General features: G+C 48.8%; 1 protein-coding gene across 2 annotated transcripts; it reads left to right on the top strand.

Moving 5' to 3' along the window:
* The first annotated feature begins 83,152 nt into the window (after positions 1-83,152).
* Positions 83,153-128,337, top strand: SMAD6 (SMAD family member 6). 2 transcript variants are annotated; one of them, XM_074155784.1, is made up of 5 exons: positions 83,153-83,314; positions 83,447-83,963; positions 86,446-86,502; positions 88,303-88,380; positions 127,775-128,337. In XM_074155784.1, exons 1-5 carry the CDS (start codon positions 83,153-83,155, stop codon positions 128,314-128,316), a joined length of 1,356 nt encoding a protein of 451 aa, XP_074011885.1. In that variant the 3' UTR covers positions 128,317-128,337. The 2 variants fall into 2 exon arrangements, with proteins under 2 accessions (XP_074011885.1, XP_074011884.1); XM_074155783.1 differs by having other exon boundaries at positions 83,153-83,963.
* The last annotated feature ends 13,681 nt before the right edge of the window (positions 128,338-142,018 follow it).

Raw genomic sequence — 142,018 nt, 5'->3', positions numbered from 1 at the left:
GCCTTATCTCCCTTTTCTGAGAACTTGAAGCGGGTTTATCCTCCTCATCCTCAGCAGTGCCTCCTACTGTGCTGGGAAGGGTTCCCAGGAGCCACAAAGCCCTCGCTGTGATGGGGACCCTCCCCAAGGACCCTTTCAGCTCAGGGCTGCCTGCAGCTCTCTCGCCTCTGCCACTCCATTCCCCACCTCCCAGGAGAGCTGGGACCCCAGCAAAGCTTCGCTCCACTGGACTTCTCACTTACTTTTTTCTTTCCCTTTATGCGTGTTGTCTTCTAATAATACCTTCTCTATGAATTCATCGCCTACAGCACAGACATTAGATAAATAAAGCTCGCATGGGCCCAGAGCCAGACTGGATTGCATAAATATACTGAAATCTTGAGTAGTTGAGCTTTACTTGCTGAGACAGTTTAAGTACTGCTTGTTACTGGTGCGGGGTTTCCTGACAACTGGAGGAGACTGAAACGGGAGGGCTGGAGGAGGGAGGGGAAGGGGGGGAGTGATGGATGGTGCGGTGCCGCTCAGGGCCGTTCCTGTTTGACTCCACGTCCGTCTTTTCAACAGCTAAACAGTGCGTGTCCTTCTCCCCGGTTACATCTGTGCTTCACTGGGATGGACGCAGAGTGACAGTGAATTTTCAATTTCCAAGGAAGTAGAGATGGAAGGTAGCAGGAGGTAATCCACAGCCAGAAAGCCGTGCCCTCTCCTTTCCATGGTAGTCTTGACACTTCTTTTAGAGGTGTGTGAACAGCTGTAGGATTTAATCAGGGGACAGGGATGAAAGAGTGTGAAGGGAAGAATTAAGCTGCCTGACACCACAGCCTGTAGCTGTCTGGGCTGAAGATGGGGAAACCTGTTTGTCTGGCTTTGGCTGTGTGAGGAGGAAAGTAAGGATCAGAGATGCCTCTTCTTTTAGTAAAACCTGCACACGTCCCGGGTCCCCACAGCACAGCCCAGGGGCGAGGAGAGAGTGCTGCTCACTGCAATGCACATTGCCACCTTCTTCCCCTCCCACCAAGGACTGCAGGTGAATTCTCTTCCCATCTTTTTCCAGTCACTTCACCAACTTGTGCATGATTGAGAAATACGAAAGACGTTACTCCAGATTTTCCTGGGCTTTCCCTGACTTAGCGCCATGAGTATTTTTTTCATTTCAGATGTCTGCCATCATTAAAGTTACTGTGTTCTCGGATGTTATTACGTTAATACATCATCCAGGCTCCAAGGCTCTTGGTGATATATATGATATATTTGTGTCTGACTTCAGAAACCCTGCTGCTCCAGCAACACATCAGTCAGCAACATGCCACCAGTTCAGACCAGATACTGGTGGGCTCATTTACTGTGGGCCAGCCCTTCTTGTGGTGTAAGCTGGCTAAGATCCTTTCCGAGGTGATGCACTGATTTACACCAGGTGAGGACGCGGCCCTCGCAGTCCTTCGTGTTCTGAAATGTGGGAACCCGATTCAAAAGAAAACAACCAAACCTGGCTTTCTCGTGGCACTGGGCAGCCTGAAGCCATTAGCCTGGCAGGCAGGGTTTGCTGGGGCAGCGCTATTCTGGGCAGCTCGCTTGTGTGCCTTGTAACTCACAGCTGAAACGCACCTCCGGGAACTCAGACCTGACCGGGCTCCTTTGGCTTCGGGCTCCTTTTCAGCCTGTTTTTGGCTTCTATAAATTTGGGCAGAAAGCGTATGAATTGTGCTGAATGCAAGTGTCCTCCCCAAAAAAAAGGATATTGATGAACTGACACCTTTCTAAAGAGCTTTCTGCTGCGTTACTTTGCTCTCCGCTGACTCCCTGCGTTTCTGGAACAAAGCTCTCTGTTGCCAGTGGACCATGGTTCTGTAAAACATTTTGAAATGCCAATAAATTCAGAGGCACGGTTTGGAAGCTGTCAGCTGGAATTTGCTAGTTGAGCTTAAACAAGCCGGGCATATCTGCTTACTCCTGTTTTATTTGCTGAGGTGTAGCGAGAGAGCGTAGTCAGCGTGGCTGTGGGATTCATCAGAAAAGTTTGGAGAAGGCGAATCTCTAAGGAACCATGCTATGTTTGTCTCCTCATCCTCCCCGCTAACATGTTTGGGTCATTTTATGTCATGTTGTAGGTAGATTGTAGGTGTCCCTAAGGATACTTCCATGTTGCTTGTTGGAAATATCTTTCTTTAGCTTCACACAAAAGTGGCTATTTCACTCTTTTTCATTGTTGATTGGCTTCCAGCTGAAACATAAACCCGAGCTTGTGAGCTCTGGAGGGCATTAAGGATCTCCCACAGCTTTTTGCAAATGTACCGGTATTAAACCCAAAAGCTTGGCTAAAATCCAAATGAAGGAGTCTTATTCTGAAACCTTTAGGTTTCTTCTATACTCGGAGGAGCTTAAGATATTTTGCACTTCTTAGATCTCACATGATTATAAACGACTTACCCAGGTCACACAGAGGAAATCTGCTGGGCAAAAGGACTTACATCTCAGCTTTCCGACTTCCAGGAGGGCTTCTAGATTAGGAGATGTGCTGTGAGCGGGCAGGCTGAGGTTCATAACAAGTAATTCCCAGTGCACCCATGAACTCTGGGGTCCTCAGGGGAGCACCTGTGGGAGCAGTGGTGGAAGAGGTGTGAGCCCACACTCAACCTCCAGTTCTTCCAAGGGGAAACAAAGAAAACCTATCATCTTCTTTACCTTGTGGTCTGTTTTCATGGAACTTGAAGAATTTAATATCTCTGAGGCTGCTGTTAGTGTCACTGAGATTGGGCATTACAGAATGTGAACCTGGGAATGCAACCAGCTTACCAAAGAAACCCTGGCGCAGTGGGCACGGTGACAGAGGTGGCCTGCTTATGTGTCCACCACGTTGAGCAAGAGTCAGACCAGTGACAAGGGTGATTCCCAGCCACGTTTGAGGTCAGGCAGTCCTAAAGAGCAGATACAGCTCTGTCTGTGGGGACACAGGCTGAGAGCAGCACAGCTTTTCCTGGGGGAGTGTCACCCACTCGCAGATATTGGGAGACACCGGTAGGACCTTCTTAAAAGTCCTGATGCTACTTGAGAAGAGAGCCTCTGGTTATGGCGCTATGACGTGCCATGGGTTTTCACACCAGCATCTGGCTCGTCTTGTGTAAAGAAATGTGCAGTTTGGCTAAGAACAAAATCCTTAGAGGCCTAAAATCAAGCAGTGCTACCTTTGACACGTCTGCTCAGCTGATCCAAGTCATGCTGCTGCTGCGTTTGAATCTGCGAACTTTAGGGAGCGGGTTTCTAATGCATTTCTTGGCCTTAGAGCAGAGAAGCAGATACATCTAGGAAAGACTGGCCAGAAAGCTCCCTGTGGTGTGGGAGTTTGCATGCGGAGTCAGAGAGCATCCGTGGGTACCACGGTGTCTATGAGCTTCCTACCTTTGCAAGCTTTGTTAGCAGCCCCGCTAATTACTTTGATTTGTAAAGCGAGGGGCTCAGTAGCAGGAGAAGAAACGTAGATGAAAACCAGACCTTGATGAAGCGTCTCATTAACTAAAAAGGCAGCAATTTCTGGCATTAACCCACCCCCGACACGTATGTAAGGCTGGATATAATGTCTTGGCAAACGCGCGATAAACAGGCACTCAGAGCACACCTTGGAGTGGATGCAGGTTTGTGCTACTGGTGTTTCGTAGGGGGGTAATTCCACTGACATCAAGCTGGACCGGTGCAGTAGGGGATCAGGGCTCTGGCTCTTCTCCCCTGCCTCTCTGAACGTTGTGCTTTTTCTTCCCATGCGCTGAGAAAACAGAAATAGGATCAACTTGAACCAGTGCAAAAAAAAAAGTAGCCCTTTCCAAGGGTAGCAGAGCTCAGGGAGGTAGGATCAATCATCATGCAGGCAACGAGCATTGCCACATAAATCTTTGCTTCCAACTTAACTTCAGCCATTCGGTAGAACAAATTCAACCTGATCAAAACTGACCTGTTTGAGTTTTGCAGTGGCAAAGGTGGCTGGAGCTGACACCTAATGAAAGAGACTGGGATTCTCTTTGTTTTTGCTCACAGAAAGGAAAACAGAGCAGCCACATATCATCCATCTGAAAAAGACTGTAATTACCACTCCCAGAAATTATTTCTTATTTAATGAAATGTCTCTTTAGGCTGAACAAAGGAATTTTCAGAGAGGAGAGCACTGAAGGGCGGGACAGAGAACACAGGCAAGAACACAGTTCAATTACAGGGAATAAAATCCTCTTGACATTATGACGCAGTTTGTGGGAGATCTCATGAGAAACCTTGCCAGGCCAGCGCAGTGTGTGCTTTTTTATACAGATAGTCAGTATCTATTTATACTGACCCTACCCGCTGCGAACCACTATCTATAGTTCGCCAAGAGGCATGAGGGACGTGCAGCTCATTCCTGCATGCGAGTTTCGAAAGGGATCTGCTTTCTTTTCTACCAGCAAAATGCCAGATAAATTCTCGGAGCAGGGATGCCGCCAAGTCTGGGAACACCCTCTCCCGCATCGGAAAGGAAAACGGCTGTGGATTAGTGGCTCTGGCAGCGGGAAGGAGGGTGGAAGTAGGGAGCAGGCAGACCTTTGGAGGTGTCTTCCTCCCCCTGGCACCCTGTGACTGCAGGGATGGGGTGCGGTTGGTCCAAGAGGGTCAACCCCCAGGGGTCAGATGGAGGGAAGAAAGATGTGCCTTCCCTTTGGCGGTGGCTGCAGAAGGTGGACAGGGCCCCATGGTAGTGACCACTGGCCTTGGTGTGTGACGGAGGTTTATTGCCCCCCATCATGGTGGGGGAGAAGCTTCACCCAACTTTAAGTGAAGCTCATAGTCTCTCAAGCCTCTTGGCTGCACTGGGAACAAAGCATTTTGGTTATTCTCCAAGCACTTGAAAGTCTGCAACCCATTTGGGACTTGAAAAAGTGTAAGCATGACACAGCCCAGCCATTTAATGATGGCCTGGAACGGCTTACGAAGCAGTGAGGACTCTGCCAAGGCAGCTACTGCATTCCTGGGACTTCATCTCCCCCAGCATCACCTGGATGTACCAATACAGCCTTGCTGGTCCCTGCAGCTGGTGCCCGGGGGAGTTGTACAGTCCTTTGTTTGGCACAATCCTGAAGGGCACGCACAGGTTGAGGGGTAGCGGGGCACTCAGCTGAGCTCTTCTTTTTAAACACTGGTCAGAGTTTATCTCCATTAACAGGATGGTTATTAATTATAGAGTGATGCCCTATATCAGAAGAGTGGTATTTTTAGCAGTTTACATAATGTTTTCCTACTGATTGCCTTTTGAAAAATTAGGCAAATATTGTGATTTTTCTCCCAGGGACAGACTTACTGGATCTAAAACTTTTTTATTTCTTTTCTTTTCTTTTTCCTATTTCTTTTTCTTTCTTTTTTTTTTTTTCCTTAATTATTTTTATTTAAGTTCCTCTTTTGGAAAACAGTGCTGCTGGTATTTCTTTTTATTGCTTGGATTAAATGAATACTATGCACTGTAACATACAGTAAAGTCGTGCCATGTAGGAAATAACAGTGGATTTAACCTCTAGCACTGCTATAAAAGCAGTCTTAGTAAAATCTGAGGTAAATAATGCAGCTGTGGAAATTACCTTTCTCCAGTTTATGCTGGTGGAAAAAAAAAAATCTACCGTAATTAAGTAAGACCCTTAGTCTTTGGTGTTAAGTTTCATGGGCAGGTCAATTTGGTGGCCCTAGGCTTTGGGCCAGTATTCTGTGGTGCTTTGCTAATACCGAAAGGCAGGTTGTGACGATAGAGAGACACAGGGCCAAGCTCTGACCGTCGAGGGGCAAGAGCCCTTTAGAGCTGTCACAGCAGAAACGGCAGCTCTGGGCCCCGTGTCATCAAAGCCCAACGTAGTCAGGAAAACAGGCAGCCCATTGGGATACCATGTACTTGAATGGTTTGGGAAACTTAAATGTATGGTTAAAACTGCAAATGCTCAACTGCCATTACCCTCAGGCCAATTTGAGAAGCTTTTTGCTCTTAGGATTGTTGCATGCTGGCAATCACCCTAACATAATTAAGTAGTTTATTCTATCATGTTTTGATAAATTCCAACCTTCACCCGCTGGCTTACCCTGTAAAGGCTTGGTCCGTATGCTGTCTAATGTTTGTGGTATACAGGGATTTGTTTCTGCTGTTCATTAATTCTTTCAAATTAAATGTACTTGGGAAGGAAAAATATTGATGGAAAAATAAATAGCAACTTTCTCACAGAGGGCTGCAGCACGTTCTGCCTTGAATCCTGATTCACTCTAAGCCAAGTTTTTTGAGTCCTGTGAAATCATAGGTTTTCCTGCTACAAATTGATAAAACATACCTGTTTGCATTTTAAAACTGATATCCAGGTGCAGCACATGGCTGGGAAAAAAGCATAACATGACCTCAGCAGGATTCGGCTTTGGTTTTGGTAATGTCTCTTTGGCATTTGTTAGCCAAAGCAAATGCAAATAACATGCTGGAATGATTAAAGCATTTAGTCTTTGCCTTAGCTAATGTTTTGACTCTGCAAAATAGGTATAACTTGCACTTGATTCTCAGTCAAAAACAGTTTCTAGCAGCAATTCTGGCTAGAAGAGTGCCAAAAATGAGTGGGAACCGAATATCCTATTGCTTACAGGCTGCACAGTTAGTGGGAGCCAAGCCTTGGGGTGCAGTCCTGGAGATGACCAAGGGGGATATTTACTCAACTGTAATTAACTTAATCAGCCACTGGGTATCAGTATTGTCTCACATCAATATATAAAAAAGGGTATTTTTATGGAGCTGAACAACTTGACTATTAAAGAGGCGTTGCTGAGGTCTAAAGCCGGACCTGCTTCCTAGGTGTGCGAGCGTGATGGTCAGAGGATGAATGGCCTCCAGCTTTTAGATACCCCTAAACCAAACCTGCCTGTGAAGCACTGCTCCATGAAGCCTTGTGTCCATGCAGCTGAGGGAGAGGTGAGAGGCAGCACAGGAACGGGGCCAGGAGATTTGCCAGCTATTTGCCACCCAGGCAAATGCTCCTGTCCGACTGCGGAGCCTGGAAAACCGGGCACGCTGCAGGTTGGGATGGGCTCCACCTCTCAGGAAAAGAGCTGTGAAGTGTTTATGTCCATGAACTCTGTAATCGGTGTCAGATGGGATTTGGAGACGTTAAGCCAAGGCATGGCCTGCGCCGGGGCTGTGAGGAAGCCTGTTCACGTACGATGTTGCAATGACCTTCATGCTACCTCCTGGCACGAGCAGATGGAGGAAGAGGGAGGTGTGATCATTTACCCAGCTGAATTCCTTTTGTGTGGTGCACTCTCCTTGCCTGCCTGCCAAAACAGGCTGTTGGGTTTGTGTTTAATGGGGTGTTCCAACCAGGATGCACAAAATGCAGAAGGTGCTGCCCAGTTGCTCCATGGTCATATCTGGGACCTCCCTGTCTGCAGGTCAAGCCCTCAGCCCGCAATGGGGTGGGCTCGGAGGCCACCAGCTTGCTGTGTGATGGACGCACGAGGCAAGAGCTGCTGCCCTGTGTAGGAGAAGCCCACCCAAGTGACATGTGTGCAAGGGCAGTCCCACCGCTTGTGCTTCATCAGCAGGAGATGCTGGCAAAGGCTTGTGCAGGCTCTTCTCTTGGGCCCCTCATCTTCTCCAGTAGGGATGGGACTCCCACACTGGTGGGATTTCTGCCTGAGTTTCCATTCAGGTAACAGTTGCTTCCCTTTCTGCTGCCTTACAGGCTTGCTTCCCGTGCCAAAATGCTAATTTAGCCCTTCAGCTATGTTTAAAAATAAAAAAATCCTCCACTTCTCAGGGTAATAAAAGGGCAAAAGGAATATAAAAAGTTCACCAGACTGGTCAGTCCACTCCCCGCTGTGTCTTCCCGGGGCGTTGCAGCAAAAACACAGGCACAAAATCCAAAGCAAACAGCTTCCTCCTTAGTCTCCCCGGGAGCCGCTGGCTCCAAGCTGGAGCCCGTGCCAAGGTGCCCGGCTCCCTCCTCCACCCCCAGCTTCTTCCCCGCTCTGCCTCAGGCAGCACCAGCATCTTTCCAGGCCGTAGCAGCATCTTCTGTACCTCTTCAGCTGGACTTAGAGGCTGCTTTTCCGACCCCTGAATTGTTCCTGCTCTTGCTTTCTCCTATCCTGAAATTTCCCCTATCGATTTGGCCTGTTCGGGCACAGACCCAGCCAAGAGCCCCAGCAATAAGGAATCTTCCCCACTGGAAAAATGCAGATCTATCTGAACTCCCCTCTGGAGTGAGATAATATATCCACGCCCTCCCTGCTGCTCCTGCCTTTCCCAAGCTGCCCCACAAAGAGACCCTGCGAGGCAGCAAGACTGAAGTCCTCTGCTTGAATTTATTTCTGGTTTAGTACCGGATGTGGCATCGTTGGGAGCTGTAGAGGGATTTATTTAAAAATACAAAGAGGATTATGGCAATGCATTGGATTTCGTAGAAGCTCTGTGAGGCCGGTAAAACATGTAGGATCACAAGGTTTGTATTTATTCCTACTTAGTTAAGGTCTTACGTTGTAATAGAGGAAACTCAGATAATTAAAGCAGAAAAAGGGTTATTTGAATGGTTGAAAGTTTCAGTTTTTGTTGGTCTGGAGTGAGGTTAAGGTCTCATTTCAAGCTCATCTAAGAAAAATAAGAAGTTCTCACCACACACAGCTTTCCTGCTTTGATTTCTTTCAATCCGTGTTGAGAGTAGCTGGCAAGGGGTGCATATCTCCCCTCCGCATCGCTCTCTTCTTTGTTGTGCCTTATGAGAATAGGGAAAAAATGGCTCCTAACATATTAGAAATGAGAGAACACCCATAGTGATTATCCTGTAGTCTGAGAAACCTCCTGGGAACATATCACTTAAGGCCTCCGAAACATTAATCAAGAGCAAGGGAACTTTTGTAACCGTAACTATCCCTGAAGTCGCTGAGTTTTGAAAGGCAAAAGCCCCAATGTTGAAAATGGCAGAGCTCCGCTGGTGGTTTCCCAGTGCTGCCAGCGGGGTCGGGGAGCGACTCGGATCTGCGAGACTTGGCAACGTGGCGGCCTACAGGAATATGCTGTTTGTTGGTCTGTTTTGAAATATTTTAAATGTACAGGACTTGTTTGAGAGGTAGATTGCAGAAAAGCTCTTCTTTTATTGCAATAATGTCTCTGGGCTTGTTTCCTGACTTCAGTACTGGTCGTCACCTCGTGTACGGGGGATGCTCTGGGATGGATAGGGATTGGAACTCCTGAATGAGATCCTTTTCTTCTTCGGGGTTTTCGTTTTTCACTAAGTGCAGCTATATCTCTCCTTAAAAGGTAAAGCGGTGCCCCTTTGAAGCAGCCATGGAGAAAGAGAGGTCTTGTTTGCATGAGTTTCTGTGTTTGGGGCAGTGCTGGTTTAATTTTAGAGCTCTTCACTGTATGGAGAGGGCGGTAATGTGTTTTCTTCAAAATTAAGTGTCAGTTCACAGAACTGATTAATCACTGAGAGATACAAGCTATGCCCTGCTTGTATCAATTCGTAGCTTCAAAAGGCTGAGTCAGCAAACCAAGGTTCACAGTCACCCTCCCAGTCCTGGGATTAAACCATGCCTGAGGTTTAAGCATATGCTGGAGTTCTTGCTGTCAGCCTGCTCTAGCCTGTAGGAATTTAGCAAAAGCCGTTTCGTTGAATGAGGACCCGGGAGGATCGAGAGCAGCCCGGCACACCGATGGGAAGGAACATGCCAGCTGGTGCTTGGTGTTTCGGCAGCAGGAATCCAACAGCGTGATGGGAAGTAAAACTGGAATGGAAGAAAACACGATGGGGACATGGAAATAAGAAAGGGGAAAAGTAAACCCAACACTTGAGCAAAAAGTGCGCGACTAAATAAAGTAAAATCCCGACATAACATGCTCAGTGACCATTATGATGCAAAGACATGTTTTTAAAGGTAACTAATGTTGGGGCACTGAGTTCAACCGTTTTTCACAGCAACACATGCCTTTCCTCCCTTAACACTTATCCTGTTCACATCAGGTTTGCTTTTTTTTTCATCAAATACCTTTTTTTTCCTGAACAAGAAAGACCCTAATCATTTCAGGGTGCTTGCCACCTACTATCAGTGGTTATTTTGGGGATAGCTCAGCAAAGCTTTAAAATGTCTGAAGTGCATTAGAATGAATTGTTGGCATTCCAGCCCAAACCTCAGGAGGCAGGAATCTGCCATGAGAGCATGGAGGGAAGCGCTGGTATAATAAAGCATACATGTAATAAGGTTTGATGTGCTTGAAATTCAAAGTCTGGTCCACATTACAAAACATTCGCTGGTTTAACTAAATCAGTTTCAAATTGATCTAATTAAACTCCTAGACAGCCTCAGTGTAGACATCTTCATATTGGTTTTATCCAGTTTAGCTAAGATTTGTTAGGGAAAAAACGTCCAGGAAATCCTCAGAGAGGGTTGCCATTTCAGATTTGTTCTCACGTCTTGCTTCTTTAGCTTCTTGCAAATCTCATGTTTGTTCTTCTCTAACTCTGAACTCTCCTTGAGTTGGATACCATTAACTGGCCCTGCTGCTTTATGGAAGAAGAGGCCATCCTAATGGCCATCCTAATAATGTGACGCACAATAACGAGCAAACCAGGAGTGCGAGTGGCCTGCTGTGAAACACCGATAGATTTTGATCTCCTTTTATAAACATGCGACTTGAAAATTGCCCTCAAGGCTGGACATCTCATTGACAGGCTGAGAGAGTTGGGGGGGTTCAGCCTGGAGAAGAGAAGGCTCCGGGGAGACCTTAGAGCCCCTTCCAGTCCCTAAAGGGGCTACAGGAGAGTTGGGAGGGACTCTGGATCAGGGAGGGGAGCCATAGGACAAGGGGGAACGGTTTTAAACTGAAAGAGGGGAGATTTAGATGAGATATTAGGAAGAAATTCTTTGCTGTGAGGGTGGTGAGAGCCTGGCCCAGGTTGCCCAGAGAAGCTGTGGCTGCCCCATCCCTGGAGGGGTTCAAGGCCAGGTTGGAGGGGGCTTGGAGCAACCTGGTCTGGTGGGAGGTGTCCCTGCCCAGGGCAGGGGGGTTGGAACTAAATGATCTTTAATGTCCTTTCCAACCCAAACCATTCTATGATTCTATGATTCAGTGTCCTGAGTTCCTGCACATGGTTCCGGTGGGGTTTCCAGGCTGGGATCCACAACAGTCAGCACATGTGAAGAACTAGAGATCCACGAGCAGGACAGGACTGGTAAAATGGACATAGAAAAGCTGTTCTCTTCCGTGCTGCTCTGCAAAGAATATCAATGTCTTACTGGTCCATCTAGGGAGGTCGTGTGCTCCCCAAGTGAAGTTGCAGCAGTTCATGTCTCACTCCCAGGAGCCGCTGGTGGCCTTCGGAGAGGCAGCCCTCCCACTTGGCATAAAGCAGTGGCAGCCTTCAAATTGCCACTGTGTTACGGGACCGTACCAAGGGATGCAACTGAAAGAATCCCTTCTAGTGGGAAAGAGAGGCTCAGTGTTGAGCTCCTTTGATCTTTCTTTGCAGGAGAAGGAGCGATGATGCCAGTTCTGAACTCAAGCATGGACTTTGCAGAGGTTAATGTACCCCTGGAGATTGTGGAACAAAACTGTCTGTCAAACAAACCTTTTTTTTGGGGCAGGGAGTTGGAGTGCATAAAAGTACATTATATTCTGTTGACCATTAATTGGATAAATAAAACACCACTAAGAATGTTTTTATATGCCACTCTGTTTTCTTATAAAATACAGGGATTTCTGAAGCTGTGTAGAAATTCCATAGTAAACATAATATCTGGCAAATTATATCCATCTCACGGAACATGGATAGATATTTGCAACTCTCTGTGGAGTAAGAGCATCGTGCCAGTGGGAGAGGCTGCAGGTCTTTCCACAAATGACAGGGACAGAAGAGCAGAATAAAAAACTCTTGCAACTCTGACCTCACATGTCCTTCCTGGAAAAGGGAGCTCATTCCTCATTCCCCAGAGGCTAGGGAATTTCTCCTACCCTCCTAAGACAGCACGGGTGATACTTTGTGAGGATTAGTGATTCGAATGTGATATTCTGGTCTTAAAACCTTCCAGAGGGCAAGCACGGTTGCCATTGTTTCTGCATATTTAGTATGGAGAAATCGGTGGTTTGTTCACAGTCATGGTCTCCAGTATTGCCTTGTGCCCAGCAACTAGGAGGCATCAATATGTTTTTTGGAAAACTTTTAGGGCACGTCTGAGTGATTCTGACAGCGGCTGCCTGCCTGTGGCTAATGAAAGGTTTTCGGATTCCTTTCCATACGCTTTGAAATGCCAGAGGAAATGTCCCAGTGACTCAAATTATAGGTGTTACTCGGGAGTAACTGCTGCATTGTTGTTGAACACCTGGAATTGGCAGCAGGCAGGCTGCACGCTGGAAAAAGGAGGAGTTGGATACTCTTAGCTGTCCCTTCCTACCTCCAACAACAGGTCATTTGGCAGCCCTGCCCCTGGGCTTTGTTCAGCTGAAATAGGTCCAGAGGGGCGATTGCCACCCTCTGGTCTGGTTCTGTCTCTCACATCTTCCTGTTCCCTGCTAAAGCACAAGAGAATTTAGTTTCACTGTCGAAGCTTTCATTCCATGAAGTTAAGCCGTGGATGGATTTGGGAATGTATCTTCACAGATATTACTGGATGTTCACAGAGGATAAAGCATATCTGCGTTCCATGGAGAAAGACAGCTGGGAATGTTCTGCAGTCCCTCTGCTGTTTACTTAATTTTTTTAACATCTTGATGGTAAAACCGTTGGAACCATGTTTGCCAAAGATACCTATTTTCCTTCCAACTTATCATCTCCTCTCAACCTGTTTAAGAAAAGCATTCTTGGCATGGTAGAGGCGGCCCTTTATCCCACTGCTTTGCCTTTGAAGTAGGGTTCTCCGACACGATTGGTACATGGCCAGGAGAGAAAAAACAAAGTCTGGTCCTGCCCGTTGGCTGCACATTCGTTGTGCAAAGGTGGTATTGAAGGAAAAACTTCCATTTCACAGAAGAAATAGTGGGAGGACAGTATTGTTGTTTCTGTTTACGTTACCTGATGCAACACGGAAGCTGCATTCAAGGTGAAGGCCCAGGTGTGCTCTGTGCAAACTCATACTGGCAGCCAGCTCCTGCACTGACGGATTTAACACAACAAACGAGTCCATACTATAGTCAGGGTTCTGCATTTCTTACCACAAGGTGAGATCTACCATGAGCGTACCCTGGCAGCGTTAGCTTCATCACAGAAACTACCTGCATCTTGTTTCCTGTCTTGGCCAACCTGCTGAAAAAAATCCCCTGACAGTGCTAACATAGTTTGTACATATCAATTTGCTAATTACATGTTGTTTGGAGCCATTTGCTAATATATATATACCTATAATTGCCTTATCTGCATTGGTTTATACTGTTAGTGAATTAACATCTGGTAAAAATAGTGATTGAAATGGGACTTCAGAAGTATGAGTGTGATCATTCCAAAATACGAGAAAGAAAAAGTACTGGTGAGCTGGGACCCAGAACCACTTACTCTGGCGAGAGCTTTGGAACATCCCTCTGTGGTGCTAGTGTTGATCCCCCTCCACCATGGGATAGACATAATGCTGGATGAAACCCCAGAAGAGACACTCAAGGAGAACCGTAGGCAGGAAACAACCAGGGGAATGGCTGAAAAATGGGAATGAAAATAAAGCAGGTCTTTCATGTATAACCTCTTTGAGATATTGGTGGCACAAGCTTAGCCTTGTCCCCGCAAGGAAGTTGTGGAGATGTAACTGGTGTTGGTTTGACTAGTGTCCTGCTGCTGTTCCATTAGGTGCTACAGGAAGGATCTCTTCTAAGTGCCTTATAACGAACAGGGTCACATCTACTGCTTGGAAACCACTCTTTAAGTGATCTAGTTAGACTGGTACAAATCCGTTTTCTAGATAAGTCTAAAAATTCCCAATGTTCAGTTAATACAATCTTTAAACAGCCCCTCTGCATTTGGTGTAAGACAAATTTTGGTGAGGACTTTTTCAGCTGCAGGGCTCAAATACTAAGAAGATCAAATGGCATCTTTTTTGTAGTGGTGGCAGCCTTTTTGTTCTTTCTCCTGATTTATGACAAGGATTCCTATGGGCTTCCGTAGTCTGCTCCAGAGAAATCTGAAGCAGTATGTGAGCCAGCGTGTGGGTAAGCGTTGTTCAGTTCTTGACCAGAAGCATCAGAGTCCTACTCAAGCTTTGTTTTCTAAACATTACCTTTACTAATTGCTGTGCCAAAGTGATTTCATTGCAGTGTTAACAGGCTGTGAATCCTTGGTGTCCTAAAGCTACCACTGAAAATTTGTCTTCTGCGGCTTATGACAAAGTCTTCTGGGATTTTTTTTTTGTTTTAGTGGCCTTTTTTGTTTCTCTTTGGTTTGAGTAGAAGGCTCCAAAGTGATTAATCTAGTACTACCTTTATTTAGGTACATCTGCCATGTGAGATGTCATTGCTGTGTATTTCATGCAAAGACACTACGTGGGTAAGTCACCGGAAATATTATATGTAAAACACAGGCCTTGAGGTCCTGTATGTTGTCCTTGGTGTTTAGGGAAAGCTTTGTATTAATGATCAGCTGGATGTCAGGCCGGTCCTTCAGTTGGTATTGCTGAGTTTGGAGGAACAACTTACTTTTCTGCAAGCAAAAAGGACTGTGCTCAATCACCCTGAGCTTGCAATATATACAAGTCTTTTTCCATAAGCACTCAAAAAATAGGGAAAAAAACTTGTCAAAAGTAGTTACTTGGGTTTGCTGGCCATAGAAATCTGGAACTAAGATGGACTCCAGCCTGCCCAGAGCTAGGGATCTGGAAGGTGGGATATGTGGATACATTCACCCGTTGTATTTCAGTGTTGGTTGTTGAGCTTCGCTGCTGAACTCCTCCTTCCAGCTATGATTTGTCATCAGGTTCCTGAGAACAGGGAACCCAAACAGTGTTGTCCTCAAACATTTTGCAATCTCCTCATTGTCCGTGGTGCCACCCACCCACGGGAAGCCGATAACCCCTGCTGCTGAGGTTTATTCTCATCTCCTGATGTGGAGGTCTGTTCCTATGGTGGTGGAGCCCCATGAAAGCATCCACCCTGCTTTCAGAGGGAGGAGGGATGGCTCTGTATTAGCAGTGTGCTGCCAGCAGCTTGAGTTTCAACCTTTTTTTCCTGCCTTGTTGCAGCATTACAGCTGTGCTCTATGGAAATCAGAGATCCATGCTTGAGAGAAGTAGGTGTGCCCATGTGTAGTGTTATTCACCATGCTGAGGACTGCGTGATAAAGGAGGTTCACAGGCACAGCAGTGTGGCGGTGCTTGAAACCCCATCTGGGATAAATGCTGCTTTGGATCTGTTGTGAATTCAAACTTCCAGCCCAAAATGAAAAATAAGGCCTCGGGGAGAAGTGTCTGGGTGACATTTTGGATTATGAACTAGTGGGGGTAGAAAATCTGTTAAAGACCCGAGAGGCTTTAATAGCTCAGATGATGATTTACAGCTGTTTTATTCAGTGATTTATAGACTGCTCCTTATCACAGAGGCAGGATACAAATACTGAATTTAATAAATGCACACAATTCTTGTTTCTTTCTCAGAAACTTAGAGACGGAAAGGACATTCCACAGTAAACAGCAGTCTCTTCCCATCATCTAACCACCCCCCTCACACAAAGATGTGGGACTACAGAGCACAGCCAGCACTGCCTGGGCATATCTCTTCCCATATAATTTCCATAATACAGCCCTTTCCTCCAACTGTAATGCAGCCTCTCTAAATATATGGCCTGTTACCATAATGCTACATTCCTGCTCCCCCTGTCTGCAATAGGCACCTCAAAATAACATACAAAGACTTAGCTCTCAAGAGTCCCAGAGGAAAAGATCGGGTTTTTTTCTGGCAGTGGGAGCTCCAGATCTTCGTGCAAGCTCCAGCTGGCTGGAGCAGACCAAGATGGGATCATCTCCACATGGGTTCGAAGATGGCCAAGGAGCTGATGTCTAACCAGGGCTGCTTAGGTGTTGTACTGGTTCAGGGTCCATATCCCAAACAGTTAGCAATTGCCTCAACAAGCTTATAAATGGGTGAGGAAAGTGATCTCTGGATGAGTGGAAGGACATAGCTAAGCTCACCCTGACCTCATGCTCTGCCTGCTAGGCCATGCTGCCTCCTCACAGCTGACCAAAACCGTCCTTTGAAACCTTCCTCCCTGCCCTCAGAGCCATAAGAGAAAGTCTGAAATCTCCCAGTTGTGGTTACTGGTGCTACCTCCAAGCGTATGCTTGGTTTCTGTGTGCAGGTCCCTCACCGTATCTCCACTGGTGTTGGTGACCAGCTCAAGCACAGGTCATGCAGGCATCAGCACCATCTGCTAATAGAAAAAAAACATACATTTCCACACGGTACCTCTCTGCTGGGAAGCCTAAAACGCTATATAAACAGGAATTAAGCTTGGATCATCCCAGCGTAGTGAGTCATTTTCATTAACCCTGTTTTCAGACTAATACATTTAGGTTCAGAAATGTTAGATGACTCCTCCAAACAAAACCACGAGAGGGTCAGAAAGAGACGCCCAGAGTCTTGGTGTTCCGGTCCCTGTCACTGCCTTGGCCCCTGCCCCTGTGCTGGTGGTAGCCAAGAGGAGACAGAGGGCTAATGCCATTCTTTCCCTAGATATCATTGTTGCTAAGTATTTCCCAAGTGCTCTAATCTTCCCAGCTATATTGTGATTCTTTGATTTCTCCTCCTGTCCTCAGTAATTGTTTTTTTTGCAAGTAGAAATAGCCTGAGGCGGAACTGGAAAGCAAACAGGATCACACTGAATAAATCCATCTTCACAGTTCTTTTTTTTGTACACACCTTTGTATCAGTTAGGTTCAAAGAAAGTATCTCCTTACTCTGCCTGGACAGTTTAGCATTTTTTATTAACAAAGTCCTCTTTTAGGCTGTAGCCCATTGAGGTTCATTAATCAACAATTGCCATGAAGTGAAAAATTCTTAAACTTCCAAAAATCTTTTTCTTGGAGTGAGTTAATACTAACAATGAAGTTTTCCTTGGCTAACTGTCCCCTGCTTTGATGTGTCTGGGTGAGAAACTAAAAGCCACAAAGGTGTTGTAAACCGGGCACCGAGTACAGATTTAGACAGGCTGGTATGTGCTTTTAACCAATAAATATATAGTATAGCAAGAACTACTATTTGGTTTGTGTGAGAGAGAATTTTTGGCATTTCAGTGATTTTCTTATCAGTCTTTCATTAGTTGAACTATTTTCTAATTTTTTTTTAAAGAACAGCCAGTTCCTCTCAATGTCCTGAAAATGGCACTGAGACTGGTCACCCAAGCCCCATTCCTAGAGTAACATTAGTTTACGTTATTTCTGGCAGCAGCGATAATACAGCTCTTCTTAATTTTGGGAGCAGGCTGTTATTGAAACATAAGCCTCTGCAGTTTTGAAAGCTTTTGAGTACCTCTGGAAGCCCTGGCGTGGGGAGCTTTATTGGCAACCAAGAGACGTGACCCTGTTCAAAGGTCCGTTCCTGGGGCCAGACCTGGCAGGAGAACGTGCTGCTGCCCTTCAGATGAGCGCAGAGCTGATGTGCAGGGCTTTTTTGCTATTGTTACTTACAGTAGGTATTTTTTTAATAAAAACACAGGCAGAGAAAAAGCTTGGGGATTACTTTTGCAAGTGTAAAGTCCCTAAACCTGCTCAAGGTTGCCTCCCCAAATAAAGCCTTGCTCCTGAAGCCAGTAAAATAAATAGGAAGACTCCCACAGCTTTCTGTGGGCCAGTGAACGGGGACGAAGGACCAAAGAGCCCCTGAGAGCAGTCAAGCTGCTTGAGCGCTATGTCAGGCTGGCCAGATCCGTGCTCGGAAGGTCAGGAGGAGGCAGAGCATTCCACAAAACCAAGATTGCAGAAGTACAAGCACTGGCCCTCCAGTGCCTACAAACCACAGACTCCAGCAGTCCTCTGCCCTCCAACCGAAGAGAGGGAGAAGTTTTGTACTTCCCCGACATGTTCCTTGACTTTGCCTTGACTGCTGGAATTGTTCTGATGGCATGAAGTTATTGCTTGCGTCATCTTTCCATGGCAATATTTTTATTTTTTAACCTCCTATATAAAGCAAGCAGAAATAAGAGGCGCTGCTCTGTCCTGCGTAAATAAGATGTAGCGTTTACCACTGATAAAAGTTACCAGGGTGCTGCTTCTGCCACTGAGTGGATAAAATCTTCTATCTTTGTTTCTGTTTTTGTGTGCATCTATTTCTGTTGCTTACATTTCAAATTACTGTATTTTTCTAACAGTTAAAGACTGAGTTTTGCACGCATAGCACTTTCTATAAAACCCTTGGAAAAAAAAATAAATTGGCAGCGTGAATTCTCTCTCCAGTGGGGTTGGAAGGATTTTAAAGTCTCACGAAGGAAAGACCATGCCAGCTTTCAAATACAAATTCTGAAATAAGTAGTGGTGATCAAATAGCTAATGTGCAGGTTTCATATGCTCACACACACACACAGAGGGAGTTCCAGCCGTCGGAGAAAAGCAAGGCTTATGAGCAAGAGTTTCTTATCTCAAATCAGCTCCTATTCAGAGTAAATATTTCACTGCAGGAAGAGAGTGAATATTTCACTGCTGATTCTTTATTGCATGGAGGTGGATGAATCTCTGTGGTTCCCCCCTTGGAGATCCATGGGAATCCACTGCGGAACCATAAGATGCTTATTCCTTTTAGTGTTGTGTGCTTTGGTAGGGCCGGTTTGGGGAAAAACAAGTAAAAATGACTGGGAGTGCCACTGGCGTGTCCTGTCGCTTGAAAACTTACTGCTGAGATATATAGTCAGTTGTGATTTGCACTGATTTAATAATTTCAATTTAGCAGTATTTTAAATAAACCTAATAGAAAATAGATGGGAATTCTTCCGTAGTTGGCAGCGTAGCTCCAGCATTGTCCTTATTTTTACATAATTTTAATGAGGCTGTTTTTCCACCCTGTTTCCACTCTGTGGGTTTGCTTTCCCTGAAGAGAGTAAACAACTCTACGCAGGAAGGTGATCCGATTTCCACTGTTAATAATTTGGGGCTTGAATAAGTGAGAAGTGCTGTTTACAAAGAAAAAATAAAATAGATAAATATAAAAATCAGAAGCCCCGTTTGGCTTTGCAAACAAAAGTAGCCCAAAAATAAACAGGCCTACCCAGCAGAAAAGAGACTCTGAGGGGAAGTGGATGCCAACTGGAGAGGCAGATGTAAAGAGCATTTCCTATTTGGTTTAGCAACTGCAGACTTTTGTCTCCAGTCTGCATGCATTTCCTCCAATGATTCATCATAAACGTGCATTTATAAATAAACTGCACCTTGGCCTGGCACATTGATTGCAGGCTGGTTACTCGGGGGGGAGGAAAAAAAGTCATACTCCCCATTTTTGAATGATACCTGTGTGGCAATATGTTTTTATAGAACTGTTTCCAGGCTGTTTATTTTATTTATGTTGAGGGATTGTGACTCTGAGAGATGGGACTTGTGGTTTTCTCATTTCATCTGAGTAACGATTCATTAAAGAGCTTATTTAAGCCAGCCCCATGTTATGCCGTCCGTCTTGTACATGTCCAGGGACTTGGGTTTGGAAGCTGCTCCCAAGCCTTGGGCTGAGACGTTGGGAGGCTGAGCGCGGCGATTCTGGGTGTCTTTGGGGGCTGGAGAAAGGTGTCATTTAGAAGACTGTCTCTTCAGCGGCTTCCCCAGGGACGCGGGGTCCGACAGTGGCTGTCAGGAAGGCAGAGCGCGAGAGGCTGAGCAAACCCACAGTGTTTATCCCTGTGCATTTTTTATGTTTGCTCAAAACAACAGCCCAGGAAGATTCCCATAGCGGTGTCCAAGAGGGACCCCAGCACAAGGCAGCTTGTAGCGAAGCCAAGTTGCAAGTCATTTCTTGCTCCTTTGAACTCCGGCCTTGAACCTGGCCTTGTAGCCTTACCCGCATGGGAAGCTGCCACAGAATCACCTAGGAAAGTTGTAACAACCATACTATATTTCTGTGGTTCACTAGCACTCTAGAAAGCCAGTGGGATTGCACTTGGGCTTGCTCTTGATGGTTTGGGTCCGGATCCCTGCCAACCCAGCCCAGGTATCTACACCAAGAGACCCCTCAGACTTGGCTCCTTAACCGTCTTCTCCCCCTTGGAGCTCTGCACATCTCCTGCCCCTGAAGTCCTGCCCACCTCTGCTGCCTTCCCAGCTCCACACCGTGCTGGGAACCGACCCAACTTGCCGGCATCAGTCCTGGAGGGCCACCAGCAACCCCACAGTTGTCTTTCCCTGCCTTGCTCCTGTAGTACCTATAGTATGGCTATAGTACTTGTCCCATGGGATGAGTTTTGCAGACTGAGTAGTGGGGAGGTCAGTTTGCACATAAATGTAGGTGAAGTTTCTTTGATGAGGGCAGCAAGGTCCAGTACAGCTGGTAGGAGACCATTTCAGGAGGCTTAGGCTGATGTAAGCCAATCTTACGGTCAACTCTTCATATAGACCCATACCCTCATGCGCAGTTCTCGTGGGATTGGAGTTAGGTATAGCTTTTCCCAAAGAATGTGCCATTCTTTTATGCCAGGTGCTGTACTGAATGCTTCTGCATTGAAGTGTATCGTACCCCCAGATGTGTGAGTGGCAGTCAGGAAACAAGGACCCTTAAAATTCTTCTGATGGCAATACCAGCATGGGCATCGTTCACACAAAGCTAGAGCTTTGCCATTTTGCTATTTAAATCTCTCTCCGTTGGAACAAAGGTAGCAGAGCAGTTAAATAAATTTAAATTTAAATAAATGTTCTTTTTTTTAAGAACAAGAGCTAGTCAATAGTAAATGTTCCTAATTTTTTTTTTTTTACGGGTCTAATCCTGAGCGTGTTCAGAGCATTCCTGAACTCTTACTGACTCGTGGAGCTGCGGCAAAATCTGCAAAGCAAAGGGCTGCTTTCTCTGCCGATGGTGTAAAGGTGCAACGCAGAGAAAACAAAGGCAAGGCAGTCTCAGACTCTGCACGGCACATGATTCTCTAATAAAAAATGTTTGGCCTCTTCTCAGGAATAACATGGCCATGCTTGTAGCTCCAAAAGAAGCCCTGAATGATATTAATACATTCATTAGAACAAGTTCAAAGAAAATCATGTTAATTAGCTTGCCTGGCTGAAACCGAGGTTCATTAATCTAAAGTAGATTAACCTGATGGTAATGCCATTAAAGCTGGCTGGGATATTAATGAAATATATGCAGTTGCAGAGAGCCCAAATGTCCTCCTGCCAGTCGGGGACTGATAAAACTGCCGGTGTTTTCTGCAGTTCGGGCTGTTTTAAGGAAGACCTGCCTATTTTACAGCCACCACCCCGGTTCTGTGACTCAGCCATGGCATTGCTTTTGGGAGACGTTTAAAAAGGGGAGAGCATCCCACAGAGAAACTCGGGAAAACAAGTCAATTTAGCCTTTTGTGCGAAAAACTTGCTAGAGCAGAGCATGCACGTGCACGTTTGGAACAGGTAGGGATTTGCCCACGCTGGGAGCGTGCAGGCTTTTCGTAAGGCAAACTGTGGTGCAGGACTTCGAAAATTTGACCTGCTTTTCAGATATATGTTGGTGCGCAGCACACAGCAAGGATCTAAAAGTTTCCAGAAACCCAGCGAAGACCCAGAGGGCTTAAAATGGCCTTCTCCTTCTCCCCAGGCTCCAGTATTCTTAATCTCAACTCTTTTTAGTCTTTGACACATCATTAAAGTGACAGTTCAAGAACAGCTCTGAGATCAAAGGCCTGCAGAGCTTCTATCATGTTGCAACGCTTTCGGCAACTCTTTCTCCAGGCCTGCTTCTTAACTCCCCCCCTCCAGCCAGGAGGTGGAATCCCTCTTACTGAAGAGCAAGGACTGGCAGCGCTGCCTTCATCCCTTCCCTGCCCCTTGGTCTTCTGCCTCTCCCCTGGGTCACCCCGGGTTTCGCCGGACCAAGCTGCTAAATACAGTATATTCGCTAATTTAGGCGTATGTGCGCTACCGAAACAACGTTGGGTTTGGGCACGGCCATATACAAATATATACAAATCCAACATGCAAATAGAGAAGATTTGCGCAACGGGCTCTGATCCGGAGTGCCAAGAGGAGACACGGGATGGAGTGCGAGATGGGGAAGTGGGGAGATGGGGCTTTCTCTCCCAACTCTTCCCTCGCCTGCTGCAGGGAAACCTGCCGATCTCCTGGAGAGGCTCACGGGTTTTGCCACGTGTCCCTTCGTGGTGCCCGCACCTTTCATGCTTTAATGTGCCCCGTGTCCAGCGTGAGGTACCGCCCGTGCTGAGCAAAGGAAGCCCAGACACCCTTAATTTTCTATTTACATACCTCCCATCTACCTCAGGGTCGAATAAGTTTTGCAGCTTTGTTGATACATGCTTGTAGAAAGTTTTGTCATCCAAAAGTGAAAGGAAATATATACACACACACAGTATTGTTCTTAGGACAAGATCTAAGGTCCTTCCTCCCTCTGCAGTGGCTCCGACGTGAATTTTTGGAGGCGGAGGACTGAGCTCTGCCAACCACCCCGTATTGCCTCTCCCTGATGCTGAATATTTGGTGACTAAGTGTCTCTCGTTGCACTGAAAAATGCTGGGGTGGCTCACAGCTTATTTACAAGGTAGCACGGTGTGATGCATCATAAAGACACTTTTGAAGAATTTCTGTTATTAAAAACTGCCCATGGAAAGAATTAGGTCAGGTGTTTACAAGTCAAAGCTTTGGGGATAATTAGGTGGAAGGCAGCAACTTTAGCAAAGAGAGTTATTTTCCAGCCCTCCAAGAAGCATGTAGTAATGTGTATGGTAGCAGTAACCTCTCCGCAGTGAGTTTCCCACCTCCTTACTGCAGGATCTGTTACAGGCGTTGCTTTGGGGATGGAGAAGAAAGTGGGGCTTAGAAAACACTCCAAAAATACAGAACCCCCTGAGCAAACCTGTTGATGTCCGGGCTTTCTATAAACAGCCGTCAAAGCCCTCTTAAGGGGGCTTCTTGTAAATACAAGCTTGAGCTTGCTACTGCTGCGCGGCGAGGTTGAATTCTATACTACCTTTGAGGAAAGAAAGTTGTTTTCTTTTTTTTTTTCCTTAAAAAAAGAAAAAAAAAGGCCACTTGTTCCTGGTGGCGGAGCGTGTGTGTGGAGAGGAGGGACGGGACAGGGCGCTGGCTGTTTGTGCACTTCAAGCAGAGCGACCTCCTTGAACCCCACCGTGCACAATGATGCTTTCCATGGAAAGTCTGGCTGTATTACCTTTGGCAAGGGCTGAGGGAATATTTTTGGAAGCTTTAAAATCCTCTGTGGAACATGCTTCATTTTTGTTCATATACAGTATCTTTATATTTATTCAATAAAAAAAAAAAAAAAGGTTTCTGTTTTGCTGCAATCGGCTGCCTGACCCTTCCCCTTCAGCTCTTCCCCAGCAGTGCCCGGGGTGTCAGAAAGGCTGGTCCTCCTGGGGCAAGAAAAAGATCAGGCCCAAAACATCAGCCCCTGCCATATTGTACTGGTTAAAACTCAGTTGCCCCCCTCTCCTAAAAGTTTGTTTAAAGTGGTAAGAATATAACCTGTTCAAAGTGAGACCTCCAAGGGCCTGGTTCCCATTTGCATTTAAGCCTTTATGCGGTGCTGGAGCAGGGTAAAGGGGCCCTCTGTCCTAAATGGGAATCAGACCCCACATCTGTGTTTTTCAAAGTGTCCTTCCTTGCTGCAAGCAGAGCCAGGAAACGTCTCCTGAATGGGGAAAGGGACAATTAAAAAAAAAAAGAAATTGCAAATCAAGGTTTGCCGGGCCAGATGGCACACGCAGCGTTAGCCGGTGGTGGATACCCATCCCAGCTGGGTCCCCGAGATCTCACCCCGACTGCCTTGCAGAGAGGTTGAGGTGTCAAACACAGGAGACATTAAACCCAGTTTTAGCTTTGGGGAGTTACACTCGGTAGCTGGAAGGAACAGGTATGTGGGAAGACGAGTGGACATTAGGGCATCCTAAGAGGAGTTCTCGTAACTTTTTATTTTACTAGATTTAGGAAATAAATGCCATCTGCTGGCTCTTCCTGCCTTGGCTCAGCTGTGACGGCCAAACCAGAGCCGTGCCAGGAGGGGAAGGTATCCAAGGTGCCACCAGCCTGAGCTGGAAGCAGGATGGGAATGGAGCGGGACAGGACACACGCCGGCCGGGCTCCGACCTGCCTCACGCTGCGCTGCACCAGGGATTTTTTTCCGTATGTTTTGGTGACAGCAGATGCAGGCAAAGCCAGGACTTCTAGCAGCTGCTTTAGAATTAGCCGTTCTTTTATGTTTTAAGTATATTTGGCAGTGCTTTAGGAAGCAGGAGAAGCATTTGTGTCCCCGTGATACAGATAGCAACGGGACAGGGTGGCAGAGCCGGCTGAGTCACCGTCGGGGCCAGACGCAGAACCCGCTGTTCCCAGCTGCCGGGCTGGCGGGGTATGTGTACCCGCACACTTCCCTTTATCCCAAGGGGTGGGAATCGATCAAATCACACCCTGTGTGACAGCCACAAACCCTCAGAGCTCAGAGTGGGGGTCAGGAGGAGGGTCCTGCCCACGAAGCCGGCGACCTGAGTGCTTTCCAGCCAGGCTGAAAGGGGCTGGAGGTGGAGCTGCTCTGCTTCTCTCATCTAGACTGAGCGAGAACTTGGCCACGAGCAGAGAGTTTACAACCTGGATGATGGGCGAGTCTGGTCTTGACTATGGCTTGTAGCTGTACGAGCCAAGGAGACTGGGTGTCTCTTCTGCAGAGGCTTGTAATCTTCAGCGGGCTGGTAATGGCCCTTCGCAGATGATGGCGTGAACTGATTTGTGAGGGCTGATCGCCGGCGTACAGGTGACGTGGTTCTGCCACTGTCCTCAGGGCAGCATCACAGGGTATTTGGGCTAAAAGGTACCTTGGTAAATCCACCCGCCCATCCCCATCGCAAGCAGAATTGCTGTCTGACAGATACGGATCTGATATTTTCTTGCAAACATCCTGCAATGGCAATTCAACCTGACCCTTGTAATCGCTTTAATAATTGTCCTGATATCTATCCTGAATCTTCTTTGCTGTAGCTTTCTTCGTCCTGCCTATGCAGGACACAGAGGATGGAGTACCCAAATATGAAGAGTAAAAGCATCTACTCTGTGCCTATGCCAGTTTTGAGTTTGCAGGTTAAAATCCCCAGAGCGATGCCTTCATAAAATTTGGTTATCGTGGCAGAAGTCTCTTGGGCTTCACCAAGACTCAGCCCCAAAAGAATGTGTGAGGATGAGTTAAACCCCAGAGAACTGGGATCTCTAGTAAAAACAAACACGAACAGCCTCTTAGCTATTGCAACTCGGCTATCAAAACCCCTTTTCAGAAAATGTTTAGTTAAAAGATTTAGTTTGGAACAAACATTGTTAAAGCATGACCATTGGGCTGCTTATTGGAGCCAGATGTTGATTATAAAGACATTTGGGTCCATTCAGTGATTTTGCATGCCCTGATAGGCTGGGGTGAGCAGAAGGATTTGGAAAGCAATGACTCAGATCCTCAACTTGCCCAAAAATGCACAACCCCACTGAAAGTGCCTCACCCTGTGCCATTACAGGGAGATATTCCATAATGGCCAGCATCCTTTTTGTTCTTTCTTTCTTTCTTTTTTTTTTTTCAGATGTTTTATTTTTGTTAGGAATGACTGGCGTCTCTTGAGTTGTCCTTCTTGATTTTTCTGTTAATCCTGCATACTTCTTGCACAGTCTTTTAGGAATACTTTCTCCCTGAGGGCTGACTTTCTTAACAATTAAAAAATGAGTATCTGTTGACCTAATCCTGCAAGCTGCCTGGGTGTGACCATCCCACGTTAGGGAGTGGAATGGTGCCCTCAGAAGACGTGCAGAAATCTGACCCCAGTTTCTAAACCAAAGGCCAGCAGAGCCAAGCTTCCTGCAAGCTGCGTGCAGGTCTGGCCGAATCCACGTGCTGAAAAAAAATCAAGACCAACAACAGCTTTGCATGCTGATTTTATTACTTCTTTTTAGAACCACTTGTTGATTTTTACTGCTTGAACGTTGGTTACTGGCTGCTTTGTGGATGGAGAGCTGGTTGGAGATACTCAGTGGGAGAAAAATAAATGTGACGGTGGGCCAAAAGTGTGCTTCAGATCCTTCGGACCAGGGTCACTTGTGCTTTTGGGGCCTGGTCCTTGATGGAAATGGGATTTGGAGCAGGTCAGGGTGCTCTGGGCTTGGCTGAGGTGTGGGCTGGAACGTAGCCACTAGATGGCCACGTGCCCTGTGCAGGGCAGGGTTGTCCTTGCCTCCAGCCCCAAGCAAGGCAAGCTCAAGGGGCTGCAGGCAGGCTGAAGACCACCCCCCCAGGGATGCTGGACCTTCCCCAGGAACAGATCTCCGTCAGGGCGGAGTGTTTGTGTGGAGGGGAACAGCAGCCCCAGCAGCTGGGGACATATGTGACACGGGGGGACCCTGGTGCTTTCAAGGCTGAAGGATCTGCATTCCTGAGGAGTTGGCCCGACTCTGGGAAGGCTGAGCTGTCTCGAGCTCCATCAGTGGTCTGCTGGGGAAGAGGTACATGCCTGATGTGCAAAACCATGTCTTTTTTTTCCATCCTGGAATTCCTTGAGGTTAGAAGAGAAGAAGGGGGGGGTAGGGTGGGGGTAGGGGTTAGGGGGGGAATAGAGAATAGCAGGGCAGATCCTCACAGCCTTTTTTCCTACCCAAGTGATGCGGCATTTGGGACTTGGACCCGTTCACACTTGGGCCACATCTCCCGCAAACTGCCCTGAGAGGCAAACCAAACATGGCAACGGGAAAGAATTGGGTGATTTGCTTCAGAAGTGCTCTCTGTGAGTAAAACACCATTGCAGGAGATCCCTGCTCTCCCTCCTGCCCTGCCTCAGAGGGTGTGGGACAGATGCTGCTGCATCCCCAGAGCCCATAGTTACATGCTGCCGGTAGGTCTCGGACTTAGCATTGCTGGAGGACACAAAAGCCTTTGCAGAAAACGTCATGGAATGACCAAGGTGAAAAATTAACTACGTGATGTGAAAAGGGAGCTTACATTGTGAGAAAAACATGAGTTTCCTTCTAGTAGCAGATCAGCTATTGAAATGTTGGTTTCACTCTTTTACATGTCCTCTTGGCCTGTGATCAGGAGGGTTTTAGAGAGGTGTGTAGCTCCAGCTCATCCAGCAGATAGTCACTGGCGTCCGCCCAGTGGTTGAATGACTGATGCTGCTTACTGGAAGCTTTGGTTCCTTAGAGCTAAGCTTGACAACGCAGCGTGTGCCTGGACAAAATGGCAAACTTTGCTCAGTGGGTCAATTGTCCAAGGCTCATAAGACTTTCCACTGCCTTGAGATTCTGTGATGTGACTCAGAGTTGTAAACATTGGTACCAGCTGCTCTTCTCACTGCAACCATAAACCCATTAAGGGAAGTTTGTTTTCTAAAAATAATCTGATCAATGAAAGGGCTCTCTCAGCGTCCCCAGCCCCTCTTCCCCGCCTCCCTCGTAATGACTTCCTTGTAAATACGTTCGGTTAGAGGAGTATGATGCCTCTTACCAGTCTCCCCATTGACCCAGCTTCAGTCCTCCAAGTGAAGATATTTCAGGGGTAGTGTAGCACCTTATTAAAAGATATTTAGCTCTTTGGGCTGTAACAGGCAGAACAGAAAGGAAAGGCATGACTGCAGCACAGTTCTTGTAGGGAGAGGCGAACATGGCCCCGGTGCATGGGAAAATTTATCATTTTTGTGTCATATTTATAATATTGATGCCTACAGATGGTCAGCACCGTGCAGCTGGTGAAGCCAGGCTGGAGGCTTGGCAGGTGCTTTTAAATGAATCCTGTGGCATTACACGCCCTGGATCAACTCCGCTTTTCTTTTGCTGTATCACAAAAGGGAGTCTCAAGTCATCCTTCACGGTTTAAGGGAATCAAAGGATCGTCTCCATATTGTTTCAGATGTCAGGGCAATCTGGATGAAGGTGCGTTGAGCCGGGAGTCAGGCGGCTCTGTTTTCTAATCCAGGCTCTTCACTTTGTACTCTGGTCCTCTGTCTGCTCTCTAGCTGTCAAGTGAGGATCAGGCTGATGTGGGGCCATCTGGCAGGCAAAGGCGGGTTGGTTGGCTAATACTATGGAATGCCAAATATTACCGTGTGCACACTAGTCATTTGGGAAAGCCAGCAATAGTCAATCTATAATTTGCTCTTTGCTTAAGTAATACTCCACTCGATTCACGCGGCGTTGCAGAAGGCTCTGTTCAGATACTGCTGTGATTGGAGTGTGTGAGAATCTGCTAGAAAAAAATTAATGCTGAATTCTGCGCCAAGGTGCACGGCCCCAACAGCTACAGGTGGAGTCGGATGTGATTCTGACTATCCCTCAATGTGGATGCTGGTCTTAGATGCCTCCGCCTTCATGACAGCTGATGGGGTGATGGTCTGGAAGTGGACAGTGGTATGACTTTGTATGTCTGGTGTGAGCAGAAGTGAACTAGAGCCCTCAACATCCACGAAGACTGTCATGGACCACCCAGACCACCCAGCTCCACAGCCCTTCCCAGGCTTGCAGCTGTGCTTTGCCCAAAAATTAGTGTTACCAGTTCAATGACTAACCTTACTCCTGGAGCTTTGGGTCACAAATCTTATCTCTTACCTTTCAAATACATTGACATGGTTTCAGAGTAGTACATTTATGATCCAACCTGCTGTAGATAGAAGGAAAGGGCAAGGTGCGTTTGGCAGCAGTGGGGCTGGTTACAGCAGCGTTTCGTGTTCAGTGGGAACACACACATAAAGCTGACACACAGCTGCCTCAAGGGGGTGACACACGCAGATCCCACTGTCCCCTGGACATCAGCTCAACATGGTCATGCTGCTGCTTGTGCATCCCTGATCTGTCTCAACAGCATCTTCATGGGCTGTCACAGAGACAAGCTAAAGAAAAAAAATTGAAGACAAGCTGGTATAAGGCATTTTTGTCTTCCTCCTTGTTCCTCCTAATGCTGTTTCCTCTCTGAATCTGCCCCTGACTTCTGCTGAAGTATCAGTACCCTTTTATATAAACGGAAAGCGATCACCTTGAGACAGAATCCATGCGGTCGTTTGTTGCTGGCTGCAAAGCAGTACCATGCCATTGTCTTCTCCATCCTCAGGTACCATCCCACAAAGGTCACTTGGTGCTTTATTCAAAAAGTACTGAATGTCATTACTTTTGCTGCTGACCATGTTATTTGGAAACTGCGAGTGTGAACCTGTTTAACCTGACTATTAAATAGAGATTTTTGAAATAGCACAGAACAAAACTGCTGGATGAGAGGAGAGGTGCCAGCAATGTATTTGTGACCACAATAGAAAGAAACCTATCACAGGATTAATTCCTGGTGCTGTGGGCTTGATCTTTTCATAGAGAAGCTTGCAAGAGCGCTCTGGGACTTCATTTGTTTTGGCACACCCGCCCGGTAACCGGACAGATCTTCTCACCTTTTATCTGGTCACGCTGCCCTCTACTTTGCTACTTGAGACACTGGGGGTTTATTATTTTAATAAACCTGCTGAGTTTTGCCTAAGGCTAGCTTTGAAGCAAGCCCTACCCCTGTAATTGGGGTCTGTGGTGGTTTGGGAGGTTTTTGTGCTACGCTGTTGTTTGACGAACGCCTGCAGCTCACTCCCATTACACCAAAGACCTCAATTGAACCGAGGTGCCGTTTTGCTCCTGGTGTGCAGGCTCAGGTGAACCTACGTCCAGGCCAGGAAGATGACCGCACCTGGGGTGTCATTGCACGCTCCCATGGGTCCCATCAGCGACAGGGCAGTGCCATCGGAGGTGCTGCCCTCCTCGAAGCACGTCCCAGTGTGACTGGGAGAGGTGGGAGGTTGGTGGGCAAGCGAGGGAGGCTATCCAGGATGGATGGGATGGGGAGGGGAGGAGGAAGAGAGCATCTGTCATTGCATCATGAAGGCTGTGCTCCCCCATATCCTGCCCCACAGATAAAGAAGTGATACTTTGGGGACAGGGAACGGTGTCTGCAGCTGAGCAGGAAGGAAGAGAAGAGGGAATGTGGAAAGAATAGGGGAGTTGCCAAGAGAGAGATGGGAAAGGGGAGAGGAGAAGCTGGAAGATATGAGTGTTTGGAGCAGGTTGGCCTTAGGGCAGTGGAGATAACCCATGCTCGGGCATGAAGGGGTGACAGGAGGAGTACAGGACCCCTCAAGTGGGTGGGTGGGTGGAGAGGCCCCAAAGCAGCATCAATGACGTGCCCTCAAATCCCTCTTTATCTTCCTGGAAGTTTCCATTGAAAGTCCTGGCCAGGTCCCTCTATGCCATCCTTTTGCAGTGGGACAAGCATTGTGTGGGGGTGACCTTCGCCGTCCCCAGATCCGTCTCTTGGGGGAGACAGGGGGGCAGGGTGCATCCTGAAAGGCAGGCACCCAGCCAGCCAGGAATATGGGTGCAGTCCGGACACGGAAAGGGGTCATTTCCACATGAGTTTTACCACCACTGTGGCTGTCCTGATCCCAAGTCTCGCCAGAGATAATTAGTTTATTTTTAATGAGTGCTGAGATTCTTGCACAATCAAATCAAAGGGACTTTAAAGATAAAGTAAAAAAGTTACTAAATTAAGAAACTAGGGCTTGTGATCGGTGGAGACCCTTGGAAAGCTGACATCAATGCGTGCTGGGAGTTTAAAAACAGAGGAGAACTAAAAAATAAGTCTATTATTTTTCATTTTTTATTCTGTAATAGTGGAAATCATAGCACAAGCATTTTAACTCATGCTTTCTGACATGCCATGGTTCAGGAACGACCTGAAGAGTCATCTTTAAACTGCAGGCGCTGGCAGCGCTGCCCGTGCCGGGCCCAGCCTGGCTCCCAGATCGTGCCTCTGCCTCTCCCCTGATGCTACTGCGAGATTTCAGCCCTGCTCTGCCGTGAACAGCCCCGGCCCTTTCTTTTCTAAACATATGTGCTTTGAAAGGGAAAAGGTTGTTGCCAGCATGTCTGACTCCTTCGTCCTGACAACATCCGACCATCCATGTTATCAAGCCTTACTGGGACCTATCAAGAGACATAGTTAAACAAGCTCGTGTTTATCTGAGGGAAGCTGTATTAATTGCGCAGTGGGATAAAGAACTGGCCGGCACCAGGCAAATCTCTCGCTGGCATGGGAAAGGGACAGCAGGCCTCCGCTTAACAATAGGCTGCAGCAAAAGAAAGTCGCTTAGTGCTGTAGGCTTTTTTTCTTTGCAGACTTCAGTATTATTTTTTTTAACGGCTCTTACTCCCGTGTTTTGTTTGCCCATTTTTAAAATAAGAAAACAGTAAGGGCTCTGCCGGCTCTGGGCTGAGCGTCTCTCTTAGAAGCGCCGTCACAGGAAATGCTGTCGCTCCGGCGCACGGCTGTGGAGCCGGGCTGGGGCTCAGGTGCTGCGACCCCTCCATCCTGTTCCCCGCGCCTGACGGCTCCCCTTCGGCTACCTCTCACCGTGTTGCTTTGGGCAGAGCTACTGAGTTCCCAGCCAGGCATCCTCAAAGGTTGTGGCACGGCTCTGCTTGGCAAACCCCTGAGAAAACGTGTTTGGGGCTTGCTGAACACCGGGGGCTTGAGGATGGTGCTGGGCGTTGCGTTTTCCGTACTGGGGAGCAGTGGTCGCTGCTGGCCACGGGGAAGGCTCGGTGGTCCAACGGGACCTTCTCAGCAGGGAGTCCTCAGAGAAGATGCCGGCTTTCCCAGTGGAACAAAACCTGACAGCACTGTTGTTACCACCGTCTTGGAATAAGTATAAAAAAAGTCTTTGCAGTTAAAGCCTATCAAATAATCAAACAGCCAGGAGTGAATAAGAGCGCTGCGTTCAGTGTGGTTTGTGGGCTCATGCTGTCCATCAGGTACCTAGAGAACTGGAATGGAAATATTTCCAAATCCCCTTGTTTCATAGGTTTAAACTTGAAAATTGGTGCTCAGAATATGCAGTTTGCTGTTTTGGAAAAAAAACAACAAACAATCCAACCCCAAAGCCTCATCACATTGGAGAAGCGCAGCAGCAGCAGGTGAGCTCTGTGGGCAGCTCTGCTGCTCCCCCGGCCGTACCGCAGGCTTGGGGCTACTGATGAATACTCTAAACGAGCCTCTTGCAAATGGCCAAGGGGCATGGAAATGACCCACCTCGCACAGCCAAAGGGAGAATTTCTCCCTGATGGCAGAAACTGGTTCAGTTCGGGCATAGAATCATAGAATGGTTAGAGTTGGAAGGGACCTTAAAGATCATCCAGTTCCAACCCCCCTGCCATGGGCAGGGACACCTCCACTAGAGCAGGTTGCTCAAAGTCCCATCCAGCCTGGCCTTGAACACTTCCAGGGATGGGGCATCCACAGCTTCCCTGGGCAACCTGTTCCAGTGCTTCACCACCCTCACAGTAAAGAATTTCCTCCTAATATCTAATCTAAATCTCCCCTCTTCCAATTTAAAACCATTAGCCCTTGTCCTGTCACTACATCTCCTGACAAAGAGTCCCTCTCCGGCTCTCCTGTAGGCTCCCTTCAGATACTGGAAGGCTGCTATGAGGTCTCCCCGGAGCCTTCTCCAGGCTGAACAACCCCAGCTCTCTCAGCCTGTCTCCATAGGGGAGGTGCTCGATCCCTCTGATCATCTTCGTGGCCCTCCGCTGGACCCGCTCCAACAGGTCCATGTCCTTCCTGTGCTGAGGACTCCAAAGCTGGACACAGCGCTCCAGGTGGGGTCTCACGAGCGCAGAGTAGAGGGGCAGAATCACCTCCCGCGACCTGCTGGCCACACTTCTCTTGATGCAGCCCAGGATGCGGTTGGCTTTCTGGGCTGCCAGCGCGCACTGCCGGCTCATGTTGAGCTTCTCATCCACCAACACCCCCAAGTCCTTCTCCTCAGGGCTGCTCTCCAGCCATTCTCCGCCCAACCTGTATTTGTGCCTGGGATTGCCATGTCCCAGGTGCAGGACCCTGCACTTGGCCTGGTTGAACTTCATGCGGTTTACACAAGCCCACCTCTCAAGCCTGTCCAGGTCCCTCTGGATGGCATCCCTTCCCTCCAGCGCGTCGACTGTGCCACCGAGCTTGGTGTCGTCCGCAAACTTGCTGAGGGTGCACTCTATCCCACTCTCCATTTACTTTATCAGATAAAGGGAGTTTGTTTGCCTCTAGAGCCCATCTGGGCTACCCAGCAGAGAGGGGAGGGAAGCCTCGGCCGTGCTGTGCCACCAAGGCAGGCGAGTGACCCACCGCACCGGCACCGGAAAGCACAACAGCCCTGGATGGTGTCTGAAGAACCAGGCTATCGTCGATTTGCCAGCTTTTGTCTGACGATGCTTCACTCAAAGCAAGATTTAAGAAAGGGGAAACTACCAAATGAATCACATCCCTTTTCTAATCTTATTTTCTCTTGGGGGTGGATTTGGGCATGCTCCAAAGCCACAGCCTAATTTAAATCAGGAGAAAGGTGGCTGTGAAGAGTGGAGAAGCAAGAAACCTGGGAAAAATGGGTAGAAATATTTGTCCTTCCATGAATGAATATGTGTCCTGATGGGAAATGGCCACATCTGGTGATAGAAAACAGAGGTTTCTTCTAGACGCTAATCGCTTGCTTTTTATCTGCGATTCACGAGCCATTTTAAATACTGTGTTGTGATGTGACTGGAGGCTTAAGAAGGGGAATGGTTCCTGGCTTCCCCACGTCTGCTGCCCTTCCTAGGGGATGCTGACAAATGTCTTGGGGAGATAGCGAGCAGCTTGCAGGAAGGAGCCTCTTCAAAGTCTTCTCTCCCTTATCTCCCCGCTGGAGTTGTTTTGACAGCGGCTAGTTAGAGACAGGAGCCCGTGCTGGGATGAAGTCAAGATTGCAAGAAAAAAAACAAACCTAAGAGACTGCATCGGCAGCACACGCTATAACTCTAATTTGGAGTGGGCAGATGGAGACTGTGTGATTGCTGCTAGGCCAGGGAGGCTCAGCCAGTCTAAATAGTACTGGAGGTAACGCGAAAGGTCACTCCTGGTGTAGTTCAGCAGTTTTGTGCTGCTAGTGCTCAGATTCATGTTTCAGCTCTGAATGGGCTCATGATGGTTTTTGTGATAGGGACAACAGCAGCCCCCTGCTTTTCCTTGCCTTGCTGGCTCAGTAAACGGCTCAGGGATCCCATCTGGTTTAAGGAAACCAGATGCCATTTGCAGATGTGCGTTAGCCAGCCCCTGTGCGTGTCCCTGGCTCGCCGTTGAGCTCGCTCAGAGGTCTCACATTGGCTTCTTTCCCCCCCTCCTCTGCCAAGTGCAATGTGCCAGACCCTCCCAGCTTGCTACTGGAATCACCGATGGTAAGATCCCAGGGATGGAGGCTGTCTCAGGGGCAGGGGTTGTCTGTGCTTTCCACAAGCCACACAGCCCTCACCCTTAGCCCGTCAGACCTGGGGACGGATGCTGGGACATGTAGCTGCTCAGTCGCCCCTGCCGCCCATGCAGGTGCCTCCTACTTGGCTGTGCAAAGGGCTTGCAGCCATGTAAACGTGCCCCCAGATGCTTACTCTGGCTTTCCAATCGCATTTGCTGACCAAAGCCATGCTTGCGAGCAAAGCCAGTGCATGCTGGGCCTGAAGAAATCCAGTTTTGATAAATGGTGGCCAAAAGAAATTTGCTCTGATGGCTCTGCTGCTTCTCCCACCACCATCTCTGCCAGGTCTTCAACATGCCAGTGAAAGGCACTCTGACAAAAAGGACCCACATCAGGCAGGAATGGGGCTTCATCCAGATCTGCTGTAACCACCTAGGACCTACCCAACGCCCACCTGTCCGGTCATTTCCATTTATTGGTGCAGTTAAAAAATATAAACCCGCGCCTCTCTTTTTAAAGCTTTTGGCCATATTTTTAGCCCCTCAAGCTATGTAATCACAGCTCCATGACACAGAGAGATAAGCTAAGTATTTAGGAACACAGACGGGATCTGGGATGTGGCCCAGCTAGTCCCGTACCCCCTCTCTGACAGTAGCCGGCAGGAAATGAATCAGAAATTTTTGCAAAAAATGGCTGGAAAGATGATAAGCCTCTCTCTCCAGATGCCGCTGTTTCTCTGTGTGGCTCCCACCCCTTGCTTCTGCGTAAGAGAGTGGTCCCGGCTCCTATGGAGCTCTGAACCTATGCAAGAAGTCTTGTCTATTTATGTTGAGTTCTGGAGGCAGCCAGTTCATCCACGTTGCCAGATGAGCCGAGCCCAGAGGGTCAGTAGGTGTGCAAGCCCCAGCGCTTTGGACCATGAAGATACCATGGCTCGCGCAATGCTATTGCTCACTAAGCTCCATCCTGAGAAGTTTCAAGTGCAAAACTATCAGTGGAAATAAACCTGTTCTCCAGAGGTGGTTGAAGACCCTTTGTAAAGGATAAAACAACCCCACTGTTTCCAAAATCCCTGTGATTTTTTCACTTGGTCCCAGAATGTCAGCTGTTGCCACTGAATTTGTTGTTCCTGATGGAATATTTCATATCTCTCCATACGTACATGCAAAAAACCCTATCAGATACAATTACACCCAGAGCTTTTCCTCATGCATTCTTTTCTTGATTAACTTGGCCTAAGAAATTCTCCAAATAATGTAATTTCTGTGTTCTTCAGTAAGAGCTACACCCTGTGGGGCCTCTGGAGCCCCCCGTGTCAGAGCCCTCATCACCCACTGCCAGGCGAACACCTTGCCCGCACTCTCCCCTTTGCCATGGGGCAGTGGGATGGGGCAAAGCTGCTGAGGGACAGGGGGCTTTGATGTTCTGCTGGAAGCCCAGACCTTCGGGTTCAACGCCTCCGGAGTGACTTTCAGCAATGAAAAGTGGCAGAGCACTGGAACAGGCTGCCCAGGGAGGTGGTGGAATCTCCTTCTCTGGAGACATTCAGAACCCGCCTGGACACGTTCCTGTGCAACCTGCTCTAGATGGACCTGCTCTGGCAGGGGCTTGGACTAGATGATCTCCAGAGGTCCCTTCCAACCCTGTATGATTCTGTGATTCTGTAACTAGCACGAGTCAGAAAACCGAGCGTGCAAACCCAAGGTTTGCATTCGAAAAGGAAAAGGCTATGCAATTTTTGGCTGGTTTAAAGTAGCAATGGAGCATCCTTGATGTGTCTATAAATAACGAATTATTATTTAAGGAACCCTTTGCATTAGTGGTTACTATGGCGATGAATCATTCGGTCTCTGCTGGTGCCAGATTGAACATTATTGTCTAACGTTCATCCAAACAATATTCAGTCATGGTGCAGTTAGTTAAAGACTTAGCAGATGTTCTAAAGTAAATTCTATTCAGCGCTGTGCGCGCTGGCAAAATGCCACGTTCTAATATCTATGCTGAATATGTAAAGACTACTGAATTTCTCTGTTTTAAAAAAAAAAATAAAAGGTTGTTAATTGTCTGTACCAGGCCTGTCTAATTAATTGCACATGGATCCACCCTAATGTGCAAGGAGAAATGTAAGTGAATCCATTCTGCCACTATTTCCAAAAGTATAATAAGTGCATGTAAAAGCTGTAATCACTGGCTGTAATGGCTTCCTAGTTGCAGGCTGTTTCGTAGACTATGAAAATATGCTGTGTGGAAATAAACCATTTGTGCAGTGGACTGAATTAAAACCAAATGCTTGAACTTCTAATTAAAATTTTTCTTCGAGTCGGGGAAAGGAAAGGCTTAATTACCACCAAAATGCTCTCCTTTTCTTTCTTTTCTTTTCTTTTCTTTTTTTTTTTTTTTTTTATGTTGTTGTTCATAATTTAGCTGTATCCTATAGTTTTTGGTACATCTTGTGTTTCTGCCCAAGCAGTCCCTTAAAGCCAGGTTAGCTTTCCAGGATACCTGCCCATGTGGTCCTCATTGGCTCTGCTTTCAAAGTTTACTGCAAACACATGGCTCGCTGCCTACACATTCCAGATGCTAAGTAAGCTTTAGGAAAATAAAATAAGAAAAAAAAAAAAAAGAGGGAGAAGCGTGTGTGGGGTGGAGGGGGACTAAACAGAGTTTAAAGAGAGATACCGTTGGTGGCAGAGACAAAGATGCTAACTTCATTCTTGGATAAACGGCAGCGCTGGGATCAGTCGGTTTTGTTATTTCTCCCTATCTTGTACGCTGTATAATAGAGGGCTTTTTTTGAACTTTAACATTTGGACTTCTTAACAGACTGTTCTTTAGTGTGGTTTGGGAAGGACAAAAGAAGACTTTTGTTGATTTGGCATAAATTATACAGTGGGTATTTTTGGCATAAATGTTGGAGTTTGATGCTTTTTGTTGGTTTGGCAAAATATACCTTGAAATCACAAAAATATGCTTCTAATTACAGAATGTATGTTGCAGTGATGTGGGACAGTGAAGTAAGGAACCTTTCAGTATTTATATTAACTGAATCAAAAAATTAACCTCTTCCTGTTGAATGTTTACAGCTGGAACCCAGTCAAAGAATCTGAGGCTGGAGCAAGTAATGCCTAATACGTTTCTGCCTCAACAGCAAAGATAAGTAATTCATTATTCAGATGCTAAGCATTCAGCCGGCCGGTCCCAGCAATTAGGGTTTAGACTTGCTTGAGAGGAGAACTGGCAGGTACCGTGGGCCCCAAATTTAAGCTGTGCGGTGATGTTTTATGAAACCCTACATGAAGGGAAATCTTGCAGGGAAATAAAAGGACGAAAACGCAATGAAAATGGGTTCTTGTTTAGACCGAAACCTCCTCCCGCCACGTTTGTCACTCAGGCATTTCGGCAGCCTGCTGGAGTTTGACAGGCAGAAAGCAAAGCTGTTTTCACTGCCCAGGTAGAGCAGAAAGCAAACAAACAGCTTTCACAGTTCAAGCAAAGCCTGGTTTGGTCAAAGATCTTTCAGTGCCCCTGGTCCTTCAGCAATAAAAAGCAGGAAAAAAATGTTTTATGGACTTAGTTCTCCATCCAGCATCACCCAGTCTGGCTGCATCTCCCTCTGATACTGTCCCACGCTGGTCCTCTCCTCTCCTCTCCTCTCCTCTCCTCTCCTCTCCTCTCCTCTCCTCTCCTCTCCTCTCCTCTCCTCTCCTCTCCTCTCCTCTCCTCTCCTCTCCTCTCCTCTCCTCTCCTCTCCTCTCCTCTCCTCTCCTCTCCTCTCCTCTCCTCTCCTCTCCTCTCCTCTCCTCTCCTCTCCTCTCCTCTCCTCTCCTCTCCTCTCCTCTCCTCTCCTCGGCAGGGTGGCAGAGTGCTGACTCTGCCCCGCCATCCTTGATAAGGATCGTTCCGCAAAGGAGTCAATGACCCTAATTAACAGTGTATGTAATGTTTTGCCTGAAGAGCTTCCTGCGAGTGGCTCTCCCAACATGTCTGTCTTGTTCAGAGATGCTCTTTCTGGAATTACCATTAAATTGCAGTGCTGCGTAATTGCTCCAAACGGTTGTAAATCTCTTTTAACCCTTCTTGCTGCGCAGGTTATGGAATGCGAGCGCCGCAGAGCATTTCCAAGGTATTGGATCTGAGTGCGCTCTTTATATAGCAAGAAAGACTTTTCTGTGGGCTTTTTTTTTTTTTTTTTTTTTTTAATGTATATATATTTCTCCTGAAGGGCTTTTTATTAAGCCAGGCAGAAAGTACGGAGTAGAAGTGCAAGAACAACTAAGTAATTTAGTGCGCCCTAGACAACTCTGGAGGAGATTGCAAAGGTTTACTTGACAAAACAGGCACCAAACATGTCAACATTTGGGAATGTTACAGAGAGACTATTATGGTTTCAGGGCCTTCAAACGCCAGCAGTAGGAAACTACCTCGCCCTGCAGCATATAGGCAGCAAAATGTAAAAACAATGAGTGTGAAACCCGCTCTGGCTGTATATGTGCAACCTCCACTTCAGCAAATCATATCAGCTCTCACGTCATAAAATATAGAAAGGAATAAATGCTTTCCCCTTCCCGTTTCTTTAGGAATGGTTATACAATTCCTGTGGTAAAATCTGCTTTGCTCTGCTGGTTGCTAAGATAATATGATCGTGTTTTGAACAGGGGGGGAAACAGTCTTTTTATTACTGTATATAATGGCTTTTCCTGTTTCTTGGTCATTATAGTTATTCATTTTCTTTTCTTTTCTTTTCTTTTTTTTTTTTTTTCCCACGTTTCTCAGCCCTTCTGAGAGACCTCAAGGAAAAACTTAAGTTTTCTTTATGTTTTCTAAGGTACTTTATGGCAGTAACAACAGGATTCTGTGGAAAATTAGTGGGATGCATGGAGGTATGTTATTGCCACTCTGGAAAATTTGTCCCCTCAGAACACCTGAGAAGTTGGTGGTAGTGGTAATTTTTCTATTATTGCTGTCCTTTTCTTAAAAAAATAAAGGAGCACCATAAGAAGCTATCATATGTGAGCCTAAAATGCCGGTTTTGCCCATGATGTTCACTGTTGATGGTTCAGTCGGAGAGAGGTTGCGTTCTCCTGGAGACACTGGTTCCCCATTCTCAGGCAGCTTTTTGTATGATGGTGGTCAGGGGATGGTGTCTCTTCAGGACTCTTGTTTCCCTACCTGCAATATGGAAATAAGGAAATTACAAGATACTGAAAGGACTCGATGACCTGCTGTTTTAAAGTGTTGTATATAGGGCAGGGACTATTTCTTTCTATTAATCAACCAGCACCTTTTAAAGGTCTCGGTTAATTTTCTACTTATGGCTCTTCCTGTATATTCTTAATTTTTTCTCAAATTAAACTGAGGAACTGTCTTCCAGGGAAGGCAAAACGATGAAATGGTGAATGTGGCTGGCTGTCAGAAGACCAGAGCAGAGGTTTCCGAGAAGACCTTTGCTCAGCTACCATCAGCCAAGCCTTTGCCACACCAAGAACAGGTTGACCTGCTGTACAACGTGGCAGCTGCTTTGCTGGTGAGGGGTCTCTCCGGGCACACGACAGCAGCTCTTGTGCGTGGGAAATGGGGTTCTCGTGTTTTCCAGCTGCTATTTCAGGGTTTGGCTTCGTATAATTGCCATCGGTCTGGGCGACTAATGGCAACTCTCTGAGCCCCTTGTACCCGAGACCTCAGCTTTCCACTGATCTCTTCACTTGGTACGATTTCTCATGGAGATCTGGAGCGAAAAAAGTGATACGTTTCCCATTCTTTGAAGAGAGACCTTTAACTTCCGTGGATAAAATAACGTGTAAAACAATGTTTGGGAAAACTTCCAGGGGGCTGGTTTGGGCTTTACAAAGGAACCCTCCGCATTTGAATCCTGATGGGAAGATAAGGTAATTCTCCAGCACTGTTTAGTTATCGCATGTGGTATAAACAGCTATCCTCTCTTCATCTCCTGAGAATGCAGCGCTATTTGGGAAATAGTGTTACGAACAATTAGAGTAACTGGAATAAACTCCACATTCCCCAGGAGATCATGTCCTCGTCTCTGCTTGATGGCTGTCAGTAGGGCTTGTGGATCTGAAGGTTGCTATTCATATCTCTTCAGGGCGATTTGCTGAGGTCTCTAGATGATTTTAGTCTTTTAAAGTAACCCACACTTTAGTTATATGAGCAGTCATTGCCATTAGATCTTTTCTTGGCTTCTGTCAGTTCCCCAGAAGATTGTGAGCGCCATTGCCGTGCTGTGAGAAGAGCTGGAGGGTCTGTTTTAATGTGCTGGGATAATTCATTGAGTGCTGGGAAGGGGGAGAACAAGCACTTAAGAGGCAGGAAGAGCTGCAGGGAGATGGACCCCATCCTCGCTGCTCAGTCCACAGCGGAGATATAGCTGTGACAGCCACCTCGGCAAAAGCAGTTGAAGCCATGTGCTGTCTCAGAAGAAGCTGCTGGTAGGGCAGCATGGCATGGATAACATGTGGATAATGCACGGATAACGTATGGGTAACAGGAGGAGCAGGGACATGGCTGTGGCAGTTTCTCCTTCATGGAATTTGGCTTTTCTGGCCAGAGCAGCAGGGTTGGGAGGGGAGGGAGCACTGCTGGTCTTCAGAGCCATGGCGTTTTGCTTTCCTGTAGCACCGAGCCCAGGAGGAATCAGTCATCTCATTTGTTTGCATCATGTTTTGGACGTGATTTTAAAGGGAAAACCTTGCTCTGTGGAAGCAGCCGCAGCCAGCAGTAACAGTGATATGCCCTACCCCTTATCTAGAACTTTTTACTAATGAGTTTTAAAGTACTTCACAGGGAGGTCAGAGGTATTATCCTCATTTAACAAGAGAGGAACTATTACTCATTTTGCTCTTGACATTTCTCTCTCATTGCTCTTTTGTTACCGAGCCCCTATAACAGCAAAGAGATCCCTTCCACTCAAATTTATCTGCAGGGAAGGATGCTGGAGCGGTGACAAAATGACAGCGTTGGTCGGAGACCTGTGACTGTAGCAGAGCAGTGGTTAAGTCAGCCAGAGGAATGTTTTGCCAGTTTGTCTCTGTTATTTTTTGTTTGTTTGTGTGTTCAGCAGAGCACTCTGTTATCTTCCGCCCGTCCTGACGCCATGCTTTTCCTGTTTAAAATTCCTACTTCTGATTTTCCCTTTGGGTTTTTTTTTTTTTTTTTCTTTTTCACTTCCCCAATTGTTCTGGTTTTATGTTCCCAGCATCAATTGCCAAACGATATCTAACGAAAGCATTTGAGGACACAAGCATTTGGTGCCTCTGCCTCCTTCGGATATGCATTCCCTTTGCAATTCTTGTTTCACCTCTCCGGCTTGCAAGACTGGTGGAATATTTCTCTGTCTCATCAACTGAATTTCACCTGATAATTCCTCTTTGCAAAAGCACCTCATAATGCAAATACACTGAGAGCAAATTGGTGTCTTGCACTGGACAATAAAACAGGGGGGAGAAGCACAAGTTCCTTTCCCTGGTGGCTCACTGACAGACGCTTGTCACACTGTGGGCACGGTGCAATGGGCTACATGGTGCTTCCAGCAGGCTTGGCTCAGGGGTGGGTTGTGCATCAGACCGTGCATTTATGTGGGGATGGACCAAAAAGCTTCTAAGTGGTCAGGAGGCTCCTCTGGTATAAGCTCAGTCTAAGTTAGGAGAAAACTTTCTGCTGGTTCATCCCTGCACGACTCTTGCTGCTGCTGAGCTCATTGAATGGATTTTGAAGGTGCTTTCTAGCCTGATTTCAAACTTTTCGAGTGAAACACAGGAGGCCTTGAGGCTTGGTGCTATGCTCCTGTTAATTTGTACAGTTGGTGCTTTTCAGGGCTAATAGAATCATAGAATGGTTTGGGTTGGAAGGGACCTTAAAGATCATCTAGTTCCAACCCCCTGCCCTGGGCAGGGACACCTCCACTAGACCAGGTTGCTCCAAGCCCTGTCCAACCTGGCCTTGAACCCCTCCAGGGATGGGGCAGCCACAGCTTCTCTGGGCAACCTGGGCCAGGGTCTCACCACCACCCTCACAGGAAAGAATTTGTTCCTAATATCTCATCTAAATCTCTCCTCTTCCAATTTAAAACCATTCCCCCTTGTCATATCGCTCCCTTCCCTGATCAAGAGTCCATCAAGAGTCCCTCCCCATCTCTCCTGTAGCCCCCGTTTAGGGACTGGAATCTTCGTGCCAGTTGTTGCACTGAAAAGTGGAAACTGTAAAGGGCCAAAACATCCCAACATTTCCAATGCTGAAGGCTTTGGAGACCCCTGAGACCATGAGAATATCACGTAGAAGGCACATGAGAGATTTGGGTAGGGCAGAGAGCTTCTGGGTTGGTGTCTCCAGAATAACTCACCAAAACTGAGTACCAGAATATCAAATATTCTCCCTCTGTCAGTGCTCAGGGAGTGCAGCCTGCGGAGAGTGGGCAAAAAAGAGCTGCTACCTGAGTTTCTAGCATGTCCTTCAGCCCAGAAGACAGAGAAGGACTTTAGAGGAGCTGCTGTGATTATGGGACCGTGGATGTTCACTGCAGCCCAGCATGAGAAAGACGTTATTGCATGTGGTGTCTGCACGGATTGTGTAGGATGAAAGGACAGGCACTTTCAGTATTTTCTTAGTTGGTAAATCTTAAATTTTTCACGATCAGCTCATGACTCATTCCACACATCATTTTTGTTTTGTATAGAATAAGGTTTCAAAAAGGAAATATTCAGTAAATGTTTTTTTTTTCAGTACAGAGAGCGTGAATTTAGAGGATTACTCAGAATTGGCAGTACCAGTTCTGGGGACAAAGTTATGGTACTCAGAAGTTTTGTAGAAATGCCTGGCTGTCAGAGACAGTAACTGCACCTTTTATGTAGTTTTGATGATGTCTGTGACAAATTGGGGACATTTGGTTGGGAATAGCATGACAGAATTACAAGACAGTGTAAAAGAAGTGAAAAATCAACTGTCTGTAAATAAGGCAAAGCAGAAGCGCTATTGCTTTAGTGAGGACTGAAGTAATCGAGGTTCATCAAAAAGACGAGTTACCGTGGTTTGGATCCCTGTGCTAGGAATACCAGCAGGAATGCTAAGGGAGCAGTTCTGTGTCTCTCTCTCACACGCACACAAATACACTCAGTATTTTGTAAAGATGTTCTTTTGTCCCTCTCTGCATGGGAAAATGTGCTTTCCACCCAAACATAAATTACTGTGCAAACTGCAGCTTACAATTCAGAAGTCTGCATTTTTAGTGGCACACTGTGCAGATCATTTTGGCAACAGCTCTGAGCAAACACACCAGAAAAAAAAGCTCTTTGGGTGAGCGGCGAAGAAGCAAACAACCTGAATTCACTGTAATGAACTTTTTTGGAAGTCCCAAAGAACAGTTTCATGGCAGGGACTATTTTAAAATACATTCTGAGAACACAGAGCTCAGAGAAACAACTCCCCCTCCCTGAGCAAAACCCAAACCCAACCCCTTGAACAACAACAGAAATCCAGAAGCTACTTGTACTTGTTCCTAGATCATGAATTAATGCCAGGGAGTAACAACCCAAAGGAATCATAATCCCCTCACCCAGATAATCTCCGATTTTTCAGGCTCGCTTAAAGGCTCCTGTTCCAGTCTAGTCCCTGATTTGTGGCGTTAAGCTTTTTATAGTTTTGCTTATCCTAGCATTTAAGGTATTTTCAAACTTTCGTACACTTTAATTTGTTACATTTGGAATGAGACGCTGGGTTTAGCACATAAAAAGGGTATTTTCCTTGGAGATGTGATGAACAGTTCACTGAGGAGGAACTTCTGACCGTGGCGACCTGCCATCCCACAGGTAGAGCAGAGCACAGCAATGCACGTGGCACAGCAGTCCCACCACAAGGCTCCAGTGGACGGGGAACGCCTGGCACCATTGGCAGAGCTGAGCCCTTCACTGCCGAAAAGCCCCGATCTGCCCCGTCCCCGGGATCCACCGGGCTGGGAAGCGTTTCCAGCCAGGTTTGGGAGAGCTCACCCTTCAGCTGGATCTCATCCATTCCTCACTGAGCTGCACAGAATGGAGGAGGAAGCTCAAAGATCTGCTTTGAGGATAAGTCTAGTGAAAGATGAAGTTCAGGACCCATTTAGTTTGGTGAGTAGCTGACCTCAGCCAAGGACAGGTACCAACCAAACCAGCAGTGGTCGATAACAAGGGAGAGCGTGGCTAAAATGGTAGAAAGGAAGATGGGAATGATGCTTGATGTCCTGCAGCCATCACTGGAGGATCTGGCACCCACAGGCACCGGAACATGGAGTTTGCAGAAAATGTAATGGATTTACTTGTAAGTAAGTGGTTCTGTGGCAGCTCAGACCCTGGGCTAGGGAATTGTGTTTGAATTTACCTCTCTGTTTGTAACATCCCATTACACCTAATGCTGTCTCTGGTGGAAGGATTCAATCTGCTATTTTGGAACAACAGAACGATTGCAGAGGGACACATCCCAAGTGAATCTGGGAGGCGTTGTGAAGGAACACCATTTTACCATCTCTGCCACAGAGTGTCATAAGCTTCAGTGTCACTCTTCTGCTGTGAGAATTGCCATAGAAAGTTCAACAGTGAGAAGATCATTCGCCGCAGGGAAAGAGTTCAGACTTGGGCAATAAATGAAATTCATTGCACAGTTCTGCACTTCTGTGGACTCATCCCACACGTATTTAGGCATTTCATTGCATGGAATGCCTGAAGTAGAAGTGTAGTTGCTCTTGGCTCCCTCCGTGGTGGAGGAATGCAGGTGAACACCTCCAGGGATTAATTAAGATCTTAGGGAGTAATTAAGGTCTTAGGCAGTGCCCACTGGAGATGCATAGAGCTCTCCACTTGCTTACCATGGAGGGAGCCTAAGGTGACCAGACTCATAAGCTTGTGAAATGTCTGTGTAGGGTGGGTTGAATCTTGGCTTGGGACTTCCTCTCATACCCGTTCTGAGTCGTGCATCATCATAAAAAAGAAAATGCGAGTTTGTGGTTTGTGTATTTTTCCCACTTTACAGGTTACTGTATAATTCTCCTATTCAGGCGGATCACAGCAAACAAATATCCAAATAAATCACTGCATTAGAGAACAAGACCTTTTAATTCTCTCTCAAAGGTTATTCTATGATGGCCATTTTTTCCCCCTACACTGAAGAAAACGGTGTGCTAAGGTGTAACAGCCAACTTTGAGGAGACACTTTGCCTGTGTCTCATCAGCCCTTGCGGTGATGCCACAGGGATTTGCCACCAGCAGAGAAGACAGTCCAAGGCTTCCTGAACTGTCCGAAGTGACAAGGTGACAGCTTCAGCCTGATCTGGCATTGAAGTTGGGCTGCCTACAGGATGGGATGGATAAGAGCTGCTAGGTGTCAGGGTGGTTCTGAGCTCCGGGACGCAGAATCACAGAATCACATGGGGTTGGAAGGGACCTCTGGAGATCATCTAGTCCAATCCCCTGCCAGAGCAGGGTCACCCTGAGCAGGTTGCACAGGAACGTGTCCAGGCAGGTTTTGAATGTCTCTAGAGACAGAGACTCCACCACCTTTCTGGGCAGCCTATTCCAGGGCTCTGCCACCCTCAAAGTGAAGAAGTTCCTCCTCATGTTGAGATGGAACTTTGTATGTTCAAGTTTGTGCCCGTTACCTCTTGACCCCTCTTGCCTGCAAGGGGACGGGACCACCAGCATTGTGCCGACCCATTGCCCTTAGGAATTTTTGATATAGTGCAAATGTGCAGGACATTGTTGAAATACTCTAAAAAGAGATTGCCAGAGTTTCAATATTACACTGTTTCATTGGGTAAAGCAGCCTGCCGAGATCCAGAGCCAGTCAGAGATTTGCTTCTTGCCTCATGACTCTCCAAAATTCAATTATTGTGAGCTCTTTTCAGGAGCCATCCTGCCATATCTGCATCAGGACAACTTGCCCAGAAAGCCATCACACCTTTCCAGCAAAGCATTCATTATCATGCTTGGTGAACACAATGACAGAGATTGCAAAAACAAACAAACAAGAAAATGAACCTTTAAAGTGGGACAGGGAGTGGTGGCTCTTGAGAAATGATCTTTCATAAGATTAAGAGGTTGCCGCATAAAACTGCAGCCTTCCCTATAATGCCATTAAAATGCAATGCACCTCAGGCCAAAAAAACAGTCTGTGCAGCTATTTTTAGGAAGCGTGTCGGTTTGGGAGAGTCTCAGAGGAATTCCCTCGCTCTCTGTCCCATCTGAAAAAAAAAAAATAAAAATTGCGGGTCCAAATTCCAGTTCTGTACAAGTGTAGCGTTGGGGCTGAGGTCAAAATAAGTCATTTCCCGTTCCTTGATTTGCATTTTCCATCTAGAAAACAAGTAAATAAATACAAATATGTATGAGACAACCTATAATTCCTAAGAATTCCTTCTGAAGATTTTGTGGAAGTTCAGCCCATAGGTACACAAGGATTTGGGGTGAGGATTTGGATGAGGACCTTGCTGAATGGGCACAGAGCAAGGGGCCACTTCTACCTCTGGTGGAACTTGTTCACTCTCAAGTAGAAGGTTTTAGGGACGGGACTGGGAACGGTTCAGCCCTGTTCATCTTAGTGAAAGTTTTACCACAGGTTAAGCGTAATGTTAAATCTTGAGGTTTGGTCTTGAAAAAGAATTTTTACTCAAGGAAGAGCTGGCTCCCAAATAGCACCAGGGACCGTATCTTTTATCCAAGCTCTACAGGACTATCCCATTCTGGATCCCTTTGGCAAGTGTTAAAATAGGAAACGTTACACACGGGTGAACTTCCACGCACTTTGTTCAGTCTATCTGCAAAACGGTAGCTAGTGCTTATGGTATCATTTGGAATGAAAAGTTCTCCTTGACATTTAATTATTATCAGAATTAGTCATTAGTACTTGTCGTCATCACAAGGAGCTTTACCACTGATGTAGTAGAACCAGACCTTGGAGCCAGAGTTAGGTCAGCACTTCTTGTGTTTGCAGGAAGGCGTTTGTGTTTGGGATGTAGCATGTGAGAAATACTGTGTGAGGAACTTTTAACTGGGGAAATTTATCAATCCCCAAACTTCTTTTAGGCTCATTTCAGAGAATTTGTTGACCTTACAGGAGTGTCCGAGAGCCCATCTTTACTGAAGGACTAGAGACGCCAGACCCAGGATCCAGTCCTTATGCTTGCTGAGCTGTTAGAATGGGAATTTGTTGCCCAACTCTTGCTTGGGAAACATGAAATCCGGAAAAAGCACTCACTTTCAAAGGAATGCTGGAGCACAGGAGCATCTTAGCCCATGGCAGTGCTCATTTGGCTGGTTGCAGCAGCGTCCTGTGCTGGTGGGTTTGATGCTGAGCTCTGTGGAGCCTCTTTTCCTGCAGCGATCGCTGCTTCGCGCAGCAGCCCAGGGACGGTGGCTCTTGCTAAGCCTGCGGAGGGTCTCGTGCAGGGGCACGATGCTCAGCCCGTGCAACCAGCTCTCCTCCACACTGGCCAGACCCACCAGTACCTCCAGCCCTGCCAGCCCTGAGGCTCGGCAGGAGATGATGCCCCACGCCAAGGCACGTATCCAGCATGTCCCTTCGGGAATCAGACGCTCTTGGCTCCCCCCGCCCTCCCCCCCCTCCCTCAATCTCTTTCCGCTGCCCCAGGCGCTGACTTTCCCGACTGAGATACCAGAGATTGGATGGATTATCTACTGGCTGTTTCCAGACTGCTGTTTGTTTGGAGAAATCATATTGGAGATAAGATGTTAAAATACAGATAATTAAGTTTCCTTGATATGAGTGTAATTCTGAATTGAGATTTAAATAGCCTGCTTTGAATTATGCCTTGCATGCCTCTCCATGGCTTTGCTTTGGGTGTCTGCTGAAGGAGAAGAGGGGGAGAGTCCTGCATTGTTGACATTTGCTCTACAAAAACATTTCCAGCTCTTCTTAGGGCCTTTTTCAGAGAAAGAAACCAGTTCAACCACTTCCCCATGAACATTACGTTCTTTACACAGCCGAAAGCAGACTGTACTGCTGGGCTGGCTGTGATTCATTCCTTTGCATTTCTCTCATTAACACCTCTTCGCCTCACACCAGGGAAATTTGGAAGTTTCATCTTAAACAGAGGGCAAATTGAACTACGAGGAGACCCTCCTTAACAATGTGCAAAGCCCTTACACACGAACGTAAAAGCAAATAGTAAAGCCTTCCAAACCTGAGGGCCCTGCTGTCAATTATGGCAGCCGTGAAATGTAATAAACTTTTTAAACCCGCACTGATTGATGTGGGATTCTGTTTACTCTGTTGCTCCAGCAATAAACGCTCTGTCACGCCAGCCCCTCCATCCCGTGGTCCGGGATAATGCCGAGATGCAGACTTTGCGAGCTGAGGGAGGTGCTGGCAATTCAGGACCTGCTCCTTCCCTGTCCAAACTGTGCCGTGTCGTAAGCAGGAAACACAGTTCGGGGGAAATGAATAAGCAACTGAAAAGCGACTTCAAAGCAGAAAAGTTTGGACCATCAACCAGTAGCAATTATCCCCAATCTGCCAGAAACCGAGCTGTCTCAGGCTAACTTGAGCTTGCTGAAGATATTAGTCTGCTGGTTTGAATCATATTTCTGAAGCTGGGTAAGAGGCAGCTGAATACAGGGTGACTTTTAAACCCAGGGCAAATTAACACCGTGGCCTCCAACAGTCTCTGCTGAGCAGCTCTGCCTGGTTATGGCCCGACCTTCATTCGCAAGAGCTGGAGACCGGGGCAAAGGACTTGCCATCTTCCTAACCTTGGTGCCTGGCTGCGGTTGGCATCAGCGCAGAGCTCTGGGGCTGCCTGGAGTCTTTGATGATGATCTTTGGCCAATGCTGACAGCCAGCAAACCTCTTCGTCTGCTCAGAAGGGCATCAGGTCAGGGAGGTTTATTTGTAGGGGAAGACGTCGCCCCACGCTGTGTTTTCCGCCTCCGTTTCAGGCTGTCCGGCTGATTACGGAGAGATTACTTGGAGAAGAGGCAGACCAGTGCTTATCGACTCTGTTTTATTGTTAGGTAGAAGCTTTCTTTCCATTGTCATTAAAAAACTGTGTGTGTGTGTGTGCGCAAAATACGGTGTGAGGCTGATGGACTGTGCCGTGTAGCTTTGCAATTGGAGTGGGCTCCTCTAGGCTATGTTTACGCTACAGCATAATTTGTGTGTGTGAAAGAGCCTCTACTTCTAATTCAGCAACATTACAAGGATGGCAGTAATATCTCATGACAGTCTCTCCCCCTGCTCTGCGGACACGTTTCTGGAGTGTTTGTTCAAGAGTGTCCTGAGCAGATGGGGAAACCATTGGAAAAACCAGCTCCTGCCCCAAACTCACACGCAAAACCCCTTTTGTGGTCGTTGCCCTGCCAGAGCCTTGGGTTGCCGAAGGCTCCGGATCCCTTCCTGCTTATTTCTCTCCCAAAAAGTGTCAATGTGTCACTTGGCCACTCAAACGTTGCTCACACCACACCACACCATCACAGCCATCAGGAGATCTTAGGGCAAGAACGTCACAGCCAGTCTAGGCACCTGCAGGCTCCCCTGAAATATCTTAAAAGGGGAAAGAGAATTTACTTGATAAAAATGACCTGTTATCTCAAGCAGAGCTTTATAGTGCTATAAAACGATTTCTACACTTTCAAAGCTGACGCGTCAGTTGTGAAATGGAAGTACTGGAATAGCGTAAGTGAGACCTGAAAACGCGGGTATAACCATCCTGACGCCACCAACAATTTTGCTAATGGTCAGTTGTGCAAGTTTCTGCAGAGAGAGACAAAATTGCATCTGTCTCCAAATCGGAGCTATCTGAAAATCTCTGCCTCCCCCACCTCCCCGAAAGAGCATGCTTAAATGAGTGTTTAAATAAATTTAAAATGAATTAATTGGGGTTATTTGAACTCATTTGAAAAAATTATCATGTGAGAGGCTCCCGATCCCATTGAAATTTTATCCTTCAGAGAGAAAAAGAATAGGAATTCCATGAATGCCATTAAAAGTTTGGGCATTGCGAACTATTTGATATTGGGAAGGGATTTGGGCTCCACAGTGATGGGCAATGGTGTAAAAACCTAAGATGGATGGACAGGTTGAAATCCTTTGAAATTTGGGAGCAGACGTGAAAGTCAGTTCACATTCGGGAGTGACTGCCTTCCCATTCTTCTTACATTTACAGTAATGGATTTGAGGGCTTCCAAGTGTCCTGTGCTATTGATTGGAGATTTTAATGAGCTTTAAATTACTGAAGGGGTTTGTGGGTCAGGTGCCTTCGGTAGAGGAATTGCTCCCAGATGCTGGAACTGGGGTTCAAAAGCTGCTCCTGAAGCCACGCAAGCAGGACGCCTGAGTCCCCGGCTGCCAAGTGCCCGAGTGCCCTTGCCTTGCCCTACTTATCTGAAGAGGCTGTCAGCATGTTCTATAACTAGTGGAAACCACTTTAGAGCTGGAGCCAGACACCGAGGTGCCGGGGTCCACATTTCATTTCTGTGCATGGGAAAGTTCGGAAGCAGATACGGCCAGATCCTTCTCCCAGCAACATTTTTCTGCCTGTCTAGTTCTCAGCCCTGAGCCTGGCATGTCTGAAGATTGACATAGGCCCTGCTGTTCGTAGAATAATTTTTTTTTTCTAGGAAAACGTGGCCATCAAAAATTGTTGCAAAAGGTTAAGCTGTAGCAGTTTTTAGTGCAATCTGAGAATTTTAATTGTACCTTTGCAGGGAATTTAAGCTCCGCTGTGGGAAACGTGTCCCAGTGCACTCTATAACTGAAAATCGAGCTAAACTTCAGTCGCAGGGTATTTGAAATTCATCCCATTAACAGACCTATTTGGGTGTAACGACATCCAAGAAGCATATTGGAAAGTTGTTCTGAACTGGTTCCTTTCAAACTGTGTAATTAAACAAGTTGTTCATTAAGAATAGTGGCACTAACGAAGCTTGCTTTCAATGGGATTTGTAGTTCCTGTCCTTTGTATACCTCCCTATAATAATCCTATCTGTGCTGGATGATTTCCCGTAATGTGCCCATCCCAATCCCTGCTGCTCCCTTGCAAACAGGTAGCAGAAGGTGCCGGTCACTGCCCGATCTGCCTTTTGTCCCACGCTGCGGAGCAGCTGCTGTGAAACTTGAGGTCTCTGTTCCTCTAGGTTATTGGAAACCGGGCTCAGAAGGTGTGCGAGGAGGGACCGAGAGCAAATGGACACGCAGGGTGATGGTTTCCTTAGCAGGCGAGGTGGAAACTTGCTCATCTGTAGGTATGTTCTGTTGGAAGAGCTTTCCCTTCTCTCTCTGTGCTAAGCTGGGAGCACGTTGCTCCCCAAGAGCAAAGCCAACAACCTCCTGCTGCCCCGGGCAGCGAGCAGACAGGTGAAGGTGCCAGTTTTATGGCAGGGACACGTTCCCAGACTGAGCGCTGCGTAATTTCTCACATCCTCTGAGCCCTCTCGTCTCGGCGCCCCGAGGTTCCCATGGAAGCCAAGGGCAGTTTGTCATTGACAACACAACAAACAAACCTTGGTCCACGGGCTCCACGCGACAGGTTATGCTGTCGCTTGAAGTAACCAAGATGTACATTCAAAACGGCTGCCCCATGTTAAAAAATCAGCAACGTAGCAGCGTTGGCATTTTAACTTCTCTTTCTGGATTCATGTGTAGGATCCTTAGGTCTTACTCTTGGGACACTGATGCTCAGTTTCTTCCTCTATTTCCTTAAAACCTTTTTTTCATCACGACCTTTGGCAAGTCAATTATTTTTGCTTTGTTTTTCCCAAGCGTAAGCAAGACCAGCAGCACTTCCCCACTTTGGAAGGTGGTACGGAGGTGGGTACAGCAGGACTTCAGGTAGTGCAGGATGAGATCGCACCAGGAATGTTGTGTGAGCAAGGGGTCCTTCACACAGGTGATCGTAAATCTCACCTAAAGAAGGAATAAAAGAGCTACGAGTCATGAACGCTTTGCGAGTGCAGGTATTTGGAGTTTCTTTGTCAGGCAAAGCAGTATTATTTTAAGGGAAGGAGAATGTTTTCCTGCGGACAGGTTATGCTCCTTAAGAAACACTTCAGATGTTATTACTTTACACAGATTCCTGGTTGGGGAAAAACAGAGTTTAAAACCAGCCAGAACTGTTAAAATTTATGGTATCAAAATATATTCTGTCAAAATATTTATACCATAAACTATCATCATTAGCTGTCCCCTCATACTGCTCTTTGGGAGAGGAGGGAGAGGAATCTGAGATGTCTGATGTGTAAATTCCTTCATTTATCGCTGGTTTATTGCCTGGCAGAGCAACAAAAAGTGGCTTTAGAGTTTGAATGAATATAGATCTGAAGGAATTCCTGTTGTTGAACAGTGCTTCTGTGGGCTAAAGGGGTGTTTTCCAAGTGACATATTTCCAGAGGCACCTACACGCATACTTAATGTCCCAACCCACATGCCAGCACATGTTATTAGCCTGCAATTACTCTCCAGGAGTTGAGCAAGCAGATTCTGCTCCCGCCGAATTGTGTGGCAGCAGAAAGGGACCTGGGGGTTTTGTGTGTGAAAATTCAAGGCTGAATTATGGATGCGCCCAGACCCCGATGCTCTCATCTCCGTGGCTTTGCCTCGCCTTTGATGTAAAGCTCTGCAAAGTTGGTGCAAAGCCGGATACAGATCCTCGATACCAGCTTCCAGGAACCCCCTGTGAAATCTCCTCTCCGCCTTTTTTGTACTGCGCCGTTTAATTAGAAGGTCCCAGGGATATGCCCATTATTTTAGAGGCCCCCACTGTGTGGTGCTTGTCTGCCCAATGTGAATGGAGTTGCAGTGATTTAGGGACAGGCACCCTGCACCCTTCCCGTGGGCTGCAACCGGTCTGCAACAGAGAGACCACTGATCTTTAATTCCCACCACCACCCACTCCCCCGCCCCAGCATCAGCAATGAACTTTTTGCTACCAGATCACTCCAGGGAAAGCAAACAGTACCGTAGTCTTTCATAAAAATGAATTGTTCTGCTTCCTGGAATTATTACTTTCTGTCTTATCACTTATCTATTAATTACCAGTGCTTTTGGATGGAAAGCAGCAGATAGACAGGAGTGCATTACACACATGATTTAAGATGCAGGGTTACAGTGTCACCTTCTTTTATTATTTCACAGAAGTTTGGGTCTAACGTAGCGATTGTTAATATTTGCGTTCGTTTGACTGCGAATGCCTGGAAAAAAAGGCATCTATGAGTTTATTTGTCTTGGCAAAGGCAACCCAATACATACAATGCATCTTTAGTTTTTGTAACAAGTTGAAGAACAGCCTGGAAACGGTGATGTCTGGAGACGGTGGTGAAGTACTTCCCAGGGTAAGAACCCCCAGTGGGGAGCGGGTGTTGCATGGGACCCTATTTCCAGTGGAGGTGCTGGAGCGGGGTCCTGGGCTGCGTTCCCAAGCCTCTGCCAACCCCAGCTCATGAGATCCCCTTAGAAATCCAGCAAATGCCTATTCTTTTAAATCCTAGCAAGGGAGTCCTTTTTCTCTGCCTTCTCCCTTTTGCGTTATTGGGGTTCCTGGGTTTTATGCTTTTCTCTGTAACCACAAAGCCTAGAAAATGACTTCTGAAAAAAATGAAAGTTGAGATTCTGGTATATTCACAGGTCTCCCAGGGACCAAGGCCTTACAAAAACAATCAACTATGAGCATACGTTTGTAAGAGTTGGCAATGGCAAGGGTTTTATGTCCAAGTGTTTGTGCAAGTAAAAGCCCAGATTTTCATTTGTCTGAAAATTATATGGTGTGATAAGGAAACAAAGTGCATGAAAAATACGGCCAAGAGAAAGCAGCCCGCAGTTTCGGAGATGGGGTGAAGGCCCTGTAAAAATGTGTTCCATTAAGTAAATGAAACGACCGTCGTCCATGCAACGCAGAGGGTGATTCAGGCCTTTCTGTTTTTCGGGGACATAAGGATGTGAGGAGACACAGTTTCTAGTATGGGGATGTGCAGTGGGGGCGTGCGAGAGGTACCTGTCAAAGTCAAATAGAACTTTGTGGAACTTCGTGGAGATGTCCCTGCCCATGGCAGGGGGGTTGGAACTCGATGATCTTTAAGGTCCCTTCCAACTCTAACCATTCTATGATTCCATGATTCTATGATTCTCTAAATATCTCAGTCCAGTGCCTGCACAAATGGGTGACGTGGGCAAGTTCATCCCTGTTATTAAATCAAAAAAAAGAAAAAAAAAATCTGCCTGCTGAAATCTCACAGATTTTAAGGGATTATTGGGCACTTAGGGCTGCGATCCCACAGACTCTGCCAGCAGAGACACCGTGTGGCAGCCACTGCTGGGTTCCTGTGGGTCGGAGCAAGCCCCGTAGCTCATGGGAGGTGACAGCAACGACTCCGAGCCTCCCCAGAAAATGCCATCACCCGAGTGATTAACCTCAGAAATACTTGGAGCCGGGGCTTTTTGTCAAAGGACAAAGGTAGTTCCAGCGCTGGGGAGAGACAACTCATAAATAGAGCTGATGGAAAAATGCACTGATCGTTGTTGTCTGGGCTTCGGGCCAAGAGGCGGTGGGCCTGGCTCTCTGCAATCTTGTTTGACCATTTACACCAGTCCTGTGGGGATAAATGAAGCCACTGAGGTTTGATACCGTGCTGCAAACATTTTGTTCTTGTTTTGCAACATGTCAGCCTTTAAAGACACCAGTGTCTGGGGTGCAGGGCGGTGGAAATACATCCTCACAACACGCGGAGCCATGGTTCCCAAAGAGCAGCCACCGGTGACCCCGGAGGCCATGGGAAGGAGCCTGCAGCTCATCTGCAAACTGCTGTCAACCATAAAAGTCACCTCTCCATCCCACTGCTCTTCTTTAGGGGCTGGCTGGGGCCTGTGGTGGTCTGCAAGAGGCTCCTGATACTCCACAGCACAGGAGTTTTGGGAGCCTTTGGGCAAAGCATGGGGCAGGGGGTTTGGGAACTAACGGGAACAAAGTGTTCCCTTGGGATGGCAGCGTCCCTGCTGTGACCGGACGAGGGAGATGTTCGGAGGAGTCTCTTCCAGCTCTGCCTCTCCTTTTATAGCACACATTCGCCCTGTGGGCATCTCCTTCATGCTGTGGTGGCCCTGCCTACTCCTTTCTGATTAGGATAAGCCTGGGACAAGCCTAGGGATGAGCCTGGGATAAGCCTTTGCTGTGACAGCACGTGAGGATGGGGGCTCACCAAGCTGCTGCCTTCACACTGTGGTCCCCTGGCTCCATCTCCTCTGATACCAAGGGAGGAAATTCTTACGTTCTCTGAGACAGGAGGTCCAAGGCAGGCTCCAAAACCCACCTCAGCAGCTCACATCCAGCTTGGCTCTACACACTGCCAGGCGAGACAGGCACCCAAAGGCATCTCTGCCAGACCCCGCAGCCCCTTTGCTGAGGTGTGAGGGAGCTGGTTTGGCTGGCCTGGAGGAAAGGAGAGGCGTGCTGGGATTTCGCTGTTACTGATATGCAAGGCCATACTCTTTTTTTCTTTTTTTTTTTTTTTCCGGCTCAAAAATGTATATAATGGTTTACGCAGACAGGATTTGAATGTCCTCAGGCAGCAGATGTGTCAGTAGTTAGTGATCGCTTGTTACTTTCTGGCACCGTAACAGGAGCGGTGCCAGAGCTTTGGTTGTGAAATCTAAACCCACGTGAGCCAAGTGTCACTGACGTGAGGAAGAGGTCAGGTTCGGGAAACCTGCAGAGCACGGGGGCTCCAACCCGACGTCTTGGCCAGCCCTGAGCCAGTCAAGGCTAGTTTTCAACTTGCCCACGTTTCCAAACCGTTTCTGCTTTCAGTGATTGATATAAGGTTGGGTTTTTTCAGCTCAGACCATGCCTACGTTTTAAGAGCAACCATAAAAGATGTCAAGCATGTGTAAAACTGGATCCCAGAGAAGTTGTCTTGGAAAACAGGAGCACTCTGGGCAGGAGACGACCTGCCCCTGCAGAGCATGGCTAGGGCTGGGCTGGGCTCCAGCATCACCTCGCCATGACCACGTTGCAGGACCCAACCCACCAAGGCAACCTGCTACAGGACCCCCCCAAAATGGGTGGGCAGGTTTCTTTCAGGGTGGACACAGGTTGTAAGAAGCTTCTCCTGCAAGTAGGAGGTTTGTTCCCGCTGTGCTTGGGGGATGTTGGTCTTAAGAGGAAAGCAAAATTCCTTGAAAAGCTCTGGTTGTGGACTGAGCTCCCAATTTTCTTATGAAGAGGCTTAATGGTACCAAGACAGCCCTTTGCAGGCTGATATATTTTCTGTCAAGCATAGACAGGAGTGTTTCCAAAGCTATTTGTGTCCCAGCCAAAGGGCCCTGGAATGGGAGCAGACCTGCATTTTATCTCCCAGTGAGAAATGAGTAAAACTAGTTTTCTGGAGGGACAAGGTGAGACTGGATGTTTAATAGCCCCACCCCCTGCATTGCAGATAGAGCTAGTTGAAAGTTGAACTTCACTGGCCAGGCTTTGTGTTCCCCCTCTGCTAAACTGTCCCAAAGATGAATCAATAAAGAAAGTTCCAAATCCAGTTCATTGGATCACAGATCAAGCTTTGAACAGCTCGCTCTGGTCCTGGGATGCAGCAGGTGTGAACTAAGTCACTGGAATATAAAAAAATCCTCCAAACATTCACCCAGGGTTTTCACTGGATTAAAATCAGGTTTTTATGGAGGATTCGCCTCCTTTTTCTGTTATTATTTTCCCTTCTCAGCACAAGAGGAACCGGGAAACCATGTGGCAGTGCAGGACACTGGCAGTTTCCAGCTTGCCTGCAGGAGAGGGGTGCAGGAGGAACAAAAGCCTTTATATATAAGTAAAATGAACAAACCGACCTCCAAAGGAAAACTTTTATTTTCAGAAGCACTTAAGGCAATTTTGTGTCCAGATCTCCGGTCAGGGGGATTTGAGCGTCTGATTCCAGGTTGGAGAGCTGAGTCATGTGAAGGCTGCAAATCTGATTCTCCGTCTGTGACCAGACTTCTAGGCTTCAGCGGCAGGCAGGATTTGGCCTTATCCAGTCATCCCAAATACATCTACTTGTCTCAAGTGAAATCTAATTTGGCACTTTTTTGAGATTTGGCCATCGTTAATTATGCTGGCAATTAAAGGCATAATGTAGGCTCCCAGAGCTGATGAACTTGCGTCTGCTGCAGAGTCAGGGTTTGGCTTTGAAAAACGTTTTGAGATGCCATTCTTATGGAAAACGTTTTGCCGAGCTCTTTATTTAGGACAAGTCTTAATCGGCATTTGGCTCAAGAAATAACTAATAGTTACGCAGGCTGTTTAAACACGACCTGAGAGATCATAGGTTGGCAACGTGTGTTAAACAAAACTATATTCTTCCGCAGAATTGAAATGAAATTTAATCACGCAGCCAAACCAATGCACCAAGAAGCATCAAAACATCAAGCTAGCAGAAAGCTGGTAGCAGTTGTTTGCTGTCCTGTTATTAACTCTGATTTCTTACTTTAAAAAAGCTGCCTCTTACTCTACGTGATTTTTCTAGTGTGATCTTACAAAGCATAGCCCTCCCACTCCTCTTGGAAAAGCAGGAAAGCATATTAAGAGCACTGATAAAAGGTAAACAAACCAGGAGACACAAAGTTTCTTGATATGGTCTAATTGAGCTAGTTTCCTTACTTCGGCTTTGAAAAGGAACAGCCATAAGGCATTCTTGAGAGAGCCAAGTGAACTGTTGTTATCTCAAAAAGGTCTCCTTAATGTCTCGCTTGTGGGGGCTCCAAGTCTGCTCCGGCCATTGCCTGGAAGTCTAAGAAAAGAAGTCTACTGGCCTCTGTGATAAAGCACCCATTTTTAGGCCTTGGGAAGGATGGGGTTGTTGACAGTTCATTCCTGTGAAAATTCAGTGCGGTCCAGTCTCCTGATTGTAAATGGAAGGAATATATGGCAGCACTAATGCAAAAGGTATGTGATTAGATAGTCCCGTCTGCTATCTGCCCCAGCTTTCTGCTGATAGGCAGCTCTCGCTGGTGCTAAATGGGAGCCATCAGAGTTGCCAGACTGACGCCAGGCCCTTCATCAACTGCCTCGCAGATAAGGGGAGAAGGCTGCAATCTTCACGTAACACAATGTTTCCCCAGTGGGTGAACTTGAGTATTCCTGGCTGCATCTTTCACAGACATCTTGCAGAGCCAGTGAGGGGATAATACATAGTTTCATACTGTAAAGAGTCCAAAAGTTCAGCGTAAGGGATCCTGTCGCAGCCACACGCAGCTCAAGATTATCTGCCCAGGCTTTAACCTTCTCTGGAACAAGACTAGATACGATGCCAGCAGAAGAAGACATTGCCTCCCAGACGGTGCCAGCACTCCCGGGGCTCTGAGCTGCCCCGTGTTCCTCGGCCGGTGGGAGCCTGCCCAGCCACAGCACACCCCCTGTGATAACTCACCTCAAACCTCATGCTCGCAGTAGAGGCAAAAATAGAAAAAAATTATCTTCTGTAAACTTAGGTTCCATGGGGTTGCTCCAAGAATGCTTTGACAGGCTCCCCATGGGCAGCCTCCAGTCACCAATGGTCTGAGCCCTGAAAGGCCACTGTAGGGCAGAGTGAAGATGGCTTCAGCACGTACACACGATGGAGTCTCCAGGTTGCACGTTGCTCCAGTTTGTTCTCTGTGTATTGGTATATGGTCGGAGCGGAGCAGTTCCTTGTTTACCTGAGACTTTGTGTAGTAGTCTTAGGGTTTGGTCCACAAACCGATTGTGCAGAAACAAAGACGTGCTCTTCTGCGGGCCTCTCACCCACATAATAGCCAAGTCTTTGGAGATGTAACCCAGCAAAATCAGCAGTCTCACCCTATGTGGCCACCTCTGGTTTCTGCTACTGCTTGGGAGCCGGAATAATGGTCACAGCCTATCTCTGCCCTTTACTTGGGGCATGGAGCAAGTGGAGGCAGATGCTCCTGGTGCCACAGCTGTCTCCGCAGATTTCCAGGGATCTAGATAGGCACAGCAAAGTTTCTTCCACCATTAGCTTCTCTGTGTGCAGACAGCTCCAGTGAATAATCCTTTTAAAGGCTTTTCCATGTGGCCATTAGGACTTGGGCCGTACATGAAGACCTTCATAAAACATGTAAACTCTCTACAAGGACAAGTATTGCCATTAGGATCTTGGGTATGCTAGTTCCAGTTAGACAGTCCAGAAAAGGATTTGGAGGCACCTATATGTTATACTATCAAATGCCAGCTGTTTCTAGGAACGTGCTGGAAGCAGTAGGTAGACCTGAAAGCTACACAGACAATTGCATTTCCTCCTTAAGGCTTATCTTTTTCCACACCCTAGAAAAATCTTAGAGCTTATTCATTCATTAAAACAGAAGGGAACTTTCCTCTAATCTTTTGCCGGTGACTCATACGCTCTGTCAGAGCTGCCATCGGAGGCGTGACCAGACTGTGTGTACGTCGACCTAAGTTTTTTCTGGTCTTTTCAGCTTGGGTGCCCCAAAGAGTGTTTTCATGGCAGAGTCCTGGGGCTAAAATATGGGTTATTTAGGTTTAAAGCAAACGTGTGCATGCCTCCCTTTGGTACAAATAGTTTCTTGATCAGAAGGCAGCCATCCCCATGGCCAAAGGTGGTGTGACACAGCCAGCCAGGCAGCTGGCGAGGGATGGGGAGCACAGTGGTGTGCTTGATCAGAGCCATGTGTGGGTTCATGTTAGTCATTGTTTGCAAGTATTTGAGTGATGGCCAGGGCTGATATAAATGTCTACAGAGCCTTCAAGATTCATAACTGTCGGCGCAGAAGAGCCTCCTACTGAAAATCCTTAACCTTAAATCCTTAAAATCCAGGAGTCAGGCCTTTATTGGCAGCTGTTTGCCGCCGGCACCCAGGGCAGGGCTGCGAGCGGCTCCCCGTCGGTCTGCTGGGAGGTCCCGCCGCAGCCCAGCCTCTCGGCTGGAGCTTCAGACAAGCCACATACTCGGACGTTACAAGTAGTAGGTGTGAAACTCAGTTTAACTGAACATATCTGCAAACAGGAAAAAAAAAAATAGGGGTGGCATTTGCAGCAAACGTTGCTCTCGGTAAATAACATGCCTCAGCTCCTTTATTTTGTTGTTTTGTTCTTCTCTTGCTATGTGCTTTTCTTCCCCTGTCTTTTTTTAAAAAAATTGCCTTGTACTTGCTGTTATTGTCTTTTCCATGGAGTAACTGTACGCCAGTAATTTTGCAGCAAGATAACTGTTAGTTTTCACATTAGGTTTGTTTCTGATTTCTTTTAGTTTGCCAATTTAACAAGCTACTTCCAGCTGGAAATAAGTCTGAGTGGTTTCTTAAGAGGTACAACTCAGGTGCAATGCGTTGCTTAATATAAAAAAGGAAACGAGCATCATTTTGGGGGGCTGATGGATGGCAGTAGCTGTAACATCCCATGCATGGCTGTCTCGCTCTGCTGCATCACCTCCTCCAGCCAGAGGAGAAGAGCCAAAAGGGTGTCCAGAAAGCAAAAAGAAATAAAAACGCACTTCTTGCATGCCTGCTGGAGTCTGTATTTCTGCATGCATTAGGCCAGGTTTTAGAAGCAACTTTAGAATTTCAACTGTCATTTTCACACCTGAAAGAAGCAGGGCAACACGTGCTTAGAGAAAGCTGCCTCATCGGACGTTACAACCACCTATATGTTATGGACATCCTGCCCGATGCTGATGCAGTGGAGCGTGGGCCATTCATTTCTGGGAGCAAATTTGAAAGCCAAGTTTAAACACGCAGACCACTGTTTATTTCGGTGAATCATGCATGCTTAGGACCTGATCCTGCTAGCTCCAGAACATCTCCTGGGAGATCTCGAGAGCTCTCACCGATAATGCAATTATCCCTTTTCAACTGGAAGACTAAGGCGGCAGCTCTGTTGCTTGGGGAGTTGCAAGAGAGGGCTCAGTGGTTTGGGTTCTGCTTATGAAAACCCATTAGGGGCTAGCTCACCCCGTTAATTGCCCAAGTAGCATCTTGCAATGCACATGGAGGTGCACAAACAAGTGGTTACGTGAACAACAGATGCAGTTAAACACATACATGGGTGCAGAGCCATGGGTTGTTTCTGCTTGTTTGCTTGCTGCCTCTATCACAGGAAGAGTTGAAGGAGATGACTTCAAGACCACCACCATTTGCAGCAGCAGAACCCATCCACATGGGAGATGACCACAGCCACCACATTACATTTTCTCCCATCACGTTGTCCATTTCCAGCCTGGTGGAAAGCTCAGAGCTGCCAGTGGCAGGACTCTCGGGGATTTCTATGGATCTTGAATCCAGCCCTGATTTACTCTAAGTCGTTCATCACCTTTTCCTTTATATTCAGACAGAGCAGACCTTGGTGCTAACCATTGGGCAAGATCTGATAAACCCAGCACGAGCAGGGTCCCTTATGAAGCAATTGAAGTGCATACCTGTATTCGGGAGGTTTTATCTCTTTTCTTTCACCATTACTCCCGTTAGTTGCTTGGCAACTAGAATAATATTATTGCACACACACATGTTATATTAGGTATTACCTGCAGTTAGAAGGTATTTATCATTTTCATTTAGCAGATTCAGACCCTGCCATTTTGAATGCTGCACCAGTTGCCGTACGGAGCAGCTGCCAAAAAGGAGGTAGTTCAGTGTTAAAGGAATGAGTCACATTCTTATACACTCGACAGGATTAGACATTTCACTCTTTAATGCTTAAATGGAAGGTCATTAAAACAACCCTGTGGTTTGGGGGAGGATAGCAATTCCATAATATGCTTATTTTGGTGGCAAGTGAAAAGCTTGGTTTGAATCTAAATGGGTTCACACTGTCTCGTCGCAGAACAGAGCAGCACTGGCTCTGGTTTGTGTCAGAGGGTGCAGTCAGTCTTTGCTGACTCTGTTCTAGCTTCACGGTGGCAAACCATGTCTCAGAAAAGCGGGGACTTGACTGTTTATGATTTATACCCTCGTCCTGGCAGGGTCCTCCTGGAGCTCAGAAGCTGGTGGTGCCACAGGCAGGCACACGAGAGCCCCATCTCTGAGAGCACGCAGGCCAGGGGGCAGGCAAAATAAGGGATATGGGAAACACTGGGCAGAGATTAAGGCTTGAGGGAGACTCTTATATTTTACATAGGGTCAGCAGTCACCATGTTTTCCAGAGAGAGGTTCTAGAAAGCCACTGGTACTCCCCAACACCTCTGGAGGTAAAGTCTTTTTTGTTTATTATGATAATAAAAGCCATTTGCTTCATGAGCACCGGAAGTAATGAAGCTCTGGTTTCCTCTGTGTTTTTGCCTTATGACTGGATTTCTGACAGCAAAGAAAGTGCAGCCTCAAATTCAAGCCTTCTCTGATAATCGTATTTCCATCCTGACGGTGGATTCTTTGGTGTCACATCTTCTGAGCTCGGAGCTTGGCCTTTCCTGGAGGCTGTCCTCCCGGCTACGATGTTCACGGGGCCCGTTACACGTGGTCCAGCCGAGCTGCTAAATTAGATGGTGACTGACCCATGATTTTAAAAATCCCTGCCGTGGTTGTGAGGAACATGTGCACACATCCGCTGAGGACGACTGCATAAGCTTTTGTTTTCTTAGAAGACCAGGCTAATATATGAGAAGCGTTGTATACTGGATAAGGCCGTGTGAAGTATTATCTCCCAGTCTCCCAAATTAAGGCCAGAGAAGGGCTTGGGAGGAGGCTGGAGCGGCCACGGTGGAACTGGCTGAGCCAGTGGCCGAGCAGGACATGGGAAGCGTGTGCTGAAAGCAGCAGCCGCTTCGGGCTGGGTGCCGTTACAGGCTACAAAGCATCTGCAACAGTTTGAGGAAAAGCACCATGAAAATCGTTTTTCACAGCTAAACATCCCCATATATCTGAAACGTGTCAGTCTGTGTCTCTATCACGGACGCCAACTGTTGCTTCAGCCTGATGGAGCTATGAGCAATTCATAAAAGCAAATGCCTTTCGCCTTCTCGTGGGGTGGTTGAAGCTGAGGGATGGATGATGAAACGTGTTTCTCTTTAATCTGCCTGGATTAGGTATGTTTTATTGCTCACTGGGAAGAAACTTCAGCAGGATAAGTGATGTTAACAGCAGCTTAATCTGATGGTGCCAAAGCAAGTTCCTACAGCTCAGTCACATGAAGCTGGTGGAAGAGGCAAAGCTTTGCTCTGCAGTGAGGACGGGGAATGCTTTCCGGTCTGTCAGCTGAAATACGTGAACAATATGTTCTGAAGGCCAAGGGCAACTATAAATGATCACGGTGAAGGTACCAGCCCTGATCTGTGGGCAAACAATGATTTCATTTAAGAACAGGGAAGAAAATAGAGGTAGCCTACCACAATGTGGGTTAGGGGGAGGGTTTAATGCCAAGGAGGGGCAGTTGTTATATCGAAATGAAGCTGCTGTGCTTTCTTGATGCTGGAGACACAAGGAGAAAGTGAAACCTGTAGTTATTTGAGGATTTTGAGTGAAAGAGATGCTGTTTTTAAAATTACTGATTTTTAGGCTCAGGTCTATTTTGGGAGGTGAGGGGGGCAGCAGGTGCGGATCTTTGGTTTGTGAGTGTTTGGAGTTGAACACTTGGCTTGCGCCATTTCTTGTTTCACCGAGATGTCTATTCATTTTATAAGTATTAAAAAAGAAAAGGGCTAAACCCTTCTGTTCTTTCAGAGGTCCATACCTGAATGGCACATCTTTAACCTTTTCTGTTGGTCTTACAACTGTGTGTCGTTTTTGCATGCATCCCATTCCAAAACTGCTGCTAGATTCTGGTTTTGGCTTCTCTAGCACAGACTCAGAGCAACTCCTTTGGCTTCAGGTATCACTTGGAGCAAGATCTGCCACTCAGTCATCTTCTTTTTCTGTTTCCTTGGGGGATCTGGTCCTGTCTGTAGGTTGGATGTTGTACTTGTCTTCAGGTACTCTAAATATGATCTGATCCAATACCAAAGTAGCTCTTAGCATCTTCCTGTGATCCTTGTGTGTCACCTGCTGCTGAACACCCTTGGTCATATCAGAAATGGCTTCAGCCTGAGAGTTTGATCCCGTGCCTGGAGTAAGATTTAAAGGTGAATGGGCAGCACAGGGTACAACTGTGCTTTCATACACATTGGCTGCTTGAATTGGACCTTAGACTCCCAAATAACTGAACTGTTTTTCTCTTAAAACCTAAAGCTTATGTTCTGCAGAACCTGATGGGGCCGGCAGAGAAAATGTTGATACCGAAGGACTGTCTCAACCTCCTGCCAAGGCTCCTGACTTCCAGCTCTGTGCCTTAACCACAGGGCCACCCCTTGTCCCCTTTGATATTACCATTTATTTGTAGACCAAGAGGAAGCTGATGAAAGCCACCAAACAGCATTCAACTAAGAGAAAGCATCTGCTGTGCGTACAGACCTCCATTCAACCAAGCGCCAGGACGGGCAGACTGGACCGTTGTGCTAAACAGCTCCTCTGTGCCACCGCAGAGGTGGTGGCCTTTCAGCGGTGGATAATCACTGCATGTGCTTTGGGAGGCTCTCGCGGATGAAAAGGCTCTGTGCAATTGTAGAAATTATTTTTTCCCCTCTTAAGGCCAGCATTTGGCTTGGACTATTCCAAAGCAGTTAAGTTTATTAATAGTCTGTTTCTGGAGCCGAAGTGACTCCATAGAGGGGAGTTATTCCGTGCAAAACAAAACAGGAAAAGAAAACAATGTCCAACTCCTCCGTTCTGGAGGGGCGCTCAGAAAGCACCATTGTTCCACCTTCTCACGTGAAGCAGAGGAGACCGAAGACAGAGCAGCCGTTGCGGGAGGAGCGCAATGTGGTCCAGCGCAGAGACGCTCTGCGGCAGGAGGGACATAGAGAGAGCATTCAGGAGTGAAATGTGACTGCCTCTTTTGAAAATGAGTCTGTTCCTGGCCAAGCATTCGGCAAGAGAATCAAAGGGGGGAACTTCACAGGCAGCAGCACAGGCTGTTATTTGATGGGATCCAAGCGCTCATACCCTTGGAAGGCAGCAGGATATGTGAATTCCCATCATCATTCAGGAGGTGTATGCCAGACAAAAGTGCAGTGTAGCTTTTAAGTGTCTCTGAAACCTGAGGTTGTGTGTGGTTCCTCTATTTGGGAGCCAGTTCACTCTTCTTTCAGCCCTCTGCCATTGGTTTCCATCCTTAACCAGCAGTGCTGGTTTCCCACCTTCTACACAGCTCGCAGGCGGGTGCTTGCAGACACAGGGAGAAAGAGCACCAGGACAGCAGAGGAGACACAGAAGACCCAGGTGAAGACAACAGTCGAGGAACAGTCAGATGGATGGCTGTTATTCCAGGGACTGTGAAGATTAAAGGAAGCCTGAGCCTGAGAGGGTGATGTCGTTTCTTTTTGCAACTGATGTTGTGTTTTTTTCAATTATGACTTCCAAGTCTTCTTCCCATCCTGGCTAATAAAGCTCTGTGGGCTGAAAAGGACATGGATAGAGAAAGGAGGCTTCCTCCAGCTCTCCGTAGTAAGCAACCTGGCGTTGTGAAACACTGGAGACAGTTGCTCATTACAAAAATAAAGCGTGGAACTTTTCCCATGGCAGGGAGTCCTCCCTAGAAGTGTTCATCATGAAAACCCCAACATCATGCGGCTCCTGCCTTTCCCCTCCTCTGACTAAATATAAAATACTCTTCACATGCCTTGTTCCGCTGGGATTCTGCAGCGGTTTGAGCATGGCTGGCTTTTTTCACTGCCGTATTTCAACATATGCCCCTTATGACAGACAGCAATGTGCCTTTCATCAGTTTTAGCTCTTGGGTTAATTTTGCCTACGGAGGAAGAATAAGCTGTAAACATCCCTCGGACAGAGGCGCTGAAGTCTGAGATGAATTTGGGGAATTACAGGATTACAAAATGGCATGAATTTCAGTGACAGTGCAAGGTATCCACTTTATGACAACTTCAAGTTCCAGTAAGGAAGTTTTAGAACAACATTAAATCTGGGATAAAAATGGATTATTGGCAGTTGCAAAGTTTTGGGGAAAAGGTTTGTTCTAGTTCTGAATAAAACAAATGATTTCCAATTTTTCTGGGAAATGAGGATTTGAACAAAAATGTTGGTTTGGTTGAACGCACGGTTGGATTTGCTCTCAAAACTTTGTAACATTTTAAAAATAGAACGAAATGTCATTTAGAGAGGGAGATGATTTCAACTCAAAGTGTCAAAATGCTTCATTTTGAAATGCTTTGAAATTTCTGGTAATAAGAAATTCGGCATCCATACTATAAGGAAGTGACCAACCTTGGGCTTGTGCATGTCTGAGACAGCTAATTTTGAATCTTTAACTCCAAATCACTCATCTGGGTGGAGAAGCTCATGACCCATCACCGGCGACTGGGAGGGAGGGCGAGCTGGCGCTGGGCACCAGGTAGGCTGGCAAGGCAAATTAACTCGTTATACCACAGCCTCGTCAGCTCCCTTTGAACGCCACAAAATTCCTGCTTGTTACTCACTATTTATACAGTTGCACACGGATTCTTTCTTAAGCGTTCACATATTTTATGAAGTTAGAAAAGACTTTTAAGATGCAAAAACCCCGATGTTTTTAATGAGTTTAACAATAAACAGGCAGAGACTAAAGCGTGCATAGTCCTTGGGTCAAACCCGCACCGAATTTCCACTGGCCTCAGCACAGAGTAGCTTGAAGCCCGTGCTTTCACTTCCAAATCACGCTGGGCTGGTGAAAACAAGAGTTTTCACTGACGCTTCACACATAAATGAAGAATTTTGGAGTGCTGGGGGTCACTCAGAGCTTGCTAACAGCTCATCGGCGTGTGCTGGATGCTGCTTTGGTTTATTTTATGCAGAGGAACTCTTTTGTTTGATGTGTCCGGTGCAGCGCCGTGCAGAACTGACAGCAGAAAACTTTCTTCCTATGCCTTTACGTTTAACCCAGGCAACTTAATTGTTACTCAATGAAAGCACAGATCTGCAGCTGAGGCATCGCACCCACTCCAGGGAGAGGAGCTCAGATTAAAGAGCTGGCGGGGAAAGACCCTCATGCAAGGGCAGAAAGATCATTCAGAAATACTCATAAAATACAAGAAGAATCTTTAAATATTTATTAAAAATGAAGTTTGAATGTTAATTCCCCCCCCCCACATCACCCGTGAAAGAGATTCTAGAGATGAGGAAATGAAACCACAAAGCCAGTAAGTGATTTGCCCGAGGCCTCAGCCATAAATCAGGCTCTGAACTTGAGATCAGCTCTTCCTGCTCCCTCCATCACCTCTCCTGACTCCGTTGCCTCCCCTCCACAAGGCGAAGGGCTGTGCTTTTCCCGCTTTCCCCGGGTGCCACCCGGGAGTGATGCTCATCGGGGTTTCAGACCTGGGTTCTGCAGCGAGAGACGAACCCTGCGGCTACACGGGGAGCACCGGGGAGCACCCGTGATCTCGTTACTTCTCCCAAATGTTATCATGCTGAGATGAAACGACTTGCCCTCTCCAGCTTGGGAGTGGTTTCATGGCTTTATCAATGAAAACACGCCTGAATTTAGTCTGGTGGGGTATTCTGTGTAAGGAGTGGGAAAAGTGATTTGTGCCAGGAGCTGGAAAAGAGGTTTTTAGTCTGTTTTTAGAGTTATTCTGCTTTTTCCCAACTGTTTTGTGATTTCTATTTGGGTGGTGCAAGTTCCACGTGTGCAACTTTGGGATGACGCAACCATGAGGCCATCAATGGACCGGGAGACAAACCCAACCATCTCTATTCCCTTTTACAAGTTGGCGGAGCCTCAGCCCTGGCCCCGGTGGGCACCAATGGTCCCCAAACTGGGGACCAGGCACCAGCTGGGCTCCCCAAAAGCGCTGGGGCTGGGTCACTGTCCCTGCACCGTGCTGTGCTGCACAGCGCAGATGTGCCTGCGGGGCCTCGCACCAGATACGCTTCCTCCCATGGGACTCTCCAGATAACTCGCTTGTGTATTAAAAGTTGTTTACCCTGTGCTTAAAGCCAGGATGCTTTCCTTATCTGCAGTAAATTCCCCCCAGTGCCTCCACGCCGTCATTCCTGGCCCGCTCCTGACTCCTGAGCTCGCTGGTGGTGGCTCTGCGTTATCTCCCGTCTGCAGCGCAGACAGACCCTGCCTGGAGCAGCCTCCGGGCTCTGCAATACCAAGACCAATGTCTTCAAAGACCGAAAATTACTCTGTAATTTGAATCTTTAACAACACATGGAAAAATCTACAGGAACTGGCCTGTATCATGTCTCCGAATGGCTTCATAAATACAACACTGAGGAATTTGGATACTCTCGTGTGTGTCCGTGATGGATGTTTGTATTCTAAGAAATGCGTTTTCTGGTTTTCCCTATCTCTGCAACGCAGCTCAAATCCACTGTGCAGCTCCTTCTCCTGTCCCTTTCTTACCTTCAGCCCCTGTCCCGTGTCACCGGCGACTGCACCCGCACCAGAGGGCAGGGTTTAGCCCCTGTCACCAGTTCCTGAGCCAGCGGGCTCCAGTGGCTCCTCCTGGGCCACCGCTGCTGTTGTCAAACCCCCTTTCCCATCTGCCTGAGAGGCAGAAGCCACATGTAGAAAGTTCAGATGCAAAAAAAGCTCGATGGAACGTATTTATCTGAAAACAATAGTGTGTCTGGATGGAAAAATCAGTGTTTTACACCAATCATGTGGTTGTTATTAATGTTTTCCAAAACACCCAGAGGTACCTTATGTGCTAAGTAAAAGCGGCCTGGGCTATTTTGCTTAAAAAGCAAAATGTGCATCTCTGCACCTAAAACCGCTGCTGTATTTCAGCCCTGCGTTGACGCCCAGATGGCTGCCAGAGGAATTTCCCGTTCCCCCCAAATCTGCAGTCACGGGGCTTGATTTCAGCCCAAGATGCTGCAGCAAATATTTATGGTCGTGTTTCAACGCTTCTTTTCCATTCCCGTCCTTAAAGCGTCCTGGAAGCACGGATGGAGCCTGAAGCGTGGCCCTTGCAGCCCGGCTCTGCTTTTTGCTGCCCAGCCTGGGTGAGATGCCACCCGTGCCAGGGGGACACCGGGGGGGGACACCGGAGGGGATGATGCTCGCAGGCAGCGCAGGGTGGGCTCCGGCTGGGTTTTACACCCCATGCTTTAACCAGGCAAAGGAGCAAACCCAGCGGAGAGCTGCCACAAGGAGGAATTGTTTAATTTCTGGAGGGTGCATTTCCTCGGTGGCCGTAGCGCTGCTGCAGCCCCAGAAACCCAAGATCCACCGATAGCCATTGAGCAAGGATTTCCATTTTTGGTGCGGGCTCAGACTTAAAATAGACGGTCTTGAGCGAGGAAGAAACTCTGTTGACAGAACATAGGGAACATTCCTCCAGTGTACTTTTGCAAAGGACTATCTCTGTCTTTAATCTCCGCGCCGTTTCCTGCAGGTCTCCCGGGCCCAGCTTCCCCCTCATTGTTAGTGGCGCTTTTGGAAATGACCTCAGGCAGTTTGCAGTGACTGGCGACCCACGGTCAGAATGACTAACCCGGTCTGTCTCCATCCCTTGGACATGTCCCATTGACTAAATAAATGACAGGCACCGACATGTGAATAGAAACAAAAACAGCCTGACAAGTGAAATCTTAACTCTTTGGAGCAAAGAAACCTCTGGGTGCGTGGGGGAATCGCTGCAAACAGTCCTGTCCACGCTAAAAATACAGCGAGCCTCCCCGAGCTGCTCAGGACACATGCAGATTGGGCAGACAAACACCTCTAATATTATTTTTAATTGTTTAAAATTGTTTTCTGGAGCTTTTTATCTCAGCACATCTTTAATTAAAAGTGCGGCTGTGTGTCTATGTGGCCATTTGTGTGTCTGGGTTCAGCATGAATAATTCCAGTGAACGTTCGAAGCAAGGGTTAAGGACGTGAGTACCTGTCACGGGATGGGGGCCTATATTGTACCCTTAAGAGTAGCTCTATAACTCACCACAGGTGAGCGTATAGGTGCTTCCCACAGTTCTGGTCCCACCTGTGGCACATAAACACCCATCAGAGAGGTGATCCCGGTTCCCCCAAGCCTGGATGGAGCCCACCAGCGTCCCTCGAAATCAGCTTTAGGGGCGGTGTAAGGGGGGATGTAACCGTCGGGGGGATGTATATATTTATGCCTTTCCTAAAGGCCACCGGCGCTGGGTGCTGTCAGACGTCAAGAACTGAATTTCTCCTCTGAGGCTCCGCTAATACATTTTGCCAAGCCCCCTCCAGCCCCCACCCCAGCCCAGCGACAGCAGAGTTGGAGAACAGGCCACGCCATCCCAGCGTGATGTATTTTTTTTGAGGTCCCAGACTAGTTGCCTTTGAAATCTAACAATAGTTTTACCAATAAGAATAGAATTAGTGTTAATAAGCTACATTTGTGGATTTTTTTGGTTGGAAAAGTAGGAAAGTATTCCTTTTAATATGATCAAAATATATTTTAAATGCTGTAATTACAATAATTAATAATGCTGCTTAGCAGTTATTAGCACTTGGTGCATTGTTAGGATGTCTGCATTAGCGAAGGTTTAATAATGAGGTTCATATAAATCCAAAAGAAGAAAATAATGATATGGGGAGTGGTTGAAGTACTGTGGTCTGATGGCTTCTTGCTTTAATGTAAGTAACAAATAATTCCCTCTGGCTCTCAGTATTTGTGGATAAGGCCATAAAAAAGGAGAAAAAAAAAAAAAAACCAAACAAAAAAGGAGGAAACCTCAGCTAATAAAAATGCCACCCTTGCTTTACGACTCCGAGAGGAACGTTTGTTGTTCGGCTAATGACGACAGGAATAACTTGTGTTGGGATGGTTGATGTCATTCTTTTGTCCTGCGCATTTAGGAAGGACATGGACCTGTTGGAGCGGGTCCAGCGGAGGGCCACGAAGATGATCAGAGGGCTGGAGCACCTCCCCTATGAAGACAGGCTGAGAGAGCTGGGGTTGTTCAGCCTGGAGAAGAGAAGGCTCCGGGGAGACCTCATAGCAGCCTTCCAATATCTGAAGGGAGCCTACAGGAGAGCCGGAGAGGGCTCCTTGTCAGATATCTCCTCTTGGTCAGGAGATGTAGTGACAGGACAAGGGCTAATGGTTTTAAATTGGAAGAGGGGAGATTTAGATTAGATATTAGGAGGAAATTCTTTACTGTGACGCTGGTGAAGCACTGGAACAGGTTGCCCAGGGAAGCTGTGGATGCCCCATCCCTGGAAGTGTTCAAGTCCAGGCTGGATGGGGTTTTGAGCAACCTGGTCTAGTGGGAGGTGTCCCTGCCCATGGCAGGGAGGTTGGAACTCGATGATCTTTAAGGTCCCTTCCAACTCTAACCATTCTATGATTCTATGATTTAACATTTGCATTGAGAGTCCCAGGACCGTGGGCCTGCCCTTGGCAGCGTCCTGGTCCTCAGGTCCTCGAGATCCCATGGGTCGTTGTCACAATCACTGACTGGTGTCGCAGCGAGGTGACACGGGAGCAGGGGTGGGCAGCAGCCCTTGGCTGGAGGTGTCTTCGGGAGATGTTGGCAGGTCTTGCGGCCGAGATAAAAATGATGTCCTAACCCACCTTTGGGGATTATATTTTTTAATGCAACTATTTATTGTCTTTCCTCCCGAATGGCTCTTGCCTTTAGCTGTTGTTGACCAGCTGCTGTCCCCTACTACAGGGCTGGATGGAACTCCATGAGGAGAGAGAGGGTCTCATGAAAAGCGGGACAAGAGTTGCTGGGACTCGGTTCCCTCAGATCCAGCACCTGAACCCTCAGCCGAGCTCTTCTGCACCGGCACACACCCCTCCTCCCTCCCGTTGCTTTTTTGGTCTCGGTTCACCACGTCTGATCACCGTCCGTTAATCATTATTCGCTCACTAGCCGAATAAAAAGAGGCTGAGAGCTAAAAACCACACACCTCGCATAAAATTTGTTTTCTGTTGGATATTGTCACCAGGTATCTGCTCCATCCTCTCGTTCTCATCCTGAATTATGCCGGGATAGCCATAATGGACCACGGGAAGCCTTCTGCCGTTTCCAGACAGCGGGGGAGTTCTGCGTCCCTGTGCCAGGTCAGCTATAGCGCGGGCTGGAATTTGGGAAGGGTGGGCATGAGCCAGCATGTGGGGCCAGGCTGTGTGGTCAGGCATGGTCCTAGGTAATCTCCCATGTGAGAAGGTCAATAAATGGCCAGATTTTGGCTGGGACCTGTCCCCTGAAGGTGATAGGAGCTACGCCAGCTTACACCTTCCCAGGGCTTGGCTGCTGGAGACAGTTGGCACCGAAATACCAGGGAAAAGGCTTAGTGTCATAAACACATGCAGAACTATGGAAGGCCCCAGTCGTGGCTCCAAAAGGTTCCTCTGTGGCCACGTGTGTCTGTACTGGTGGCCGGGGGATGGCTGCCTGGTGGGAGACATGCTGCTGGCACCCAGGGAGCCCGAGGGAAGAAGCTGCTGCTTCTTCTGATCATCTCGCAACAGCCTGGGACGTTGGAGCCAGCAGTTTCCTGGACCCAGCAGTTTCCTGGACAGAGATGACTTCTCAGCAGAGTTCAAGGTACAGTAGGACCGACCTCGTGGGGTGCCTGCCCAGAGCGGGGTGTTCTGGTTCCACGGTGTGGCAGTGGGACAGAGAAGATCCCCTGGAGACCCGACTGGCTTCCAATCCCCATCTCCTTTCTCAGCAAAGCCTGCAGCGTGTGCTGGGTGTCTAAGGAGCAACTGTGCTACTGCTGGGTCAAACTGTGTACTTCCGTGTCCTGGTGTATATTTAAGGATGATTTGCTCCCAGTAACACCCAGCAGTGCCAATGACTTTAGGGTCAGCTCCTTTCCTCCCTAATCCTGCTTTCTATTTTTGCATGCAAAAAGCAAGCCCTGGAGATCCTGCAGCCAGCTGCCAGCAGAGATACTCAAAATACAGTTTCAACACAAAAAAGAGATGTAGTTTTGGTACTTTAGCAATGTTTGCCTCTGGCTACCTTTGGTCCAGGCTCAAACCAGAGAAGACAATATTCTCTTTTTCCCTAATCATTTTCATATCCCCATTTTGAGGTCACAAGAAATATGGGGAAGCATCAGAGCAGTGCGTGCTGGTCTCACAGATGTGTCCTGGGACCAGCTTTTGAAGCCTGCCTTTTTTTCTTTTTTTTTTTCCCCCCCCCTTGTTGCATTCAGCCTCTCTGGCCAATGACTCAGTCCTTATTTCTATTCTCTTCCCACTTCTGTTCCTGCTTCTCTAAAGTTTTGGTCAGCGGCAGCAGCTTTTGCTAATGTCTTGTGGCTGCTTCTCTCCGAGTTATTATTGGAGATGACTACGAAATAACAGAGCTGCTCTTTAAGATGCTACTGCACCACTGCAGAAAATATTTACCAAAGATGTGGTAAGCAGCTCTTTACTGGAGTGACTGGCGTCTGCTCTGAAGCAGACCAGACGCCAGTCACTTCAGCAAAGAGCTGCTGCAACAGAACAAATTGCCCAGGGCAGCAGATCTTGGGAAGGGAGAAAAGCCAGCAGCCCAGTCTGTCTGTCTTTGTGTTTTCTAAGGGAGAAAAATTATCTTTTTACAAGCCTGCCCTAGTTGGCTCTGACCAGCTCTTCCCAGAAAATACCATCGTAAATAGAAGAGCAAACTATTGCACAAATGGACAGGTTGCCATTTATATCTGACCTTTCTCAGATCTGCTTTGATGTCTCCGTCAACCTATGCTTCCTTCTCATCCAGCCCCACCGTGTTTTTAGGTCCTGCTTCTAGGAGAGCACCACTGGACACAACAAACCTCAATTACAATCCATTTTTGACATATACGTATACTCCCTCTGCTCTCTGAACCACCTCCAAATAGAATAATTTTTTTTATTTTTTTTTTTTTAAATCCTGCCCTCCCAGGGAACTTCCAGTTTTGTGTTTGCAAATTGTATGGGTAAATATGGATAGGGGTAGATTATTTTTTTTTAAAAAGACACTGGGCTTGGCATATTCCACTGTTTGTTGCTAGATCAGCGTGGTGGCAGCACGCAGCACTGGACTGTTTTTCTTACTCGGATAGACCCTTTCCAGCTGAAAAATGACAATTCACCAAAGCCAAGCCAAAAAAAAGTAAAGGGCAGTTTCAGAACCGGGTGTTATCTGCCTGGAAAATGCTCCAGAAAGGCAGACTGTCTCCACAGGCTGCTGAATAAATGCTGATAAAAAGGACAAACTCCTGTATGTTTGTTATGGGTGGTGTGGTTTTTAGATGTATCCTCTGGTGGACGCGGGCGGTTGTAATTCCCTTCCTATTTGAACAGAGCATCTGTTTTATGTGATATTACTTGACTCCTATAGCCAGAGCAGGACAGGAGAAGTTTAGTGGCTGGCCCTGCTGTCCTGCCTGCAACTGGGGGAGTAAAGAATGAGACTGAGGTAGATGCTACGAGTTTCTGTGGGCCTAGAGATCCCCAAACTGCTCTCATGCAGATGGATGACGGGTCCACCACTCTCCTGCTGGAGTCTCGGAGGCCGGACCATCCATGGACTGGCTGAATGTGACTTCTCCTCCCCATCCACTTCTCCATCTTGCACCGGTACCTCCTCATGCGAGTCCTGGGAGCCAATTGCTGTGCTAACACTGCTGCAGGATCCATTGGAGGGTGATCGCTCATAATTGACCACAAGGTAGGATGTCCTCCTGGATAAAGCACTAGATTAAGGCTCAGGAGTCAACGTCTTCATCCTCTCCACCCACATGCCTCATTTTATTAGATCATTAGTTCAAAAGGACATAGAAAATCACTGTCAATAGCATCAGGAAAGACAATGAAAGGTGTGGTGGCAGGTAGATCTTCCCCTGGATCAGCAGCTTCATTCCAGAGCACAGAGGAGTAACGATGCCTGTCTATCCCTCCTGTGCCTGCAGTGGTGGCCAGGAGATGCATGTCCTGCAGCTGCCTAGTGAATCTGTAAAGCAAAGGTAGGGCCACAAGATCCTGTTGCTTTGAGGAATTGTGGCTTTGCTTTCCAACCCCAAGAACTCCTCAGAAACCCATGTTTGGAGGATCAGCTCCATTTTACTGAGCATCCGACCAATAAAAACAGCTTGTAGCTCCTGGGCACAGGACTGGCAAGCCCTTTGAAACCTGCGGGTGGTGTTTCCTCGGCCGATACCAACCTCCTGCGCGAGCAGCAGTTCTCAGCAGTTGTTGGTCTGGATCCAGCGCACTCAGCTCAGGAAAAATGGAAAAGAAAGGAATGGTTTCAGGGGCTCCCTGGCTGGTGGGTACCTGTGGCTCCTCATGCGTGCTCTGCAAGCAGTGGAGACCCAGGGAAGCTCCTGTGTCCCAGCACAGTCCTCTTCAGATGGAGAAGTTTTCCAGTCCTGGACTTTCACATGAGCTCTGTTCCCTTCTCTAGCACAGACGCTCCCCGTTACCTTCGGCAAATCACTTTCCCCTGGACCAGCAATGTTAATCAGATCTCTGCATCCCATCAGACTCCATGGGAGCTGGGCACTGACGTGCCTCCGAGGGTGCTTTCCACTGCAAGCCCTCCAGATGAATACAAGGGGACGTTAACAGCAAATCCTTGCCTCCCCAGAGTGTTGTAAGAAAAAATGCTGTGCGGGTAAATTAACGATGCTTGCATGGGATCAAGAGGGAGAGTGCAAGGAGGTGGTACGGGGAAACTCCAGAGCTTTGAGAGTTGGGTTTGATTAGGCAGCAGGAACTGGATGATAAATCAGATCTCGTCCAATGTGAGAATCTCCCCGTCTGGCCAGAGGACGGGCTCACACGGGAGACGGCGGCGTGGATTTCTGGTGCTGCCCACGCTCAGGAAATATATTGGCTGCCGGAGGAGGAGGAGGAATAAAAGTTATTGACGTGAAATTTGCTGAACCTCAGAAGAAGTTTGGCTTGGGTTCAGTTCAAGTCCAACGGCTTCTCCTTTTTCGCCGCCTAGTTTGCGCCTGCCCAGTTGGACCTGCCTGAAACGAGTCCGGGATACCCGGCTGCCGGCGACAGGCACTCGCCGATCGCCTTCCCGGTAACGCTGGCCAAGGGAAGTCTCGGCACACTTCGTGATGCTCTTCATCCTTTTCAATGTACGGATATAGCTCTGCTTTGCTGGGGTCACGCTGGATTTTTTGAAGGTGTCTGAGGCTGCTCAGAGAGAAGCGCTCTTCTCGGCCAGGATTTTCAGCACCATTGGGAAAGACAGGAGAAAATGCTCCGTGTGCCCTGCGACTGACACAAGAGCCAAGGTGTCCCTTTGGCTTGTTCTCCCATTGGAAAAATTGCAGTTTAGCCTAGAGGAAAGAGCAGATGCAAACGGTTTGGAAATTGTAAGAGGTCTGTGTTCATTGCTGTGATATTTGCTGCCATTTCTTCTCTGTGGATTGGATCCCGTGGGACGCTGAGCTCTGCAGCTCTTCCTGCTTCAGCATCCTTCAGCATCAGCGAATGACTCCGGGCTGCAAAGCCACCGCCGGTCCAGCCCAGCCAGCTTCTCCCTGGGAGCAAGACCCACCTTCTGCCATGCTCCCCAAAAATCTCTCATTTCACTTCGCACTGCCTGGAATATGTAATAACAGAACTCCATAGCAAGGATAGGTTTCTAGTTGTCCTGTATTTTTCAAACGGAGAAAATGTGTGAATATTCATCTCTGGCTGAATTGTGAAACGGTGATGGTGACATTGTGCATGGTCCCACTGGGCGGTGGGACTACACAAGGCCCCTCTGGCTGTGTTTGGGGAGAGGGGCAGCCCGAGAGAGATGGAAATACAGCTTTTATTAAGGGGAGAAAAACAAAACACCCTTCTCTGTTGTGGATGCTGGCATTAGGTTTGGATGAAGGCAGCCCTTCTGTCCTACAAAACCCAAGACACCAGTGCTTTCGTTGGGTTGCAGCAGGACTTTACTGGGATGGCTTGAGTTTGTTTTCCTACAAAAATGGAAGCAGCGGCACAGGGGATAGTCCTGTACCCATGGCACTGGCCTGAGATGTGGTTCAATCCCTGCTCATCTTCACCCAAACCAGGGAAATGAACCTCATAGCCCGTATCTCAGATGGGTGCTGTTATCTCCAGGCTTAAAGTCAGACTTTTTCTCCCTGAATAATTGCTTAATTATTTATACAAATTGGCCCAGCTGCACCCAGAAGAGGCTTAAGGAAATGGGACTGCGATCACCTGCGGAGCCAGGCCTTCTCCTGGGATGCAAGAGTCCATGTCCCTGCAAAGGGCCTCTCCTGGGGTGGGGACCACCATGGATGGGTGCCATCACCCACCGGTGAGGACCTGTTGGGACATGATTTTTCCCTCTGTGGGCTTGCCTAGAAATCCAGGCTTGAGCCCAGGCAACCCTTTCCAAGCAGCGCTTCGTGGAAACTGGTAGTTTGCTACCAAAAAAAAAAAAAAAAAAAAAAAAAAAAAAGTTTTGGTTTTGCCAAACTGACATTTTCTGACACAAGAAAACATCTTGTCAAAAAACCTCCCAACCACTCTGCTGGGAATATGCTCTTTGCCATCAGTCCCCAAGGCTGGAGCGCCGGGGTGTTGAAATGTTACTACAGCCCTGGAAACTGTGAGTCAGCTTGTCCCCACCCACAGCAGATACTCGTGGGAAGGGCCTTGAAAAGCCTGGAAACTCAGCAGCTCTTGCCTTGTGGAGTTTCCATTAACCCATTAACATTAATTTCAGGTCCGGTGAAATGCAGGATTTGGTAAATTTCTATTGGGTTTTGTTATTCCCTCCCCCCGTCCCCTTCCTGACTCTGATAAATTTTGGAGGATATTTAATTTCAGCTTGTCTCCGACCAATTTGGCTGCCGTGACCCCAGTTCACCCACCCCCCGCCCCGAGGCCCATGGGACCCGGGCAGCAAATGCAGCACCCGCCGTGGTGCCCCCGGATCCGGTGGGAATTGGGATGGGGCCACTGGATGGCAAAAAACTTTCATCCCACTTGGAGAAAAGGTACCAGTGCAAATTTTTCCAGTGCAAACCCTCCGGACGTACCGCTGTGGTGGGACATGAATGCTTTGCCGTGGCACGGGGGCACGGGCCGAGGTGGTGGGGTGAGATCACATCCTCCACACGGAGATGCCGAGGAGGTCTGGGAGCGTGGAGTCCAGCCGTTGTGAAATTCTCCATGAAGGAAAATCCTTCAAACGTTGTTATTATTATTATTATTTCTTTTCTTTAAACTTTGGATTTATCAAAATGCCTTGTTCTGATTTTAGCTTTTTCCATTTTGAAGACGGTCCAAGGTCCTATCACAGTGTGTTACCGCACAGAATATAACATGTGCAAGAATAAAATGAAAAGTCGGTTTGAACTGGAAAATCACGGCAATGTCATTAAAACAAATGAAACGGGACATTCTGATGTTGTCAAAGCTTTTTTTTTTTCTCTGGTTCCTTTCAAAATCAGCTTCCAGCAAAACCAGCCTGATTTTATGAGGCATTTGAGTTTTTGGCAGAGCCCCTCGCTCTGGCGCAGCGGTTTTGTCGTGGTTTCTCTGGCCAGGCTCACACGCTTTGTACCCCCCCAGTTCCCGGGCGGTGAAATGGGGGGTGCAGTGTGTGCCCCCAGCCTTCGCTGCCCCTCGGCATCGAGTCAGCGGGGTCCTCGTCTCAACCCCATTTTCGAGGCATTAAAATAATCTATAAATTGAGCTGTTAAAACGTTATTTAAATGGCAATTATTCATTTTTGTGTTTTAACCTCTGCGTCCTTCTCTTTGCCCGGAAACGTATAAAATACTATAGAGAAAAAAAAAAAAAAAAAGCAGAAAATTACAATGTTATTTTTCCTCACTGAAAACCCAGAGCGCAGAGGTCGGTGCCTGCAGGTTTGGGCTCTGCTGATGCCTTTGACTGCGCTGGCAGGGACGCGATGGCAGCGCTGGCCCCTCTTCCCCCTTTCCCCTCATCCCATCTGCAGTTTGCCTTTGGGAAGAGGTTGGTGCCGGTGCCCTCCCGGCCACCCACGGTCCTCCTGGGCCCAAGAGGATTTAGCTTTATATAGTACCTGGGAGATGCATGTCAGATAAGACTGGCAGGGTTTCAAAAGCTTTTCTCCAGCTTTTGTGCCAAGACCTATAGGATGCGTTCCAGAGCATCTCCCAGGAATGTTTGTTATTATGACAGGGGAAAAAAAAAAAAAAAAAGAAAAAAAAAAAAAAAGAGGGGGGGAAAAAAAGGCAGTGAAAGAGCACATTGCTGTTAATTACTAGAAATCCTTTAATAACCAACATTACTATAAATTACACGTGCATTATGACAGGTACAATTGAGTGCTCTGTTTTTCTTGCCCACGTTAGAGCACGGAACAATGTCCTCTTGTTGCAGGAGCTGAAGTGGATGGCACTCTGGGTGAAATCAGGACTTCTCCATCGCATACCTGTGCCCGCGGAGATGGTCGGGTCCCATGAAAGCTCCATTGTTCTTCGTGCCGTATTGCACGCACCGTGATTATATAGCGTTGGATAAGCAGTAATATGTTGCTTGCTGAAATAATAACCTATCCTTAGTTTAAACAGTGCTGTATTTAAGATTTATATATATTTAAATGTTGGTAATTTGTGACATTATAATTTGGATGACAGTTTGTAAATAAGGTATTGGAAAGAAAAGCATCAGCTGCATTTAGGGAGGTAAATCTTGGGGTCGTGCAGGACAGCTGGATGTCAATGTGGATTTTAACAAGCCTTGGAACCTCTCGGGAGCAGGCTGGAGATGGGCAGGGACCCTGCCTGGGTCCGAGATCCAGGAAACCCCGATTGCTGCCTCCACGTCTGAAGGTGAATCTTTTTTTGCAGCCCTTCCATGCCTTTAAATTGTCTTTATTCCCTAACGTGAAAAGAAAAGGCTAATAGCATTTTCCTACCACAGTGGGATGTTGGCCGACTGTTGTAAATAGCTCTAAACCGCGATACAGGTGTAAAACGCCGCTGCTCTGCAGGTCGGCGAGAGCGCTGGGGTTTAGCGTGGCCATCACGGGTCATGGTTATTTCCACCCAAAGTGGGTCTCAGTACCCAAATATCAGCCTTTACTCCCCAGTTTTGTTTCTACGTAGGGATGGAGCCGATGGGAGAAGGACAGCGCTGCCCGGGGCCATCAGTCCCCAGCCAGGAAACCCAGCGGCGGAGGCAGTAGGTCACTTACAGGTTTTACATGATTTTTGGCGTTGCGTTTTTGTCGAGGCAGACCACACATTTCGTAAAAGCCACCCAAAAAGGGCAGGGGAAAAGGAGCTTTGCCCCTGGTCCTACGAGGTCAGTAGGGGCAGAAGTAACCCCGAAGTCAAAAGACCTATTTACATATTATTTATGTATTATTTACGTATTGTTTTTGTATTATGGTGATGTTGGTGCCAATCTCAGTGGGTTGGTGCCAATCTCAGGGGGACACATGTATGGATTTTAAAAGGAGTCTTTTGGAATCCCTTATGTCCAGCTGATGCACACAAATATCATTCTGTGATTCTGTGAAATTTAAGTTTGCCATAAAAAAAAAAAAACATACTAACTTAACCGAGTGTATTGAAATCCCTGTTCTCGGGTGTCTTGGTGCAGGTTTGGGGAAATGTGGCCATAAGTCAGTCACGGCAGGAGCTACCCAAAGACGCCGAGAGAAAACCTATGGACATTCAGGTTGCTGACAATTTGTCGGTTTCAATGCTTTTATGGTTATCTTTGGGGCTGGTTTTATCCTAGCTGGTCAACTGCTGGGAAATAAATTGCCAAGATTTATTTTTGCTCATTACTGAAGCTTCCCCAGTCGGTTCTCAGGCTGACACCCCCCTCCCGCCCCCCGGACAAAGCTCCTTTACTTTTTGCTCTCCGCAGCAGGTTCCCGCGATTCGCTGTGGGGGAAAAGGCCTGGGATGGGGGTGCGCGAAGCCCCCCCGCCCCTCCCCCGCTGCGGCCACCCCGGGGCCGCCCCCTCCGGAGCGCGTCCCGGCCCCGGCCAACGCGCCCGTGGGATCGCGGGGCCGCCTGAACTCCCGCTGCGGGTCAGCGAGAAGAATCGCCATTTTGGGGGGGGGGGGGTGTGGTGTTATTTAATATTTATTTTTGGGGGTGGGGGTGTCTCATCCCCATGCGCGCTTCCCCAGCGGCCGCCGCCGTTCCCACCCGGCCGCGTGGGGTGGGAAGTGGCGCCGTGCCGCGCCCCCCCCGGGGCCGCCGCTCCCCCCCCACCCCTCCCTCGGCTGCCGGCGCCCCCTCGCTTCCCCCGCGGGGCCGCGGCCGGGGCACGCCGTCCCCCACCGCCGGCGGCCGCTCCCCGCCGCACCGGGCCCCCGCGGCGGCGGGCGCAGGGACCCGGGGCGGCGCGGCCCGCGGAATGTCTTTCATTCACGGGCACGCCGCGCCGCGCGAGGCAGGGGGGTGGGTGGGCGGTGCCGGCGCGGCGTGCGGGCCAATGGGCGTCGGCGAGGACCTGGCGTCACGCCGCGGCGCGCCAATGGGAGCGCGCCGGGCCTGAACTTTTGCCACGGCGGACAAGTTGATACATCGCGGGGGTGTGTCCCGCCGCGGCGGCTCCGGCGGAGGGAGGGGGGGGGGGGGGGAGCGGCCTTAACCCTTGCGCCGCCGCCGCCCCGCCGTGACCTACTTTCCCCCGGGCGGCCGCGGCGGGGCGGCCCCCTTCCCTCTCCCCTTCCCAGTACCGGCGGGGCAGCCCGCCGCTGGAAGTGTTGGCGGGGTGTTCTCCCCGCGTTGTCGCGGGGGGGAGGGGGGTAGAGCGTTGGGGGTGTGGGGGGTGTGTGTCGGGGGGGGGGGGGGGGGAGCCGCGTGTCCCTTTAAGAGTTCGGAAACTTGAGCCGGTGTTTGCGCAACGCCCCGGTGCCGCGCGGAGCCGCCAAAGTGTCTAGACTGGCACATGATGGGCGGCAGCCAATCGCGCCGCCGCTCGCGAGGGGCCCTGCGCGCGCGCCCCGGCCACACAAAAGCCAGCGGAGGGCGGGCGGGCGCGAGCGGGCGCGCAGGCGGCGGCGGCGGCGGCGGCGGCCCCGGCAGCCGCGCGCGCGGGGACCCGCCGGCAGCGCGAGCGGCGGCAGCGCGAGGGGACCGCGCTGCGCCCGGACCGGCGGCGGCCGCGCCTCTGGGATACGTACAACTCACGTGCTGACACCGGCCTTCGCTCTCCGGGTTCTGCTGCTGGCTTTTGGGCTCTTTTTTTTTTGATATTTTTATTATTATTATTATTTCTTTTTTTTTTTTTAATTTTTTTTATTATCTTTTTTTTTTTTTTTCCTCCTTAAATTTTTGGCCGAAGGGAATCGACACCTCCGCGCGCCGACCCGGCGCCACTTCCCCGCGCCGGGGCACCCCCCCCCCCCCGCCCACCGCCACCGCCGCCCCGCTATACGGTGGATCCCCCCGGGCTCCCCCCGGCCCCGTCCCGCGCCCCCGCCGGCCGCCCCCGCCGCTCCCCGCCTGGCCCCGCGTTGGCAGCCGATGTAGGGCACGGCGCGGCGCGCCCGAGCCCCAGCGCCGCCACGGGAGCGGCCCCGCACCGCCGCGGGCGTCGGCGCAGCCCCCGCGGCGCCGTCTATGCCCGCGCCGCGCTCCCCTCCCCGCCGCCGCCTCCCCCATGGTGCGGCCCCCGCCGCGGGCCGTCGGCGATTCGCTGGGCAGGGCCGCCGGGGAAACGGCACCGCCGCGCCCGGGTGCTGCGGGCAGGCTGCGAGGGCGGCGGGTCTGAGATGAGATAAAGCCGGCGGCGGAGCGAGGAGCCCGGCGGAGGAGGAGGAGGAGAAGGCGGAGGCGGCGGAGGAGGGGGGGGGTGGCGGCGGCGGCGGGGGTGGCGGCGGAGAGCGACGCGACCCCCGGCCGCCGGCGTGTCGTATGTTCAGGTCCAAACGCTCAGGGCTGGTGCGGCGACTTTGGAGGAGCCGCGTCATTCCGGACAGGGACGGCGGGGATGGGAGCGCCAGGAGCGGCCACGACCCGGCAGCCGGCGGTAGCTTCAAGATCGCGGAGAAAAACCCCTCCTCGGCGGAGATCCGCGCGGTAGCGCGCAGCCTGCTGCGGGAGGCGGAGGAGCGGCGCGGCGGGGCGGCGGGCGAGGCGGCGGCGCCCCGCCGGGACCCCATGGCGGAGCGGCGCGGGGCCCGGCTCCGCGCCCCGCCGCGGCGGGAGGGCGCCGAGGGGGCGAGCCCGCGGCGGGCGCAGGAGAGCGACGGCCGGACGGTGACCTGCTGCCTCTTCAAGGAGCGGGAGCCGGGCGGCCCCCGGCCGCCACCCCCCGCAGCCGCCGAGGACGACCCCCCCGGCCCCGACGGCGCGACCGACGGCGGCTCCCCGGAGCGGCGGGGCCGGGAGGCGCGGTCGCGGCTGCTGCTGCTGGAGCAGGAGCTGAAGGCCGTCACCTACTCGCTGCTGAAGCGGCTGAAGGAGCGCTCGCTGGACAGCCTGCTGGAGGCGGTGGAGTCCCGCGGGGGCATGCCCAGCGGCTGCGTGCTGGTGGCCCGCACCGAGGTGCGGCTGGGGGGCCAGGCGGCGCCCCCCCACCTGTTGCTGGGCAAACTCTTCCGCTGGCCCGACCTGCAGCACCCCGCCGAGCTGAAGCCCCTCTGCGAGTGCCAGAGCTTCGGCGTCGCCGACGGACCCACCGTCTGCTGCAACCCCTACCACTTCAGCCGCCTCTGTGGGCCAGGTGAGGAGCCGGGGGGGGGTGTGTGTATGTGTGTGTCTGGGGTCCTTCCCCCACCCGTTTTGGGGGGGGGGGTGTGGGAATTGAGGTTTCTGGTCCTTTCCTCCGCCTTATTTGAACCCCCGTGGGTAGCGGGGATGCCAGGCTGGGATGCGCTTGGCCCGGAGGTCCCCCGGGTTGTCACATCCCACCCCCCCCCCCAGCCCAGAGCGGTTCCCGGTTGTGCTTAAAAGGTCTTTTATTTTCACCATCCCTCCCTCCCTCCCTCCCCCTCCCCGCGGAGGTCCCCCTGCTATTTAGGTGCAGAAGGGGCGATAATATGCAGTTTGCGTACTGCTGGCGCCAGCCTGGCTCGCTGTTTATCGGAGCGGCCGGGGAGCCGGGCAATTACCGCCGCCGGCTTAAAGCCGCAGGGCCCCGCCGGGCGCACCGGGGCCGCGGCCGGGAGGGGGCGGCGGGGGATGCCCGGCCCACGGGGGAACGCCGGACACGCGTGGGACCGGGGATTTGGGGGGGGTGGGGGGGATGTGGGGTGGTGGTGCGTTTCTCACTCGTGCTTTTCTGCTTTTCTCGGGGTTTTCTTCTTTTTTTTTTTTTTTTTTTTTTTTTTTTTCTTCCCCTGGGCAGAGGGATCCTGGAGGACAGCAGCCTCCTGCTGACGGTCCCTTTCTTGGAAAGAGCTTTGATTTTTTTTTTTTTTTATTTGATTTTTTTTTTTTAATTTATTTTGCAATCCGGGCTCCTGCCTCGCTTTGCGTCGCTTGTTTGAAAGAAACTTCTGTGTTGGGTGTGCTTGGCCCCCCAACCCCCCCTCCCCGCCCCTCCGCATCCCTAGAGGCTGGAAGCAGCTTTTTGCTCGGGTTTGGAGTAGATGTGCGTCTGGAGGAGAACCGGGCACAGTTTCCAGGTTGCCTTCTTGCAGCCGTGGCTGTTTCCCAGGGGTGGGTGGCTACCCAGCCCCGTGCGAACAGTCGTGGAGAGCGGGAGCTCTTATCGGGTGTTTCCTTATCAATGTGATAGCGGGTGTCTGTGCCAGGGCCCCACCCGGGCGCTGGGGACGGTGACAGCATCCCAGGAAAGGCCTTGGTGCTCTTTTTCCACAAGTGGCTCCATGCAGAGACCCTTCAGGGTCCTCTTCGTCCCCCGCTTTACTGCAGGGTGACATAGCTGCACGGTGTGGAAACATCTGGCGGCTGCGAAGAAGCCCCCGCTGGCAGCAGGTCTGGTGTTGCCGTGGGACCAGCCCACCGTGGATGGCACGGATCGGGCCCTTACATCCCGATTGGATCATTGGCACCATTATTTTTTTAACTTTGAGGCTGCGTCTGTGAGAAGAGCATCGTGCCGCCGGGCAGCTTGCTCCGTTAGGGGAGATGAGGAGCCCTTTCCCACAAGCAATAAGTGACCACGTGCCATCCCAGAGCCATCGCACAGGGGTTTGCTGAGGGTGTTCTTGATGAACTAACCCTCGGCTGCAGGTGTTGGGGGTGAGCGCCTTGCTTTCGGATCCGTGTGGGAACGGAGGAGCACACCGTTGTTTCAGTGGTTTGGGGTCAATGTGATGCCATGGACTTCTCAGGACAGTTTCTCACAGAAGTCACCGTCTGCTCAAGGCTGTGATGGAGCCTGTCTGGCTACACGTACATCAAATTTAGCAAGCTGTAATTCTAGAAGAAAATAACTACCATAATTCAGAAGGGAAAAAAAAAACCCAAAACCTTCTAACCGATGAAAGAAGATGATGGAGGACCTTCTTCAGCCTTTTTCATGGTCTTGACTCTCACAAGCGGAGCCAGAGCCAGTGAGAGGACCTGATTCAGCAGACACTTCCTAAGGACTCGCTTAACTTTAAGCGCATGACTGCTGATGTGCTGCCACTTGAAGCCGAGCGTGCGCTCGGGAGCTTTGCTGGATGCAGGTCAGGCTGAGCGGGGTCACAGGAGGCCTCTGCCGCTGCTCTGCTCCTGTGCCAAGGGGTTTGTTGGGATGGACCACAGTCCCTTTGGTAACTGTGGCTTGTTGGCTGAAGCCAACCTGGCCCCTGGTGTCAGGCTTTGTGTCTCTTCGTCACCCGACAGCCTTTTTCAGCCCTTGTAATGTGTTTGCAGAGCTTTTGTTAAGCCCCTGGGTGTGTTTGAGCCGTGGTTGGAGGGTTGTCTCCCGACGCAGATGATGAAAGCATCGTTCTTTGGGAGCAGCGTGCCTTTCTGGGTGCTTCAGGTTGCGGGTGCCCAGGCAGAGGTGCGGGGTGAGGGTGTAGGGGAGAACTGCAGCATTTTCAGGAGTAAAGCCCGCTTTGAAAGGTCAAGGTGGAACCCCCCGTTCTTCAAAGATTTGGAAGACTCTTGGTCTCACGTTGCTTCCAAGTGGGTTTCCTTCCATTGGGTATTTGTAACCTTGGAAGAGTTCCTACCTCGACAGAGAAAACGTGAGGGTTTACTTGATAAACCCAACAGGGCACTAACCTTAAGTTTTGTTTTTCCAGAGTCGCCACCACCTCCCTACTCTCGGCTGTCTCCTAACGATGAGCAAAAGCCACTGGGTACGTATTTTCTCTCTTTTGATCTCCCAGCAGCTCTCCTTCGTGGTGCGGTCCCGGTCTCGGTTCTAAGACATCCCAACGTGGCACGTCAGGCAAAAGCCAACAAGTCAGGCTTCCGTGGCTGCTCATTATTTCTGAGCAAGCATCAGCTGACGGGTTTTAAGAAGTAAATGGATGTCAGTTTATCATACCAAATTGCCGTGCAGACACATGCATATTTTCCAAAATAATACGAAGCGCTATTTTTAATGAAGGCCTAATGAAAGGTTACCAGACGTCGTGTTTTGTCTGCGTGTGCAATCTGCGGGGTGACGGAGCGGAGGGGGAGCGGGAGCTCCTGGGTGCCATTTCCATACAGCCCTGCCCGCGCAGCGCCGTGGAGGAACCGGCTGTTGCCCTTCCTCTGCCTATTAAAACGAGATGTAAACTCTTTGAAACTCAGCGCCGTATAATTTCTCAGCGGCATTTCACTTTTTGCTGCTGAATTATAAAGGCTTTTTTTTTTTTTCTTTTTTTCTTTATATATAGAAAAGCTAGGGAAAGCGGCTTGGGGAGTAGGCTGGGGGTGAAGCGAAGGCTGGTGGAGGGCCTGGCACGATGCAGCCTCGGAGCCTGGTCCTGTGTGGGGCACATTGCCTTGCAGATGCTTTTAATTGGCATTGCTGCCTCCCGATTGTCTTTCCCCAGCGCCCGCTTCTTGCTCAAGTGAAGGAGAAGCAAAGAGGCGGGAGGGAAGGGAGGAATCCCACGTCCCTCTTGGATTTCTCGCTGGGATCGATGCAGTTGGGGCTGTGTGTGGAGCGTGGGATTTCTCCCTTTGTCCCTTAGTCGGTGGCTCTGATTTACAGAGGGGGTAATGACCCAGGCGAGCTGCTCTGGCTCCCCGTGGGGCAGGGACAGGGACAGGGAGGAGACGGGAGGGTTTGCCAGGGCGATAGGAGCGGGACAGCGTGCCCGTCCCACCCAGCCCGGCGGGAGCTGCCCGGTGCCAAAGGTGAGTCCCTGCCCTGCCTGGGAGTCCCCAGGAGCTCCCTGCCACGCAGCCGCTCCACTGCTGCCCAAACCGTCTTGCAAAGCAAAATTTGCCAGGCATGGTTTCTCTCTTTTTTTTTTTTTTTTTTTTTCCTGTTTTGTTATGTATAGAGAGGAAAAAAAAAAAAAAAAAGGAGTTGTCTCTCTCCACGCTCCCCCTTCCGAGTTAATTCCCTTTGGAAACTGCTTGTGCTGCAGGGAGAGACGATAGTGAGTGACACGTGACTTTATTAAAACAACAGCCAGGGATTGAAATTTGCTTCACTGGCTTGTTTGATTGGAAAAATAATAGTTAATCTGTGAGCAAACAGTTGAGCACTTAATTAGAGGGGTGTAAGCAAAGGAGAATAACAAAGACTCTTAACTTGTTAAAACAAAGTTTCCTTCGCTTCAGCAAAGAGGAAGGAAGGAAGGAAGCAAGAATAAACAGCTTCAAGAATTTTAATGGTGATAATTAAGTATAGTAACTATGAATTGTTTAGAGGCTTAATGTAACTTTATCCAGTAAGCACCAAGTTCCTACTTGTTTGATCAACTTAACTGCAGTTATTTTTGTGGTCGAAGCAATTCAGATTTTGCATTTGCATGGTAGAGGTACAAAGTTAATCGCTGCTTTCTGGCCCGGCGGAGGGTTTCTCCCGGGGAGAGGTGGGCTGGCGACGGGAAGCAAAAGAGCCTCGGGTGCTCACGTAGCGCTTGCAAACGCAGGAGGACTAAAAATGCTTCTTTTTTTGTTTTTTTGTTTTTTTTTTTTCCTGTTTTTAATAGATCTGTCGGATTCCACGTTGTCTTACACTGAAACAGAGGCTACAAACTCGCCCAACGTCACGCCCGGAGACTTCTCAGGTTGGCAGATGTTGGCGCCTTCCCGCACGCGTGGTCTGGGGCAGGGCAGCAGGAGGAGACCGGGGGGGGATCGTGCTGCTGCTCTGGGTTTATGGCCTTGGTGGGAGAAGAAGGAAGAACAGAGCGGCTGTTCATTGTTAAGAGACGTCTGGTTGTGATGAGATGCCGTTTGTGGGATGAGCGTGCCGGGACAAGCGGGGATGTTGGGGGGGTTGGCCATGGGGCCACCATGGTGTCCACTGTAGAAGGTGTCTAGACCTCGCTGGAGCCCTGGGGCAGGGCTGTACCCCCCTCCCCTTCCCCATTTTCATGGCAGGAGCAGTGAGGCCGTTGCAAACGGTGCTGCTTTTGTGGCGCTTCTTGACGAGTCCGTCCAGCTTGTGTTACCTGCTGGGTCCTGGCCAGGCGGTGCAAACCCTGCTTTCATGAGCAGAGCTCCTAGCTACGATGCCATTAAAGCTCCCGAACAAAGCTCTGCTTAATTAGGTCCTGGTTTTCGCTCTGCCCCACCCCTGCAACCTTTCATTCATTTAATGGTGCTCTGTAAGGCCCCGGGGTGGTTTTGCCTGCCAGCAGGCAGAGCGTTGGGGCTTTCCTTCGGTGGCGTTGGGCTCTGGCTGTGGTGACTGTGTCACGTCTTCCCTCTCTGCTGCCCCCGTCCCAGGCTGGGTGCTGGCTGCATGGAGGGGAGGAGGGACCTGGCTGTAGGACCAGGCTTAATTTCTGTGGAAGAAATGACCTGGTTAATGGTCTGAGAGCTAAGATGAAGATAGACAAACTTCCGTCCCGGTGAAGCTCCATGTGGCTCCTTCAGAGGTGGGGCTTTGTGGTGAGGTAGGACTTGGCCACCTTGGTGCCAAGCTGCCGGGTTGCTGAGCGCGTGGATGGACTTGGCTGCTATCTCTTGGCGATGCTGTAAGTCGACGGTGGTGGAGGAGACCCTTGGGGTCCGTTGACCACAACTTTTCTCATTCTCAGTCTATGGCTGGTTTGGTGAGACCTGTGGCTTCCTCGGGATGCTTAAGCCCATCCCGACTCCGCAGCACTTCAAAGAGCATATAAACAGCCTGGCACACCGGTGTCATGGCACGGCGGTGGGTTTCCCTCTTGGGTTCTTCTCTTCTCCTTCTCCTTTAAGGTCCCGGTCGTGCCGCGGTGCTGCCGCGTGCCGAATCCGGTGTGCCGGCCCCACGCTGCTTCTGTTGTGCTGCCAAGTGTCCATAGCAGGGGAACAATTGATAGCCAGGAGTTGGATCGTTCGGGGTTATGCTATAATAAATATGTGCTTGCAATTCCTAACAAACATTCCTCGGGCTGGATACATGTCCGTAAAGCTCCCCGTGCCCACGGCTTTTATTGTAACTTGATAATTGCCATTAATTATAGCAGCCAAGTTTGAAAACCAGGGTTCCTAAGGATGTAATGGTTTAGCTTCTCTCGCGGCTGAGACCTTTATGGGACATCTGGTGGATTTTGTGGAATGGAAGAGAGATTTTAACTTTTACTTGAACAATATAATGATAACACGTGACCGAGATTGTACTGAAATCAGATACCTCCTCTCCCCCTGTGTAGTTTCCAATGGTGTAACTTTTAATAAGAGTCTGGGGCTGCGTGCTTTATTTTTCCCCAGTGCTCATGATTGCTGAAAGAGGATAAGAGCTTCACTGAAGTTAACCCATACTTGTCATCACGGGGAAGTGAAAGGGAAAAAAAACCCACTTAGACTCTAGCCTGTCTATCTGCCGTGTTTCGGTTTGTTTATTCTCCATTTCAACTTACTTAATAGATCTGCTTGAAATGTAGGCCTGTGTAAATGATACACAGAGCACGTGTTCCTCCCTGCCTTTTCTTGTGTGTACCGAAGGAGTTCAATGTGCGTTTAGCTCCCGTTCCAAAAATAAGTACATTTTGGATCTAGCATTAAGCCACTACTATTTATTGCTTCAGCTTTGATCATCAAAAAGGCTTTTCCTATGAAAACCACAAAATTCAATTTAGGATAACAAAGAGAACCATTCTTCTGCTGTTAGTCGTTTACTTGATGAACTTCTAAACAGGAAGTTTTAGCATGAAGTCAAAAGATCATCTCTGTCATATGTATAAATTTAACCCAAAAAAATCCCAAAAAAACCCAGAACAAAACCAACCCCTCTTTTTGAAGTAGACCTTTTCATGGCTATAATACTGCTCTTAAAAAAAATAGGAAAAAGAGTTCAATGAACTAGCAGGCTCGCTATAAAATTCAGAGTACCAGTCGGTGCTAACTGGAAGCACAGGTTGTGAATAGTTCATGCAGATGGGACCTTCTGTGTCGTGAGCTGGATCGATGGATGGTGCCCCAGAGCCCTCTTCATCTGAGGTTCATAGTGTCTGGGTCGTGAAATGAAGCTGTCTGTCCCCAGGATCAGCGTCCAGCCACGGCATTTCCCTCAGGCTGGGGATGCTCCTGGTTTCTCGGTGAGGTGCAGTGGCCTGGGAAGATCTTGAGTTGGGGGGAAAAGGCACTTGGAGGTGTTTGATCCTGAAGTTTCCGTCTTCTGAGCTCAAGCAGTGCCGTGTTCAGGCTCTTGGCAGTACAGAGAGGGGCTCCGTCTTTCCCTCAGATTTATTTCTGCGGCCGTGCACGCCTGGGGAGTGCAGGTGACGAAAACCTGCTGTTTTGGGAGTTGTATTTTGAGCCAAGGTCGTTTCCCTGGCCGGATCGCGTCCGTCCCCCGGGTGCTGGCAGAGCCTTGGCCAGTGTCTGCGTCCGCTCGGATGGGGAAATACCAGGGAAAGGGCAAAATCCAGCAAGGCAGAAACAAAAGCTCAGCCCCGTGACTCATAATTGGTAGAACATTTGTAGTAACTTTTTTTTTTTTTTTTCCCCTTCCCCTCAGACTTGGCTCCTCTACCACATGCCAAGAAGCTGCTGTACCCGTTAGACTTGCCAGGCTTGTAGAGGGCTGCGGCGCTGCGGGAACTGGTTCAGTACGGTGGGGACGTGCTGGAGCAGATGGTGTGGGCTACGGGCTTTGGGGTTCCCTGCCTTCCTCTAAATCCCACTGGGCCATCCCTGGGGGGAACTCTCTCTTAGAGGCCATGAAATAGCCCCGTTCCTCAACACTCCCCTTGCACAGGCTAAAAAAACCTCCTACAAGTAGCGACCAGAGTTCTCATTAGTGGTGGCATTAAATTCTGGAGGTCCAAAGGACCACGCAGGAGGGGATGGGTTGACCACAGGTAGGAGGACAAAAGGTGGTGTAGCCGCTTCCTCCCGTAGGTCTCCATGCTGACTTGGACCATTGCTTCTGGCCACTGCGGCTCTGGAGCAGCTTGTCCATCCTCTAGAGAGTGCAGAAATGTTGGGACATGGGGTTTCTTCGGAGCAATGATAAATAGGGATGAGTCATTAGGCTGTAGGAGCAGGCAGGCAGTGACGGGTGCAGCTCACCGCCGCCTCGCAGCAAAGTCCCCAGCCACCGCGTAGCGGTCCCACACCGGCTGGGTGTCTCCGGTGAAGATACTTAAGGAAGACATGTCTGCAGCAGTCAGTGCCAAGCCCTTAACGATAGCTATTTTTCCTCAAAATGAGCCACCCATCGCTAGAGCCTCTCTCATGTGTCCCTACATGCCTGCTCGTTACTCCTCGCTTAATCGGGAGTCACACCAGCGCTTGTGCAGAAGGTTCCATTGTTTGTATGGAAATGCCTTTGTGAAGGGATGTTGCCCGCGAGGCTCAGCCCTCGTGTGTGCCAGGGTTTTCCAGGGTTTTCCGGAGGGAAAGGGCTCCCTGCTGAGCGTGGGTGTCTTTGTCCAACCCAGTCCTCCTGCCCGTGCCCAGGGTTAAAGGATGCTCAGCATTGTGCTGAGAAATTGAGATAGGAGAAACGAGGGTGATTTGGTGCTGGGTTCTCCTCCGAGGAGAGGAGTTCTACCAGGGGAGAAGCCAGAGCTGAGAAGAAGCCAGTTGGGAACAGCAGGGGCTGGTGAGGGGAGTTGCACCAGCAGCAAGAGGCTTTGCAGGAGGCCAGGGAAGATGCTGCTTTAGTTTTGGGTTTTTTTCCAAAAATACTATCTATTTCATTTATTTTTTTTTTTTAGACTTTGAAATCAGTTTACTGATTTTTTTTTTTACTGATTTTACTGATTAGAGTGTGCTAAAACTCTTTGAGAGTTTCAGCTCTGGTGAATGGGAATGTGCATCCGAAAGGACAAATGGTGAGTTGATGGTTTGTTGGAGGAGTCATCGATTCCTCTCCGTGCTCCAAGGGTGGTGGGGAGCTGTACCCCAAAGTGGGAGCGCACACCTGAGTCTGCTCCGAGCAGCTCTGCCGAAGCCTGGAAGATGACGGGCTCCATGTAGAGATGAGCTCTGCTTGGTGACTTACTCTGTGTTATCCCTTCCGAAGCTGGTGGAGGATAATTGTGAATTAACAGAGGGAAACAAAAGAGAAGACTGAATGGGCTGGGGGTCATTTAAATTATTTTGTTTATTTTATTTTTTTTTTTTGTCAAGGCCCGGGAAGGTGGAGAAGTTGCTTGTGGGGCAGTGATGGGACCAGGGGTGTTGGATTTGGGGAGCAGGGTCGCCGTACCCCTGAAGGGAAGAGGAAAGTGGGAGCGTGCCCATCCATCCCAGTTGATGACTAAGCCCCACTGAAGTGATGCCACGGCTCCAAAGCGAGAGACGGAGGGTTTTTTCTGCTTCCAGCAATATTTAGGATGAACTTAAGGAAGCATATTTTAAAACCCACTGAATGGAGAAAGTGAACGTCTCTCTTCCTCTTCCCCCCCCAGAAATAACAGACTGCAAGGATTTATGCTAACAAGGAAATTTATGAAGATCCTGTGTGTTAAGAGTAGGAAAAAAAAAAAAGCCTATAAATATGTAAGGCGGATTTGTGTGGAAACTGGGCAAACATTGCCCTTTCCCGATTGGAGGCGAGATTGTGTACCTGTTAATAAAAAAAAAAAAAAAAAAAAAAAAAGAAAAAATAGCTTTTTCTCATTAATAGGGCAACAGTTTCTTCTGGGGGTGAAATGTTGTTTTTATAGTTTTCTGATGGTTGCCTCTGGCTTTGGCGCATCTCAGTGCTGGGCTCCCATGGGGTGGCAGCGCTGGGGGCTGCAGGATGGGTCTGACCCCGCAGCACCCCAGAGCCTTTTCGTCCTTTCTTCCCCCTGTCCTATTACAGAAATATAAATCCATTTAAAAATTAAGGAGAAAAAAAAAAAAAGGGTAGAGCCTATCTGTGCATCCAGTTTAATCACAGACAGATGTTTATTTGGGCCAGTAATGGTTTTGGTTTCCTTTTTCTTTCATATTTAAGTTCGCTGGCGTGTCTTACCCCGCACAGTCTATAACAATCAGGGTTTGGCTAAAAACTTTTCTTGTCGGAGGAGTGAGCCTGTTGCCAAGAGCTACTTCTTTGATGCAAAAAAATACATCCTGGAGGTGCTTTGTCAGATGTTTTTACATTAAACATTTTTCCTCCATAGTTCGAGCCTGCCAACGGGAAATAAAGTGCATCTATTTTCCGATGCGCTTTAGAGAGGAATTCTTAGCTCGGTGTGAAGGTTTTCCCCACGTGACCGTGGATGGCCGTGAGTGTTGGAATCCCCACTGGAGAGCGGGATGCTGCAGCAGCATCCTTCCCGATGGCTGGGAGAGCTTCAAAACAATAACCCACCTCTGCTTCGGGTTTGTTCCTGTGCAGGGTCCTGTGCCCTGCCCAGGGATCACATCAAAGGCAGCTTTGCAAACTGGAGGGTGAATCATGGAATGAAAGGGAAGGTGGGGAAGCGCTGGGAGATGGCATCCCAGGGCTTTTCAGCGCCTGTCCCTTTCAGAGAGAGGCAGGTGTGCTGGTTTATTCTACAACAAACATCCTTCTGGGCTGATGATAAATCCACCGGAGTCTGTAGATATACAGGAGGGCTGCTGCGGGTCGTTGGTTTTTGTTTTTGCGTTACATCTGTGTTTGCCACAGGTGGGTGGCTCGGGTGGCAGCTCCTGGAGTTCAAACACTTCTTTTGCTTTGGAGCAGAAGGGAAAGAGAAGCGATTGTGGATGCCCCATCCCTGGAAGTGGGCCTACAAGAAAGCTGGAGAGGGACTTTTTACAAGGGCACGTAGTGCTAGGACGAGGGATAATGGCTTCAAACTGGAAGAGGGTAGATTTAGATTAGATACCAGGAAGAAATTTTTCACTCTTGAGGGTGGTGAGAGCCTGGCCCAGGTTGCCCAGAGAAGCTGTGGCAGCCCCCTCCCTGGAAGTGCTCAAGATGAGGTTGGAGGGGGCTTTGAGCAACCTGGTCTGGTGGGAGGTGTCCCTGCCCATGGCAGGGGGTTGGAACTGGGTAAGCTTTAAAGTCCCTTCCAACCCGAACCATTCTATGATCATTGATCCTGCAGCCAGGTGGGCTCCTTGTTGTGTCCAGAGCCTGTTGATGGCAGTGCATCATCCATGAGCAAGTCAACCCAGCAGAGAGTAGTCCTCTTGGGCTGTTAATGTGCTTTTAAAGATTTCCCAGAGTATTGAGACTGAGCAAATGCACCCTTTTTTACCAACTGAAGGTAGAGCACCTTAGATATCAAGGCTGGGGAAGATACTCCCTGCATGTGGTTGTTTCTCCATTAAAACCCTGCAGGGCAACTTGTGTTGGGCCACCAAACCCAAGAGCTGTAGCGTTGCTCTTGTAGAGCTTGTGGATGACCAAGCTTCATGTCGCCACCTGTACCCAGCGTCCCATTTGGAGAAGCAGGAGAGGTATTGGTGACCCTATCCATGCAGACCGCAGGCCTCCGGAAGGAGGATGAAATTTCGGCAGCGGCCATGCAGCTGTAGAAGGGTTTCTAAAGCAAGCAACACCTGTTTGTAAAAAATATCCTATGGGTTATGAGCTTGCAATACAAGCCTTTAGGTCCTGAAATTAATTCAGAGCTGAGCCAGGTTAGTAATGTGGAGAGGGGAAAACAATTTTGTGAAGGGTGAGGGACCACTGGGGAATTTGCTGGAGATGGGAAAAGAGATGTGTGTGCTGACAGTCTCCCAAGAAGGGAAATAAAGATTGTTCTGAGGCTTTGCATCCCGCGCAGCGAGAGAGCATCATCAACAGCCTACAGAAGTACTGTCTTCCAGGAGGGGAAGGTGTCTTCTGGATTGGGAGATGGAGAAACGTCCCTTTGTTATTAGTGATACAAGTGCTTTGCAAGAGCGAGGCCGTTCTGCAGCACGTTGGTGGTGCTGAGCGGGGAGGACGGGAGGGAGCTCCCACAGCATCTCGCCTTCAACCGGGGCTGCTGCCTCCCAAGGACCTGCCTGTCCCTGAGGAGCATCTTTAGTTGAGACAGCTACGGTGATGTTCTTCACCTGAACTGATAAAACGGTGGTGGGTTCCCTTCTTCCCATGTGTTCTTCCCTGCAAGGAGCTGGGGAGTCGGTTTTTCTCATGTGCAAGAACATCTTTCTTCCTCTATTATTCTGATGGCTGATACTCTGCTTTAACCCTCCAACACAGACAGCACTTAGAAAAATGTGGACAATCAGAGCTGTCCCTAGTCCAGAATAAGGAGGGAAAACAAAGCAAAATTAGCTCCCAGAGCCTTAAGATCTTTTTTTTTTTTCTGGAGTAACGTGGGCTGCCTGGTGCACAAGGGGTGGAAGAAGGATATTGGTCTTATCAATATTTGGCCCTGTGCCTAAGGCAGGGGTTAAAGCTGCTTTGCAGATGATGCCTCTGCCTGTGTGTGTGTCTAAGCACAGCTCCCTGGCTCTAGAGGAGGATTTACCATGGTGGAGCCAGGCGGGATGATGCCCTGAAGTGAATGTACCGCAGGTAGTATTTGGGGAGCACCGTTCCGTTGTCGGCAATACACTGAATTTCTCAGAACGTTTCTGTAGAGCAGGAAGGGAGAAAGTTGCTCTTTCTCTCCCTTCCTTTACCTGGAACTGGGATGGCTTTTCGCAGCTAGCTGGGATGTTTTCAGCCTAGAAGTTCTTGGAGTAAGTGCAACACCCAGATAAAATATGTTTTTGTCTGTGGTTCATTGAGTAGTTATGATGTTTGGCCTTGAATCACAGAATAATCACATCCCTCACTTCTCCAAGCACCTAAGCATCACACTTAAAAAAAGAAACATCAGGAAGTAAGCAAGTTACTTAAAAGTAAATTAGTTTAATCTTTGTAGCCAAAACATTACATTCTTGCACCCTATTAGGAGTTGGATATGGCTTTCTAGGTAGTAAAAGTTCTTTTGATGTAACTCCGGTTGTGTCTTTTAAACAGTGCATATCTGATGGTACGTCTTTGTTTGAACTTTGCTTTTTCTCTGTGCCTGTGTTTTGCTCTTTAAATGGATTTGCTGAATACTGGACATAGTGTATTTATGACCTTTGAAAATGGTGAGTGTTTTGAAGGAGGAATTTTGGCTTCTTATAGGGACCTGTAGAGAGAGAGAGAGGCTTGTATTCACAGTTACAGTAATAGATTTTTTTTTTTTTTTTTTTGGTGGCACTTTGATGAGTGAGAGGTGTTTATAGACTTGATTCATAACTGAGTTACTAAGGTTTTCCACGGAAATAACTTATTAAATCTGTGGCGCTCAGCGAAACGATTGAAGTCTGTAGATTTGCTATTCATCAAAGGCACCTCCTTTCCTGGACTCCAATCCCTAACTCAGCATTTTACCTCTGGAGGATGCTCGGACCTGAAAGGGGGGTGCCATGTGGGAGCTAGAGATGTGTTTTAGTAAGAAAGTTAAAAAAAAAAAAAAAAATACCCTAAGATGAACTGGAAAGTGGGGGGAACCTTTCAGGAAAAACATCCCCCCGTCGTTCGGAGCTGCTGATGGTTAAACCTGGTTTTCTGGAACACTGCTTATTTGTGTGGATTTTACTTTGCTGCTCGACAGCCGAAAAGTACATCCCTTTACTGCCGCTGGCTGGGCTGCTGGAGGCTTTGAAGTGCCTCGAGCCCCTGGAACCGCAGGTTCGATTTACTGGCAAAGGAGACTTGGCTCTTTGTCCTTCCAAAGTGCTTGGGATCGGGGCGGGGGGGGGGGGATTAGGCCTGTTGCTGCTGCGATTCCCAGCCCCGCCAAGTGTCCTGCCGTGTGCCGTAGGCTCCGGGAGGGAGCAGAGGAGTGCTGCCTCCCCATCCTGCATGGGAATCTGGGAGTTGAGGGGGGCAAAGCGAAGCCAGTGCAGCGGGGAGCGAGGATGAGGAGGGACGTCGGCTCGTCATGGTCCCCCCTTGCTTGCGGGGGGTCAGATTTGGGTGGCGCTTGTCCCAGCAACAGGCTGTGCTTGCTCTCCCTGCTGTTTCAGGCCTTTCCCTTGGTTGATTCCCTCTGGAACTGGGTGGTTAGCCTGGAAAAAAGCATTGCTGTGAGGGCTGAGCGCTCTGAGAGGGGACTGTGGTTGATGAGAAGTTGTGCAATGCACCACCAGCGCTGGGGTCTGGGCTTCGGATGCTGAGAGCTGTTGAATTCCTGTTTGTTTTGTGGAATTTTTTCTTTTTTGGTGGGTTTTTGTTTTTTTTCTTTTTTTCTGTAAGAACAAAAACATTTCGCATGGAAATGCCTGTCTTGGCTGACCTCTTCCAGAGATGCTAAACGCTGACTTCTAATGGCCTTTGCAGCTCCTGGGGCTGGAGCAGGGATTAAACGATCTCCAGCGTTGAAGTGCCGGAGCGTGTTGCTGCCCTGCTGCCCCCTTCCCGGAGGTGCTTTTCCTTTGGTGAGAAGTTGAGCATCCCTTTGGTTCATCACCCCTGGCTTTGGTTATGGGAAAATACCAGCAGCATCAGAGGATATAAATGCAATTAAAAACAAAGCCTGGTTCCTGCCAAGGCATCTTCTTAATCAGCCTTTTGTCAGCCGTTTCAAGGCAAGCAGCTAATGCCAGTGATAGCCATTTGCTTCCCCAGCGGCACCGTGTGGTTATTTCAACATGCCCGTTGGCAGGGCAATGGGGTTCAGCCCATATTGGGGTTCAGAGTTGTGTCTCATTTTGGGGGGCAGTACAGGGATGCTGAGCTGCATCCATCCAGCGCCGTGCCCGTGGCATGTGCTGCTGCCTGTGGTGATGGTGTGATGCTCCAGTGCATCGTGCCCCCGCGTCGGGATGCAGCCGACTCCTCTCTGGTACCCTCGCAGAGCATCACAGCCCAGCCCAGCCACCCTAAAATACTGTGGTGCACAAATCTGGCCATGAGCTGGACTCCTTGTTTAGCTGGTGGTAAATAATTTTTTTTTTTTTTTTTTAAATACCTAAGAATTAGCTCTGATGACCAGACCTGAGTTCTCTCATACAATAAAACCTATTCCTGCCTCTCTATGGGGATGCAAACTGGCTGAGATGCTTCTCTGTGCACTCGGCATTTTGCATTTCAGGTTATAAAAGCCCATGTACGAAACCTGCCAAAAAGTCATATTCCCAGCAGTGCAAGAGAGAGGGGTCAATAGAGAATTTGTATTTTTCTTCGCAGCAGTTCTCTGTTCCTGCGGGAGAAGGAGTCCTTTCCTGGTGGTACAAGGGCCCCTTGCAGCAGAGCCCGCGTGGTCCTGCCCTGCAGCATCCCCCAGCCCTTCCCATATCGCTCCAAGCCTGGTTCCCAGAGCAAACCTTGGACCAAAGCCCTCCTTCCCTCCCGGAATGGCAATTCATGCGAGTGGCCTCGTGTCACATTTGCTTTCCCAGCTGGACACCGATGCTCAGCTGGACCCGTTGCAGCTTGGCCACCTCCCCTCCTGGCCTTTCAAGAGCTGTTCTCATTGCTGCCCTCCCCTTCCTCTGCCTGCATTGGGATTTTATGGGTTTGGAGATGTTCCTCCTCCTCCAGTGCTCTTTAGTGGCTGAGGGAGGATCAGGCTGTCCTTTTCTCGTGTTGGCTGTGTTTTAGAGGCTAGAGGAGGAGTTGAAGGCATCTCTCAATGCAAGGAGGACCATGTCAGGGATACCTGGGCAGGGTTTCTCACAGCAGCACTGCAGAAGGGTTTGAGACACAACTGCGTCTGTCGGTTTTATCTACGTATTCCATTAGCAAGAGTGAAACATGCCAGCAGAGAGGCTATTTTTCAGCTCTTTCCATTTATTAAGGTCTCATTTGCTAAGATTTTTCCATTTGAGGAGCCAAAGAATGTTAAAGACTCTAAAAAAAAAAAAGTCAGCTGCTTTACGCTTTCACACATAGTGATGCAAACCACTGTTGTTTATTCAGTAAAGAAAAATGCATTGAGTGAAGGCCTTGGGGGGAAAAAAAAAGCCCTGTAGATACCTGTACAGAGGTGTAGCACTGGGATGTGTGGTTGGTGGACCATGATAGTGCTGTGTTGTCTTTAAGACTTATTCCACCTGTTTCTGGAGGGTCCCAGAGGGATGGACGTGCTGTTCAGAGCACATCGCTTTTCTTTCCTTTATTTCATTTATTTATTTATTTATTTCCCTTCTGGCTGTTACAAAGCATGGCCTATTCTGGGGGAGAGCCCCTGGTGCTGCGCTCAGACAAGAGTCCGTTTGTGAGATCCGGTGGCGGCAAAATGCAAGTTTGTCCACTTGGAAGAATGAGGCAGTTGATTCATCCCTCTTCCCTGCGGAAAGGCTGTGGGGTCTCGGAGCATCCCTGCCTGCCCTATCCCCCGCTGGTGGCAGGGACACACACAGTCACCAAGCCCTGAACTCTTCCAGTGGCTTTTATATTTGCTGCTCTTTGAGTCCCACAGTGAGCTGTGTGTGAAAATGAGATATATGGCAGGGTTTTTTCCCGTTCTTTAGATCAAGAGAATCATGGAATCACAGAATTGTCAGAGTTGGAAGGGACCTCTAGAGATCATCTAGTCCAACTCCCCTGCCAAAGCAGGATTGCCCAGAGCACATCACTCAGGACTGCATCCAGGCGGGTCTTGAAGGTCTCCAGAGAAGGGGACTCCACACCCTCCCTGGGCAGCCTGTTCCAGGGCTCTGGCACCCTCACCCGAAAGAAGTTCTTCCTCATATTTGAATGGAACTTCCCATGTTCCAGCTTGTGCCCGTTGCCCCTCGTCCTATCACTGGGAACCACTGAAAAGAGTCTGGCTCCACCATCCTTCAACCCACCCTTTAGGTACTTGTAAACATAGATAAGGTCTCCCCTCAGCCTTCTCTTCTCCAGGCTAAAGAACCCCAGCTCTCTCAGCCTTTCCTCATCAGGGAGGTGCTCTAATCCCTTATTCATCTTTGTTGCCCAACGCTGGACTCCCCAGTAGTTCCCTGTCTCTCTTGAACTGGGGAGCCCAGAACTGGACACAGTATTCCAGTTGTGGCCTCACCAGGGCAGAGTAGAGGGGGAGAATGACCTCCCTCTTCCCCATGCAGCCCAGGATCCCATTGGCCCTCTGGGCAACAAGGGCACATTGCTGGCTCATGGAAAGTTTGCTATGCACCAGGACTCCCAGATTCTTCTCCTCAGTAGTGCTTTCCAGAAGATCCATCCCTAACCTATATTGGTGCATGACCTGACTTTCTGCAAAAAGGAGATGGTGGAATTACCCTGAGTAGCCCCTTGCCTTTTGCTCAGTGCTGAAGGTTTCTTTAGGGTCCAGCACTTGAAAAAAAAAAAAAAAAAAAAAAAAAAAAAAACCAAACCAAAACATGTAGGGAAAGGTCTTTATACTAATTAAGTCTAAGCGATAAGCAAAGCATGTGGGAAGTGCCATACTAAATAGTGCTAAAGATGTTTTGAAATATCCCACAGATAAAAGTGATGCTGGGGGAGGTGATGCTGCACGGGCTGGCTCCCGTAGCATCCTCCTCCTGGGCTTGACTGGGCTGATGGTGCTCTCTGCTTGTGTCCGGCAGCCCATCTCGGTGTTGAGTGGGTGTGTGTTGCGTTGTACAGTCTGTTTGGGGTGGGGGGTGATGGGGTAAAAACTGTTGTGGCCATTGCTGTGTTCACAGGGAGTATCAATTTGGCTGTGTTTGCCCATCCGAAAAGAGGAGCTCTCGTCCGTGCAGGCGACGAGCAAAGATCAGCGGGCAAAGCTGTGCCCAGTCTCACAGCTAATAGTCGCTGCTAATGATAAAAACCTTAGGCTCCAAGATGAGATCTGGTTGGGTTTGTCAAGTGCAACAGCTTGATTGCTCTCTTTCCTCCAGCTGTGGAGAGAGCGAGCAGATGTGAAAGCGGGGAGTTTAATGTCTCAGACCCAGACTGTCCCGATAAAATGAGTGTCTGCAGCTGCCGTTGAAGTCTCGGGCTATTTCTGCCCGATAATGGTAAAACTGAATCCATGAGGGTTTGATTTTGGCCTGTTCCAAACCAGAGGACTCTTTTTCTAAAATATTTTTATGAAGCCCTGAAGTTTTGAGGGGAACGTACTCGCCTGTGCCGGGTGCAGGAGCCACCCTTCGTGGGGAGGTCAGGGCTTGTTTTTCCCCAAGTGTCTCAGGATTTGCTTTCCGAGATCTGAAAAAAACCCAACCGAACAAAAAAAAAAAAAAATAAAAAATCTCAACAAAAGTTTATGAATCAACCGGGAAGCCAGTAAAAATTAGTAGTAACAAGCTCATTTCAATAGAAATGGGTTCGCTGCTCTGCCGGCTGCCAACCATTTATGAGACTGGCTCGGTGCCGGCGAGCAGGGTCCAGCACGCTGCATCCTTCCACCCTCCTGCTGCTGGAAATAATTTGTGACTTAAAAAAAATAAATAACACTATTGTGGAGCTTGTTTTATGGTTGGGGCCTGAGTTGGGCGAGGGTGACAGCTCTAGCTAGCTCCAGAGTTTGCGAAACCTGGTCAAGGGGGCTTTCTGCTCCCATCTCATGTGGGCTTCTGCTGGCTTTCCGTGGTGCAAGTGAGGACGCTGGTGGATGTGTCCAGCGTCCACGGCGCATTCCGTCTGCTCCCCGGATCCAGTGCAAGGGGAAGAGAGGTGGGTTGGGGTGTTCATGCCGATGTAGGGGTGTTGCAGGGAGCGTTGGATGCCGTTGGGTGCCATGTGTTGAGTAGCTCAGTGTCACCTGGCAAAAGTCTTACGTGGAGCTTTGATATTTGTGCCCCAGGCGTCTCTGCTCATGTCATGTTTTCTGCCCATTTTGTTCCATTTTCTTACATGGAGTCTAGGGAAACACCATGTGCAGGGAAGTGAATAGGTCTATCTCTCCAAATTATAGCTATAATTAACTCGTTGATCTGCTGCAGCCTAAAACGATCCGTGGCAATTGATTAACATGGTATGAATGAGCCCGTCAGATCCCTGTGGTGGGACGGCCGTTGTGCATTGGTGTCTGCCAGCGTGGAGCCGTGGCCCCCGGGGAGGTAACATTTCCTACAGGTCAACGTGAAGGGGTTTGGACGGCCCCTGGGGACACAGAGCCACAGGGCTGCTCTGGTTCTGGGTCCCCATCACAGGAGGGGACCGGTCTGGGTCCTACTCCATCACTTGGTCCCCTTCCTCCTGGTTCAGCCAAAGCCATCAGTGTTCCTGTGGTGTGAGCTCTTGTCCTTGTGGGATGGGGTGACAAGCGGTGGGCAAGAGGGGACGCTCAGGCTATTTAGTGTCCCTTGATAAGCTGGTGATACTCCGTGCGCTTTGCTTCTGAGCCCATGTCCATGATGGGGACATCCCAGCCCGACCAAAACCCAAAGTTGTTTCCCAGTGAGCCAGATGATGACTTGTTTGGAGGACCAGACCCCAGAACAAGCACTTCTCTGATTTGGCCTGTCTTTAAAAATAGCAGGAGGTTCCCAGCGTGGGAATCCATCCAACTTTTCCATTTGCACTAGATTTATTTTGAGGTCTGTGCTGGAAGCTGGTGTTCATGCTGCCTGTCGGCAAAGCTTCTGTCCATCCCTGTCCACGCAGGTGTCCATCTGAAGCAGTGCCACCTGTTGGGGATGGCTGTTGGCCTGCAGGCAACCGTGTCCTGCGTCAGCTGCCCTGTCCTATCGGGGTGAGCACGGCGGGGGGGGTGGCTGTTTGCACCCCATCACATCTGTCTTCCCTTAGCCCAGCTGATTTATATACGGCCTCCAAGGATATACGGCCGTCTCCTGGAGCAAGGGAGCGACGAGTTTCTGGGATGCCACCACGGGACGCTCTGCTAAAGCCACTTGCGTGTGAGTGTGGAAATTTCCACCCCAGAGGAGGGCAAGGAAATTCCTTTGCTGAGTACAAAGTAAGGTAAAGATCCTATGTGCGTGGTGAGTTACTCTTCCCCCCATTGTTGAGCTATTTTAATGAAAGGGAAATGTCAGCAAAAGTATGCTTAAAAAAAAAAAAAAAAAAGCCACTCGTACATCACTAGTTTTAGAAGAGGAGTGCTCTGGGCAGCTTCTTTGCTGCTGAGACAAGAAAATTAGAGTTGTCTTTTTTTTCCCAGGTAATTACAGCCCCATATTTTGAAATACCCATGGTCTTTTCCCTGTTGAATCATCATTGTGGCCCTTTAGAGCTGGATTGAATTCAGCTGTGCTTGAAAGGGTCCATCATTTTGAGACTTCTAACATTAAAGATCTTTGCAAATTAGTTTTGCTCTTGCCATGCTGAATTTGTTTGTGCAAAAAAACCTCAAAGGCTGCTTGCACTTGGTGTTTTATATACTGAGCTCCGTTCTCTGTGAAGCTCCTCTGCTTCGCAGGGAAGCATCAGCTCATGAGTAACGAGGTTTTTAACGCTAAAACCTGCAGGAAGGAAAAGCTGAGCATAGCTTTTCAAAGCCGTCAAGGAAACTGGTTGCCCTGGGGCTCGTTCATGGTAGGAAACTAGTGCTGGAGCTCCATCACAGACTTCCATGTGCTGGTGTACAGTCTGCTCCCCCTGTCCCGTAACACACATGTGAGGATGCTCTTCAGCCTTCCCGTGGGCTGCCTGGGTGGAGGCAGGAAGATATATATGTAGATGTAGCAGGGGTATAACTGGCTTTTTAATTATCCTAAGTAAGGCTTGCATGCAAAACTGGGGGAGGTTGGCCACCCAGCCAGCAAGATGTTTGGGGCTGGGAAGGTGAGAACCTCTCCTAGGAGGACAGGCTGAGAGAACTGGGGTTGTTCAGCCTGGAGAAAAGAAGGCTCCAGGGAGACCTGAGAGCAGCCTTCTGGTATCTGAAGGGCCACCTACAAGAAAGCTGGAGAGGGACTTTTTACAAGGGCATATAGTGATAGGACAAGGGGTAATGGCTTCAAACTGGAAGAGGGTAGATTTAGATTAGACACCAGGAAGAAATTTTTCACTCTGAGGGTGGTGAGAGCCTGGCCCAGATTGCCCAGAGAAGCTGTGTCTGCCCCATCCCTGGAAGTGTTCAAGATGAGGTTGGAGGGGGCTTGGAGCAACCTGGTCTGGTGGGAGGTGTCCCTGCCCATGGCAGGGGGGTGGGATTGGATGGTGTTTACGGTCCCTTCTAACCCAAACCATTCTCTGATTTTTGTGCTGGGCCGTTTGGAGGGGTCACCAGTAGCTCGCTTTGCCATGGTGTTTGCCATCACCACTGGGCTTACCTGCTCCTAGGGCTCTGGGTGGTTGCGGTCACCTTGGGTTTGGACTCTGTGGTTCTCTGGCTGGCTCTGGCTGTGGACTAAAGAAGCCCGCGGGTGACCTGTGTGGCGTTTGGAGATTGAGGGGTAGTTGGTCCCAGAAAATTCAACTGCAGTGAGAAGCCAACCGCAAGAGATGCGGTTGGACCAGTGCAATTTTAAAAAAGACTTGAAATCTGTTTTTTCCCAAAATAATTTAATACATAAGTAGCAGCAAAAAAAAAAAAAAAAAATGTGCTAATGGAAGGGCTGTCACTTCTCAAAGTCTTGGGCTGCTGGAGAGAGCTGCTTTCAGAGCCCAAGGAAAAACTGATGAAGGTTTCAGTGAGCGGAGAGCGCGTTGTCCGTGTTAAACGCAGGGGCTTCGTTCCTGGTGATGCTTTTGGGCTGCCTGATCTCGCCAACGGGAAGGGGCTGCCCTTGGCGATAGGATCAATCAGGGTTTACATGAGGACAAACCAGGCAACACCAGAACATTTCTGAGAGCCAGAAGATAATCCCAGATCAGCTGCTCCATCCCTGCCTTGCAGAAAACCTGTGTTTCTCCCCCACTTCCCTCCCCCCCCTTTTCTCCCTCTCATTGAGATGTGTACGCAATATTATTTTAATCCCGATACTCTGGCCCCTCCTTTTCCCTCTCCCCTTCCCTGCAGGCCCTCTTCCCCCCACGCAGGCTGCGAGAGGCACACAGGGAGGAGCAGCTGGCTGGCAAAGCGACTTTCCCCTTGGAGGCAGCAGCAAGCTGCGCGCAGGGGCCGGGCGAAGGCGAAGCTGGCACGGCGTGCTGCCGGGGTGTGCTCGACCCCTGCTCTCCCAACAGCCTCCAAAATGTCTTTTTCTCCTGGCTCCGTCCCCTTTGAAACAGGGTGGTTTTGCTCCTGGGGTTTTGGGCTGGCTTCGGAGCCGTCCCCACCTCGGAGCATCGCCTGGGTGCCTGTTGCAGGCAGCGGGACCGGGATGCGGGATGTGCCATACGGCTTCCCGGCTCGCTGCCGTGGCTCGGCTGCCTCCAGCCATAACAGCAGAGGCTTGCTTTGATTAGAGGTTTGTTAAGACATGGTGCTTATTTGTTGCTCAGGATCTTCTGCGGGCCAGGCTGGCTTGGTGCAGATCCCTGGGGTTTGAGTGCTTGTGGCGTGTTGAGCACGGGGAGCCCCCGCTGGGATTTTTGAGATGTGTTACCTGGGAAGGTCTTGGGCATTCAGAGGATGCTTCCCAAGGCAGGCAAGTTGAGGATTTAACCACAAACAAAATTGATTAAAGCATAAACAACTCACACCTGGCTGCTGCCTTAAGTACCAGAAGGCTAAGTACCACGTCCATCCTTCAGTGCCCCAGAGCGGTGCAGGCAGCACAAACTGGAAAACTGGGGGTTGTAGCTAAAACATCCATCAGGACTAATGGCTTGGCTCGGGCTGCTGCTCACTGAGGCAGGGGTCTGCCAGCTCCGGTCCAGACCTTTGGATAGCAAAACGAGCAGCAGACAGGAGCTGGCTTTTCCCTGCAGAATCGAGCATCCGGATGCTGGTGCAGCGTCTCGCCCAGCGGGGGGTGCTCGGGTACCCCCCCCTCCCCGAGCCACAGGGGTGAACAGGATCAGGCCCCGGCTAGAGGAGGGGTCAGGCAGCGCTTGGTGAGAAAATACGTGGCTGGAGTAGAGTCTGATGGAAAAAAGAAATGCAGCTGCTGCAGAGGAGGGCGAGTGCAGTTACCCGTGGTGGTTTATTGCCTTACCAGAGGAAAAGAGCCGTTCTTCAGCGCCTGGGTGAGTGTATTGACCTGAAGGAAAGAGCACAGGCTTATCTTGGGGCTTTTATTACTTAGTTCTCCTATAAAGTTGTATTTAGTGCTTGGGTCATGTGAATGAGCTGAAATATTGTGTAAGACGTAGAACGTGCAGGCAGCAGAAATGGTTTTCCGAAGTCCCGTCTTAACTGAGGGCTCAGGGATGGGACTGTATCTCCTCGGTGTGATGCTCCAGTGCCGCTGCTGGGAGTCGTGCAGAGTCGTACGCGACTGGAGACTCTTTTGTGGTCTCCAAGCTGGCTTGGATTGGTGCTCCAAAGGCAGCAGCGAGCATTACACGCAGAGCCGGTCACCCTGATACCTTGAATTATTTTCTTCTGGTGCAATGAAGCAGACTGTGATGCACGGAAGAAATTCTCAACATTTCAACATTTCAGAGCTTCAAAAACACAACTTTTCTGGCTAGCCCGACCTGATAACTCTCTGCAAAGGGGGTGATGAGAAAAATGCTTGCCTGTGTGTGCCGGGCTGCCTGTGTTCCTCTTAGAGTGCTCTGACCATCGCTCCCTTCCCAAGGTACCATCCAGCCCCGTGGCATTCCTGCAGCGAGTTGGGGGGGGTGGTGGAAATCAAGGCTGGGGGTTTGGAAATAAGGCTTCTCGAGTACTCTCAGAGCAGTGCCTCTTTGTTTTGTGTAAGGTTATGGGTGTTTATTTGAGGAAAGAGCAGCTCAGCCAAACATCTTGCTTTTGAACTTGACTTTGCAGCAGTCGGAAAGATGCCTGCAGCTACGGTTGTGTGCAGCCTCCGACTGCTGCCGGTGCGAGTGCTCGGATCTGGGCACAGATGGGATTTGCAGCCAGGGCTTAGAAACGCGCTAAACCCTCATCCTTTTGAGGTTTCTGCCGCATTAAAAACCTGCGACTGCCTCGTCTTTGCAGTGGTGAAGCGGTTGCTGTCATAGCACAGGTCCACCAAGGTGTCCAACATCAGGTGGGGAGCTAAGTGTCTCACGGGGCTCTGAAAATCCCACCCCTTCCCACCCGAAGGAGGGTGTTTGAGCCCTGAGTTTTGAGACAAAATAAAAGGCAGCGGGAACTGCCAAGTTCAAGGAGGGGAGATCTTGGTTTTGGGTCAAAACCGCTGTGGTTTTTTTCCCCTTGTTTCAATCCCAGACGCAGCCCTGCCAGAAACTTGGCTCAACTTCACCAGCAGACTTAGGGACGTATTTATGTTTCGGGGTTTGTAAGGAAACCTGAAACCAGGTGAGTTTGGCCGAGGGAAGGCGCGTGGGGCTGTGCACCGCTCCCCCCCCGTCCTCTACCACCTCTCCGTGCTGTGAAGAGGAGTGGAACAAGGATGTGCGGGTGCAAGGGAACAAGGGAGGGTGCAAGCAGGACTTATTTTTGTAGACGTCTTTCTTAGCAATGGGTCTAAAAAAGAATCAGTGGTCTGCCTTTTACATTGCGTGTGAAAGGAAGCCCTTTTTCTGCTGACGCAGAGACCCTTTCGTGGCTGGGATGGGTCTCTTCAGCAGCAGCAAGAGAAGTTAGCAGCAGCTCTTATTTATAAAAATTCATTCTGAGCTAGGGGATGCATGAATAAGAGTTGTAACTTTGCCATCTGCACACCACAGCATGGTGTGTTTTCAGCCCCTGGTTCCTCCAAATAGTCCATTTAATCTTGTATCAGCCTCTGATTTTTGCAAAGCTGGAACGTGCAGATTGTAGCTGTAAAAGACCCATCAGGGTATCTCATTTACCTTCTTCAAGGCACAGGAACGTGCTTTGTCTTTAGCAACACTGAAAAATACTGAAGCCATCCTTTAGTTACATAGGTATAGATTAATGCCACTGATTACACACCAGTTTTGTGTTTGCAGGTAGAAGGGTCCACTAATGTATTTATATTCAGAGTCCATTTCCTGCTCAGTTTCATATCCAGAGTAATCTAGGAGGATGACACATTACCCATAAGGTTTGAATTCTCTTAGTGAGATGTTGCAGGGAGAAAGAGCCACTTGTAGGGCACAATTCATCTTCTCTCTAAAGAAGAGGTCTAAAATCGGTCAGATGAGTTGTGCCCCAAAAGTTTGCATCGTTCGGTGCTGGGGAGTGCAGATGCAAAGGTCTGGGCTTGCTTGCGTAGACCTGGGAAGCCATGGTTTATCCTTGTGTCAGTCGAGCTAGCGGAGAGGATTTGGGCGGTTGCGAGGCATGTGAAAATACAAAAAATGCCTATTTTTAAAAGAGGGAAATAGACCGCGTTGGCCACTGAAATGAACAGCAAAGTTCTCCACGACTTCAACCAGCGCTGGTTGATCTCTATTGTTTAATAGCGGTTGGGAGCGTGATGTCATGGGCAGAAAATAGCGCCTGTTGTTATCAGAGTAAAAGTTTAATTTCTTACAATCTTTTCCTGGGCTGCCACCCCTTCCAGCCTTCCCCGCGGGAACCTGCGAGCAGATCTCCAGCCCCTTCCTGATTGTTTTTCCAGCTCCATTACACAACGCGCGTTTGTTTGGTTTTGCAAATTGGTCATGAGCAGTGTCAATAGCTGGACACACACAGAAAGGGGAATGGACTTTATTTGGGTTTTAGGGCCTTCTAAATGAATAGTGCCAAAATAAATACGGAGTTTTATACTGGGACACGCTAACTAAACAGCCCTGCGAGGTCATGGGGAGAGGTTCAGTGGAGTACAGCAGGGATGAAACCATCAGGGTACCCTGAGCATTGAGCAGGACTCGGGATTCATGAAGACTAATGTCCCCTTGGGTCTGGGTTGTTGTTTTTTTTCTTTAATGATGGATTTACAAGGAAGTAAGAACGTAAGAGCTGGTAACAGCACACTGGGTAACTTAGTCCAGTTGCCTTCTGTCTTTAGAACCTGCATTATATTTATCAATCTCTACCTTAACAGAACTTATTCTTCGGCTACTGCTGTGTTGACCTGCAAGGAAAAACTTCTCAATGTTTCTACTCTGAATTGACTCATGGCAAGTTTATCCCCGTTTATTCTGGATCTCTCTATAGTTACTCATTCCTTTAAGCGTTGTGGTGTAGGCTGGGAGAGGGCGGGTTAGAGCTTCGCTGTATCGCGGGGCTTGAGAGTTGTGCTTCATGGTTGCATGAGTTGGACCTTCTCAGCAAACTCAAGGACTTCAGAGGGGCACCTCAGCGAACAAGACATCCCAAGTCTGCGTGGTCCAAGCGTGGCTCCGTAGTTACATAGACATTTTAAAGCTTTCATAGAAAGGTTAGAGTTGGAAGGGACCTTGAAGATCATTGAGTTCCAACCCCCCTGCCCCGGGCAGGGGCACCTCCCACCAGCCCAGGTTGCTCAAAGCCCCATCCAGCCTGGTCTTGAACACTTCTAGGGATGGAGCAGCCACAGCTTCTCTGGGCAGCGTCTCACATCATGGGGGCAGCAAGGCACTGTTTTTTTTTGCCATCGCTGTCGCCTGTGAGTATTAAAATGACCTTGGTGAGATGCTATCACTGGGAAGCAGGGGATGGCCAAGATACCTGTGGCCGGACCCTTCCGTTGGGTACAATTGCATCATTAGAAGAAAGAATCACACTCAGACATTAAGCTTATTGGAGCCTTTTCATGGTGCCGATGGCAGAGCCGTACTCCGTGTTGGGATGAGTAAGGCTGACTTCATTACTGACGGCAGACTGGAACGGCCCGAGCGTTTCTAAAAAAGACAATTTGAACGCCCAGGCCAATTTCTGCTCTGAGTTACAGCTGTCTAAATACAACCACGGTGAAGTCAGTTGAGTTACTTTGAATTTCTGGTCAATATTTGGAGCAGAACCTGGCTGTCCCCACGTGCAGTGTGAAAGAATTTATTTGTAAGAAAAAGAGGAAAATATGATGGTGGTTGGAGAGTAAGTGTGAGCCACAGCGTAAGAGTTGGGCTACGCTGCTCGTTGTGAATTTTTACCGTGCTGCAAGAACTTTCCCTTTAGAAAACAGGTTGCCTCAAATAGCCGCGGTCGCTTGCTGAGGGCACTGGGTTATGACAATAAATAGAAGTGAACAGCACTTCTAGAAATGAGAGGAATGTGAAAATGTTTAAATGATTTAGTACGAGAAAACTTTATTTAAACATTTAATCGAAGAGCTCGCTTTCATCTTTAGAGCATCGGTGTTTGAACTCCCATCCAAGTTTTTTCCGGACTTTCTTTGCACTTCATCATATACAACAGAAAGCTGCGCTTTGCAAAGTGAATAAACTTCCATTTCCTTGTTTCCATTTGTTGTCATTGCCTCAAATACACCTAAATTAGAGTAAAAAGGCTATTCTGGGGAAAAACTGCTAAATGCGTTATTTCCTGCATTAGATAGGAAGATCTGCATTTATTTGAAGAATTTGAGCTGGGAAACACCGCATGCAAGCAAATCTCATAAAAGCTGCATGGCTTTCCGTATGGGAACCACTCTGAATGCAGATGTCTTAGCCAGCACAACGTGTTTTTTGTTTTTTTTTTTTGTTTTTTTCTAACGCAAGGGACTGCTCACCTCGGAGAAGTGCATCTCTGCAACCAGCGCCCACGAGAGCGGCTGCGGTGGGTGGTGGGTGCTGCTTTGGTCGCAGTCCTTTCTACCGGTGAGGGATGCGGGTAACACTTGAAATGGCTGAGTATTAGTGGATAGGTTTGGATTTCCATAAGTTTTGCCCGTATGGCATTAAATCCGGTGCTGCGTTTCAAAGAGAAAAATCTCAGGACTTCTCTCCATAACGCCGTCCACTACACAATAACTGTAAATAGATATTTTTATTTTTTCTTTTAAAACCGGTGACGCTGGAGTTACGCTTAACCGTGATAACTTGTTGCTGCACGTAACCACGCTCTGGTTTGGGGGGAATGAAGGGGATCAGCTTAGTAATCATTTCCGTAGGATTGTGACCTTAGGGCCCCTTGGGCCCAGCATTAGCATTGGAAATGTCCCTGTTTGTGTTCTTAAAACCATCTAAAGCGTGCGCTGCTGCGATGGCCTGCCGTGCTCCGATGGGGAGATTTATGCTTCCTAAGTACATTGTAAAAATTTTATAAAGTAGCTTAAATATTTACACAATAAGCATTTAAGGAAACAGTTACGTCTCTAAAGGAGTTGCTGATCCTTTGGGTCCATCAGACCATGGACATGGTGTGTTTTTTAACTGTCTGACCTCCAGGAATTTCTCTTTTTCACCTATCTGTTTTTAAGCAGACAAACAAATGGAAACTCGTACACAGGAACCTATAAATAATGTTAATGACCTGGCTTGTATCCTCAAAAGCCAGGAAATTTAGGAACATGATGGCGAGCTGGCCCTTGGCTCACCAAAGGGTGGGAAGCGTAGCTGAGAGGAGATGGTGGCGAGGACGGCGTGAGTCCTGGGGGTGACACGTGTGTGTCCCCAAACAGGGAGGCGCGATGGCCACAGCCACCCAGCCCTGGCAGGAGGCACCTTGCTGGAGGTCTTGACTCTGTGCAGGGTTTGGTTGATGACTTGGGGGCTCCCATCATGAGGTTTGGTGGTTTGAGTGGTGCCAACGACGTGGTTTGTAGGTGGCTGGGTTGACTCTGCTGCTCGTCCTGATGCGCGAGGCGTCCAGGACACAGGCAGTTGTTACACGGTGGGTTTTGGGGAGGTGTGAGCATCTCCAGCGCTTTGACCCTGCCCTTCCAATTACTCTGATTATCCAGTCCTGCACCCCTCCAGCATCCGTCTTACTGCTCGGTGCTGGGATAACTCGTGCCACGCGGCTGGACGTGACTTGGGGTGAGCTTTGGTGGCAGGCAGGGCTTTGCCTGCTCTGCCTTGCACTTGCCCCAGGACAACCGCCTTTCTTCCGCTCCCAAATTCAATTTTGCAACGCCCCAGCGACGCTGTATCTCTAGCGTGCCTCCGAGGTGCCTGTGCAGCTTTTATTTCTTGCTTCATCTGGCACAAGGATGCGAGACTGCCTGATTTTCAGCCTGGGGAGCTGCTCGATCCAGCTGTAAGGCAGTGCGTCGAGGAGAGCGGTGGCCATTCCCTTTCATTTAGGGCTGACACGGGATGGGTGCCCGCCTTGGATGGCCCTAGATGAAAGCCTCGCTGAGTTGGTGGGTGCCCACCTGGTCTCCTCTCCACCACCACCCACCTCCCCTTTCCACGCGCTTCCTGAGATGCACAGAGTTTGGGGCTTTTTATTTATTTATTTTTTTTTCCTCCCGCTCGCACGCCAACGGATGTTTAGATCGGAAAGGAAATTGGATCGCTGTTTTCTCGGCTCCGCGTGCAGCAAACAGCCCTTCAAAATAACTCGGGTGTCGTAAGTGCCAGGAAAAACAGCGAAGCCAAAACGTTGTAAGCAAATAATCGGTCTCTCTGTTAAAGGTCTCCTCTTCAGCTCTGAGTTTGCATATCAGACTGGCTGGTTTTTATGTTTTGTTTTGAGGTTTTGCAATTATTTTCAAAGCCAACTGATCCAGTATGTGCTGGACAAGAGATTTTGCTGATCCCAGAGTGATTCCCAGGTGATTTCCCCAGGACAGCTGAGCTTTTGGGTCAGAAACTGTAATTACTGTAATTCAGGAGCTAATATTTGGACCCCAAGTGCCAGGTGCTACCCTGGAGGAGGTGGCCCTGGGGGACGGTGCCCTCCAGGGTGTCCCCCGCAGTGGGAGCCCACCTGGTGGCCAGCCTGTCCCGATCCCCTGCGGGGATGGCTCCCGCAGGGGCTTTTTGCCGGCGCTGTGGGAAGAGCACAGCCATCCCGCCCTGCACATCCCAGCCCAGTCGCCTGAGTCACCCTGGGCAGGAAAAGCACTCGGCAGGCTTGGAAAAGTGGCTGGAAGGGCTGGCCATGCTGCTCCCTGCCTCTCCCTGCCAGCCCCAGGTGATGCCCAGGACCAGGGACTTGGTTGGGGTACCCAAGCGAGGAGCCCAATTGCTGCCACCCCACCCTCCCTGTGGCACCCAGACCCGACCAGGACCATGCCGCCCGCACGGATGGGGTCAGTGCCACCAGCCTGTCCTCAGGCACCGGCCCCTGGTCTTGTGCAGGGGAGCAGGATGTGTTTTAAATGTAGAAAGTGATGAAGTGTCGCCTGGACTGAGCTGTTTCCCAGCCCCGCATCCGTCTCATCCCAGCTTTCCGCTGCTCAGCCTCCAGACAAAGGGCTAGCTCCATGCTGACTTGGGCTACAGACCCACGGGGTTGTACTAGAGCCCAAGGGCCCCACAGGCATTGTCACCCATTACCCCCCTCGCCCCCATGCTGACATCCGGCTGCTCCCACGGTGGAAAATCCTGGATTTTGCATGTTTGGTGGGTTCTATACAGAGGATGCAGGGCTGGGAGCAGGTCCCACTCCCTCTTCATCTCCTCGGGGAAGAGCTCGTTAGTTTTAATGACTGCAGACACTGTGATGTGCTGAGGTGGGGAACAGGGGGAACAGGTACTTTTTTTTTAGACTTGATTTTTATTTTTTCGTTTGGAAATGCAGCCTCTCGCAGTCATGCTGTCACAGTTAAAATAAGGTTTAAATTACAGGGCTGGCTGTGGCTTTTTCCCTTTCTTTCAGAATTTTTGCCAACTTGCAATTTACTTAATGAAATCCTGCTATTTCGTTTAACAGGGATATTTTTTGCAGATGTTGATTTAACCCAGCTTTATAAAATATGTGAACTGTGCAGTTTCTTTCCTATTTTTAACAATTTAAAGATTCTAGTGCAGGAACTTGACAGAGTTTAGAATGTTGATAGCATGGGTTTGTTTGTACCGTGCAAACACCGGGGTTGAACGATGAGGCTTCCACATCATCTGCAGCCCCATCAGACATAGTCAGAATTGTTGGAATAATGAGCAAAAGTTGTCCGAAGTGGGAACTGTGGTGCTCGTTGGAGCTTTGTGAATGTATTTCTGCAAAATATCCGACCCCGGTTTTACACTCAGTTATTCTTCAGGGTTTGTACAGGGGGGTTCCTTGCATTGGTGTGGACATTTCATATATATGGCCTATAGGAGGATGGAGAAGAGAAATGAGTCTCTCTCAGGCTGCTGACACGCTGCCTTTTTAATGTGTAATACCAGGTGTATTTCCTCCCAATATGCCTTACGTTATTTTTTAAAGTCAGTTTCCTTTGAGAAGAGGGGAAGAATTTGGTATTTCTCTTCTAGCGCTCGGCTGCGTTGAGGGTGTGCAGTCTTGAACTCGTTAGCCCTAACGAAGCGTTCACATGCTCCGTTAATGTCCCTGTCCTTGATGTACAAAGAGCCCGACCTGCTCTCCTTCCCATTTTCCACTCGGTGGGAACGTTATTTACTTCGGTACTTCATTTGCAGAGTTTGTAACTGCAGCCTGTGCATTCCCCGAAACGTCTCGTTGGAGGAGTTGCAACCACGAACCCTGCGTAGACCGGTCCTGAAAAGGGTTATTTTTAGCTTTATATTTCAGCTGCCCTCCAAGAAAGAGGAGAGCTTGTCCAAGAAAGGTGGGAGGGTTTTTAATCTGAACGAAGACCCGTCTTGAGCTCCGCTCATACACCCACAAATTATTTTAGCTGGGTTATATTGAATGAGGGTTACTGGAAATCAGGAGACCCGGAGCTAATCCTGGCAGTGTCTCTGCCGCGTGTCTCTGGCTGTGTCCGTGCTATAACTCATTAATCCTTTTCTCTTTGAACATCCCAAGCGAAGCTGGAGTATCGGGGTGTCTGGGATTCATATTAGTGCAGCAGGACAGGATGTATCCCATGGAGTTCTGTGTGTATTTTGGTATTTTCCTATCCCCCCCCCCCCCCCCCCCCCTTATTTTTTAAAAGAAACTGTGGTTTTTAGAAATGAAAACAAGTCCTTCTTGGCCAGGGAGGGTAATTAGCATGAGTCACCTCCACTCTCCATGGGCAAATACAGGGTTAGGAATTTGGTCAGCTGGGAGATGGCTGTGAGGATGCTTTCAGGGACTTTTGGAGGCCGTACGACGCTGCCTTGCTGGGCTGCAGCGATGCTTGTGAACTTGGTGGATTTCATGCAAATACATGGGTTTTCATCCCCCATCCCCTGCTTATCCCTTGCAGAAATTTTCTCGCTGTTTATCTGCACTCTAATAGATCTACAGCACCGTTCCAGGGAGTATAAAAACAAGACGAGGTATGTTTGGTCTTTGGGGTTGAACTTACCCCAGGCTAGCAGAAATACGTGCCCTGTTTCACATCTGCTTCTCTGGGTTGCTAACTTTTGGATTTTATAGAAAGAGGGGCAGGAGAGCCCTCCCGCTGCATCCACCGTGGCACACAAATGGCACGAGCGTTATTATCCATCGTGTTCATGGTGGTGTGGGTCCCTCCTGCAAAGCAGAAACCGCCAGCGTGGCATCCTTGCTGCTTCGGCTGCGAATGAGAGGGACCAGCTACGAGGCTTAAATCCTGAGATGCTTAAGTCATTGTTTAGTCTTTGCTCTAAGTGGGAGTAAGAGCCCGTGGACGCTGGCCACGAGGAGTTGTCAGTGGAGTGAGCTGCTTGCTCGGAGTAAGGGCTGGAATAGGCCCAGAAAATGCTTACACATAAATACATGAACCAGCTATCGGAAAATCTGGCCTGTGTGAGTGCACACGCATGCACGCATCCCTCTGCACGTTCCTCCCGTGTGCGTGCCTGGGCGAGCAGGAGGGCAGGAGCCATCTCCATCCTCCCTTCCAGTGCCGCAGGACCCGAGACCTGCCTCTGCCTCCCTGCCGGCCCCTCGCTGAGCTTTTCCCACGATGGACTCCATCCCCATTCCTTTTAATTCATCTCCAACAGATTGGTTGCCCCACGACCTCCCCGTACAGGTTTATCCTTTCAGCATGACCAAACTGGCGTGCACACCGCGGAGGGATTGTTTTCCTTGCAAAGGTCAGGCTGGCACCCAAGAATCCTTTAATTCCCTGTAAAATTTCGGCAAATCCGCCACGAGCGAGGACTTGAAGCGGTCGCAGGCGGCGTGGCATGCGGTGGCAGCCACAGAGCCACGGCTCCCCATCCTGCGGTGCTCGCTCAGACAGCGAGTCTCGGGGAGAGCTTTATCCGGAGAAGGATCTTGGGCTGTGGCCAGGGAGAACAAAGCCTGAATTTCCATTTCACTCTCAACCCCCGTCTGCTTCCCATATATGTGAGGGCACTGATACCATGCTGGGGAAAGAAAAAAAAAAAAAAAAAAAAAAAAAAAGGCACCTTTTTTAAGGATGCTGGGGCAGAACTATCGGGAAGGATCAGCCAGAGCCCTTTTGGAGAGCAGAGGAGGGGTTAGGATGGGGAACCACAACCGGTCTGGATACTGGTGGGGTATTTGGGATGAAAACTCGAGATTTTTGTTCTCCCAGAGGTGCCAGGCTGGGGTCTCGCGGCTGCCCAGGGCCGGACTCTGCACCCAGGGAGGAACAAAGCAGCTCATTCCCAGCCCCTATGGAGAAAAACATTTGATGGAATCCTGCTCGTGGCCCCTGGGGAACCCCCCCAAGCCCAGCACTCCTCCTTCGCAGCTTGTTTTCCAGGTCAGTGATAGTTTCCTAAAGCTTTTGCATTCCTCGATACTCGCAGTGGCATTGGCATCCAGCTGACGGACATCTGCCTCCAGCGCCTCGGTCTCCTCTCGAGGATGCTGCTTGGGGCTGCACGGCGTCTTGGTTCAGAGAAATCAGGGTGGCCTTGGGTTTTTTCAGCCCGCTCGCTGTTTCTCACGTCGGCTGCCTCCGCTCCGAAGCCCCACGGCTGGTTCTCAGGCATAAATCTGATAGAGGTGTGATAGCAGGGCAAGGTTGGCTTCATCCTCTCTCTGGAGGGAATGGCTCGGGCTGGAGAGCGCAACTGCAGGCTCTCAAAATATATCCGATGGTGACATTTAACTTGGTTGTGCTTTGATTTTGTTGCCGGGGAAGCATCTCTGCTCATTTTCTGGTTAGTAAATATAGAGAAGTGTGGCAGAGCTGCGGCAGTCGCAGCCTTCTTCGTTTCCCACGTCCTTTGCAAGCTCTTACACCCGAAGTTTCCGGCTTTGCTGGTGTTTTTGGGGAGCAGACTCTGCATGACCAGCCTGGGACATCTGAAGGAGGCCCCGTGTAGGGGAACCACTGAGCCTTCGCCTTCTGAAAACGGCAAATTTGGGTTGTTACCAGAGGGAGGCGAGGTGTAATTTGGGGTTGGGGCAGGTGCTGAGAGCGGTGTGAGTAGGTGGTGGTGTGCCACCCGGCTGGGTGGCCTTCGCAGGACAGCCCTCTCAGTTCAGAGGAGCTCAATGCCCTCATATACCTAACAAACAGAGGGGAAAAAAAAGGGCCTTTTTTTTCTAATCTGCTTTTCTCCAGAGCAGGTGTCTGTGTCAGGCATCCTGTGCTGGGTTAGTGGTCCTGCTGCCACCAGGGATACTGTGATGCTCTTAGCAAGCATGGCAGCAGGGAGTGGGGAGGCTTGAACATCTTCAGGAGCATCTCATAGAATCATAGAATGGTTAGAGTTGGAAGGGGCCTTAAAGATCATCAAGTTCCAACCCCCTACCGTGGGCAGGGACACCTCCACTAGAGCAGGTTGCTCAAAGCCCCATCCAGCCTGGTCTTGAACGCTTCCAGGGATGGGGCATCCACAGCTTCCCTGGGCAACCTGGGCTAGTGTCTCACCACCCTCACAGTAAAGAATTTCGTCCTAATATCTAATCTAAATCTCCCCTCTTCCAATTTAAAACCGTTACCCCTTGTCCTGTCACTACATCTCCTGACAAAGAGTCCCTCTCCGGCTCTCCTGGAGGCTCCCTTCAGATATTGGAAGGCTGCTATGAGGTCTCCCCGGAGCCTTCTCTTCTCCAGGCTGAACAACCCCAGCTCTCTCAGCCTGTCTCCATAGGGGAGGTGCTCCAGCCCTCTGATCATCTTCGTGGCCCTCCGCTGGACCCGCTCCAACAGGTCCATGTCCTTCCTGTGTTGATGACTCCAAAGCTGGACACAGTACTCCAGGTGGGGTCTCACGAGCACAGAGTAGAGGGGTAGAATCACCTCCCGCGACCTGCTGGCCACACTTCTCTTGATGCAGCCCAGGATGGGGTTGGCTTTCTGGGCTGCCAGCATGCACTGCCAGCTCATGTTGAGCTTCTCATCCACGAGCACTCCAAGCCGACGTTCTCACCAAGTTGGCATCTGGCTTCCCAAAACAGCTCTGTCACCTCGGCGTCCCTTCCATCCTGGCAGAAATCCCTTCATCTAGTGCCGGCGTGAACCGGGCAGGGCTTTGGTTCGGTTACAGCCCAAGCCTCGCGCCTCTGGACCATCGCCCTCCGAGAAGGTGATTCCCAGGCTCAGCCGGGAGAGCCCAGTCCAACACCCAACATGCTCCGCCCGAGAGGAGCGATGGAGGCGGAAGGTGGTGTTATTCCTGTTTCTCTTCAGAGGGACCTACTAATTAGTTTTCTGCTTTGAAGTGCTCAGCCGAAACTCCTCCATGAGCGAAAACTATTATTATTTAGTTATACCATTTTCCAGAGTCTCTCCTCCATCGCCGGGATGCTCCGATTTGCCACAGCTCCGGCCCTTGAGCAGATTATTTCCCTCCCCGAGGGCATCAGGCGGGATTTCTAAGAGCACCCAAAATTCGCTCTGCGAAGCCGAAGGGGTTTCAAAAGGGAAAAGAAGAGAGCTCAGGGGAGGTCCTGTGGGATTTTGGCCGGCCCAACTTCTGCCCACCAGCCCAGCCCAAGTCGGATGCGGTCGGCGTAGCCGGGATCGCAGCTAGGCGGCCCCTGGATTAATTAATAGCGAGGGCTGGCTTGGCGCCAGGCGGGAGCGGCGCGGGGAAGGGAGCGTTGGACGTTGCGGCGGCGGCTATAAGGGAAATCTGCCACCGAGTGATTTATGGGGCGATTTTTTTCAGGCTCTGGGGGGAAAGAAAAAAAAAAAAAAAAAAAAGGGAGGGATTGCATACGCGGTTGTTTGGAGGAGCTGAAAATGTACTCTGAACAAGGGGATTTTTTTTGTCCCCCAGTTTTTGGTCGCAGCATCCCCCACCCTCACAGTCCTGCCCCGCAGAGGGCACTCGGGGAATGAGAATTTTCCCCTCCAAGCACAGCCGTTGCCCGGCGGGAGGCAGAGAAAAAAGGCAACCCCAACTAGACGATACTCGGAAGATTTTCAGTAAACCTCTCGATTCTACAGAAAATCAGGTAGTGGAGACCTTCCCCTCTGCCTTATCCCTCATGTCTTTCACCAGCTCGTTTATCTCCCCATTTTTTTCGGGTTGTTTGGGGGGGGCAGGGTGGGGGCACCCACGGCCAGGCAGCCGGGGATGCTGCGGATGCTCACGGAGGTGCCGAGTGTGACCCCGGGATTTTTCCAGGCTTGGACTTACCCAGGGCTGGTTTCCAAGAGTGGAGAAGTCTCAGCCAAATTCTGGTTGATGACAGGTCTGGTGCTTTCATAATTGGCAGCCAACGTAGGTGATTACGTTCGGGGCTCCTTTTGAAGATGTATTTACATTGTTGTGTTAACTTTTACATGCCAGGTATAAAGCGGTTACGTGCACGGCCCAGGAACTTTAAAGCCACGAACGTGCCTGTGAAAGCTGTGAGCGAGGGAAGCTGAGATTATATGGAGACTGTTCGACTCAAAAAAGGAAAAAAAAAAATAAAAAAAAATCACCTAAATCTCTGGAAACTTTGGCCTTTAGAAGTAACGCATAAAAATGTCAGTGAAAAATACCTGAGTTGGGCTTTTCCAGTTTTTTTTTTACTTTCTAGGACTTTTCACCCTTGGCTGAAAAGACCTTTGTAAACCGTGCAGGGGAGCTGGCAAAAAAAAACCTGCTGAAATACCTTAAAATTATGTTCTGGACTGTGTACTTAATGGTCAGAGAAGGTACATTAGAAACTCCTTGAATTTAGCTTGAAAATAAGCTAACTGATGACGGCTTACAAATTTCCGGGCAGAACTAAACATGGCATGTGTTTTTCTTTGAAGGATATAAAAAAATTAGCATGAGCTGATGATTTTGCAGAGTGGTTTCTTTTATGCAGAGAAAATTGTTTTCATCCTCATCTTGGCATGGGCTCCTGTCCTGTGTTGCTTTTGTTTCTTGGGCTGCCATGGAAATGTCCCCCTTTCCCCCCAGGCCTCTCCACGCGCCTCTTCACCGGCTCTGTTGCCCATCAGACCCTTTTTTGAACTAATTTAATTAATTAACCCAGTGCAAGTGTTCTTCTGAGTTAATAATCTACTGGGTTAACGAATTAAATCAGCTCATGGAAGGAGGCTGGGGAGCACCAGAGCTCTGCTCCAAGGTAAAGGCTGGAGGTGAAGGAGGAGGAGGAGGAGGAGGAGGAGGAGGAGGAAGAAGAAGGTGGTTCCTCCATGGTGGGTACGGTGGCAGCGAGGGCTCTCTTTGGCTGTCTGCGGTGCTTTCTTTGGTGTTGGTTTTTGCTGGGTGAGTGAACTGAACTGGTCTCTGTGGCTGCACAGCAGCCACATTCAACATGAGGAACGTGCCGGGAACCGTGCTGGGGTTGGAGGAGTTGGGACCCTTTCGCGCCACAGCAACGGTGACACCAGGTTAACTGTAAAATGAAATCACAGTTATTTTATTATTGAGGCATGAGCTGGGCTGAATCTTTATGTGTCTATCAGCAGAGCAAACCAGCAGCCTGGGGAGAGTTTGATGGGGAAGGTCTAGATTGCTGTCCCTATGGGTGACCTCGGTCATCAGCTGGGGAGCTGGTGACAGCTTGTCAGGCTCTCTGTGAACCAGGAAGCAAATTTGTCATGGTCAAAGGTGGGAAATCAAGGGATTCTTAGTTGATTCTGGGCCTTAAGGAAAAGGTCCTAGGGCTCTCCAACCTCCTGCTTGCACCCATCTGCCATGTCCTTGCAGAAGCCTGTTGTCCTGCTGTAACATACAGCTCCTTGCTTCATCGGAGAAACCAAGAAGTGATTAGAAAAACGGACTAAACCGTCCTTGTCCTCATTAGGATTTTCACAGACCTTCGCTGGGGAACAGCATGGAAAACCTTCTGCTGCCTCAGCTCCTCTGTTGTCCCCAGGGCCACCAAGGGACAGCAGCCCAGTCTCCAGTGTTCGTTTGCTGGTGGGCTTGGGATGTTGCCTTAAATATATATGGTGGAGCCAACGTTGGAGCGCTCCCATGGGCTGACAAAGTGGCTGCTGGCCAAGATGGGGCTCACCAATCTCTGCAGCTCCTCCAAGGGTAGGAAGATGCCTTCAAAGTCCCACCCCATTGCTTCCAGTGAGGACAGACAGACAGACGGTGGCCGGTTTGTGGCCCTGTGTCCCCAGAGCATTTGCATGGGAGAGCTCTGTGGTGGTGGGCAATTCTCAGCTTCTCCCTACCCCAACGGGCAGGGTCTCCTGCCGGGGGTTGTTTCGGTGCGGGGGCTCTCAGGGGGCCGCAGTGATGCATTCCAGCTGAAACTTGTAAGGCAGAGGTATTTTAAGTATATTGGCTTAACGAAAATGGTTGTGAGCTTTGCTGGGGCAGATTGACAATTAATTTTTTTTTTTTTTTTTGCAGGGCCATAAAAATTCCATTTCTGCTGTGGAAAGTTTTAACCCCTTCCTTACCCTGGAGCTTGTTTCTAAGGGTATTAATGGGGGATTATTTTAAACTATGGCTCCCCAGTGAACTGTTAAAAGATTTTTGGGAAATGTGCGTGTTCTTTGTGCTGGGCTTTTTAGCTGGACCTTGTTCACAGTGACCTGTGTATGGATATAACCATCCTGCTTCTGTGCTTCTGCGTGCTGGGTAGTATAAGCATGGGCCTGTGCTACAGCAGAGGGGAGAAAAAAGACTGAGCACATACCTAATAGACTAAGGAATAAAATTGAAGAAAGAACCTTGGCCATTAAGAGAGGATGTGACTGAGCTGCATGGGCAGAGGGGCGTTAGGCTGCCCCGAGATGCAGGGGTGTGGGAGGGTGGGAAATGAAAATGGGCTGTGGGCTGAGTCGTGGGGACACTTTTGAATATCCCTCTAAATGGCTTCGGGTGCCCTGATGTGCGTTCGAGTCCCCGTCACGTTTGGAGCATGCAGTGATGTCTTTGTTTTCACGTGTGTGGCCTTCCCTGTGGGCACTCCGTAAATGTGTTCTGCCAAGCCACGAGCGTGGTGTGGGGTTAGGTGGGGAAGGGGGGGGGGGGGGGCTGGCATCACCCGTTTCTCACGGGGAGCTCTGCTTGGGAAAACAACACGGCGTGACTTGTGACTGTTTCCATCAGGAGTCCGTGCAAAAATGGGAATATTCCTCAAAGCACTGCAGCAAACTTCCCTTCTCACCCCCGTTTCCTCACCCAGCAAGATCTTACTTGCAGCCGTGTATTGTGGGGGCCGTTGGACCTGCTGAGAGGAGCTTTGGTGGCTTCAGAAGAGCCGGAGCATGAATCAGAGATACTTTAATCGTGTGTTTTGTGATCTGCCCATGTTTTCCATCCTGCTTTTAAGCGCAACATCAAGCAGTGGGACTGTGCAGCATTTTGTTTTGGAAAAAAGCGTCTTTCTTTTCTCTTTTAATGCACTGCTTTGAACTTTACTGGCATAAAGCGCTGTCAAATCACAAATAATCTAAAACCTCAAGTTATTTTCTTTACCTCCACGCTCCGCAGGGAGCGAAAGCAGCAGCGCTGCTAACGCAACGAGGATTTACAGTATTTGCTCTTTGCATATATTCCCGTACCCAGATTCCTTCTGCCTGAGCCATGCTAGACTCTTTTCCCGTTAAGTTCTGGTTTTGATTCTCCGTCTTGCTTCCTATCTTGTTTTTTTTATCTTAAAACCGTTTGAATTTCCTTTTGAATGTGTGTGCTGTGAGGCATCGCTGCTGCAGCAGAGGAAAGGGCGACTGGGAGGAAGGAGTAAACAAGAGCCAGAGTTTCAGCCCCATCCATCTGATCGATAAAGGTGGCTTTGATGGAGGAGATAGCCCTGACGCCAGCCTCGATGTAGCTGTTAGAAGTTGTAGCTGCCTACAATGATAGTTGTTAAAAATGTGGCGTATACCATGGAGGGAGGCACTGCAGGACCAAAATATTTTTCTTTCTTCTTTTCTTTCTTCAAAAAGAAAAAGCCTGCCTAACAAGCCTGCCTCTGTTCCAGCAGAAAAGACTTGGGGGGGGGGGGGGGAGAAAAAAACAAAAAAAAATGGATTTTCTTGTCTGTGCATAAAGGGCAGCTTGGAAAAAAAAAAAAAAAGGAGGAAAAAAATGGAATATTTATTTAAAAGGCAGAGGACATCATGCTTTTCTGCCGGCCGCCCCTGCTGTCTGCTGAGTGGTAGTGGCTAATAGCTGGAGGCGAAACTAATACTTGGCAGGGGATGAGACACAGCGCAGGCCCCCTTGTATTTAGGGGCTTGCTAAAGTGCTTGCTTTATGTCAGGGCCGCGAGATGAGTTCATCTTTTCAGGATTTGGTTGAGTGTGCTGGGAGATAAAAGAAGGCAAAGGAGCCCACCGCGGCACGGGGAGCGATGGCTGGGGCTGGGGGAGAAAGGGGACCCTGCCCAGAGCTTTCTGGAGGCAGTGGCTTTTCAGATGAGCCTTTTAACCCTCTCCTTTCGGGGTGTTTTATTTGCCTGCGGGCCACGGGCAGGTTGCTTTTGCAGCTGGTGCGTGTCTTTTAAAGCCTTTCCTCTCCCGTGGCCAGGAAAAGTGGGGCAGAAAGGAAACTTTTAGCTGCTTGACGTGCAGTTACCTAAAACTCGTGTCCTGGCCTGTTTGAACGAGCAGAGGACATCTTCAGGAGCGCTTTGAGCTGGCAGAGCTGTCGCTGCCAGGCAGGAGCTGTGACAGGGTGACAGAGACAGGAAGCACATTGGCAGGGGGGTTTCACCCCCTTGAGATGTGTGCGTGCGTGGATGGACTGAAGCTCATGTCATAAATTGCATGGAAATGATTTTAATAAGGCTATTTTAGGTGCATCAAAGGAGATGGTGTGGGAAAAAAACCTTCCCCTGCTTTCAGTGTGTGTGTAGATGGGTGACTTTACCAAAATACTTGCTGGTTCCTGGAAAGTAGGGATGTCACCAGGGATGGTGACACCTACCGTGAGATGTTCTTGTAGAACAGACACTGGTTTCCTCCTGCTTCGCCTTCCCCCATGTAAATTTGCAGTAAACGTTGGGAAACACCTATTTAAATGTTTATTGCTGACTATTCCCCCAATTAATTCAAATGATGGGAAAAGTTGATTTTTGAAGTTATCCCATTCTTAGTCGGTATGGGAAATTCAGGGGCTGAGTGGTAGTTTCTAAAAAATGTAGCAGCAAAACCAACTTACCTGATGGGCATGCAGGGCTTTGGAGAGGTTGGGAGGTTAAACAGATGCAGAGCTCAGTAATTGCTCCCAGCCTCCGGGCCCTGCAGATGAAAAGCTGTGAGCTTGTCTATAGCCCCCCGCACGGCATCACTCGAGTGGGACCATAGCAAAATTCAGGGTTTTTTGAAGAGTTTTGGGAAGGCACTGAGGGCATCTCAACTGTATGATGTCCGAGGAGAAGGATGACTGTGGAAACTGGATGCTGTGGAAGATGGACCTGCAGATGAAATTCAGTTGCTGAGTACATCTTTCTGCTGTTGTGTCATTTATGAACTACATCTTGTTTCACCTCTTAAAAGAAAATCTGGAACTGTTGGCCATAGTGCATTTTAAAGAGCAAAATGGGCTGACCTTCTGCACGGTGGTAGAGCAAGGGCTGTCATCAGAGAAGGTCAAAAGATTTTCGTCCACGCCAAGCTGTTGATTTCAGGGGTTTGTAGAGATGTAGCTAAGGATGGTCTTGCTTCAGCATTCAGTTAGATAAGACTATTTGGGTCAGACTTGTGTTAATGTCATAAACTTGGTTAACATCATTTTTGCAACTGCTGCAGCAATACCGCAAAGAGGTTCTGAAACTTTTTCTCACCTGTTTCATCAAAGTTTCTGTTCTTGGTGGGGATCTTTGTGCATCATGTTGGCACTAGGTTTCTAACCCAGAATTACATTTTAATATTTTCTTCCTCCCCTAAAGCTTCATGTTCACGTGGCTGGTGCTTTGCAAGGCATCATGAGATACTTTGAGAAGAGTCAAGTCCAGTTGTCTTGATGTGCTTGGGTACAACATATTCATCATGCGCTTGCTGATGAAAGCGTTACCCTTTTGGAGCAAGTTGGGTTGTTCGTTTGACTCCTGGTGATCCAGACACAGGAGATGGTCATTTGAGATGGCAAAGGAAATACAGCTATTGGCCAAAGAGTAAGAATGGGGGGAAAACCCTTTGTTTTTGCTAATTTTTGTTGTTAGCAGACTGCAGCATTAGGATGAGCTTATTACAGAGTGACTGAGTGGTTTCCACGGAGGATGGTTCAGAAGCACGGATACACAAAGACCCATCAGTGCCACTGGGACATGGCGGAGTGTCCCACCCCGCCTCGAGAGCTGTGGCTGGTGGACAGGACCTGGCCCTTGGGGGAAAAGAACCCAAGTTTGCCTCATCCAGCTCCAGGATGCTGCCGTTGCTCTGAGCAAGGGTCTTCACCCACTTCCCTGCTGTGCAGAGCCCCTCACTCTGAATTTAAGGGGTGCATCTCACCCAGTTGTGTTCAGCAGGGTATTTCCCATGCCTTTAGGAGGCCCAGGATATCACGACCAGTAATAGGGAGCACAAAGCTGTTGACTTGCAGGGAAACGGTGTTTCTTTTCCCAGTGGGGTTGAACTGTCCGAACTGCTGCAGGCTTTCCTTCCCATTTCTGAGTAAAATGTGCATCAAACCGAAAAGGGGCTGTTGGTGGCCGTGCTGGGTCCTAAAAATTACTTTAAACAGATGATGGGGGAGAAAGGGACCAATCTGGTGTTTTCAGGGTGGTTTAGACCTGTGGTGGGCAAAGGGGTCGGTGCGAGACGACGAGCATTGCCCATGGCAAAGAGCATCCCACTTGCCCAATTACCCCCCCCTCCTTCTCCCGTCTCCCTCCCCTTAAATTTGTATAGTTACAACTCAAGTTAAACTCTAACAAAGCTGCTTAATTCAAAGATTGTTAATGGGGAGGAGAGACCGTTCCCCTCCGGGGTAATTTGAGCCTGAAAAGAAATGGGGCTGTAGGGCTGCGCTTGAAATCCGGTGCGTCAATAGGGTCTCTGAGGCAAAATAATGGCATCACCCCGCGTGCGAGTTAATCGGACATGATGGCATGAAGGCAGAGGGGTCAGCAGGCCGCGGGTGCGTGATATATTGTCAGAGAGCTTAATGCCGGGCACGGAGCAGGGCTGGCTCGAAGCAGAGCTCCTTGCTTGAAATCCCAGTGTGGTTTTCTGTTAAGTGGCGTGGTAGGAGCAGGAACGATGTTCAGCAAGAGGTTAATTCACCTTCTTCGGGGCTCTTTTAGGGCTCAGAGTTCCTATCTTCCTTCTGGAGGCATCATAAATTCTGGAAGCATCGTAAATTAAACAGATTTCTGGCAGTCTCTGTCCCTCCTCTTTCTTGAATGTAATTCCTGGAAAGAAGAGATGTATCTCATTGTTCTGGAGAGAGTTCCAATGGCTTTGTAGGAGGACATGTATAGCTCATAGCAACTACTCCCCCTTGGCATGAAATGCCTCCTCAGATTTCATGTTCCCCGTGGGAACATCAGCATCGCTGTCAAAGAGTATTACATAGCAGAGATAACTGTCAGGTCAGTCATCCAAGCACTTCATGGATATCTCCGATGTTTCAGCTCAACACAAGTTGGCCTTTCAAAATGGGGGGACCCACCAAGCTCAGGGGTGCAGTGTTACAGTACCTGTGCCGGCTCTTGGTGGTAGAAATGCTCATATCTTGAGTACACAGGGTCCTGGCTGCTGGACACAGGATTGAATCTTAAAGTAGAGAGAAAAAGAGGCATTGAGCTCCATGGGAGCTGGTGGGTGGCCCGTTGAGTCACTAGCCTTTGCTTGAGCCTTCTTTCATGGTGGCATTTGACATAAGTGAAGACAAGCTTTGGGTTGGAGATGGGCTTTGGGTTGGAGATGGGCTTTGGGTTGAGTACAGGTTTTGGGTTGAACACAAGTTCAATTCCCACATGAACAAAGCCGATGGGTGGGAAGAGCCATTTGCCTACCCTCCATACCTGTCCTTTCCCAGGTGGTCACAACAAACCCTGACTTCTCCTCTGCTTTCTCCCGTAGATGCCAGTACATCGCCTGATGCCGTGAAGAGGAGCCATTGGTGCAACGTGGCCTATTGGGAGCACCGGACGCGCGTCGGCCGCCTCTACACAGTGTACGAACAGTCTGTCAGTATATTTTATGACCTACCTCAAGGAAACGGCTTCTGCCTCGGACAGCTAAACCTGGAAAACAGGAGCGAGACTGTGAGAAGGACTCGAAGTAAAATCGGCTACGGGATTTTACTTAGCAAAGAACCGGACGGTGTGTGGGCTTACAACCGCAGCGAGCATCCCATCTTCGTAAACTCCCCGACACTGGACATCCCCAACTGTAGGACTTTGATAGTGCGCAAGGTGATGCCGGGCTATTCCATCAAGGTGTTTGACTACGAGAAGTCCTGCCTCTTGCAGCACACGGCCGATCTGGATTACGCAGACGGGCCCTACGACCCGAACAGCGTGCGGATTAGCTTCGCCAAAGGCTGGGGGCCGTGTTACTCGAGACAGTTTATCACGTCGTGTCCTTGTTGGCTGGAGATTTTACTCAGTAACAATCGATAACGGTCAGCCTCTGACGAAAGGAAAAAGAAAGAAAAGACACAGACTATCCCAAATATCATCTACCTAGATTTAATATAAAGTTTTATATATTATATGAAAATATATATTATACTTGTAATTATGGAGTCATTTTTACAATGTAATTATTTATGTATGGTGCAATGTGTATATGGACAAAAAACAGAAAATGCACTTTGGCTTATATAATTCTTTCAATACAGATTTTTTTAAAAAAGAAAAATTATACAGCAAAAATAGGAGAAAGCCCTAATTTTGATGTATGGTTTTTTGAAATATTATTAATACCCAGACAAAAAGCTAATACCAGTCACTCATTGATAATAAAGTATTCGCATTATAGGGGGGGGATTTAATTGTCTTTTCTTTTTTCCCCCCCCTGACTGAAGTCTGCAGCAGTGTCTGCTCAGGCGCTCTGCAGTCGGGGGGGGGTTCCAGAGGGGTGACCACTGTCTCCCATCTCAGCCAGGACCCTTAGAAAAAAAGTAAATGAGTTGCTGGAAGGCTACAGTTGTGTCTCCAAGAAGAGGGTAAATGAGGACAATTTGAGAGCTGGGGAGCAAACGGAGAAGGTGTGAGAAAAATCTCCCATCGGTATTCTTGCTCAGGGCTCTGTGATCTCTCTGGTAACACAAAACATGGTGGGGACATCCTGAACATGAGCGTGCGTGTTCACGTTTCTACAAATTGATGGGTACCAGTGCAAATTGATGGGTGTTAGTGCTGGTGGGAAGTGCAAAATAGACCGTGTGGCCCTAAAAGCTGCCCAGTGGGACCGGTTTGCATTAGCAGCCTTGCACAGGGATTTTCCCCTCTGAGTCTGGTACCTCCCAGACGTGTTTAATGGTTGAGAAACAAACGGTGGTTTTTGACAACTCATGGCTGGCTGGATCCTCAGTTGGAGACACCATAATGTCTCCATGAATTGCGGGAGCCTCTCCAGTAACTTCAAGGCGGAGGTGAGCTGCGTGAGTTGTGTTCACATTTGTCCCGTAGCTCTCCCAGTCTGTCATCCAGGCAATAAACTGAGAGAGAATTGTTTGGGAAGGATATATTTGCTCTCAGGAGCAGCTGCAGCCAGAAGAAGTCCTGGTAAAATGAGCTTGTCCCAGCTGATTTACTCTTTTTGGAAATCCTGGATAAAAATCAGGCCCTTTGCTGACTTCCACGTGAGCTTCGTTGCTGTCAGCACTGGAGCACCCACACGCTTGCAGGGGCAGGTTGGACGTTGTCTGGCCTCGCTTGGTTAATGAAGTTATTTATTGCCGGTGACGAGTGTTGCCAAGTCCTAGAGTTGCGTTACAAATCCCTGTACATTCGATTTTCGTAAAGTCCCAGCCTCTGGAGTCCGGTGGCTGCAGAAGCACCTCGGCTTTCAGTGTTTCAGAGGATGTTTGTGTAGACCTTGTATTTTCAGAGAAAAACATGCAACGAGACCTCTTCAGTGGCTCAAAAGTGGGAGAGAGAGTAAAATAGAACATAAATTTCCCGTTAAAAAAGCCCTCTAGGGTCATGCATTTTGGCAACTGGAGTTGGTGTTTCTGCAGGAGCCAGGAGCGAGGATGGGGACAGTGGGGACCCCATCCCACCGGGGAAACGCACAGACCTGGGGTGGACATCGGGGAGAGACACAAGCAGGGAATGTCACAATGACGTTTCCGCAGTCGTTTTTCAAATTATAACCATACTTGATATTTAATTGGGACCACATTGGTTGAGTTCATGCAGCATCAGTATTAATACTTGACATAATTAATTTTTGTTTTTGTTATAGCCATTGTTGTCAGAGAACAGTGTCAAAACATGTCACTATCGTTTAAAGCCAGCTTTCAAGAGCTTTGCAGGTTTTTTTATCCCCTTTGGCTTAGATTTGGTGTGTCCTGCCATAGCAGCTACCTCACTCACTCTATCACTTTCACGCAGCCGGTCAAGAGGCCATTTTTATGTTTTGAGGTTTTTTTTAAAGAGATTTTAACTGGGACGAAGCAGCCCAAAGCTGAGTTGCTTCTCCCTGCTTCCTTTTCTCCTCTTTCCTGGCATTTCCCACCACCACCCAGAAGGTTTGGCATTCGCGTCCCGAGCCGGTTGCTGCCTTCCTCCCTGTCCTCCTCCTCGCCTGCACGCACAGATGCAGCAGTGCCATGATTTGCCACTTCCTACCAGCTTCTTCTGTATTTTGGACAAGACAGCACCGAGGATGGACATTATTATTTGCTTTTATAGCTTTTATACCATCTGCAAAAGGCCTCATCCCAGTGCCTGCAGAAGCTGTGGGTTTTCCCTGACTTAACTCTCACATTTGCAGCGTGGCCGGGCTGGTCGGGCATCTTTCAGCTCCATTCCAGGTTTGCATCAGCAAAAGGATTTTTTTTTTTTGTGGGTTGAAATTTGAGTGTTAGCTTTGGGATTTCCCTTGTGCAATCCACTGATTGTGCTTAATTTTTCCTTTTTTTTTTTTTTAACTACTCATGCACTTCCCCAGGAATAAATCTGGAGTTTTATTTTGGTTGACAGCAAGGCTTTAAAGAGAATAAAAAAGGATTTTATGGTGAGGCAATGAAATAAGTCATCAAGTAGTCTTTTCTGCCCCATTTCTTCCCTTTAGTACTTTACCGTAATCATTCAAACTTAGGACCCTTTAAAGAAGATTTAGGACTTCCAAGCAATTGAACTCCATGCTGGACCTTCACAAAGCCCAGCTGAAGCCTCCTCCGTGTGGTCCCTTGCATTAGGTTTGAAGCTTGGGGACTGTTTGGTGACCAGGTCAACCCTTGAAAAGAACCCTTGGGGTGGCTGTGCGTGGAAGGCACTTCCATCAGGGAAAGAGGAGGTATTTCCCTGCCAGGGTTTGTGGGAGCAGCTGTGCATCGTTGGGTTGTGCTAATGGCCCGATGGGTCTCTCATGTGCCTGCACCCACAGCTGCTGGTGTTTGCTCATCAGCCCCTATAAAAATGGGATGGCTACAGCCCTCTGCCCTTTAGGCAGCCTCTTGGGATCCTCCAAATGCAGCTCCTTCTTCCTTCTGGAACAGCCGTGGTCTTCTAACACCTGAGGTAAGTGGTACATTCTCTATTCTTGTTCATCTAATGCGTTATGTTATTTTGGGTAATGGGTTATGTTATTTTGGAAAGAAAGCAGCCTGTTGGCAGGAGGGTGCTGGGGTGTTTCCACCTGGGCTGTGCTTGGGCTGAGCTCCTGGTGCTGCTCTGGGTGCCCTGGTGCAGGGTTTTGTGTGATTGCTTTTGAGCTGGAGCTGGTTTAGCTTTGCCTTGGGAAGGCTATTGGGTCACCCGTGTTCACAAGTTACCTCTGAGTGCTTTTTGAGGGGGATGTGTTGGGCAATGCAGCAGGGAAGTGCTTTTTTTCCTGTAGTAGGGCACCTATTGTGCATTTACAGGGGGTCAAACTGAGCTAAGAAGCTGGGTGTGCCACCACTCAATAGCACGGCAGGATCCCTGTGGCACCCCCTCAGCCCTGCATGGTCAGAGGAGACACAGTGGCAGCAAATCCCTGAGTAAAGATGCCTTTGCACACACGGAAGGGCTTCAGCAATGCACTGGCCTTGCTGTTTGCTCCGACTCATCAGTTATTTGTATGGAGAGGTCATGGTTTTGTTGTAGGACGGGGGTGTTGCACAGGTTTGGTGCCTCAGTTGATCTTAAGCTGGCAAGTCTCACCCCTCCAAGGTAGTGACTCCTCAGGTGGAGCTTCCCCAGACCACAGCCCTCAAATTTCCTTGTCAAGGAGGAAGTAAGATCTTGATCCTGCAGAAGAGCCCAAAATGAATGGTCTGGCTCACTCTGGCTGCTTTATGCATCATCTGTGGAGGTGGTGGGACATGGAGATGTTCTAAGGTGTTGCTCAGGTAGTGAAACCCGCTGGGCATCTTTATCTGTTAGTGCCAAAGCATTGACAGAGGCATCAGCTGGTTCCTTATGGTGTTACGGGTGCAACCAGGAGCTTGAAGGCTGCACAGTCTGTTTCTGGCTTCCCTGTGCTAAATACACACAAAGTCTACTGAAGTGGAAGTCCTGCATTAGTAATTCTAGTACTGGACCTGAGTCCTTATGGGCTTTGATTTGTGGAGTGTGTTTATTTGACAAGATCTTCTTCATTTAAGTAATACTGCGTTTTAAAACTGTGCAATAGGCTGACGAGAAGCAGCTAGTTGCTGCTGGTAGGTCCCAGAGGCTGCCGCTCCTCCCGGGAGAAGATGTTCATCATCCCCGTCCTTGTCGTTCATTGCTATTATGACTGAGAAATATCTTTTACTACCCAGAATGGAAAATAAATTAATGCTAAAAGGAGCCACATTCAGCTCTTCTTAAACAGAGGCTAAGATCCCTTGGTGGCACAGGTTTTGCCACAGTTCTACAGAGTCTGTTGGTCTCTGGAGCATAATCCTTCTCGGGATTTTATCTCAGCAATAAAAGTGCATGGGACTTGTTCAATGCGCAATTAAAAGCTGAATGTTGCCCCCCCACACACACATGCTGGCAAGAACAAAGAAAAAGAAAAACACACCAAAAAAAATCACTGTTGGTGAGGAGGAAGGAGCTGGAGGTGTGCCCTGGGTTGTGGTGCTGCTTGACTTCGTGGTCTTTGTAGATAACGGAACATCTCCAGCTCTTTGTTTGGGATGCGAATTATCATTTTTAATAGGGCAACAGAGTGGCTGAAGTGCACATACATGTACCTGTGCTGCCCAAAATTTCAATGTGTCCTATAGGCTCGGACTTTCTGCCTGCTCCAGTGTTGTGGCTGTGTCTGTCTTCAAGGCAGCGGGTGGGATTCAAGTGGAGGAAGAACTTTAGCAGCTGCCCAGGGCATTGTGTGGTCCTGGGTCAGAGGATGAAGCAGCCATGTGGTCGGAGCTGCTGATCTCTGGGTGCCTCTGAGGGGTGTGAATTGAGCCTCAGGGTTGGTTTTGGGGTTTTTTCTGATAAATGTGAGGACCAAAAATCAGATGTCTCATCGAGGTAAATGGCCCTGCGGAGGGATGCAGCTGCAGAGATGGGGCTAGGGGCTGTGCAAAACTGGGGCTGTGAATTTGGTGAGTGGGGCTGGTGGTGAATCCACTGCTACCTGGTTGCCCTGGCTGGTTTTTAAGCTCAGTTTTCTGAGAATCTGGGTGTGGGTTGGCTGCAGAGCTGTGCTGGGGGGCAAAAGAGATCATGGTGCCTTCACTCCATGTCCTTCCTGTCCCTTGTCTGAGCTGTTTGGGAGAAGGAGCTGCCTCGTGGGTGAATGTGGATCTGGTCTGACAGATGGCCAACATGGACCACAACTTTCCTAGAAAGTAAAAATAGCGTTTCACCTCTATTTCCCCTCACTTGATGTGGACTGGGCTGCTGAATCCGGCAAGCCCCCAGGAAGGGAGGTGTGCTGGGGCCTGGGGGGGGGGGGGCAGCATGGCTTTGCAGCAGGGTCTGCAGCATCACTTGGTGCTGGGTGGCATCCCAGGGCTGGTCCCTGCAGCTCCTGTCCCAGCACCAGCACCCCAAGACTGGGTTCAGGAGCCTGAGACGCAGTGGTTAACTGTGGAGCATCCAGAATTATTTCCTGTAAATAACTTCTTTTGCTTTCCTCAAAGGTCTTATTTTCCGTTTGGTGCGTGATGAAGCATTGCTTGCTGCTTTGTGGATAATCCTTTCTGTATTCCTGATTTATGCATGTCCTGGTGCGATGCACAAAGTAGCATCTGTACCATATACACTGTGGGAACAACCCAAAATTGCTCTGAAACTCAACTGGCTTACAATTATATTGGATTCTATTAAATTAAAACACATAGCACATATATTACACAATAAACCACAGCTATTTCATGGATCAAATTAAGTTTTATTTGGGCAAATTACAACCTTTCTTACAGTTGGGCCTTTGTAAAACCATTCCTTTTTAATAAAAGCAGGCATTTTTGGCAAATGCTCTTAAAGTGTGCATTCCCAATAATTGCATATACTGTTGCTATTCTTTCTGGGATATATGCAGCTAATTATCTTCTCCTATTTAGGATAGGTTCAAATGAGCAGTATCTTCCCTTTCCTCCTCCCCCACACCTCCCTTCTGCTGGAATTTCTTATTTCTTTCCATTTTTATTAGCTTGGCTATGGAAGTCAGGAGGGAAAAAAAAAAAAAAAAACTTCTCCTCGTTAAAAGCAGGAGTGCCTTTACCGGAATTTCTTGGGGAAATGTGACTCTTGCAGCCACCCTCCGGCCCCAGCTCGAGGGGATGCAGGGTTTGGGGGACAAAACTGAAAACAAACCTCTGAGAAGCGAGATGAAACCTGGTGTGTGCAGGAGGGGAGTGTAAAATGCATCCCATTTGTGGAGGCTCCTTATTAAATAAAGTGCTTTTGTTTCTGCTACAGCCTTTTTCCCCGCACAGGGACAGCAAGGAGCATGTGAGACAGCATGCCAGACCCTGTGAAACGTCTTTCGGGATTGCTCATCCTCACGCAGGCTTTGCTAAAATGAAATAAATGGTTCAAAAATTATGGGGAGGGAGGGAGGGACAGACAGGGTGGCTCACTCCTACATTTCCTTAGGAAACTCAGTTAAAAAATAAACACCATCAGCTGCTCTCTGGTTTTGACAAGCGCTGCTCTGCTGTTTTTCCTGCCTCTTGCTTTCTGTTTGCTGTTGGGCCAGGCTTAAAGCTACCAATATTTTCTGGGAATAGGTTTTTCCCACAGTATTTTCAGCCTGGACCAGGAAACAGAGGAAATGTCTGAAGTGCGGTCTTCCTTGGGTAGCATCGCTGAGACTTCTAGACCAGCGAGACAGAGGTAAAACAGCAGAGCCAGCACCAAGCTTCCTGATTCCTGAATGCGCGGCTCAAAGACCTCTTTGAGCAAATTTTTAGGCTTGTGTTTTCTTAAACAGCAGCACCTCTGGGTGTGGAAAGGGTGCTCAGCCCCTTCGCTGGGTGGGACAGGGAGGATGGAAGTGTCACTGTAGAAGTCCTGGCACATTATATAAAACTTCAAAGCTTTTTTTGTCAGTTTTCCAAATCCTTCTGGGCAGCATTGTCAGAAGATCAAGAACTATTATTTAGCCTCCCAAATCACATCTGGATGCTGTTTATGGGATTGTGTTCAGCACGATTGCGTCTATGGGAGGGGGTTAGCGCTGGCAGTGGGAACTGGTCTCAGGGATGCCAGACTCTCTTCTGCCAGGGCCCATGGACTGGTGGCATCTCCCCATCCTGCTCTCAGCCTGGGGTCCCAATAAAGGCTCCTTGGAGCTAATGGTTTCCCTGTTGCTTTACCTCTGCTGCTAAATGTTTGCTCAGAGGTTTCTCATCTGCGTGTTGGTGCTTCTCAGCTCCTTCCCTCCACAGCTCCCTGGTATGTGACAGCCCTGTGGGTGCAGGCAGCTTTGTCACCCTCCAGCTGCCAATTTGAGCTGGGTGACAAGCCGATGGCCCTGTGGCCTATGTGATGGGACTGCCTGGGTCCTCCACAGTTGCTGTAGAGAATGGACATCAACCTGTGACACAGGGGAAAGAAAACTGGATTATTCTATCCATATAAAAGACTCCAGAGATGTTTTTATTGATTTTTTTTTTTCAAATAGTAAATTTAGAGCATCTCTGACCTGTTGTATGGCCACAATGGGGTTGCCCATTGCCACTGCTAAGTAGTATGTGACACTGGTGCAGGAGACATTGATATTTGCTCAGTCTCCAGTGCCTCGGCATCAGGGACCCATGGTGGGGCAGGAACCAAATGAAACGGCTGCAAAACATCTTCAGTGTCCTACCTGTGTGACTGCAGTGTTGGGGGACAGCAGGGACTGTGTGGCTGTGTCACACAGTGGCAGGAGGTGACAGTCATGCTCTGTCTCCAGAGCATGCCCTCCAGCCTGGTATCACCGGGAAGAGCGTGTGCAGTGGGAAAAAGCATGGGTGGGAGAGAAAGGGAAGAGTCCCCAAAGCATCTGTTGCAGCCTGGTTGTGGGTTTTAGAGGGAGAAGAGATTTTGTGCCTTGTTCCTGGTTTTCTCTTTGATCCAAAATCCATCCCTTCTATCACCTTCTGACTTGGCGTGTATGTTTTAAGCTGGATGATGCTCTCTGTCTTGGCACTGGTCTGAGTTAGGTTGTGGTGGCATTTGGGACACAAGGCTTTACAGGCAGGCGGTGGGGAGCTCACTGAAACCCTGGGCTGCAGTTAACCACCACCATCTGAAGGGCTTTGTGTGGAACACGTGCTGTGCCTCCTCCCGTGGCAGCAGGGATATCTGACACTGCTGTGTTCGCTTTTGGGACACAGAATTGAAACCACAACCTATTTCTGGGGGAAGATATACAATGAGTGTGAAGTGCCTTCTCCTGAAGGACGCTGTGGGGGGAAGGGTGAGAAGAAAACCCTCACTAGTCTCTGGAAATTGCTTTCCTTCCTCTTCTCCTTCCAAAACAGCATAATTAACAGAAATAAACTTCACAATGCTGTTAATCTTGAAGGTCTTGTATGCCAAGCTTGAACACGCAGAGCTCAACTGAGCAGGCGCTGAGCACTGGGAATGGTTAATTATTACCCAAACGGTGTCTGAGTTAGACTGAAAGGATTGAAGAATTATGAAACTGTAATGAGGGAGGCCCATTCTTGGCAAAAACTTACATGATTCAAATGCTGGGGAATTCAGCATGTTTTTCTCTTTCTTCTGAGGACTTTGTAAGTCAGCCGATGGTCCAGATTGCATGGTGGGGATTGAGTGAGACCATCAGTCCAGGGGAGCTGATGCTGTAACAGCTTCTGCAGTTCTTCTCTGTCACAGCAGCTGTTTAAAAATAGCTTTGGTGAGTCAATAATTAACCCGTTGTTACTTCTTAAAAATCCCAAGAGTGGGAATTTCTGGATACAATGGCTTGCTGCTGGATCTGTAGGATGTGTTTGGTACCTCTGCAGCTGGGACCTTGCAGTGGCCCTTCTCTCTGCTCACTTCTGCAGAGTTCTTTGTGTAATATTTAGGCTCATATATGTACAGGTTTCCCAGGGAAGAAGTCTTCTTTCCTATAGAGAGCTCTTCTTTGGCCTTGGAAGACCAAGAAAAAAGTTAAAACACCTCAAAGGTTTTGGCAGAAACTCCTTAGTTTTTCTGCTGAAAATCTGAATTCTGCAAAATCTTCCTTTCTCATCTTCAGACCACATGTGGTCCATGTTTGGTTTCTTGCAGACCTTAACCTGTTTGTGCCTGCCTGGGAAAGTAGAAGTCATGGTGCCTCAAGAGGTTCTACCTACTCCACTCCTCTGGGCACCACGGTCTATGCATGAATGGCTGGGGTTCAGCCTCTTTCAAGTAGGATTTCAGTCCAAAATCTCATGGCAAAGTGGTGGAGGTGAACAGTTGTATCAATGGAAAGTAGTCTCTAAGGGTATGTGTTTTGAAGAACTTCATTTGAACAGTCCCTGTTCTGGAGTGCTCTGATCTTCTTGTCTCAAGCTCGGTTCACTTTCTCCCAGTTCAGATCTTTGAAGTATCATAAATAGATAAAGCTGGAAACTGAAGCATATGATGGTTTAGAAATCATCACCCATGTCCTGATGCTCCTCTTCAAGCTGACCTAAGGACCCCGGGGCTCCCCCCAGTTGCTCACTGGGCTCCCCCAGTCCTGACTGTGCTGTGAAGTGGAGGAGGCTCCCTGCAAAGTGACACTCTTAGGGAGTTGAACCCTTGGCATGGGAAACTTTAAAAAACTTTTTTCCTCCTACAGATGTTTTTCCTCAGTTCTACTGAAACAAGTTAAGCGTGTGGAAATGCCTTCAGCCCTGTAATCTTGGGGGTTCAATGCCTTTCTAAAATGACCCTCATGCTGCTTTCCCTGTGCTCATCTGGTTTTTAGCTGCTTCACTTGCAGCTTTTCAAGGAACCAGATGGAGGTAGTTGGTCAATAAAGCTGTTCTCTTTTGCTAAAAATGTCTCCCACCAGGAAAGTCCCCACTGAGTTGTCTCTCTGCTGCATGCAGTGAACTGCACAAGATTCTCCTCTGGTCATTGCTTCTGGTATTTCATAAGGGCTAATCCTCGCTCTCCTCCCAGGGAGTTGTGTGTTTGTGGAGTAATCCCCTATAGGACCTATGCTCTGCTCCAGAAAGTGGCTGGAAGTAACCTTTAATGTTGCTGATCTAAAGCAGTGAAAACTCTGCTGTTTCCTTGTGGATCCGTGTAGTTCCAGTGACAGACTGCTCGGGTGCCTGGTTAGAGCCTCTTGAATAAGCCAAGGAACTGTTTCCTTGGAAAAACACAGCTTTGACATCTGGAGTCTGCCTCCATGGGTTAGGATATTTGGCAAGGGGAAGCAGAAAGGGGTTCAGCTGCCTGAGATGTCTCAGTTCATTGGTAAGGCTTTCCTCCTCTTTAGGTTGGAGACAAACACTATGAACTGATGTAAAATGAAGGCATGGGTTATTACAGCAGGAGACAAATCCGCTTGTATCTTCTGTGATTGGTGGTGTTGGGAGCAGGATGTTTGGCTGGGATGGAGCATGCTGTGTGACCTGTGATGTGTGTGTGTGGTGATGAGCTAATGAGTTGGGTCAGCAAGATGTTAGCACCACCAAACTCGGATCATCTGGAAGGTTTCATGTGTGAACTGGAGGATGAACACTAAAGAAGTATCCAAACTATTTCTCCAGAGAAAGGATACCCAGAATGCTCTCCATTGTCTTGTAGCACTGGATTTCTTGTCTGTCCTTTCTGCTTTAAAAATCACAAAGAAACTTAAGTCAGAACCTGAATAGTTGAAGAATGCACTGCTTTGTGGTTTTCACTTTTAGCTTGGTCTAAAAGGTGCAGTCTTGCAAATTGTTTCAGTTCCACCAGATCAGTATTTTCTGATCAAATATTTCTTTGCCCAGCTGTGAAGGTCAGGTTTTGGGTTTTTTTTTTTTTTTAACAAGTCCTGGGTTGTTGTGTTTGGTTGTTTTTTGGTTTTTTTTTTTAGTCCAACTGATCGTTGTTTGTGTTCTCTGCTTTTTGCTGTTTCCTCTGCTTCTGTCTCTGGGGAAAGGTCTGTGGGTTCTGTGCATAGCTGCCACTTCTAGTTTCTCCTGTCTTGCATGTAACTGAGATGGCAAAATGGAGGTTCCACTTCCAGGGGGCTCTGTTTAATAAAATGAGTATACTTATTTCTGTTATGGGCAGCCAGTGCCTACTAATTTTGCTTTGGAAATAAATGTTTATAACTTTTATGCTGTGGCCTGCTGCTTGTGCCCACGTCCTTCACCCAGCGCAAGGGACTGCTGGAGCTCTGCTCTGCTCCTTTGGGGCCTGAGAGCATCTTCCTCTGCACCTGGGGTTTGGAGATTGAGGTGTCATGCCCTTATCATGGGTTCCCTCTCCCTGCGCTCACCCACAGTACCTTTATGGGCACAAAGGTGCCACTGGTGTCCTGCATGTAAACCTCCAGCAGTTCCTGTAGGGAGAACTTCTTTGCAGGAGTGCAGCCCTGCATCCATGGGAAAATGATGGGAGACCTTATTCTTCCTTTCTTCCAGCTTCCCAGTTTTATCAATCCCTGAAACCTGACACGTTGCCCAGCTGGGTCAAACCTGTGCTGGGTTCAGTAGGCAGTCCTGAAATAAGCAGGACTCATGCTGCTGTTGGTGTAAGTAACCTATTAAATTGCAGTATGTGTGTAACTTGGGCAGGAAGCTTCTTGACAACTGAGGTGACTTCAGGTGTGTGGTGCCCTGATGGGAACTGGCCTCAATATTACTTAAAAAAAAAAAAAAAAGAAAAAACAAAAAACCCCACAAACCTTGATAGCCATGCCCTTGAATTCTTGCATTAGTAAATATCTTGTGAAAATGCATATATCAGCTGGTATCAAGCAAGATAAAAGGGGGCTGTGCAATGATTTTGGAGTTGGCCGAGATGGTTGTAGCTTTTTACTCTGAAACTAGGCAAGCTGAAATGAAATTTTGAGAAGGTTTTCGATATCAGCTTAACATTCATGAACTTTGGTTTGTTCAATGTAAAAGAAAGCTGTGAGGTAGTGGTGTTTTTTTTAATGTGATGTTGTACAACATGTTTCCTTCAAGGCAAGTGATGGTGTGCGGAGGGTGAGGTGGGAGGTTGGAGCTGCTCCTTGAGTAAGGCTTGGGCAATCCTCCCTCTCTCGTGACCCTACACCCCACCGTGTGTGTTTGAGCTGATTTAGTACAATGCACCAGAGAAATGGAAACAAATTTAGGGCTCATAAAGTCTCTGGTCATCACCTCTTGGAGCAGCGGTCCTTAAGTCAACAGAAAACATCTGCAAAACAATCCTGCAATCTGCCATGTGGGCAGGACAATGGTATAGGGGAACGTAGCAGATGAACTTTCAAAGCTCAGCCTTTTTACATGGTTGTGAATGAAAACTGCTGGAGCAATGTTGAACGAGATGTTCCCTTGCCTTGCTTTAGAAACACCTCTGGGATTATTGTTTTGAGATTAGCTGGGAAATGTTCTGTTCCCTCCTTTTCTAGACCTGCTGCTGGTAGTGTGCCCATCAGGTGGACCAAGTAGAGGGGAGGACTTAAAGGCTGATATCTATATAAAGCTCTGTATGATGTTGCCAGACATCGTGTGCACACAAGTTCACTGCACCATGGTGAGATGTGGGTTTGAGCTGTAGTTTGGGTAGATTTGGTTTGTTACTGAGCCACTGCCACTTTGCTGCACAGCCTCATGTTGCTCCATCCTGACTTATGCCCAGGTTGGTCTGGTGTCCCCAGGCACAGTGCAGGTGACACCATCACACTGGGAAGCAGCAGGGCACCAGAGGTGAGCCCTGAGCTCACCATGGAGTTGCACTGGTGTTGACAGGCTGGGTGAACCCAAGGGGCTGTGACCTGTTGTCCCTTTGTGGCATTGCTCTACCACCATGGAGGATGTTTCTGAGCACTGGGAAGTTCCTCTGGGAAGGCTGGTGATGCTGAGCCCCCTCCCTGCCTGGCCCCAACATCCATCCTGGTTGAGCAACGTGGATCCAAGGTCATCCCCCTTCGGGGTTCTGGCTGGGTGCTCCCACTCCTGAGAGGTCACTTTTTCTGCAAGCAGAAAAACAGTGCAGCAAATTGTTGCTTGAGTTGCTTTTTCCATTAAAAAGGGAGGGAGAAGCATCAAAATCAGCCTCCTGCCCTCACAAATCCTACCCTTGTCTCGGAGTATTAAAAACATCCTGGAGCTGAGACCATGCTTATGCTCCTCAACATTGAAGGAGGATTTCTGCCAAGACACTGACCCCTTGTGGATTTTGCAAATGTCTTTGCATCTTTTTCTCTTAGAAAGGCAAAAAAAAAAAAAAAAAAAAATCCCCTTTCAGACCTTCGCTTGGTCCCTTGCAATCCAGAGCTATCGGAAGATTTATTATTAAACGGAGGCTCCAGGGTGATTTATGAAATTACAGCTGAGCCATATTGTGTGCTGGTTACAAATTGCAAAGATATTCCATGGGACATAAGCTCCAACGAGCGCGGGATATATTACACTGCGGGGAGAAGGGGAGCTTAAAACCAGCTGGCCGACTGTAACAACTACAGCCACTTCTCTTTGATGAGAAGATGATATACATCTGGGTTTAATACAAAACATGATGGACTGACACCGGGTTTCGGAATATCTTATACAAACTGGATAATTTTTACTTGTTTTTTTTTTCCAGAGCTGTTGCACCACTTTATTCAAAGCTA

The sequence above is a fragment of the Numenius arquata genome, chromosome 11 (assembly GCF_964106895.1).
Source record: "Numenius arquata chromosome 11, bNumArq3.hap1.1, whole genome shotgun sequence".
Taxonomy (NCBI): Eukaryota; Metazoa; Chordata; class Aves; order Charadriiformes; family Scolopacidae; genus Numenius; species Numenius arquata.
The sequence above is the reverse complement of the archived record's forward strand: the minus strand, read 5'-3'. Positions and strand labels throughout refer to the sequence as shown.

Excerpts from the sequence above, each read along its gene's own strand:
- SMAD6 (XM_074155783.1), top strand. The coding sequence starts at position 83,153 with ATGTTCAGGTCCAAACGCTCAGGGCTGGTGCGGCGACTTTGGAGGAGC. Across the intron at positions 83,964-86,445 it reads CAGCCGCCTCTGTGGGCCAG|AGTCGCCACCACCTCCCTAC; the intron begins GTGAGGAGCCGG and ends TTGTTTTTCCAG. Across the intron at positions 88,381-127,774 it reads CACGCCCGGAGACTTCTCAG|ATGCCAGTACATCGCCTGAT; the intron begins GTTGGCAGATGT and ends TTTCTCCCGTAG.